The sequence below is a fragment of the Odontesthes bonariensis genome, chromosome 15 (genome assembly GCF_027942865.1).
Source record: "Odontesthes bonariensis isolate fOdoBon6 chromosome 15, fOdoBon6.hap1, whole genome shotgun sequence".
Lineage (NCBI taxonomy): Eukaryota > Metazoa > Chordata > Actinopteri > Atheriniformes > Atherinopsidae > Odontesthes > Odontesthes bonariensis.
The window spans coordinates 22,075,980-22,218,392 of record NC_134520.1 but is presented as its reverse complement, the minus strand read 5'-3'; the positions used below and the strand labels follow the sequence as shown (position 1 = coordinate 22,218,392).

The 142,413-nt window shown below is 40.3% G+C and overlaps 10 protein-coding genes and 1 pseudogene across 13 annotated transcripts; 8 read left to right on the top strand and 3 right to left on the bottom strand.

The window, feature by feature from the left end:
* The first annotated feature begins 4,136 nt into the window (after positions 1-4,136).
* On the top strand, positions 4,137-17,949 carry nmur1a (neuromedin U receptor 1a). The gene is made up of 3 exons (XM_075485535.1): positions 4,137-4,287; positions 12,942-13,886; positions 16,668-17,949. The coding sequence occupies exons 2-3, from the start codon at positions 12,968-12,970 to the stop codon at positions 17,051-17,053; spliced, it is 1,305 nt and encodes a 434-aa protein (XP_075341650.1). The 5' UTR covers positions 4,137-4,287; positions 12,942-12,967; the 3' UTR covers positions 17,054-17,949.
* An 18,080-nt stretch (positions 17,950-36,029) lies between these two features.
* dynlt2b (dynein light chain Tctex-type 2B) lies at positions 36,030-41,210 on the bottom strand. The gene is made up of 5 exons (XM_075485548.1): positions 40,644-41,210; positions 39,666-39,799; positions 39,134-39,203; positions 37,884-37,947; positions 36,030-37,799 (listed from the first exon to the last, which is right to left on the bottom strand). Exons 1-5 carry the CDS (start codon positions 40,706-40,708, stop codon positions 37,752-37,754), a joined length of 381 nt encoding a protein of 126 aa, XP_075341663.1. The 5' UTR covers positions 40,709-41,210; the 3' UTR covers positions 36,030-37,751.
* Positions 41,211-41,478: 268 nt separating this feature from the next.
* Positions 41,479-43,162, top strand: LOC142400558 (receptor-transporting protein 3-like). The gene is made up of 2 exons (XM_075485545.1): positions 41,479-41,864; positions 42,435-43,162. The coding sequence occupies exons 1-2, from the start codon at positions 41,716-41,718 to the stop codon at positions 42,763-42,765; spliced, it is 480 nt and encodes a 159-aa protein (XP_075341660.1). The 5' UTR covers positions 41,479-41,715; the 3' UTR covers positions 42,766-43,162.
* Positions 43,163-44,408: 1,246 nt separating this feature from the next.
* LOC142400559 (receptor-transporting protein 3-like) lies at positions 44,409-45,701 on the top strand. The gene is made up of 2 exons (XM_075485546.1): positions 44,409-44,734; positions 45,153-45,701. Exons 1-2 carry the CDS (start codon positions 44,586-44,588, stop codon positions 45,481-45,483), a joined length of 480 nt encoding a protein of 159 aa, XP_075341661.1. The 5' UTR covers positions 44,409-44,585; the 3' UTR covers positions 45,484-45,701.
* Positions 45,702-47,653: 1,952 nt separating this feature from the next.
* On the top strand, positions 47,654-49,501 carry LOC142400562 (receptor-transporting protein 3-like). The gene is made up of 2 exons (XM_075485549.1): positions 47,654-47,968; positions 48,909-49,501. Exons 1-2 carry the CDS (start codon positions 47,820-47,822, stop codon positions 49,234-49,236), a joined length of 477 nt encoding a protein of 158 aa, XP_075341664.1. The 5' UTR covers positions 47,654-47,819; the 3' UTR covers positions 49,237-49,501.
* A 638-nt stretch (positions 49,502-50,139) lies between these two features.
* On the top strand, positions 50,140-54,449 carry LOC142400904 (5-hydroxytryptamine receptor 3A-like). The gene is made up of 10 exons (XM_075486158.1): positions 50,140-50,166; positions 50,282-50,336; positions 50,663-50,826; positions 51,140-51,184; positions 51,306-51,412; positions 52,131-52,300; positions 52,586-52,749; positions 52,928-53,138; positions 53,645-53,830; positions 54,172-54,449. The coding sequence occupies exons 1-10, from the start codon at positions 50,140-50,142 to the stop codon at positions 54,447-54,449; spliced, it is 1,407 nt and encodes a 468-aa protein (XP_075342273.1).
* A 1,955-nt stretch (positions 54,450-56,404) lies between these two features.
* Positions 56,405-60,457, top strand: LOC142400903 (5-hydroxytryptamine receptor 3A-like). Its single transcript, XM_075486157.1, has 9 exons — positions 56,405-56,450; positions 56,568-56,731; positions 56,978-57,022; positions 57,201-57,307; positions 57,982-58,151; positions 58,279-58,442; positions 58,940-59,150; positions 59,856-60,065; positions 60,174-60,457. Exons 1-9 carry the CDS (start codon positions 56,405-56,407, stop codon positions 60,455-60,457), a joined length of 1,401 nt encoding a protein of 466 aa, XP_075342272.1.
* A 4,526-nt stretch (positions 60,458-64,983) lies between these two features.
* LOC142400901 (5-hydroxytryptamine receptor 3A-like) lies at positions 64,984-69,200 on the top strand (annotated as a pseudogene).
* A 1,928-nt stretch (positions 69,201-71,128) lies between these two features.
* Positions 71,129-77,836, top strand: LOC142400549 (5-hydroxytryptamine receptor 3A-like). The gene is made up of 9 exons (XM_075485533.1): positions 71,129-71,288; positions 71,824-71,984; positions 72,215-72,259; positions 72,610-72,716; positions 72,994-73,163; positions 73,298-73,458; positions 74,001-74,211; positions 75,263-75,472; positions 76,078-77,836. The coding sequence occupies exons 1-9, from the start codon at positions 71,153-71,155 to the stop codon at positions 76,398-76,400; spliced, it is 1,524 nt and encodes a 507-aa protein (XP_075341648.1). The 5' UTR covers positions 71,129-71,152; the 3' UTR covers positions 76,401-77,836.
* A 982-nt stretch (positions 77,837-78,818) lies between these two features.
* On the bottom strand, positions 78,819-98,589 carry rubcn (rubicon autophagy regulator). 3 transcript variants are annotated; one of them, XM_075485524.1, is made up of 22 exons: positions 98,226-98,589; positions 96,366-96,519; positions 95,732-95,815; positions 95,082-95,241; positions 94,856-94,962; positions 94,522-94,729; positions 93,137-93,562; positions 92,704-92,751; positions 91,961-92,056; positions 90,987-91,102; positions 90,698-90,896; positions 90,412-90,519; positions 89,506-89,580; positions 87,438-87,498; positions 87,037-87,169; positions 86,753-86,898; positions 85,956-86,020; positions 85,413-85,651; positions 84,384-84,445; positions 84,112-84,265; positions 83,893-83,986; positions 78,819-81,189 (listed from the first exon to the last, which is right to left on the bottom strand). In XM_075485524.1, exons 1-22 carry the CDS (start codon positions 98,261-98,263, stop codon positions 81,053-81,055), a joined length of 2,910 nt encoding a protein of 969 aa, XP_075341639.1. In that variant the 5' UTR covers positions 98,264-98,589; the 3' UTR covers positions 78,819-81,052. The 3 variants fall into 3 exon arrangements, with proteins under 3 accessions (XP_075341639.1, XP_075341641.1, XP_075341640.1); XM_075485526.1 differs by lacking the exon at positions 89,506-89,580; XM_075485525.1 differs by lacking the exon at positions 92,704-92,751 and having other exon boundaries at positions 98,226-98,587.
* Positions 98,590-104,560: 5,971 nt separating this feature from the next.
* Positions 104,561-140,029, bottom strand: tsc22d2 (TSC22 domain family 2). 2 transcript variants are annotated; one of them, XM_075485530.1, is made up of 4 exons: positions 137,768-140,029; positions 119,228-119,299; positions 107,460-107,511; positions 104,561-107,014 (listed from the first exon to the last, which is right to left on the bottom strand). In XM_075485530.1, the coding sequence occupies exons 1-4, from the start codon at positions 139,354-139,356 to the stop codon at positions 106,724-106,726; spliced, it is 2,004 nt and encodes a 667-aa protein (XP_075341645.1). In that variant the 5' UTR covers positions 139,357-140,029; the 3' UTR covers positions 104,561-106,723. The 2 variants fall into 2 exon arrangements, with proteins under 2 accessions (XP_075341645.1, XP_075341646.1); XM_075485531.1 differs by lacking the exon at positions 119,228-119,299.
* Between the last annotated feature and the right edge of the window lie 2,384 nt (positions 140,030-142,413).

Genomic DNA, 142,413 nt, shown 5'->3' with positions numbered 1-142,413 from the left:
TTGCTTTCGTTAACTCTTAACTGCAGGAAACAAACAGTTTGTAGAACAATGCTCACACACACAGGCAGTTTTGCTAAGCGCGGCTACTTCACAAATAGCCTCGGACGGACGGCACCAAAATATATGTAGCGTTGACACGTTATTAATTAATATTTACCTCGAAAATAGTAGGGCACCACCTCTTTTATTTTAATTTGTTACGTTACAGTCCAAAGAGGAAGACTGTTTAAAATCTTGCAATCCTAGTATGTTATTTTAAGAATCAGTCTCATTCTGAGTCGTGCGTCCTATTTGGATTGGTAACCGGCTTTAGTAACTGTCTGTGACACTCTTAAGTGGCTTAACATAAACATTTATTCAACATTGCACAGGTATATAGGGGTATAAACAATTGATAAAGAGACAGAAATTAGAATTATTGGGGAAACCAAAAAAAGGGTAATAGGGAAGAAAGGAGCAGGCCATTAACAGGGTTACCTATCAAAAATGTGACTAAATCTGGTTCATAACACGGATATTGTGCCAACAGTCTTCTGCCCGCGTAGGTCTGTTCATTCGTCGCTTCCAGAGAAAGTTTTCACTTTATCCACGGTTTCAAAAGATCTCAAACCAGCACCTTACTTTGTCGTAGAGTATCGTGGTTATTTACAAGGTGAGCGTCAGTCCTTGGAGACCACGTTTCCTTGGTTACCAGCGGCTGGGCGTCGTTGTTGGAGACCACGTTTCCTTGGTTACCAGCGGCTGGGCGTCGTTGTTGGAGACCACGTTTCCTTGGTGACCGGCTGGGTGACGTTTAGTCGGCTGTTCTTCTTGGGCCGGGCGGTGTGATTTAGCAAACACTCGCGTGTATCGGACCAGACTTTATAAAAAAAAGGAAGTCTAAAAAAAATGGGAATTAATAGTTACGGAGTAAAATAGAGAGAGGACAGAAGACTTGAGCTAAGAGCAAGCGATAAGACAAGAGAGAGGTCAAAAATTGTAAGCATAAGCTTAGGGGACAAAGGGAGTGGTCAAGGCTTGGAGGACCACAGGGAGGTCCCAGAGTTGCGGATTTTGAGAGTAAGCAGTAAGAGCGAGCTAAGAGGGGGAAGATGGTAGATATGAGAGAGAGAATCTCTGGTGCGCTCGGGTTTTAAACTCGAGGTCACATGTCAGCTTTCGTCCAATCAGAGTTCAGCTGGCTTTTGACCCAAGGGAAAAAAGGGGGGTTGACCATGCTGAATTCATGAGACAAAAAGGGGGGATTCTGCTCCTTTCTTATACCGTATTTAACCCATATGACAGTGATTTTAGACAATATAATGTTCTTAACAGACAATAATGTCACATAAAAGCAGGCATAAACACAAATATGAGCATGAAACACTTATTAGCATACAATACTTCATATTATCATGACAAAAATGGTAATGACAACTTTGCTTGCTGTTAATTTAGAATGATCTGCAGCTGTTTGAGTAATACCTGTGGAATTAAACCCTATTAGGTTATGCATTGCACATAATGAGAACATTAACATCCGTAGTTGAAATTGTCCATGGTTGTTTAGGCTGACATATTGAAAAGTGTCCGTTATCCATGTCCTTTGGGGGGCACTGTGGCTCCACGAGAGGGATCCCTTTTAAATCCAATTTTCATAATTTGCTAATTGAAGAAGGTACAAGAATGGCGAATGTTTCAAAATGATCTGTAGGTTTGTCCAGTAATGATTTTCACACTTTCAGTCTACGGAAAGCGAGGTTTAAAGTGGAATTTTCACTCTCTGAAAATAGGGAAGTGTGGCATTCCTTCAGGTTGGACCAGCAGGACATTTGAGGCTACATCTGCTCCCTTATCAGGAGGTGTCCTACATAATTTATTATTCGTAGCTGGTCTGGGGGAGAGAAGACTCGGAAACAAAGAACCCCATTTAGTTGGTCTCACATCTGGCTCCGTTATCTCCTTTGAGCTGATCCGTTGAGAGGGTCGTAAAGAGGGTACGTTTCTTGATGTCAAGAAAGGTTGGATCTTTATGTAAACATCTCTGTGCTCTGTCTTTCCTGAGAGCACGCTACAACATGATACTTCAAGTTGAAATCAGTTGACTCAAGTTTAAATCAGTTGACTCAAGTTTAAATCAGTTGACTCAAGTTGAAATCAGTTGACTCATGGGAGAGACTCTGTTAAAATAGTTTTAGATACAAAATCTACTAGGAATTGTCTTAATGTGCCAAACTTATTTCAAGTTTACTGTGATGTGTGGATGCTAGAAGGATTTATGTGTTTCTAGGTCATAAATTAACAATTGAAAAATACAGAGTAAAAAAAAAAAATCACCAGGGACAATTTCACTCAGAAATAGGACCTTTTTTGTGCATTTTCTGGCCTTGAGGATGCAATCAGTTTTTATGATTACAGGTGAAAAACGCTTCAGACTCAATAAAAGAGAGACAAACAGAGATGGGCAGTAATTACCAACAGCTGTTGCGTTTCTCTGAAGAAAAATACTGTAAATGCAGCTGGGTGGTCAATGTGCCCATAGACCACTGAGGAAAACAATCACAGTTAAACAAATTAACGGGTTCTTAAAATCCTTTAGGCTTTTCTGAGTCTACTTACTCAAATCTTAATCTCCACTTGTTCTGGTCATTTAGTTTATTGATCATCGTTGTTAAATATAGGCCTCAGGGAAACCCCGGTCAACTATTTAATCCCAAGGATGAGTACAGAGACTGACTCATAACGTGCCCATGTAACATTTGTTCAAGCTGGCAGATGTGGCCAATCATAACATTCAAAGAAAAGGCGACCTCTAGTGGTCGTGACACCACCTGCATGAGAAGGTGACCATAATTGGTTTTTTTTAACCATAACAAAGCATTGTCTGAATCCAACCAGGATGTGACAAAAGTATCTCACGCCACACAAAGCCCCCCCTCCTCTTTTACAGTTTGAGCATACTTTCCTGTTACCAGGTTCAACAGCGTGTGGCCCAAATCTTCTGATCAGTCTACAAAGATACGGTGATCCCCTCAAAGCTTTATAAACAAAGGTGTTGCGCTGCTTGACATCTCTCTCTCTCCACCATGTTGTGTCTGTCTGTGTGTGGAATGGAATATTGGTGTTAGTTTGGCACGTTTCATGAGTATGAACTGAAAATTCATATAGCTGTGGATTTAGGACATGGTGATATTCTCATTAGCTTTACAAGATTTTGCCCACTATCAAGATTTACAAGTCACTTTTATATATTTCCACTAAAACAGATAGATAATGGTTGACCTTTGGGACACAACACCTGCTGACAATCAGCCCAAAACTATTGAAGTGGGATTTGCTTTGCTCTTACTTATATGCTTGCTGTATGCATATTTAATCTGTCAGGTCGCTGTGGGTTCATGGAAGAAGGTGCAGAAAGCTGGCGCAGTAAAACAACAATTATATTCCAGAACACAGAAGACACAGAAGGCTGCAGCCTTGTAAACAAGCATTCATTTCAACACATTTGGTCACGGGGGTCTTTTTGCAGATACACTGGATGACAGCATGAAAAGTGGAAAAATAGAAAAAGTTCCATGCAGGCACTTTCAAATGGAAAACAAAAAGAAATGAAAACATCGATATTGATATTGATTGGCAGGTGAACCCACTAAGGGATCTGTTGCCTTGCGGTCATGTGTGTTTGCTAAAACACAGCATCCCTCCAGGTAGGACAGTCAGTTTGACTGTCTATATGGGGAGATAAACAGACTGTGATAATCAACAGTCACATCTTACGGACTGTTGTACAACGGAAGTCTCTACTGCTTCCTCCCCCTGATGGAAAATCAAAACCACGCCCAAATCTCACATCAAGGTGTAAAGAAAACTCTCCTACCTCCACCTCCATAGTGCAAGAAAATATCATGAAAAAACAACACAGACAGTAGAAATCATACTGTATTAAGACTGGGAAAGAGTTATTTTTTCTTGTTGTCATTTAGGGTTTCTCAGTGTGACTTACCCCTGACAACTCATATTACCTATGACTACATTAATCACCACTGATTAAAGTGGAAGTGTTGCCACCGGACAGAATTACACATGCAAGTTTAAATTCACACATTTATGTGTGGGAGGATGGTGGTGAGGGAGGCTGACAGAAAGAGGGAGCGTGTGTGTGCTGTATGTACGCACATGATTCTGAGTGAGGCTTGAGGAGAGAGCGGCAGACCAGGAGGAGAGTGGACTCACAGTACAGCACATTGCTCACACTCGAGACACTAATCTCCGCACGCCAAGGAATCTAAACAGGGGAACTCATTAGAGGTAAGATTTATGCTTTATGTAAAGCTAGACATTCTGAGTCAAGGGCTGAATCCCTGTAATGTTCATCCAGCGTCTACTAAAGAAATCACTTCATCATTTATTACTTCTAGAATGTAGAGAACCTTAACAGGTATCGTAACGTAATCAACCAGTTGATATAGCTGCTGGCTTTTTTTGTTTTACTTTTCTTTAAAATTAACAACCCTTTGACCTTTAATTCAGTGCCACATATTAAAACCACAGATATCACACTTTTTATCCTGATTGTTTTCTAAAATGATAATGCACAAATGGCAACATCTGAATATTTCAACCATGTCTCTCTGTTATACTTCAACTATCCAACAGTTAGTCAAATGATTCTATTCTTTCCTATTCATTTCTTTTTTTCTTGTTTGTTTTTAGATGATTTTTCTATCTATTTAGTTATCTTTGTTCAATCATTTATATGGGAAAATATCACTTCTCTTTGATGGAAGGGATTAAAAGCACTTCAGTTCTAAAGTTAACTTTAAGGACTGATAATGAAGCACTAAGCTCAAATACTAAATGAATTAATATCTATATATATATTATATGTTAGCAACACTGCAGAAAGAGCTCTGTGATTGTGATATTTAAATATTCATAACATATGAAAAAGGCTGTAACCCTTATAATTTAATTTGTGTCCAATCTTTTATATTCACAAGTCTCAGTGGTGTCTTTCTGCTTGGGTCAGCTGCACATTAGTCAAAGCTGGATAATTGAAAAGGAAAGTAATGGAATTAAAAAAATTTTAAATCTACAAAATCTACATAGAAATGATAAACAAGTATTACTATCACAAATAAAAGAAAACATGGCTGTATCGGTAAAGTCGCCTCACATCGTGAGGGTTCCTGGTTCGAATCCCAGCTGGGGCCTTTCTGTGTGGCGTTTGCATGTTCTCCCTGTGTGTGCGTGGGCTCTCTCCAGGTACTACGGATTCCTCCCAATGCCCAAAAAACATGCGAAACATTGTTGAAGTGAGTGTAAGAGTGGATGGTTGTTTGTCCCTGTCTGACCCTGTGATGGACTAGTGACTCTTTCAGGATGTACCCTGCCTCATGCTCAATGGCTGATAGGCTCCAGCCCCAACTCGACCCCAAGTTGGAAGCTGGTATAGAAAATGGATGGATGGATGGGTTTGATGATCTTAACAACTTTTGTATCCTGATGACTCTCATTGTGTATGATTAAGTTCAAACGCAGTTAGGTTCGTTGTTGACTGTTATCTTCTTGTTATCCCGCCAAAAAAAACTGTAAATATATCAGTAAATTTAAAAAAGCCAGAGAGTAAGCAGCAAACCGTGTTAATTCTGTGTGATACGCAGAACATCAAAAAGGTGAGAAAGGAAATATCTAATGAAGTCGTGAAAAGGTGCAGTATTTCCATACAGTTTAGAGTGATAGACGAGTTCTGCAGTCTCAGTGCACTGAGTGGGTCAAAATTTGAGTCTGCTGTTATTCAAGTCATATCTTAAAATGACTCATGGGCACAGAGGAGTTCAAGAAATTCCCTGTTAAGGTTTTTCACAGTTCTTGAGTAACCTGTGCTATTCATGTACCCAAATTCAATTTATCCCAAGGAGAAATGACATTTTTGACTTTCATAGAAAGCAGTGTCATGTCGACTTTGTCTGAACAGGATGTTATTTTAGTCGGTTGACTTCTCCCAGGGCGGTCGTGCATAATTCAAACTGGTGATTTTGATTATTCATGACATCATACGAGAGAAAAGACAAAAGATGTCTGTGTTCTGTGGACAATAACTGTGACAATTGTTTCAAACTGGCAGGGGTTTCAGGCTAAGATGATAGGTGTTTTGGTTTCTGATGTATGAAGTATTAACAGCTGCGAGATGGATCACATTTTTTGTACTTAAATAAAAGACTGCTTTCTTTTATGACTGATGGCTTTTTTCACTGGTTTTGAATAATTACATCCCACAACAGAGCAGATAATTAATGATATATTATTTACTAATTTTCCATGGAAATTTCCATGAGTTGTCTACATGTGGGTGTCAATTTTTTATTCTTCACTTTACCTTTGGCTCCCCATTTCAAATGTCTCATCGTCAGTTGGGACAGGGGGGGAATCGAGACAGATTGCAACACCTAGCCTTTTAATAAGGGTTAGGCTTAATTTTGTTCTTTTATGTGACAGTTTAAGTTATAATGCCACCTTCCTGCCTTTTCATGGGTATTTAATATGACATTTGTGACTGGTCCATGTAAAGCAAACTGCAGGCATGTTACAACTCAAAGAGAAAAAGGAAGCCATTTAACATTTTGGAGCCTTGAAATTGTAGTAATTTACATTTTGTGTAGTACAGTATATGTGACAGTTTGGAAAAATGAAATACAAGCATGTTGCAATATGAAAACTCTTAGGTGTAAACTTAGGTGTGACGATTTATGAGACCAGAAAGTATGGAAACTTTACAATTTATGAGCATTTATTCTGAAACTGCAACATTTAGCATGGTGGGAAAAATTAGCTATTTAACATTTTCAAACTTCCGGGTACTGATGGTCATCCCAGCACCTCCAAATCTGAGATCATGGTCTTCGGTCGGAAAAGGGTGGAATGCTCTCTCCGGGTCGGGAATGAGATCCTTCCCCAAGTGGAGGAGTTCAAGTATCTCGGGGTCTTGTTCACGAGTGAGGGACGAATGGAACAGGAGATTGACAGGCAGATCGGTGCGGCGTCTGCAGTGATGCGGGCTCTGCACCGGCCCGTCGTGGTGAAGAAGGAGCTGAGCCAGAAGGCGAAGCTCTCGATTTACCGGTCAATCTATGTTCCTACCCTCACCTATGGTCACGAGCTGTGGGTAGTGACCGAAAGAACGAGATCGCGAATACAAGCGGCCGAAATGAGTTTCCTCCGCAGGGTGTCTGGGCTCTCCCTTAGAGATAGGGTGAGAAGCTCGGTCATCCGGGAGGGGCTCAGAGTAGAACCGCTGCTCCTCCGCATCGAGAGGAGTCAGATGAGGTGGCTCGGGCATCTGGTGAGAATGCCTCCTGGACGCCTCCCCGGTGAGGTGTTCCGGGCCCGTCCCACTGGGAGGAGGCCCCGGGGAAGACCCAGGACACGTTGGAGAGACTATGTCTCTCGGCTGGCCTGGGAACGCCTCGGGGTCCCCCCAGAAGAGCTGGAGGAAGTGGCCGGGGACAGGGACGTCTGGGTCTCTTTGCTCAAGCTGCTGCCCCCGCGACCCGACCCCCGGACAAGCGGAAGATAATGGATGGATGGATGGAAACTTCCGGGTACTCCGGCTTTAAAACCAGCAATAACATTTTAGGTTGAGTACACACAAAAACATTTGTGAAGATAAACCAAGGCAATAGTGGTACACAATCTGACATTGAAAGCCAAAAAGCCCAGTTTTAGAGATAAGATCAAGGTACTGTAGAAGATAAATTATATGAAGCCAAAGGCAAAGGAAAACTAATAGTGTCATCTACAATGTCTGATCATGATAAAAAGATTATTTCAGTCTTGGTTTAATTAAGATTAAGTAAGTTTTGATGCATTGGCTTCGCTTCAGCAAAGATTGCAACAAATCTTCATGAACGTGCATTTTATTTGCAAATAGAATTGAATATCAACTGTAAAAGCAATGGAAGGGAATATCATATCTTTTAAAAAAGTATCCCAAAGGTAACATTTACATAGAGAATAGCATAGGGCCAAGAACGGAGCCTCAAGGAACTCCACATGTAAGCAGGGCTCATTTATTAACTTTCCACATCCGCTTATCCTATTCATGGTCGCAGGGGGACTGGAGCATATCCCAGTTGCCACTGGGAACAGGGCAGGGTACTATAACAGCCATGCATGCACACACTGATTCCCACAGCCAATTACATAGCATGTAATTAACCAAACATGCCTTTCTTAGACTTTGGAAGGGGGCCAGAGTACCCAAAGAGAACCAACGCATGAACAAGAAAGCCATGCAAACTCCACTCAAAAAGGTCTCAACCAAGATAAACTTTGCTCTGAGGCAACCATTCCAACCACATTCATCCTGCCCATCAGATGTGGCTTAAAAACATGGAAAATAGTACCCGAAATGTCTACGTTCAAGCTTGATAAGACCACGTGGTACCCATTTTCAAAGCCAGCAGTTGGGTTTAGAAGCGCCAGAGTTCCCTAAATCAACAGTTAAAAGGTTGTTAGAAGCTGTAAAGCTCTTCTTACAAAACATGTATGTTTTTGTGTGTATGTTCAGTGTGTTTAAAAAAGTTTATTGAATGTAGGTACATCTGCTAAAACAAGCTGAGTAAGCCTTTTCCACTTGCCAATCATAGCGTGTTTACCCTCAGTGTGCTTGGAGCCACAATAAACTCAGAACTGGAATCCCCCTCAACAGCTTCCTCAATCAAAATCAGGGCACTCATCCTGGTGTTGTCTTTTCCTCTATGCCATAACGAGCTTAAGTTGATACAAACCTAAGACCACTGCAGTCATTTGATGCAGGACTGCATGACAGTTAAACACTTTTGCATTGCACTCGAAAGCCAACTGTTAGCAGGTATTAACAGGCTTTATTTGACCAGTCCAGAAAGGTATTTAAAGAACTGTTTCAGTACTATGGTTTTGTTAAAACCAGACTTTTCATAGATGCCATTTCTATTGAGAAAAATTTGCAGCTGACTTAGAACAATTTTCTCCAGAAATATAAATAAAAGGTAACTTAGTGTAGAAAGTGGTCTGAAGTTCAAGAGGAAGGAAGGGTGTAAATGTTTCTTTTGACAAGAGACTGCAGCAAAGCATGTTTAAATGCAGCTGGAACACAGTCTGATTCAAGAGATGTATTCATTCAACCATCCTTACATTTTCTACACCCCGCTTTCTTCAATTCAGACGAGCTCCGGGGGGGAGTGAAGCCAATCAAAGCTGCCATCAGACGAGACGTGAGGTACATAGGTCTGAGAAATGTAAGGAAAACATATACGGTAACCCAACAGTAGTGACAACTACTTTGGATTGACCAAAAGAGACACTGTTTAAAGAACAATTTGTCAGCCACAGATGGATTCAGTTTTTAAAATCAAAATGTGTTCCAAAAGTTCCTACTTGTCTGGCTTTAAGCATCTACTTTTAAAAATACATAGCTGGAATTTATAGGTTAGTATCAATTGATACTGTACATTTATGTCTAAAATATAAAATGCTTATAAAATAATATAATTTTTTCGTGCTTATCATGGAAAACATGTTCAAATGTATCAGCTTGATGGACATCAAGGACTTTAGAATGAACATACTCCTCACACAAATGTAATTAATGGCACGATGGGGACTTCACTCTATCAGAGGGGACGGTGGGCAGTTCATTGTGATATAGTGGGTGTGTATTCGGTACACTGACATGCCGTACTGCTGATTGTGTCTTAAGTGTTTTTTCTGTCTAGATTGAAGGCTTGACTGAACGGAAAAAGAATCCTGATAAAATGCATTATTAGGTGAAACCACTTGAGAGTAAAAAAAACAAACTGCTAACCAGCACAGAAATCTACGTAAAAATTTCTTGTTGTACTCTCCTGCCTTGTGTCAAAAAGCATTCATTTGCAAAAAGCAGCAAAGCAATTCATGTTAACCTTCATTTTTAACTAAATAGTACATTTTACCTCCCACTCATAAAATCGACTTTGGCCGTTGGCTACTTTCTTATACCAATACAGCAACTCAAGCATTAACAAGAAAAGAAAAAAATACTTTTTTTTTTTTTTAATGAAAACCAAATTTCCTTGCAAAGGATAATCAAATCCCTTCTGTCATGAAACTGATCACAAATATCAAAAATCCTTTACAGACAGACATTTTATTTTAAAATGCAGGTATCGAAACCGCAGATGATTTTTAAACTTTCATCTTGTCCAGGTTCCTGTAAAGTCCTTCACCCACAGCATATATTTATTCGCAAATTACTTTTCTTTGACTAGATCTTCAAACGCCTCCAAAGGTTTCATATATATAATGAGTTTGCCTTCTGATGTGTGCTACTTTGAACAGTGGGTGCAGTAATTCTCAAGGAGACATAGCTGGCAGTGACAATCTTGACGATTGGATTCTGTACTTGTAATTCCCAAGCAGAGGTCTGAAGGTTAGGAAAAGGCCACCAGACTGATCACCAAATGGCAAGAGTAATCTGGTCCGGGTCATGAAAATGCAGTGCAAGCAGTCTATCATTAAAACTGTTCAGACTTCTTAAGAGGAACAGAGAAGGCGTTTTGGGTAATATGTTTATTTGCATGCAGTGAGATAGAAGTAGGAACCATCCATGTAAATCTGCTTATTATCTATGTGATACATGATCCAGTTTCAGCAACAAAACTGAATTTGTTAATGAGTAGGTTTTTATAAATGCTAGTAGATATGATTTGTTTTTCTTTATCTTTGGACAGAGTAGTTTCAAATCTTTATGCTAAACTAGTCTAAAAGGCTGACATATCTTAATGGCAGCAGCTTAAACCTCCTCCCTTATTTGTGTTTGTGCAAACTGTGACTGTGTTGGGTAACTCACAGGTGTTAATGTATGGCACTCTGTGGCTTACATGTATACCTAATGAACATAGAAATAAGACTTTAAATTGATTATGACTCAAGGTAGATCATGCTTTCACACCAACTGTCCTGGTTCATCACAGACCCGCTTTCTCTATCTTCCGAATTTTCTTTGTCATAAAGCATTGTCACATGGGAACACTGGAGATTTCCAGGAAAAAGTATGAATAATTTGGTCTGTTAGGTCTGTTTTTTTTCAGCAGTTGCTGTTTACATAAGTACACAGCAGAAGGCTTTCTGCTTTCTACTGGAAGTATGAAGGTGGGGGTGTGGGGGGGAACGGCTATCTAAAGCAAGAGGCATGTGATGCAGAAATTACTCTGTGGAAATTGCTGGAAATTGTATTTGGCAACAGTAATGGTAAGCAATTGGAAAGCGGCATAGAGGTCAGAAGTATGAATAAACTCTCACTAGCACACACATCATTTCTTGCACAGCTGCAGAAAATACTCTGGAATATTTACTGACACGTGCATACATCTTCTAACCCACTTATACTTATATTCTAGCGGTTTTACAAGGCTGCTGGGTGGGAAATCTCTGCAAGAAGTCTGGCGTACCCCAACAACACCTCCAGTGTATGTGTGAAAACTGACAAATACAACAATCAGAAATACAATGAGTGATAGTATTTACGTAATTTAAGTATTCAAAACAAGCTTTGGAAAATGGAGAAAATAAAATATTTGCCAGTTGACAAAGTGCATGAAGTTCAAGTTCACAATTGACTGAACCTCTTGTTCTGTCCCCTCAAATGGGCTTATCAATCATTCCCAGACGAGTCAATCAAGCTGTACATGTTCCCATTCCTACCTCTATTTTGAGGAAGTATATCTTGTATATGATGGAATTATTTTCAAGTGGCCACCATCACAGTTTTCAGGATTGAAAGTAACTAGGTATGATATCTAAGTAACAAATGGGAAAAACTTAATAATTCATGGTTGATGCAAATATTTTGAAATCAAATTAAACAAGAACAATAAAGCTCTGGGCTACAAAAACAAAGAATTCAATGAGAGAAAATTACTTTGACTCAAATCCACAGCTTTTTAATTTATTCCAAATAAGAAAAATATACATTACACTTCACATACACACATAGAAATTCAATAACACCAGTTCCAGTTCTCCTGTGTAGCTCCCCTTAAAACAGATTACAGTGTGATGTATTTTAAGGCACGTTGGCTGGTATCAACAAAACAAGTTGAGCAAATTAGTTTACATAAAATTCTGCATATCTTAGTTCAATGAAGCAAGGAACAAATAGTTTTGGAAACAGCGGGAAAAAGATGATCATTCAAGCTTAGCCAGTCGCTCAGTCACAGCAGCAAACTCAAAACCTATATGCAGAAATGGCAGCAACAGGTAATCTTATGCAGAGTCTGGGGTATTTGTGGGGAAACGGGATGAAAGTCAAGATTACGCCTTCCTTTACTGTTGACACACATACATTTGCATATATCATGAAAACCTCCATCTGTGTGAAATTAGTCTTACAAATAGATAGTCACTTCCAGCCACTTTATTGTTATCTGAGTGTGTTCAAAATGACCAAGATGATTAGTCGTGCAATCGGTTTTAATTAGTTCATTATTAATTTCCCTCTAGGTGCGTTATCAAGTGATAAATCATACCGAGCAGTTACTAAATAGTACCTCATTACATCATCATAATGAAAAGCTGCTGAGCTTCCTTAATTGGAGAAATTGCTTCCTGGTTTTCTTTCTAACGATGAATCTGATGGAGATTTAACTTTCCTGTTTTGCTTAGTTCTATCTTCACACACAAACATTGTCCATTTCGCCCAGAGGCTTAGTAATCAGAGGACAACTAAAGTATTCTCAGGATGTCTCTAGGGTATGATAAAAAAAATCATCATCTGCTATATCCTACCATCCTTGGTTTGTAGTTTGCCGAGAACATTTCATTAATGATTAATTCATTATTAGACTGTCCCTGACTCACTCCTTGCAGGGTAACGCATTGTTTGTACTGCAAAGTGTTGCCACTGGCATCCAATGCTCATAACCCTTTCCTTGATTTCTTTCCAGATTGTGAGCCAGGCCATTTAGGCAGGATGTCAGCTAACAACTGCTCTTTTGATCTAATGGCTGAAAAAGAGGAATGGCTTTGTCCACCAGGACAGAAGTGTGTCAATGTGACCTCTGGGATGAACAGCAGTCACATTGATCTGGACGATGCATGTCTGACAGAGGAAGGGTATCTGGAAAAATATCTGGGTCCTCGTCGATCGTCTGTGTTCCTGCCCGTCTGCTTCACCTATTTGGTTATCTTCTTGGTTGGTGTCATGGGGAATGTGCTGACGTGCACTGTCATTGCACGCAACAAGGTCATGTGGACGCCAACAAACTACTACTTGTTCAGCTTGGCGGTATCTGACCTTCTGGTGCTACTTCTTGGCATGCCATTAGAGTTGTATGAGCTGTGGCAAAACTACCCCTTTCTCCTGGGAAAGGGGGGCTGCTACTTTAAAACCTTCTTATTTGAGACGGTGTGCTTGGCGTCCATCCTCAACGTGACTGCACTGAGCATTGAACGATACATCGCTGTGGTGCACCCACTGCGAGCAAAGTATGTTGTGACGCGCACCCATGCCAAGCGGGTCATCCTCACGGTGTGGGGTGTGTCGGTGTTGTGCGCTGTGCCTAACACAAGTCTGCATGGGATCATCATCCTTCACATTCGCGCCACTGGCCCCGCTGGGAGCGTAAATGTGGAGATTCCTGACTCAGCCATCTGTACACTGGTGAAACCACGATGGATGTACAACCTGACCATCCAGCTGACCACCTTCCTATTTTTTATCCTGCCCATGCTCACGATCAGCATTCTCTACATGCTCATCGGGCTGCAGCTGAAGCGAGAGAAGATGCGACAGGCAATGGAGGCCAAGTCTAGTTTCGGACAGGAGAGCTTCTGTAACATCCGCACACAGCAGCAGAAGGCACGACGCCGGCAGGTCACAAAAATGTTGTGTGAGTATGATGATCTGTTAAAATGAATAGATAGATAGATAGATAGATAGATAGATAGATAGATAGATAGATAGATAGATAGATAGATAGATAGATAGATAGATAGATAGATAGATGAACATCTTTAATTTTGTATAAGCCTAAACTCAGGCACTATTCTTTAACACATCTTTACATAAGTGGAATGAAATGAAATTACTGCAGAATTGAGTTACAGTATAATTAGACTCCCTCCTGAACGGCTTTCTTTTTCAACAAATACATAACCTTCGCAGTCTTCTTTCACCCAGATGCTACTTTATGTACCTTATATAAATAGTTTAAGTATAGTGCTATACATACAGTTGTTACCGAACTGCCTCAGTCAGGTGTGACGACCTTCTGTTTATGTTTTTGTCATATTCCAAGCTTTCTTTTTTCAGTCTTACTATACGGTCGTTTAAGAATTGATAATATGAAACAGGAAAAAGCAACAAATCCTTAAATTGAAGAAGCACTCGTCAGAATCTTGCACATTGCTAGATAAATGGACTTATTGAAAGATCAAAATCAGCATAATCTTCAGGGAACTATTTATTTTTGGGGGGGCAGATCTGGACAGCACAAGATTTAGACACAGGTTTTCTGCCATTTAAAAGATCAGCATATTCCTGGAGGATTTTCATCAATATGGCTTAAAGGCTGGAGGCCTGAAGGTCAGAAAAACACAGAGAAAGGATAGTAATGTCTCATCAGTCAGGAAAACTCACTGACTACTGTTGATCATAGCACCAGAATCAAAATTTTGCTTCAGCTGTTAATGCAATAAGAAAAGCTTTACAGACACACACATACACACACACTGCATGATGCAGTAGATCAATGTTCTTCTTTTATTATTTTTCATTTTATTTCAATCTTATTTCATTTCACGTTTAATAAGTTTTCCAGTGTTCTGGACCAAGTAAGATAATGTTTGCTGTGAAGTAACGACTCATAAATATATTGTAATCATCATTATACACTGTAATAGCACATATAATGAATCATAATATTACATGTTACATATTCCTGTATTATCTAGGTGATATGTCACAGCAATCTATTTAGTTGCATTTGTTTTTATTAGTTGCATGAAGGATTCATAATTATTGAACGTTTCTCCAGAGGTGATATTTACAAACACTGTACAATATGCTGTGAGTCATACATTGCATCACATATCATTTAGAAAACCTTCCACAGAATCGTGGTGTGAAAGTGTGGACACAGCAGCAATCAAAAGTTCAAAGTTTATGCTGAAATATGTCAGTTTCAGTGGTCACAATGAGAGGGTTTGTTTGAAAAGCTGAAATTAACTCCTCGACATATGATATGAGCCCCTCCCCCCTTTGAAATTCAACACGAGTTTGTGCTGTTGTCCAATGGCAAGCTCTTTTGACACTGCTGACCTTTGAAGAGACAGTTAAAAACAGTGTGCATTTTGTAGAACCAATCAAAACTACTTCATATCCTCAGTCATTTTCCAGAAAGGAGCAATGTTTTATAAACAGAACGGGGGCAGATAATAGAGATGTATCATTTTTATCAATCAAAGTTGATGTACACTGATAAATAAATGCTCAACTTTGATAGCTGAGAAGTTAAGAATTTCCTTTTATGACAGAAAAGGTATAATACAATTTAGTTTGCAAAATAAATCAATAAAGAGGTTGATTATGGAATTGCTTTGCTCCGTGTGTTAGCAAACTGTAAATGGAAAATATGGGCTTTGGGAAATGAATAGGGATGTTAACACAATTGAAAACACGTGGGAATGAAAACAGAAATAGCAATGTCTTTTCCCATTCTGTACATTAATTATGACACCTTACTATTGATTTTTTTTTATTGAGTAACTTTTATATTTTGGTATTCATTTCAGCTCATGGCAGTTTCAGTCCAACATCGCCTCATATGCATAAATTCTATTTAGGTAAATAAAGAATATATGCATAGGGCTGATATGTTAATCCTAAATGGTTCATTTTCAACTAATCTACAGTTGAAGAATTTTACAGAATTTAAAAACAGTGATTTTTGCTTATTTTATCATTCAAAAATAATTGCCACTACTATTTTACAAAGCAAAATTACCATTTAAACTGATCGTCCTAACTACAGGCCCAAACTAGGTTTATTTGTCCTCTCCCAGATTGGTATATTTGGCCTAGTACGGTTCTTTCATTTAATCTTAAACGGTTATCCTTTTTTATCTTTTCTCCCTTTCTTTTTCGTCAAAGCAGCAAGCTCAAATGGCTAGTGTTGGAGCTGTCAGTTCCTCTGTCATTTTATGGACATTCTTGAGTTTTCCTTTAATTATTTTCATGTATTTGTGGATTCTCTGTTTGCACACAGCAAAACGGTGCAACTATTGTGCAGAAAAGTTATGTCGCTTTTCAATTGGGATGTTTTCACGTCATGATGGTGGTTTAATCCTTCTGTCGAGCTTGTTTATAAGAGCCTGTCTGATGTCAGGGGACTGTTGAGGAGGAGCACTGGGACCTACACAGCTGGTATTAAGTATAAATTTAAAAGGCGTACTTCCCAGTTACAAATGTCTTTTTCCCTGATGCGTAGGATTAAATCAAAGGCTGAGTGTTGAGGATAAACAATGACATACTGCCTGAATGACACATCCCCTCCAAAGAGACAATTTAATTGAGAGCAGACAGAGCTTGCTGGCAACGTTAATCGCTGTGTTGCTATTGAGGTCCTCAGCACAGCATCACAGGTGTCTTTGTCTTTTGCTTTTTTTTTCAGTTGCTTTGGTGGTGGTGTTTGGGATCTGCTGGGCCCCGTTTCACACTGACCGCCTCATGTGGAGTTTCATCAGTGACTGGACTGACAGCCACCGGGAAATCTTTGAGTACGTGCACATCATCTCCGGAGTATTTTTCTACCTCAGCTCAGCAGTCAACCCGATCCTTTACAACCTCATGTCCACGCGCTTCAGGGAAATGTTCAAGGAGGTCATGTGCCATCGGCAGCATCACATCACTCCGAGAAAACACTCGCTCAGTGTCACCCGAGTGACACTTCGCAGCACACTGAGCGACGCACCCGTCAGCAATGGAGCCGCTATCGTTGAAGCTGATGCGGAGGATGGAGAAATGAAAATGAAGGATGAGACCACTTTTTCACGTTGAAAAAAAAAAAGGTTTTGTGAGTGAGACATATTGTTGGCAGAAAGACATTCTGTTTTAAAAGACTGGCTGGTTCTAGGCCACTGCACCCATCACCTGTCATCAGCCGTCAGTTTTTAACATGTATTTGAGCAAAATGTTGTTTAAGTGGAAAAACTGTCAAGAAAAAAACAGCTAAAGCTGTTGGACCGCATGTGTAATCATTCCACATCTGAAAACTTAAACTTAACTGTTAACTCAGCAGACACATTTTATATGAACTCTACAGTTTTATAAACACACATGTGAAGGCGCACGGTTAAACACACAAAAGTTTAAGATGTGAACCTTGAATGTTCTCCAGAATGTCTGCAAAAAGAGAATATGTCTTACATAATGACATAATGACAGTTTAATGCATAAAATAACACAGCCTCGCCTTCCCACCTGAAAAAATAATAATTTTATGTTGTATTTTTAGTCTTTTTTGGTAAAAACGATATTTACGGATGTCACTGAGAATAATTGTTGATGTAAAAACCAAATGTTTCATTTCAACAATCGTACATTTCAAAGGCAAACTGCACTGTCTGAGCAAATATTTAACTGTGTCAAATTAGTGGTTCATTATGTAATAAGATAGTGCTGTTTGTGTGTTTGTGCACTGCTAATGATATGCTGTTTTTTGTCTATTTCTGCTGTAGTTTAATGTTTGCTTTAGTTTAACGGTTTAGATGTGTTCTATATTTGGTGATGTTAGTCAAAACTATGAAAACGTGATGATTTTAACGAGAACAATTATTGTGTGGATCTGTTTGGTCGAGCTGTTGAACTGTTGAACTACAAGTCTTATATGATGTTGTATTTCTGACAACTGTTTATAAAGTTGCCTGAAGAAAAATTAAAAAACATTGTTTGAATCCTGTTTTATATGGCAAAGCGTGACTCATAAGTACCGAGGCTAATACAAACAAAAACTATTATTTAGAAAAACTGTACACCACTGTCTATTTACTTTTTAGTTTGGATCAAACTGGTCCTCAGGCGGCATATAATGGCTTTATATATCTTCTCTTTTGGAGTGCATTTTGACCAATACCATCATGAGTGGGTGATGTTGGTCACAAGGCACTCTGGTACAAGTGCAATTTTTCAAAAGCCTCTTTGATGTGATTAAAAAAGCATTGAGGTTCTATCCCTTTGTCCATGAAAATCAAATTTGAGAGGGGTTCCTGGCTGTTGAGGTTTGGCTGAAAATATAAAGCTGTGGCCAAGGTCACCTTATGAGATAAAGCTTGCATGACAATACGAGTGCTCGTGTGATTTTCAAACTAAACAGGTGCTTAATTCTATACAAATGGCCTCCTCAGAGTGGACCAGGAAATGCTTTAAACTTTCATTTGTGAGTGTAGCAGTTGTCACAAACATCCTTTTTTCATCAGTTAAGCCGGTAAAAAGTCCCACAATATCTATTCGAAGAAGTGCAAGTGAAAAAAGGACAAAAAAGGACAACACATTCATCAAAAAGACAGCAGTAACATTTGGGGCGATAAGATCAACTGTCGGGTACAGTTGCAGAAAAAAGAACTCACTGGAAGCTCAGCAACATAAAAAGCCTGGATGTTATGGAAAAGAACAGTGGTAGAGAACTGCAGGAAAACTCCTTCACAACATCTAGCCAAGTGAAGGGTTCTCTCAAGGAAATAGGCATGTTATTTTCCAAGTCAACCATAAAGAAAAGAGCCCATGAGATCAATTACAGTGAATCTACCACAAGTTGTTCTCAAGGAAAGAATGGATAGATTATGTCTCCTGCTTCAAACTGTGAAATCATTTTTCAATTGATTTACAATATGACATGTATAACGTAATGATATAGATGCAATAGTGCAGAGGGGACAACCTTCAATGAAGAACTTAGTATTTTTACAGGGCGGTTTTAGTAGTTTTGCTTCAGTAAATTCTCGGAATACTTCTTCCACGACTGAGAAATTTAGACCGAAAATAATAAGACTGATCTGACTATCAAACTCACAGTCTGCTGACCCTATCTCAGAGTTACTTTAGAACAAGAAGACAACACCTAAATACACAAAAAATGTAGTAGCTATTGGTATTTTGAATAATGCAACTATACTATAAATCAGAATATGTGAGACGTAGCAAATTATATACTTATGATAGAAGTATATATAAGCAAATATGATATACTTGTTCCTGTGAAAAGTTTCTCATCAAAATCTCTCATCAAAATGTCACAAGCTTCACCTTCTGTTCAGCTCGAATATGATCTACCGAAGTTGGTTTTGTTGAAGACATTAACAGTACAAATAGATTTTGTACTGTTTAAAAAAAAGAGCCATATGGACAACCTAGATTAAAATGTTGGAAATGGCTGTCTAATGAGGCTAAACCTTATTTTTGTGGACAACTGTTTGCCAAAGCAATGATGGAGAAAATCAGAGCAAAGAGGTTGAGAGGCTGATGATAGGTTTCTCTGCTGAAGCACACATTCCAAGTTCTTCTGTCACTTGGGTGCAAAGCAAGGGGATGCACGCTGAACTCGAAAATCAAGACCTGCAGCACTGTCCGAGGTTCTTTTGTTGTCATGGTCACAGCTTCATCCAAGGCACTTCCCCGCCCTGTCCATTAAGTTTGATTGCAGAAGCAGTTCCTGATCAGTGCTTGTCTGCCATCAGCTGAGGCTCACCATCCACGTCCATAAATACCTTGCAGCACACCTCCCCGTGCCTTCTGCTACAGACGGCTCCTTCGGTCATGATCAGGCCTGCACCTCGCTTACATACATTCATGTTTATTAACCCTGCTGTCCTCACTGCTACAGATTCACAAATACCATGCAGTGCAACCAGTTGCTTTTTATTTCAGGACTTACAGTGCATGATCCTCTGCTTTTCTTTGCCAATCAGTCCACTTTGACTCTGAGTCTGCTTTAGGGTTTTGGACCACCAACTGTGAAATTTGTGACTGTGACATCGGAAATGCAGACCTCTAATATTCAGAATTTGGACTTCATGAGCCTGCATAACTGAATTTGTTCACTAAGGAGGGAACACCTGCAAAAATCTCATGTATATACCATGTGGCTACAATGGTTTAGTGCAACCATATTTGGTTGTCTGGTTTAGTAGCTGCTGTTTCAGGCTGCTACTATGGTTGTGGGAGTAAAGTGTCATTGTTCATAGCTGAACTACATTTAATCACAGCCCAGACATTACCCAAAATTAGAGTAATGGGAATATTAATTAATCCTATAAAGAAGGCTTACTGAGGTGAATCAGAATATTGGCTTCTCAAAATTAAAATCATTCAAACAGAACTAAACACTTACTGAATTTAAATGTGCAGATTGAGTTCTTGCTGGCCATGATAAAATGCACAATGACATTTTTGAAGTGTTTAGTCTAAATACATCAGCCCAAGGCTGTGCCGGATGGTGATTGAGATCATTACTTTGTAATTCAATACACTGAGTTACCAACAATAAAATGTAAAACATCTTGTCCAAGCTTAGTGGAACATATCCCTTTTATGCCAAAATTTAGTATCAAGGACACATAATAAAAAAGGTGTGGATGAGTCTATACAAAGCCAATGACTCACCTTAATAAATGGAGAGATTAGAGCAAAAGAGGGTTTCAGGGAAGAAACTAAACTGAAGTTTTTCCTCTCAAAAGCTGCATATGAACATATTTGAAGACCTTGACAAATCTACTAAAGTGAGTGGCAGATTCAACTCTTATCAGGAGGCAGGTTCGAATACAGAACACACATGTGAAATGATGAGCTGTGAGCACATCTTGACAGCCTTGGCACAATTTGGCCTGAAACCATTCTGATTAAGCCAAACTAGATCATAGTTTCAGCTTTGGCCTCAGGCTGGGTCGGCACAGGCACACTGCAGTCAGGTTGCTGTATTTGTTGCTGTATTCCTTGGTTCTTTAAGGGAAAAACGGACTGCAAAACCACTAATATCCACAACTGTGGATACACATCTGCTGACAAAATCTGGGGCTCTGAGCAACAAAATCCATTGATCCTTAGCAACAGCATCGGTGATTCCCATTCCTTCCTTAGAGATGTACGGTGAAGTCGACAGAGATTTTCTCATTTTAGGCTGAAGTTGCAGATATTGGGTCAGGAGGAGAGAGACTAGTCTGATTCTTCATATTGATTTCATTACCAATTATCACATTTCTGTAAGGCATAGTTTCCAGATTTCATGCGAGCATTTTATCCTGTTCATGTGTGCCTTGATTTCTGAGATACGCCATGACTAGTTGACTGTCTGCCCTGGTGCCACCAGTTATATCGATGTGTTGCATGCTGGGGTTGGAGCGCCATCTTGTAAGGAGCATTCTCCCTTTACCTCCGCCTGCTATCAGTGTTGCTAGGTTACTGCTTATCTGCCTAAAACGTAGATCAGAATCTGATAGAGAAGGGAAGAAAGTAGAGAAATGTACCACACCATAAGAAATTGAAAAGCTCCTCCAAGGAGCAAGAGAAACAACATAGATCCATTCACTTGGCTGCATTCCTGACCTTGACATACAGCTTCTGCTCAGATTTTTGCACACTGGGATTAATAGTGGTGGGATTTTATTTAACAAGACTAATACTCCATTAAATTACTTTTACCATCCCTGTAAACAGTAATTACACTTAAACGTAATTAATGTGCAAAGCCAATTAATGATTATAAACGAGTAAAGCTCATTTTTAATTATTTTACTCTGTGCACTAGAGATTTGCTCACCTTCAAGCTCCTGTGAGAATGCCCCTCTTAAACAGCACTAGTACTCAACATTTATTGGTGAAAACATGTCTTCTACTCATAAATGTAACTTAGGATAAAACAGCACCTGCCTGCCCTCTGACAGAAATGGTGGAACAAACAAGACATTTTCATGACAGACGTATCGATCTTGAAAGCTCAGTGTCTAATTTCTTGTCTGCACTTGATAAAATAATGAAGGCACTTCAACAAAGGCTGCAATTTTGTGCGACGGCCTAAAAAGCTGGTTAAGACCTGAAATGACACCTTTTAAATGTGTGAGACTTCACCTTGCTGTCAGTCAAAATGTTTGTCCCTAAATATGAAAGTTGGCATGAGGTTGACATGAATAAGCTTCACCTTGCTGTCAGTCAAAATGTTTGTCCCTAAATATGAAAGTTGGCATGAGGTTGACATGAATAAGCCACTCACACAATGCATCTTGAAGATCAAAGGAATCACTCCAGTAGTCTTTTTAACCTTTCACGGTCCACTTGATGTGAATATTGTCTGCCTTGGTGCTCTGCACCACTTTTTCTTGCTTTAGTGCTCCCAGAGAATGAGGCAACTTCTTGCTGTAGAGTAGCCTAAAGAAGAAATTGTTTGTGAGTTAATCGTGTGTTTGAAAATTCCATTCCATACTTCCATGGTTGCATAATTCCATGATGCCATAGATTTTCTTTAAAGACTGACTGCTGTTTTTGTTGTTGTTTGTTTGTTCAGCCACTCAACATTGACCAATAAGTCATTCAAGTATAAAAAATGCATCAGACTGATGAGGCAATGTCATGTCGTGGCTTGATAAATCACTTCAACTATGTGTCGTTTTGCAGGGAATACATAAAGAAAAGAGGGGTGGTTCAAGACTTTCGCAAAGTATTGATTATCACATCCCAACATCAATATAACTGTTGGTACCAGGCCAGACAGTCAACTAGTCATTTTTACCATAGATAACAAGATGTTCAACATTTAAAAAACACAAGGTGTTATATGACATCTGTGACATATTCTTTTGTTTCTGGATAAAAACATAAGACCAAACTGGACAAGGTGTGTTAAATTGTTTAGAGCAGCAAAAGGTGAGAGGCCTGGTTATTAAATACATCAGAAATCATTTTTTTGCTAAATGAATGAGACTTATACTGTTGGACAGACAGTAGAGTCCCATTCTGAAACACTCCTATGGTGACATTAAATATAGCATGCTTGCCTGTCTGTTCCACCAAAACAAGCTCCTACTCAACAACATGTTCCATGGGCATCCTCTCTGAATCTCTGACTTATGCAGGATAGGCATTCATGTGTTTCAGGCTTCAGCTCTCATGCTTTTCATTCTCTTTCAATGGAGCTGATGTCTTGCAATGCACAAACGATTTTGGAGTGGGCTGCGTCTCATTGTCAGCACAGCTTGCAGCACAAAGTTGACAGTAGTTTGTCTGATCTCGTCAGTGATTGTTGCTATAATTACAGACGCCAAACCTACTGACCATCGAGAATTCGGGCATTACATTGGTGTGAATCCCGCTTTAGCTCTGTCCATGTTTAAGGATAAATATTTTGAAGGGTGAAGAGTAGAGCACAAAGGATAATGAATGCACAACTTTGAATCCATCAGTGAACTATTAATGCAGCCTCACACCCTTCACGTAAACATGTCTGAAGGGGTGTAGCTAATGTGCTCTGGTTTCCAACCCAAAGGCATATGTGTCAAAAGTCATGCATTCTAGCTCAATTAGTGATTCCAATTACATTTTGATGTGAGTGAAATTGGATAGTTGTCTATCTCCCAGTACAGGCGACCTGTTCCGTGCAAACTACCGCCTTTGTGCAGGACCCAGAACAGCATACTCAGAAAAGGATGAAACAGGTACGGGTGGATAAATTAATTAATTCAATAAGCTTACCCTAACATATTTTTTATCAAGGGCACAAGTCCTCAGCACAGTCAGCTCAGTTATTCTCGTCTGTGTAAATGCCACTTCAAAGCTTGAACCTCCCCTGAAATCAGTCTCAAACTATCTGTTGAACAAGCCAACAGCTAAAATATTGGGAATCATAATCACATCTTTGTCAGCCTGATCTCAGAGAATAGAATTTATTTGATTTGTCTGGGGCCAGCTGCTGATGTTGCATATTATTATTTCACAGATCCCTTAAAGTTTGGCACTATTTTTTGTGAGATCAAGCTGTCCTGAGAAGGCACTTTTGGCATAGTGACTACAACTAAAAGTAACAAAGGCCTAAAAAAGCATCATGAGGTGTCAATCATGCTATCAAATCCCTCTGTCTTTGTTGAAGCACTTACAATTTTCACCACTATGCCCTGTGGACTCCGTTTGTGGACATTGGTTCGTCTTTATACTAATCTACACTCGATTTGTGTCCACCGAAACAGAACTACTGATTGCTTTTTCATCTCCCTTCCGTGTTGCTACTGTGTGCCACACTATCTTTTTTCACCTGGGTGTATTTCATGTCATCTCCAATATGTTTTTTTGTTGTTGTTTTTTTTTACTATGTTAAAGCAAGAACAAAAGAACAACCAGGAACCAGTGATGAGCTTTCTCACCATGCAAATAAACAGCTTATTTCACACACCATCAACTGTGGCAGGCAATAATCAGGGCATCACCAGTGAGTCTGCAAAATTACATTAACATCTAAACTTTGTCACCTAAACAACATTAAGCATGCAGACAGGGCCACATTTTGGACTGGTCTGAGACAAATTAATAATTGTGTATTGTCAATTCAGGCGGAAGAACGGCCCAGCAAGCACTAGCTTTGAATTCAATGTTGCATGTAGTTATAACCCTCAATTAGCAATAAATATGTTCAGCCAAACTGAGGCCACCTTTTGGCAAAGAAGTTTAGTCCGTATTACTGGATTTATTTGTCACATAAACAGCAGTCAATATGCAAGATGCACTGCTGGAATCTGTCAATCATGCTAAAACCTCAAAGAAAAACAATATTTTAGTGATGATTTTTGGTTGAAAATTGCTTAATTAGTGGTCTGAATTTATTTTCAGTCACAAAAAATGCAGTTATAACATCAGCGGGGCAAAAACACACTAACACCTTGTTCAGTTATGAGCTGACAGGGACCATAATGGCAAATATGAAGACATTTTTTCTGAATCATATTTTTCAGGTGAATGATAAGTGATGGACACGTGACGTAATTCCAAAGCATTTTATGACGTGGATCATATTCATGTGTTTGAGGTTTTTCAAAATAAGTTTTGAAAGTCACACATAATTGTATATCTGGTAAATACAATAGTAGATACAACTGCTGCAGTGCAAGTTGGCAAAAGCAAAACAAAGTCTAACTCAGTCTCAAAGCAAACTGCTTTATCAGATGTTTAAAAACCAGACGTGCAGCAGTTTAAAACGACCCAGGAGGACTTGAGGTAATGAAACATTACCATTACAGTGGCTGTACAATGTGAGGACTGCCATGCCGGGAATTTGCTCAGTTTTTGGTTTGTGTGTCAAGTGCAGATTGTCAATTGTGAAAACAATGATATTTGAGGAGCAATTTTTAGTGTAAAGCCTCTAAGTAATGGAAACTCATACACTTGAGATAAGAAAGATTGCACCTAATTTTGCAGTCAGCAGCAACACAAGCCTTTCCATCATAGGTCTGCATCACATCATGAATAAAGGGAACCAACACTGTAATTCTGTTGTACCCACGAATGATGTGGCCTGACAGTGTGTGATAATGGGATGTGTGACCATGTTTAACTGATGCTAATAATGGGTGAAATGTGACAGTGAATTATAAATGTATCCTTTCCCACAGGCTCCTATGAGTTGAGCCTTATGCTGAAATGCATTTATCTACTCTCAGCAATCAGTGTGTCATGATATGCAAATATGTTTGAATTTAAAGAAATCATTAGGCTTAAATATACCATTTTATTGTTGAAAAGGAAAGGTTAACTAGAAGAACAACTGGAGAACAAACAGAGAACAAACTAACTGTAACCGATTATGTCTATAATTACACTAACAACTTTGAGCCTGGAAATTATGCTACTGCTCATCTGACTGCAAATCATACAGTCCAGTAATTAGAGCGAGTTTAATTTTCATGGCAGAAGAAAGAAAATGAGCCATCCATGTGGACATTGTGAACCGTTTTAAATGCTGCATTCTGGTGTGCATAAAAATAAGTGTCAAGTCTCAGTTGCTCCGATTGATATTTTAAGTTTCCTCCGTGTGTGGATCCACACGTCTGTCTTTTCAATATCCCGTTTTATTTGTTGACTAAAATCTTGGTGTGCAATAAAACAAATAAAATGAGACAAGCTCTTAGCTGAGTTGATAAAAATATTATGAGCTATTTTAAGTTTAGACGCAATAAAAGTCATTTCCACCTGCTGCATTTTAGAAAATCACAATGCCTTAGAAAATCATTACTATGGAGAGCATACAAGCTTATTCGATCATAATGTGCAAATTGCATGATGAGAGGAATTTCAATGAGAGGAGGGAACAACATTCCTATTGTTGTTACCTTTTCTCTATCATTCTTGCCTCAGATGAAATCTGGCCACTTTCCTGCATCTGTGAGGGCTCCTCACCCCCCATACGTATATGGGGGGGTTTATGTATACAAACGGATTTAAGGGAAAAAGAAGCCTCATCTATTTTGTGGGTTTTATAAAAAAATTAAATGAAAAGCATCTGAAAGGAACTGATGCAGGGCTGGAATTATGTTTGTTGTGTGCTACATTAGCACAAGGGTTTAGATGAGACAAAGACATTCATTTTTTAAAACTATTTTGTAATTGAACTGAAATAAAAAAAAAATTAAAAAATACATATAACCATACATCAACAAATTTGTTTGCAGCCAAAGCAGCTCTGGGTTATGTTCTTACGGGCAGGTATTCAGGTACATCTGTTGGCTTTACAGCAGAAAAGCAGCAGGTGTCGGGAGATGGTTTCCTCTGAAAAATCAACAGACCGGCTTAATCTCTGCACATGCTTCTGGGAATAGACAAAGCACATTTTTGGATCTTAAGTGGACGTTTTAAATATCACATGATGACATCAACAGAGAGGAAAGCCGAGGTGTCAGCGTAATTTTTAAACAGTAGTAAACAACTAACAAACAAACTTGGTTTAAAACGTTAATGATGTTTTATATTTAATTAGAGTAAATACATGTCAGATGTGGCAGCATTTTCCACCAGTAGGGTAACATTTTCATTATAGTACAAAGTCCATTCATCCATCCATTTCCTATACCGCTGAATCCGTCGATCGGGTCGCGGGGGGGCTGGAGCCTATCCCAGCAGTCACAGTACAAAATATTGTACATATTTTTAACCTAAGTTTATTCAGTATTTGAATATCTGGCTTGATGAGAGACCCACTAAAGAAGGTCTGAAATAAGTTTCCTCTGCTTTTTATTTGCATGTTTTGATGCCCTCTAATTTGTGGTTGACAATAATACATAAAGCAGGGAATAATATGGAATATTTCCCGTTCTAAAAGGATCAGGCTGCCAAAAAAGTTCTCTCCAACCTCCAACTTCCTCTTCTGTCCCTCCAAGTCCTCACGTTTGTTCACTGCCACTGAAGACTTAAATTTTTAACAACTGTTCAAAGGTAAGGATTCATTAAAAAAAAAAAAAATAAATAATTTGGTAAAACAGTGTGGCTCTGGTGTTTTTGAAAAATAAATTCATGCAGGAATGAATAAAGTATTTGTTAGGGACTATCAGCTGTGGATTTGGTGCGCTCCTATAGCATGTACATGGGACTGAATTTAAATATTAGATGGCAGTGCCCCTGTTCCTTAGAATAAGAAAATACATCAGTGCTTTCACAAAGAAATGACCTCTATCAGATTCTAGCTTAGTGTAAGTTGGTTTTGGTATTACCGCTGAGAAAATTAGATTGAAATGCACACCTCACACATAGGCAGGTAAGTCCATGGGGATTTTCTGACAAGAAGAAAAATATAGAAAATCAGCAGCCTCGTCTTTTATATAGATTTTTTGTCAACAGCTCTGGATTCTCTTATTTAAATTAGGAAAATGTGCTGAAAGGAAAGTCTCTTGTTTGATTACAACAATTTGTATTTAGAGAAATTCCACAACTCATTTGAGATTGTCAGTGATAACCCAGGTGTTGGTCTTAACCTTGTGAAAAGGAGTGTTTTTGTAAAAAGCAATAACTGTAAATTTAGCTAATATAATAAAAAAAATCCACATTGAGTGAAGCGATGTATGGATTTAGTTTTCTCTTCTGCAAATCAAATCAGTCACAGTATCCTCCAGGTGCATCTCTTGTCTCACACACATAATATTACTTCTAAAGCAGCAGAGATGAGGAAGACGAGACCAAGATATAATAGATGGTATGCAGGCAGTGCTGTGATTGCCGTGAATGCCCCTGAGTGTCAAACACCCAGCTGTCAGCATCTGTAATCGTGCATTCACAAGGAAAAACAGCACTGAAACTTCTACTTAAATTATAAATACTGCACAAACAGTTTTGAAAGAATATAGGCACTAAAAATATATTCAACAGAAACAATGTAAGGCAATGTGTTTTATGAGGTTTCCTGACAGTTACAAAGCTTGCTGTTTTATATCTTTGTATTCTAATGACTAACGTTTTTGTCTTCTGGCTCACAGACATCAAGAAGTCTTTCTGAATTTCTCCAGGTTCTGCATAAAACATATCTTGATCACTGTGAAAAGAGAGAAATCAACCCGGCGCTCAGGTGTATCACGAACAGTCCAAAGTGGTGCTCTTGGGGTAGGGAAATCCACGATATGAAAAGAAATAAGTCCCAGGCACTCAAAAGTAGAAAAGGAAGAAGGTATAAATAAAAAGCCTTTAATGACTTTGGCTAATCATAATAAAATACCAACATGTTTCAACCACCACCGTGGTCTTCATCAGGGCAAAGCAGAAGTCACAGACTGAACAACGGTAAAGACAATTAAACCCCACACCTGGATCAGGTGTATAATTAGTGTGCCACCAATAACAATTGGAAGAGTAAGGCGCACCTGTCATAGAGGAGGGAGGGAGGGAGGGGGAGGGGGAGGGGGGGGGGGGGGGGCATAGATCACAATACAATAATTGTTGTATAAGTACCAGCATGACAAAAACAATAAACTCTTTAGATATACAAAATAGCAAATGGGCAGATAACATCAGAAAAACCTACAGACAAAATATCATAAAAAACATTTAAACTCGATATCTTCATTAAGGCCTGGATACCTAAGCGCATCTAACTGGTGGATCCAAAACGTCTCACGTTGGTTGAGCCTGCGGATCCGGTCGCCGCCTCTATCTAAGGGCCTGATGTGCTCCAAAGCCTCAATTATTAGCAAGGAGTCGTTCTTATTGTGCGCTTGTAGGAAATGTTGGGCCATCTGGTAGTCAGCATTAACAGTGCGTATCGCATATTTATGCTCAGCAAGTCGATCACGTAGGCGTCTTTTGGTGCGTCCTACATAGAACACACCTGGGCACGGACAGGACAGACGATAAATAACAAACGTGGTGTTACAATTTATAAAATCTTTTATTCTATATTCCTTATTGGTTTTAAAATCAGTAAATGCTTTTGAAGGAATAAGATGAGCACAATGAGGGCAATTATAACAACGGTAGACTCCCAACGGTCTCTTGAGCCAACTCTCCTTTTTAACAGGAGGAAGATGGGTGTGTACGAGTCTGTCGCGCAGTGTCGGAGCTCTTTTGTAAGAGACTAACGGGGGTTCAGGAAAGATCTGTTGCAGATCAGGGTCCGAGTTAATAATGGCCCAATTATTCCTGATGATCCGTGTAACCTGTTTGGCCTCTGAGCTGTATTGTGTAACAAAAAAGGGTCGAGATAGTTTATTTCTATTAAGGCTCTTTTTAATCAGAGTGTCTGAGCGCTTCAGAGCCTGCGCTCTTAACCGGGCTTGCGCCACCGTATCAGGCTTGTAGGCTCTCTTCCTAAAGCGGTCAGTCATGTCATTGGCCTGTCTTTCAAACTCCGCCTCATCATTGCAGATGCGGCGTAAACGCTGGAACTGACCAAAAGGGATGTTATCAATAAGGTGCTGTGGGTGAAAGGAATCGGCTCTAAGAATGGTGTTGCGAGATGTCTTTTTCCTAAAGATGGTGGTGTGCAGATTACCTTCTTGGTCAATAGAAATAGTGAGGTCTAAAAAATCAATTTTGTTTTGCGAGTACTCAAGGGACAGTTTAATATTAGGATTAATAGAATTAAGATATTGGTGAAATCCCTTAACTTGAGTCTCGGTGCCATTAAACACAAATAAAAGGTCATCAATAAAGCGACCATACCATGTTAAGCAATGATAGAAAGGATTGGTAGAGTTAAAGACATGAAGTTTTTCCCACAGTCCCAAATATAAACACGCATAGTTGGGTGAAAAGCAACAACCCATGGGAACACCTATTTTTTGTTTGTATAGCTCATCAGTAAACACAAAAACATTATTGTAAATAATAAACTCAGTAAGGTCCACAATAAAGTCTGAAGGTGGTCTAATGTCCTTTCTTTCAGCCAAAAAATGTTTTAATGCATGTAAACCCTCTTCATGGTCGATATTAGTATAAAGGGACTCAACATCCATAGTGATGAGATATTGAGACCTCACATTCCCAAGCCTAGATAGGATGTTCAACACATCCACAGTGTCCTCAATAAATGACGGTAAAGTCCTAACAAAAGGTTTAATCATAAAGTCAACAAACTTAGATGCCAGTTCAGTAAGGGTACCATTGCCCGAAATAATCAAATCAGTCACAGTATCCTCCAGGTGCATCTCTTGTCTCACACACATAATATTACTTCTAAAGCAGCAGAGATGAGGAAGACGAGACCAAGATATAATAGATGGTATGCAGGCAGTGCTGTGATTGCCGTGAATGCCCCTGAGTGTCAAACACCCAGCTGTCAGCATCTGTAATCGTGCATTCACAAGGAAAAACAGCACTGAAACTTCTACTTAAATTATAAATACTGCACAAACAGTTTTGAAAGAATATAGGCACTAAAAATATATTCAACAGAAACAATGTAAGGCAATGTGTTTTATGAGGTTTCCTGACAGTTACAAAGCTTGCTGTTTTATATCTTTGTATTCTAATGACTAACGTTTTTGTCTTCTGGCTCACAGACATCAAGAAGTCTTTCTGAATTTCTCCAGGTTCTGCATAAAACATATCTTGATCACTGTATGCTGTTCCTGGTAAAGAGGATGCCTGGTCGCCAAAGATTACAGAGATCCTGAAAACTGTCATATAAAGTGAAGGAAAAAGAATGGTATCATGGAGAATCTAATCATTAATTATCAATGGTATGAGCAGTAAATACTGACCTCACATTGGGATCCTGAAGGGCAGCATAATGGTTAAATGGTTAGCGCAGTCAGTTACAGCAAAAAAAGCCCAAACCTGGCTGCTTGCATGGGTTTTTATCCATATGCCCTGGTTTCCAGCCTCTCTGTTAGCCCTGTGAAGAATCGGACATAACTAAGAGGGCACAGACCTGTCAAGATGAGGCTCACTGTGAATTATGTGTCAGAGTGAAACAGGAGAAATATCTAGGAGCATTTCTGCAGCACCGAAAGCAAAAAGCAAAAACACAGTAGTCTCAATCATGCTAAAACGAAGGAAGTTTAAAGCAGTGAGTCAGTAAGAGAGGAAACCAAAACAGTAGTGTTCATCAAGAATAAGAACCAGGGTTTTCTGTTGTGGATGGGAGAAATGTATAGAAGAAAACCATTGGAGCTCCAGCAATGCGGGCCTGTATGGTGAAGTGACCAGACAGAAGACCACAGGCTGATAAGAATTTCCTAAAAGGCGTCTGAACAACTCTCAGACTACGAGAAGCAAAAACCCGCAATTTTGTGAAAGACTGATTTAACTTTTTGGCTACAGTTTGCATTGACTTGTCTGGAGAAACCAGGCACTAAGTATCATCACCTCAGTTATACCATCCGTACATGGTGATGGAAGAATCATTCCGAGGGGATGTTTTGTTTTTTTTGCGCCAGCGGATCAGATGTCGATCAGTAAAATAAATCAAATACCGAGCTATCCTGGGAGAAAATGGACAAAAGCATACATGTTTACATGACAACGAAATAAAGCTTACAGCCAGGAAAAGACAGGAGTGTCTTCAGAAAAAAATGAGAATAAAATGCCTTTAAACTTGGACCTTCCTTGTATTCGCCCCAAAGTAACACGGAATTCAATGTACTTCGAAAGTGCGAAGTTGGAACTTGTGAAAAATCAAGTCAAGGAAAGTGTAGCACATGATATTTACAATTCAAAGTGTTTACGAAGAGTAGCATAAAAACATGAAAAAAAAGACCTGCAGAATGAAATCTCTCATTCAGCATTGCCAGTAAATGCAGCATTATGGTGGAAATGTTAATGCAGATGTGAGGCAGAGATCAAGATCTCGAGGAGATAAAACATGATCTACAATTGTCTGAATACAGTTACATTGTGAAATATGTGGGAACACATCCACGCGTCAGGTTTCCAGAACGTTGTGGGAAACTTTGCCAATGTGTTTCATTGCCAGATTTTATGTGCAAGTCAGCTTTTTGACAATAGAGCGTGTGTGTGTGTTTGAACTGACTGCTGTCCTCACATCTTCTCGCTCTCATTGGCCAGTGCCTCACCCTCTGCCCAGAGGATGCAGCCCAGAAACATCAAGAAGAAAAATAATAAGAAAGAAGGGAACCAACAGAGGCTGTGTAGGGAAAAAGACTTACACTTACATCTACGGGGTTTAAAATATGTTGGAGAGAGATATGCTGTTTTTGTATGAAGATTCCGCACATTATGCCTTTACAATTTTTACACTATAAGTTGAAACATCACAAAAGCATTTGGCAATGTTGTGCTCTTTGGCTCTCCCTACAGTTGGGGGATATAATGCCACTGTTGTCAAACACAATCTGAGCCCTGCACCTGCACATGTACAGCTTTACATGTTCTGACAGGAAAAGTTCCAAAAAATGTCAAGAGACAAGGCAGGCTTATGTTACAAGACCTATCAAGAATAAGTCTGCACTTTGGTATATACTATGACATATGCAATGAATAAACATGCTCACAAAAATACAAGACAAAAAAAAAAATGTTCAAATTTTGTCTGTAATAGTTTTTTATTTCTAAGTTTTTTTCTAAGGAGTAGAACTCATACAACCTATTTTTGCTTTACTACTCATTTTCATCATTTGATATTTTCTATGTTCAACTGTGAGCAGAATGTTGGTTTATTATCTCTTTTTCCTCTTTTTTTAACATTTCAAACAACATCTTGACTTTTTTGGATATGTGTATTTATTTGGAAGCATCAGCACATCAAGAAAATGAATTATTTCTCAAAAATTACTGAAAAGATACAGACATATGGGCAGATTGATATGGGCAATTCAGATTTGTTTTTTGCAACCGAATAATATCATCATTACCATAAATTGCTGTAACGTATCTGAGAGAGATCTGCCATGGTTGTATGATAGTTTAGATACATTTGAGCTTCTCATCCACATCTCAGTTGTGCTTTGGATCCAGAAATAGAGCTGCAAAGCCGACTGCAGCGGGTATGTATATGCAATCAACACGAGTCATTTGACTAATTGATTCAGCTAATTTTATCGCTTACCTTGCTCACTTCTGTCTGATCAAACATTTGCCTCAAAGGCATCTAGATTTCCACCAAGTTGGTAGTTTCCTGAAATCAATGAAAATGATCTCCTGTTACTACTGAGCAGACGTCTCAATTTAATGAAAAAGTTTGGGAGGCAGAGTCAGGAAACCCTCCACATTGCATACCCTAACTTTGCAGATAACTGGCAACAGCTGCAAATGCTGTAGTTTAATGGAAATCGCTGTGTGAACATGATGTTAAAGATAACATCTGTCTGGAGGAGCGAAAGAAGAAGATATTTAGCATAAAAGGCTTTTAAATATGCCACGAGGCCACTGACACTATTCTCCAGCATCTAACTATGTTGATAAACTGTCAAGTCTAACTGAGTATCAAAAAACAAAGAAGGCAGTCTCCTTTTTATTCATTAACTGCAGCGAATATTAACGATTAATTAACATTTACAGCACAATTGTGGTTAAACTCTAAATGTACAACACACTCATTTAGGATGACACATGGATATCAAGGTTTCATTTTAAGAAATGGTAACAGCTTGATGTGGGAGCAAAAAATAAGTTTAAGTACATTTACGAGGTAGTCTGTCTACTCAAACAGTCCAGTGTAATGCACCAGGTGTCTCCAGTTGAAATGCTTGTTTAGATCTTTTGAAGCATGTGGTATCACATCCGACATAAGCATGTGACGATGCAACCGTGACTCCGACGCCAACACCTCCTACCGATGCTGTCACTAAGTATTCAGTTTGGGCGAAATCCAGAAAATGAGTCAAAATGATTGTTTTTCCTCACAAGAAGAAAAAGAAAAGAAAAAAAATTATTTACTGTTATGGAAACAGAGAAAATTATAGAAAATTCTATGCCTTTTTTTACTTCTGTGTAATTGCTTATGTTGCAACTGTTGAAGGGAATGTCCCGCAGCCTCGGCACTATCGGCACCTTTGTCTGCTCCCAGAAGGGCAGAAGGGAATGTCTCATGACTCATAGAAGCAAAAATGCAAGCCTCCGTCTTTCTACCCTATAAAAGCTTCCTGAGCCCTATGCTTTTGAATTTCAGACAGTATTCCCGAGTATTCTTGTTAATTTTCCTAACACAACCGGTCCAGGGTGTACCCTGCCTCTCGCCCAAATACAGCTGGGATAGGCTCCAGCCCCTCCCGCGACCCTAAATTGGATTAAGCGGATAGAAAATGGATTGATGGATGGATAGAAACAGATCAAATCATGACACATGATGTTTGAGCTCCACGGGGTTTACACTCCACTAAAGAGCCAAAAGAGAAAAGAAAAAAATCACCTCAAATGAAAGATTTCAGCACATCGTGTGCGCAGTAAGGAGCCTGTTACAGTCCTCAAATTGATAACTGACAGATCTCTATCATTTCCATATTTTCCAACATTGCTGATAACATAAACTCACCCAAGCTTCTTCTTGGCATCAGTAGAGGAGAGTATTTGCTGAATCCAAACGTGCCCATCTTTCACACAGCAGCGTTTGATGGATCATTGATTGGAGCTTTGTTAGTTTAAAATAACTTGTATATTGTCTTTTCATCATTTATGCTGGGACACTACTGACCATTTAAATCAAATAGTCCTGCTTACCCAAACATCACCTGGACTAAGTGAGCTGTTACTGACAGACTTGATTGTGGTCCAGATTGTTTCTCTAGTCCTTAGAGAAAATTGTGCTATCGCTTGCAGAAGTTGTGCTGACATCAGCTAATTAGCTATCGGTAACACAGATTCCAGATCAATTTCTGGATGGAACCCTTGAGATAACAGACTGCGCACAGACAAAGATGCTGATTGTAGAAAAGCCCATTGAAGGGAACCAACTGAGTACTGACAGACAACGGGATAAAAGGAAGCCTTTGAGACAGACTTTTTTAAACTTTTGGGAGAAGACTGCTTCCTCCTTCATGATCAACTAGCTAATGGTAGCATCACAGCAATTTTCTCAAAGCCACAATAAAGCTGACTCTTTAGTCAGCCTTCACCAAGATGACAACAAGATGAGAGCTTATTACTAACAAGTATTGTCTGCATCTGTAGTCTATGCATCTACACTATCATCTTATAAAACGTTTTTGGCATGTTAGAGTATTTTCCAGCAGACCCAGAGCTATTATAACATCCCGGATAAAAGACTCTGGGCCAGTCTCGATGTATTCCAGATTATTCATAAAGTATTTCAACTCTTGCCATCAGAAATGCCCAGTGAATAATTCTATTAGATTAGATTTTTTGGCTGAAGACCTGTGATCACTGTCAGCCTGTTGAGCCGTGTCCTCCACACTATAAGTAAACCCAGGGCAGCGGTTGCAGTGGTGGACTTATTAGGGTGTAAAGCAAACGCCTCGAGTGTCATCAGTTACCATGTAATGAATTCTCCTCCTTTGATGATCTTCTTTTAAAACCATGTTGTCCTCACCTGATTTTATTCATCTATATTCATCTCATCTCCAAAGAGTTTTCATGTGCACTTGTTTTAATCTATTTAACTCATCCCTTTTAGGGATGAGTTAAATATCTGCATTGATGACTCCTTGAATACTTTGAACAGCAACTTAAACTCATTAGTGCGGTCCTTGTTTTTAACGGAGGTGGTGGGAGTTTGTAGAGTGGTAAAAATTAACGAGTGACTCTGATCATAAGTTTTTACGTGTGAATTAGATAGTGATACAATCATTTGGTAAAGAAGACAAGAGCACATTATTCTCAAAATCTTTTTATCAGAATGACCCCAGATTGTCTTTCAAAGCTGTCGACCAGCTGATGAACACAGTCCCTCCCAGTGTCCCAGCGAACTGGGTTTTTTTTTTTTGTTCCGTTTCAAAGATACGGAAGAGTCGATCAGCGCTTACACCCCCAGTAAATAATCTTGTCTATTACGCATCCTGGAATATCCTAAATCACGGTTTAACACCAGAGGGGACGGAGCCTTTGCAGTCACAGCTGTGAAGCACTGCTGTCTGAGGAGATCAGGCCAGTGGAGTCAGAGTCTTAAAGTCTTATGACAGAGCCTTTCCTGATTTAATTGAAATTTCAGGGTTTTTTTCAATTACCGTAATAGAAATTCTGTCCTAAAATGTCATTATAATTTATATTGCATTGTTTTCGTTACTTGATTATATAATTTTTTTTTTTTTGTACAACCTAAGGCCTAATCGGAATTAGAAAAAATATTAAGCAATTTCATTGTTAATTGATTTTATTATATGCTACAATACTACAAAGTGTATTTAAGAACGATTTGTTATGATAACAGCGTTCAACAAAAACCTGGTAAGTACAAACTTTTCTTTCTAACACATCAGGTTTTACAGATGTGGTGAATGTCTGTGTGCTGCTGACGATGCCGACAACAAGAGACAACCCTGCCATCACATCAGGGTCAAACTCATACAAATGGCTCGTTATAAAAGACACCGTTCATGGTCAAATAGAGAGTAAGTAGAGTGTAAGTGACAGCTGAGACCATCCTGTTTATTTTATGTATAAATAAAATAAACACAAATATTTCCAGTAATAATGGTGACAGATCATAGGTGAGAGTCTGAGGCTTGCCTGGTCTATGTGGGCCTTGTGGTGCACCAGCTATCTGTGTGTGGTGGGCCCTTCCTCTGGCCCCAGGACAGCTGAGATGGGCTCTACCACGAATAGAAGAAAATGAATGAAGCTGTCGACAATCAGAGATAAATACTGACCTCTACTGTAGCACCAGTGCTAAGTCAAGCACAGGGGGTGCAAATCTATCTGGTGAGACTTTACATTTCATTGCTTTCAATTGTTTTGCTTTCAGTTGTTTTGATTTGCTGCTACAGATTCCAGGGCATCCAAATATTACTGCAGCAGGTCTACTTGATAACAAATTTGTCTCAAAATGCTGGTGGAGACACTTTTCAATCTGCTCACCCTTCAAAGTAGTTTATCTTGTAAAATCAAAGAGAAAACATGGGAAAGATGAAATTTTCACTGCTGAGTGTTGGCTGGCTTATTCAGTAAACACATTTTATGAACAGACTTTTCAACATCTTCGGGTGTTCATTAATAACCATCATGTCATCTCGTGAAGTCCCAACATCAGCTCAGTTGCCTTTCAGAGCAGAAGTGACGATTATCTCTGAAAGACGCACTTCAGAACCTGAAATACTGACATTGAGCTGCTTCACAATTCTTCACCTCACACGGCTTCATATGAAAGACGTCTCTTTCATCCACGCTCCAGTCCTCAGTAGTAATAGCTTCCAAAAACTGCCACCACACAGAACAAGCTGTCCTATGGAGTAAAGACGTTGTTACTTGAAAAGTGGTTTTACAGAGAAGCGTCCCCCATCCCAAATACACCTCACTGAGCACTTACGTTCATGAAGACGTCTTCTGCATAGTTATCTGTGTCAGCGTCCCACAAACACCTGGAGGACATGCTGGAAACACAAAGAAAAAGAGAGCTGCGAGACTGGCAAAGGTCTAATATTCGAAGGTCTTTCACAAAAATAAAGAAACAAATTGTATGATTTATTGCCATCAAATCAGAGATCTTCGAGAAACACTGTTTCTTCTGATTTCCCTTAAATTTTGCGTCACTTCAAAATCTTAATTTAACGGGATACTTACGCATACTGATCTAGTAGATCAGGTCATTTAAGGAGATATCAGGAAATATACTAATCAATGCCCTTGTCTCAGTGTCAGTCAATATCAAATGTCCTTACATTTGTAGATTTTTCATACAAAAGTGTGTCAAACTATTAAAAAACTCTAAAAATAACATCCAAATCTTTGACTTTGAAACAAATTGGGTAATTGTTGTCAGAGAATGTGTCAGATAATGTGTTGATACTAATCTTTTGCGAGTTCTTGTTGCAAACATTGCATATTTTGTTAAAGACAAAAACCCAGTTTTTCAGTTTCTGGTTGCCTCTCACTCTTTGTTGCAGAAATGTTGCACCGTGTTTCCCCAATTCCCTCAAAAATAGAGCAAAGTTCAACAAACAATGGAAGAAATTCATAAATCTAAATACTCATCATGCTAATTCGATGAATCAAAAGTTATTAAATACTGTGACATCGGTTTTCCTAACTGAAGTTCTACTAACTTTGTTACCCAGTCTCTCACATCAAAGTGTTAATTTAACTTGATATTTACCATATTTACGAGCAGAGCTGAGTACATTTGAATGCTAAATAATATGAAGCAAAAAAAAAAAGCAAAACTGTGAGTTGCTGTATGAAATTTCCCTGGATGTTTTTGAATATCTCTACATTGTGTTCATGAGGTTGTTGTTTAAAAAAATGGAAATTTGCAGTTTAAAGTTTCAAACCTTTGGAGGAACTTACATTAAATCTGTCAGAAAACGTGCTGTTAGTGGTCTTTTGCCTTCTATTGCTCCTGCAGATTACTTGACATGCACTATACAAATATTTATCCTGTTTTTTCCTTCGCTGTTGCACTTTTTTGCCAATATTACCACTTTCCGATGTTTGGTAGCTTTATTCAATGTAGTGCATTGCAGGACATTTTGCATTTATTCCCTTTAAAAATGAAAGAAATTAAGCTTAAAAAAAACATAACAGCTGTTTTGTGCTTAGTGGAACAAAACAGTAACTTACTGGACTCCTTGTCCGCGTTGTTCTCCGATGACCACCTGCACGACAAGCTTGTATCTGTCAAATCCTGCAGCTGTACACGAGGAAATGCGAGGTGCATTTATGCAAATCAGTAAAAAGCAGACAACACAAAGCTACATTTACTATGTAATGTTCATATACTGTAACACTCTGATTGTGTAGAATCAATCTAATCTCATGGGATATCTCGCGGAGTGGACTTGCACTTCCAGCCGTATCAATCAATCAAAAGCGCAAGCAGCTAAATATCTTTAGTTTACATTTAAATCTGTACATGGTGCATATTTGATTATCTAACTGACATCATATTGAGTCTGTAGTTCTGTAGCTGTTTGACTGGTGGGCTGGAGATGAAATGATACTGCGACGAATGAAAACTGAAACTTAGTGAACTTTCCTGCTGCTCAAATTGAGATGAACAACTTGTGTTGAAGAAATCCTTTTGAAATGGACATAAAAGGATTCTTTGGTGGGCTCGGAATGAAGGACATATGAGGAAGGATGTATCACTTACTCTTCACTTTGTCCTTAATGCAGTCAGCCAGTGAACGGGTCAGCTCTGGCACCTTTTCTGGGACGTACTGCTCTCCAGACAGCTTCTCCCTCACGACTTCATGGACACATTCCTTTACAATGGCCGGCTTAAACCTGGAAGATTCAACAGGGAGCAGCAAGAGTGGAAAACGAACTTCACTCACAGCAAGGCCCACAAATCACCAGCCTCCCTCAGGATTTTCTACAGTCTATGACAAATATATTCTACATAGAGTAGCCTATAACCCATACGTATAATATTACACAGTAATACGTATACGGAGCACCAACGCTGATTAATACAAGAATACATTGAAACAATCTCATTTATAACTATAAATCTGGAGATAAAACAGCGACACAATGGTTGTTATTTCCGCCACTTCCAAAGTGAACTCAGGTCACAGGTAAACCCTAAATATGGGCCTGAGGTGCAGACTATCCACTTTAATGTGCAGGTATTCAAGACTAAAGTGAGCTAGAAACTATAGCTCTTTCATATTTAGAACCAGCTTCTCAGAGTCCAACATGTGATTGAACAATAGGCTCATAAGGTGTTCCTTTGTTACTTTCAACATAAAAGAGGAAACTAAAAGGTCCGTAGTTGACTCCCAGTGTAATATTTCCCCAGCTGCTGCTGTCATGGTCTGATACTGCAGCTCTCATGTTGTAAATGTTCAAATATTCCCTGACATATTCCTGTAGATGGTAATAAACCGCTTTACCACAGTGCACGGCTGAGGAGATGTTCTTTAGGAAACTACAGCGACATACTATTGTTAAAAAGTGTAACTTCGGTTACAAAAACAGACGCCCGGCACGTTACAGACCTTAAAAGGGTGTTTTTAATTCATATTTCGTTTACCACACTTAGCAACAAACTTACTAGCTAAAAGCTAAGCTAAGCTCATTTAAGCTTTGCCTAAATAAATCTTTTAAACCAACGTGGCCAACTCACTTATGCTGATAATTAGGTCGTATGAGGTATGTATCTGACCCCTCCATGGAGTCTGAACGCTTCATATATCTACAGAAAGTAATTATTGTTAACAAGCTGGGCTTGTAGCTGGAGACGGGATTGTGTCCATTACCATAGCAACGTTTTTTTTTTTCTCGTTTCCTGTTTCAAAATAAGAGAACGCCCAGGAAGTTACTGACGAAGAGACATTTAATGTAATTTGACGTCAAATAACGTCTGAATTCGTCTCCTCGTACGCATTTCTGTTAAATTAAATGAAATAGAAATAGACACCGTGTTCCTCTTAGACTGCTGGCTTTTGCAATTGGTTTATTACAATCAGTCACGTTTTGTCCTAATGATTGTTCCCTCTTAAACGTCTTCTTGGTTTAGCCTATTCTTGGCCTTTTTCTTGCAGTCACTGTTCATTCAAAAATATTCTGGATGCACACATTAGTGTTGGTTTAACACATTAAAATAGTTAGTGTTGCACATCAAACCCGACACTGGGTTTCAATATGAAGCGATCCATGCCGGTCTCATGTCAAAGTGGTGCTTGACACTTATGTCTGGTTACCTGGAAAATAGAGCTTCCTGGCATGTTGTTGCAAAATGGTGCAACTTGTTGTAAATCGTGTTTTCCACACACTAACAGTAGTCTTGCAGGTGCCTATACTTCACGTCATCAAAAAGAGAGAGAAAACAAAACTGATAAACAAAAATTGATATAAATAGATGAAACTAAGAAATCTGATATACAGGATTTAGGAGCAGCATGCCCTGTGATGCACTGGTGACCTGCCTCTCGCCCAATGACAGGGATAGATGGAGCTGCGTACCACCTGCGTATCACAACATTTGACCATCATTTCCTCCTAAGTCTTCAGTTTAATAAAACTAGACCGAAACCTACGGAAAACACTTTTAAGTTTCGTTTTCTTCCAATTCTGACTCAATCAAACTCGCTCATCCGGTCGATGCTCAGCCATTCCCTCAGCTGTTTGTCAGCTGTACTGATCAGCTGTTACTGTTGTGTTTCTCCTTCAGCCAACAGACAGCAGTCACCGAGACGATGGAAAACGCACAGTGGACTCGTATCTTTGAAGACAAAGCTAAGAAGATGGGAAGACAGGACTCTTGGCAATTGGTGTTTGATGAAGATATTTTGCCTAATCGTCCAAACTTCGGCTGGAAGCAGTGCGTCAAAAACACATGCGCAAGGTGAATTCATTTTTACAACCACTGCAGCTGGTTTTTACATTATAGTACTATAGCCTCATGTATATTGTCTATTAGTGTGTATATGTGTGAATTTTACTCTGTTCAAATTATGTGCAAAAAGCAGCTAACAAAGTTTACTAAATGTTAAAATAAAGACCTACGTCTTTCGTTAAGATTAGAGTAAAACTAGTGTTTGGTGAATAAATAATGTCCTGTATGACAAAAAATGTTATCTTCAAGTGTCAGTCTTATTTGGGGGCGAAAAAAGTCTCACCAAAGAACCATGAATTATTGTCTGAATTCTGAATTCTGGTTTAATTGTGTAAGCAGGAAGGAGGATACTTCAAATAGCACCTGTTCCTTACTTTTTCCTGACATCACTCTTTCAGTATCACACCATCATTCAGCCTGACAGCTGATAATGTGGGTGGGACACTTTGAGGCTGTTTTTTTTAATGAATAAAATTTTTTTGAGCACATATTTTTTAATCGAAACACTCTCTGTAGTTATCCTAACACACAATGTTTTCAGATTATCAACAGAACTCCATACTTTCTGTCATTTTCAAGGTTCAAATGCACCAGCTGTGGGAGGGGCTGGAGTTCCAACCGAGTGATGGTGCTCTTTCACATGCAGCTGAGAAACGGGAAGGGCACCATCAAAATTAGGCCCCTCTATCAGAAGTGCAAGAACTGCAGTGAGGGTCCTATGGAGAAGCCCAGCATTGAAAATGGCAGCATCTACGTCCTCATGGAGAATCTGGTGGAGAAAATAAGAGAGAAATGCTACCATGAAAACACTGGTCGAAAGCACAGGCATTTCAAAAGCTATGATGGCAACAATCCCCATGAGCCTGCGCACTGTCAGGGCTGTAAGCTAGGACTCTGTAAGAAGAGCTGAGTCTGCTTTTTATTAACAACTGTATAATGAATGATCTTTAATGTGAAAAATCTGCATTGTAAAGCAGGCTTTCCCTCCTGTCTACAATATTTCCTCCTCTATATTATTTTTGACTCTTTTCATTGACATTTCTTAAACATTTGCTGTAATTGTGCTGCGAGAGTGATTTTATAGATGTTACAAACCTTTTTGTTAGATTTAAGGCTTTGTCTTTTGAAGTTTGTGTATCTTTGAGAGAAAGTGCTATATAGATAAAGCTGAACTGAGTTTTTATTTCGTCTTGCTGGCTACACGCATAGCTACATAAACCTTGCACAAGAAATTAAGCAAATCTATTTGTGTTTTGAATTTTTTGTATGTACTGTCTACAAATAAATCAAGTAAAAAAGTGTTTTGGCATCTTTCATACAAAACTACAATGATTGTAGCTCCAGCTCCAACGCTGACAGTAGTACTTGTAACATCCTGGAAACTTTACGCTTTAAGCTTGGTAACTTGAACAAATAATTGTACAATAAATATATTTTTCCAAATTACACTGTTACACTGTTTGATGAAAAAATCTTCATCAAATCAAGTATTATAAATGACATAAATGCCAGCCTGAACTATTTGAAAGTCAGTGTTAGCTAAAGGCAGCATGTAACTATGTGGGCTACATCAGTCAAAATAAACACAGATCTAATGATGCAGTTTAAAGTGAGTAGTTAGTTCCTCACCTAGAATTCCAGATTGATTGGACTAGTGTCATCAACCCAGAGGGGTAAACATTGTGTGGACATCTTAATCGGTCATCATTTAGAAATTTACGAGCCCACAGGGGAGGAAGAAAGGGCATTTGCATGTCTGCTTTTATGGAGGCTAATGTTTGCACATGATATGATCATTACATTCAGTGTTGGTTATCCTTATCTTCAGGGCACTGATTGGGTACAAATTACAATTTGCAGTGACTGAATAATTATATGATGTTGAAGCTGCAAACGAGCTTAAAGTGCACGACAGAATAAACTGACCTATCAACAGTAATAATGAAAACAATGGTTTTTGATTCCAAGTGTAGAAAATAAAATGATGACGAATAACCCAAATTTTACAGTGCAACTGTATCATTACTACATAAACGTGTCTACAGATACAATTACGTATCAGTGCTTTTCAATTTTGTCTCCGGTATTTGGCCAAAAGTTCTCATAATTCATATTGCATCCATTTTTCTGCTTCCCTATGACCGGGAATAAACTGGGAATAATCTTTTTAAAAATAGGTGGCCAGTGCTGTATGGGCCAAATAAGAGATACATATAATTGAAAAACTTTTTAGAGATGGGTTTATTAAGAATGGATCATTTTACAAGCCATGTGACTGCTGTATTTGAATAAACTTATTAAAAACCATGTGCGTTTTTGCCCTACTCTTGTTTTAGCCTTCTACAGTATACAGTAAATTGATGTTAAAGTAGGGCAATTATTCAAATAAAATTTTTGTCTGTCAAAATTATATCCACATGATATCACAATGTACACAAAGGGCAGATACCTACTGTATGCTGTCTGAGGAGCCGCATGTGATCAGCAGGTGTCAGTGTTGAGTTCAATACTACTAGACTAAGTTTCAGTTTCATTTCTTCCTCAGTCCTCCCATTCTGAGGACTTGAAACTTAAGGCAGCTCGGTTGTTAAGTTTTGTTTTTCTCAGTGCTGCAGTCAAAGTTTTCATCCTGAAGAGGAGTCATTGTCACAAGTTGTCTGCACACTGTACAGATCAGCTGTTGAAGTTGTTATTGTTCCTCCAACCAAGAGCTCTACTAAAACTGAAAGGATGGATAAAGAAGAATGGAAAAGCAGCTTTAACAAAAAAACAAGGATACTTAATCAAGCACACACTTGGCGTTTGAAATTTGATAACAATATCTTGCCTAACAACATAAACACAGGCTGGAGTCAGTACATGAGGACCACAAGAGCAAGGTCAGTGTTCTGGACATCTGTTACTGTACTTATAGCAATTAGTTATTATGAAATCTACATCATTTTAAGATCAATTACAGTTGTATTATGTCAATTAAAAGTCCTATATTTGAAGAAAACAAACACAGCAACAAACCATGACTTTATCTGTAGTATATTTATGGCACAAAAACAATTCCATAACATCACTCAGCTGATATTTTAGCCAATCAATCGTAATTTGAAACTATGTTTGTAGTTTTTTGGGTTATAGATCCTTCTTTGCAAAAGTAACTGATTTGATCAAGGTTATCGAAAAACAAATCTTGGTAAAAAGCAAATGACCTCAGTTTAGAAACTTAATATATACTATGACACTCTTAGTCTCGCTTAATTTGTTGCTTCAATAAAGAAATGCCTACTTAATCTCATTATCTAGGTTCAAATGCACTAAATGTGGGAGAGGCTGGCCCTCCAACCGTGTGATGGTGATCTTCCACATGCGTCTGATGAATGGGGAGGGAACTGTCAAAGTGAGGCCGTGCTATCAGAGATGCAAGAGGTGCACCAGTGCTCCTATGGAAAAACCCAGCGTTGGCAGCCACAACTTGGACGTCCTCATGGAGAAGCTGGTGGAGAAAATAAGAATAAAGTGCTACCATGAAAACCTTAGTTCAGGCAACAAGCAGTTCATAAGCCATGAAGTCAAGAGTCCCCATGAGCCCACTCACTGTGAGGGCTGTATGTTAGGAATCTGTACAACGGAATGAGTTCATTTTGTAATACATAATTACAATAGTCTATTTATGATTGAGAAAAACTCACTATAACGCACACTACAAAGTGTGCTTAAACTATTGCATAAAGCTTTGCTGGCTAAAAAAGTAATATATTTGTAATTTATGAAGTGGATATTTACTGTTTACATATATATATACTGTATATGTATTAGATTTGAACTGTCATTGTGGAAAGATGAATTTTAGACATGTAAAATAAACAATTTTGGAAATGAGAATGCTGACAACAGCTTTTTTCTTTAGTATCCAATGTTTAGAGTCTAAGCTTTGTTTTTCTCAGAGGAAAACAAAAGTATGCACAGTTATCAGGTGTTTTTAATGTGAAAGAATTTTTGGTTTTTATTTTAATCTTTAGAGTAGCTGTGACATACTCCTGTTACATTCTGTTGCAGCATTCTCACTTTGAAATGAAGGAAAAACAAAGAAATACCTGGATAAAAAGGAGCATTACCTTCGTCAGACAGAACAATATTATCAGTAATCTTAATCAGTCTCACAGGGCTGCTCAATAGTTCTCGCTTGGATTGGCCATGGTTTTACAAAAGGAAACATCTGACAACCATGCATTAGAATCAGGGCCGCTGACAGGTTTGGCTGGGCCCGGGACAAAATTCTCTGAATGCACATTTCATCAACCATTTTTCACTTGACCAAGGGAATCATGTTAAGGGTACTTTTATTTATCACCAGACCTGCGTGTATGTCCGCTGAACTTTCTGAGAATGTTTGGGGAACAAGGCGGAGCCCATTCATCTGGCGAGTGTCAAGTTAAATCAGTCTAAACGAAAGTTACAGGCTACCCCAAAACGTCATGTTTATAACCCATTCGTTACATTCAACTCTATCTAAATGGCAATTTCAATACTGGCTTATTTGAAACAAAATAAGGTTAAACCAGAGCCGCGTTACACTGGCTGTCATTCAGCTGACCGGGGATGATTCTCAAATCAATTCAGCCTGATTGGCGTGCGTGCCTGAAACATTTGGACATATTTGCGGACTAATGCGCATATTCCTATTTTTTTTTTTTTTTTTTTTTGCCCCCCCCCCCCCCCCCCCCCCCATTCCTGGGCCCGGGACAAAATACCCGTTTGTCCCCCCCTATCGGCGGCCCTGCCAGCAGGAGAACCCTCCCTGAGGTTGTCAGAGCCCGAGTTGGTTCATTTGGCTCTAACATGTCAGAGATGTACTTTGGCGCTTGACCATCAAGAGAGTTGTACACAAGCAGAGCTGTTTTAAAGTCTATTCTCTGAGTGACAGGAAGCCAGTGCAGAGACCTGAGCACTGGACTAATATGATCGTATTTCGCCTTTCGTAGTACACCTTTTTTGTTTTTTCATTCCATGTTCCCATAGTATTTTGGGCTGTTTTTCTGACTCCAACAAACACTTTAAATGAACTCTATTTTTGCTACCAGTATTGCTTTAATGATGCATTTTTTTATTAACATTTGTGTAGCAGTCCATTGTTACAACTGGCCCTGATCTGGATATTTTTTGCACAACAGTCCTAAATAAGGATCATAGTCTGATTGAATGCTACAGACTTCTTCCTGCACCGGTTCTTTGAGACATTACATTCTAGGAATTTGATCTGTCATCAACCTGATGAACAATACATTTTGATTGGTAGAAAATATAAGCCCACTTTAGGACAATCACAAAATGTTTTGGGTACCTACATTCTTTCCTAAGCTGGCACAAGTATCTCATCAAAATAGGTGATCATGGCTGTGTGTCCCAAATAAGAGATAATTATATTTTGCACAACTTTTTAGAGATGGATTTATTAAGAATGGACCATTTTACAGCCGTGTAACTGTTATATTGTTCACAAACTTATTTATTTTGCCCTTCTCTTCCCATTTATACAAGCCATTGTTTCAGCCTTCTACAGTATACATTATGTTTTTGTTAAAGTTTAGTAATTATTAAAGTTGAATGTATCAGTACATGTAAAATCTGTACATGTGCTCTCACCCTAGTAACTTTGTAAATTGTTCTTTTTTTTCTGTCAAAATTATATTGACATGATATCAGAGTAGCAGCATATGATCAGCAGGTGTCAGTGTTGAGTTCAATACTACCACAATAAGTTGCACTTTAATTTCTACCTCAGTCCTCCCATTCTTGGTGCTTGAAACTTAAAGAAACTTGATTGTTAAGTTTTGTTTTTCTCAGTGCTGCAGTCAAAGTTTTCATCCTGAAGAGGAGGAGTCATTCCCACAAGTTGTCTGCACACTGTACAGATCAGCTGTTGAAGTTGTTATTGTTCCTCCAACCAAGAGCTCTACTAAAACTGAAAAGATGGATCCACAAGAATGGATATGTATCTTTGACGAAAAAACAAGGATACTTAATCAAGAGCACACTTGGCATTTGGAGTTTGATGACACTATCATGCCTGACCAGCAAAACCGAGGCTGGAGTCAGTACATCAGGCGCACAAGTGCAAGGTCAGTGTTCTGGACTTCTGTTACTGTACTTATAGCTTATAGCATACTTATTATGAAATCTATATCATATCAAGATCAATTATAACTGCATAATGTTAATTTATTTGTATGTTTCATGAACTTTTACTGCTTAAGGCCAAAAATCCTTAGGAAAAAAAATTTGATGGGGTGGTGTTTATGTAATGAATGCTGAATATTAGCTATATCCTTGCCCTGTATAAGAAAAACAAAAAGAGTCCTATATTTGAAGTAAACAAACTCAGCAACAAACCATGACTTTGTCTGTCGTACTTGTATGGCGTAAACAATTCCATAACATGACATAGTTGATATTTTTAGCCAATGGGTATTTGAACCTATTGTAGTTTTTTTGGGTTATAGATCCTTCTTTGAAAAAGTAACACTGATTTGATTAAGCTTACACAAAGATAAATCTTGGTGATAAGCAAAAGAGCTCAGTTATTGTGGTGATTATTCACTCAAACACTGGACGATGATTGTTTTGCTACTAGAAATAGAGAAGGGCTGGCAGAAGAAAAGAATAACAATGAAAAATTAGAAAATCACTCAAGCTCATTGAAATGTGTTTAACTCTGGTAATTAGGCAGCACATCCTCCTGGCTTATTATAGCACTAGACTAGACAGACTACATTTTTATGCCATCGATGACACAGCTGAAAGGTATTAAGCCCACACCTTTGCTTCTCTATCAGCGTAAATAGGTTTGATTTCACTATCATAAGGAAGGTGGTTGTGAGCACAACACATCAAATACCCTTCATCTACAGATATATCTTAAGTTTACAGTCTAACTTTATCATCAAGTTGCAGACCTTTTTCAAAATAACTTTAAATGCACATTTAAGTTTTACTATTAACACTCTTACTCTCACTTAATTTGCTGCATTAAAGAAATGCCTACTTAATGTCATTATCAAGGTTCAGATGCACTAAATGTGGGAGAGGCTGGCCTTCCAACCGTGTGATGGTGATCTTCCACATGCGTCTGATGAATTGGGAGGGAACTGTCAAAGTGAGGCCATGCTATCAGAGATGCAGGCGGTGCATCATTACTATGGAGAAACCCAGGGTTGGCCGCCACAACATGGACGTCCTCATGGAGAAGCTGGTGGAGAAAATAAGAATAAAGTGCTACCATGAAGACCTTGATTCAGGCAGAAAGCAGTTCATAAGCCATGAAGTCCAGAGTCCCCATGTGCAAGCTCACTGTGAGGGCTGTAAGTTAGGAATCTGTAGTAATGAATGAGTTCATCGTGTAATAAATAATTACAATTACCTATTTATCATTGAGAAAAACTTGTGCTTAAACTATTGCATAAAGCTTTGCTGGCTATCACATTAATATATTTGAAATGTATTAAGTGGGTATTTACTCTTTACATATATATACTGTATGTGTATTAGATTTGAAATGTAGTGTGTCTTCTTTCATGTGTAAGTCCGAAGCTAAACCTCTGCAACTGTCATTGTGGAAAGCTGAATTTTAGACGTGTAAAATAAACAATTTTGGAAATGAGAATGCTGACAAAAAACTTTTTTTCTTTTGTATCCAAAGTTTAGAGTCTAAGTTTTGTTTTTCTCAGAGGAAAACTGCAACACACTGACAACCTCCTGAAGAACATGAACAATGATGTATTATACAGGAAAAACATGCCATTTTGATGCATTGCGACAAACTTGTTACGTAAAATGCAAACATGTTTGCTGGCAGGAGGGTTGGGCAGAAACCAGAGGACACCTGTGTCTCACAAGGCGTCCACCATTTATTTGCTTGTGACCATCAGGTACGATTCTGACGCTGCTGTGGTCAGTCATCGCCAATTGTAAGTCACACACTGAGGTGCATAACATTAACTGTGGTTTGAGTTTGCTTTGTATGAAAATATCAACAAGGAAAGCAGCTGCTCTGCCTTGAATTTCATTTCTCCCACATCATTTGGCAGGGGTTTGTCCACATCACGCTCTGGTTGAACTGTATGTATATCTGGGACACGAAGGCAGTCTCACAAGAGCTGGTGTGCCAGGTAAGCGGCAGATATGCTTTCATTCCATGTTTTGAGTTAATATTTCAAATGAATATATAATATAATATGATATTACTCTGTGGTCCTCAGCTAGGTTCATCTGACAACTGCAGAAAGACAACAAAATGGCAGTCAAGGATACAACTTTGAAGGTAAAGTATCTCCTCCTGCTACATCATCTGTGTGTCATGAAGTCATTTCTGAGGCTGGATAGAGCATGAAAATCTTAAATAATTCATCCATCAACTTTACTTTTCTTGATTCCAGTGGATCTTTCCATCAGTCATGCCCACCCTGGTTGTGTTCGTTATTTTCATGCCAGGTGAGTTTTATGCCATGCACAACTTGAGTATTTGAGTTTCTTTTAACCAGCAGGGTAACATCAGTGACAAACAGACAAAGTTTAAACAAACATATTGTATGTGCAGTAATGTCATATTTATCAACTGTCCATAAAACTGGACTAAAGAGCATTAAAATACAATTTTACTCCTGTTAACAAAAGCAGAGATAATCCTCAGAAAGCATTTTTTAAATATTTTGTTGTATTTTTTTGATGAAACGTACACATGAGCCGACGCATTTTAATATATCAGTCAACTTCTCGCATTCTTATCAACCAAATAAGTCTTCGAATCCTCTCATCAGCTCTGTGCTGCTCCATTGAGGTGAATTGCTCTAGGCCAGACCAAACCAGCCTGCTGGAGGCTCTGACTCCTGTCTTTAACCTGAATGCCATAAGGCCTGTCCTGAACCCAAAGACCTACACCAACATCAGCATGCACTTCACTTTGTATGGAATACTTGGAGTGGTATGTATGTTCAGCAATGTATTGATAATGATGATAAAGATACTATAGGGTGTGCTGGCTGTGTGAAGAAAGAGTGAGATTCGTTACTTTTGCTTCACATATATTTGGGAAAACGTCAAGCTTTAGGGAAATGTAAGTTTCTCACTCATCATTTTTACATCAGGAAGAACTTTATAATAATTTACTACTGTTTAGTTCTGACAAATAAATCAGCAACTTTATGTTGTCGGACTAATATCCATAATTTTACACAGAAAAAGAAGAGATACTGTCATTGTTTTTATGTCTTAAGGTCACTCTTCTTCTCTTCCAGGATGAAAAGGCTCAGCTCCTGGTCACCTACATTTGGCTACATTATGTAAATAGTGCAATCCACCCTTGTTTCTTTCTAGAAATAGCTGTGGAGCTTTATTTAGCAGTTGCTATTACTGCAGGTGGCATACGCACTGTGAACATTGACATCAGTTTTGTTATTGTAGTGGTGGATAAACGAGTTTATCAGTTGGGACGAAATCCAGTGTGGTACCAAGAGGATATCCCTTCCCAAAAACCAGTTTTGGCTTCCAGATATTGTGATCAACGAGTTGTGAGTTCCACATTCACAAGCCATTGATACATCCTCACAGTAAAATAAAAGATTCCCTGTACAAAAAGTTCAGCAATAGAGTCATCTGGAAACAAGCATCTTTAATAAGAAGCCTACAATTTTAATCTGTTCGTTCAACCCAAGAACATCAGTTCTTATTGAACCTTTAAAATTCTGTCATTTTATTTGGTTGATATTTTTTTGAATATTTAGGTATGAAGACGTCTGTATCTGCTGTATGTGGTGTACTCATTAGGAGCCTTTCAAATATGGGCTCCAATGAGTGCAGCTCATTTACATCTATTGGGCTTTTGTCTCAACTTGCAAATCTTGTTAGTAAATTCAATCCTTTAATTTTCTGCTCTTCTTTTCAACAATATTAGAAGTCAGAATTCTGCCAGCTTTGCGCTTTGATTTCATCACTGTGGTTTTGTTGCACAAGATTACTGTTAATATTTCATAATGTGGAGTTTTCCATTTAAAATCCAGAAAGACGGGTATGTGAAGTAAATTAGGTAATCAGATGGAAAAGTACCTTTTTCCCGATATTATGTGGTGAGTCATTTTGTAAATTAAACTAATCTTCAGCAGCTTTGTACAAATCAAAACTGACATACAAATAGGATTTCCTGCAGACAGAGACGGGTACACTTCAGCATTACTGCTTTTGTTAAAGGTATCGTGCTCTCATTTAACATCGCTCACTCTGATCTTGCAGTATGGAGGAAAACAAAGCACCAATTGTCCCATATGTGCAGCTGCATAACGACGGCAAGGTGCATCATTCTCTGCCTGTCAGAATTGTGAGCTCCTGTAACCTCGACATCTACACCTTCCCCTTCGACATGCAAAACTGCACACTGACTTTCAACTCCTACATCTACTATGGTGAGTCCTAACTCAAAAATTTAAATTTCTGTTGTCACAGAGCTCATAGGATGCAGTTTCCCATGTTATTGGAGATGCACTATGAAAACAACTTGCTGTATCAATAATGTTATAATGCAATTTCATTGTGTTTTTCCTCACCTCTTTCCTTATTGTCTTGTCGTGACTCCATTGAACAATAATGTCTGCTCAGAAGACAAACTGTGGAAAAAGCCACAACAACTATGATTAAATCACATTAAGATGGATGACTGATCTCAGCTTTGTTGACCCTTCTCTCTGCAGCGATGGATATAAAGATTTTCCTCGGGCGATCTGCAGAAAAAATCACACAGATCTCAAAGGAAATCATGACCACCATGGGTGAATGGGAGTTGCTAGATATCACCGCCAAGAAACTAGTGAACGATGATGAAACAGGTCTTTTCACGGACAAACTTGCATTTAATGTAGGTTAATACCAATGCGTACGCATTGTAGTAAAAATAATGCAAAATTATATTTATCATTTGGAAAATCTTTTGCCTCTGCAAGTTCTAGAAATACGTTTAGATTGCTTTGAATTCTGGTTAAGCAGCTGGCGTAAAGAAATATATGGCTGATTTATGGCAAAAATCCTTTCCTCAGATCAGAGTGCGGCGTCGGGCCACCATGTATGTGGTGAACCTCCTCATCCCCAGCTGCTTTCTCATCACGGTGGACCTCTTCAGCTTCCTGCTGCCTCCACAGAGTGTGGACCGATCCTCATTCAAGATGACGCTCATCCTCGGTTACACTGTCTTTCTGCTCATCATGAACGACCTGCTGCCTATAACCGGAAACACCATCCCTCTCATAAGTATGAGCCTCGTGGGAAACAGCCTGAAGTGGTTCATAGATGACTGTGGTTGATTTGGATATTGAGCTGCTGTTTGCAATAAGTAGAGCAGCAGCTGCATTACAAAGTTACAAACTTCAAGGTTTTGAGTGTGACAGGCTATGTTGGCACAATCCCATTGTGAACAAATCAGTTACTTAGAAAACTAATAAGTTGATAGCAAAGAGCAGTTTCATGGAGAGCTGCTGTTGCATTCAATTCAAGTTAAAGCTGTTGTTCCTCATTCATATCACTTGTTCAGGTCATTCTAGTCTGCATGACATATTTATGCACTTAACCACAGCTATATTTTGTGCTTTAGATATGAAAAGTGTATGTTAGTGGGATTTTAGTTTTCATTGGAAGGATAAATACAAGTTCATGTTAAATTTGCATTTCCAGAGCCTGTTAGAATGTTGACCTGTGAAGATGCAGATATCCAAATTCTGACTATGTTTGTCATTTGTGGGTCTGTCTCTTTCTGCCAGATGTGTTCTTCTCTCTCTGTCTGGCTCTGATGGTTGCCAGCCTACTGGAAACAATCCTCATCACCAACCTGCTGTGCTGTTCAGCTAATTTCTCTCCCGTCCCACAATGGATTCAAGTTCTTGTTCTGAAATATTTGGGCTTTCTTGTTTGTATGCCACGAAAAACTAAGAAACCAAGAGAGTCAGGTATGTAACATGAGGATTTATATCATGTCATTAGCAGCAAATCCTGTCCTGTCTGCTGTGTTCCTACCTACAGACCTTAGGTGGCTGTTGTGGTGGTGGTGTGGGAACTGCAGGTGGCAACAGAAGTCCACTGGTTCACATGCTGTTGTGCCAAGTGCACAATGTCTGTTGAACACAATCTCATCTAGGAACACCACAACAGTTTCCCATCTAGTTGGCAGGAAAAACTAAGATTGAAACTTTGAAATATAATACTTTAGCGAGATGTTGCACCTTTTTTCTGTTGGATTTTTTCTTGCAATTGTTTGATTAAAATTCATCCATTTGTCTCATAAAAATAGGGTCAAAGATCGGCGCTGTGGTGGCAAAGAACAAATCTGATGAAGGGCCTTCAGAGAACGGGGAAGACAGAGCCCTGCGGGAGCTGAGGAGCCTGAGTAATGTCCTCCACACCATCCGCTTTGAGGTGGAGGAGCAGCAGAAAGGGAGCCAGAGCTCGGATGAGTGGATCCAGGTGGGTTTCATCATAGACCGCCTGCTGTTTGGCATCTACATCCTCTTCATATCAGTCAGCTTCATTACCATCATCATTATTTGGGTGAACGCCTACGACCAGTAGGTTTCTGTTGTATGTTTGAAAAGGTTCCATTTAGGAAGCTAGCAATTCAAAGGTTTGTTGAAAGTAGATCAATATGCTGTATTTGCTTTAGAGGATTTCAAACACTGCTTTATTGGAGCCAACGTATTTATGCAACCCACATATATAATATACATATAGTACTGTTTAAAATGATTAATGTTCATACAATTGTTTTGGAATTGAACCAATTCACAAATTCATTAGTAGTATTTTTGAGTCTTTTGTGTTATGCTGTGCAATTTTTAATTGCGGGAAAGCATTGTAAACTAACTAACTAAATAAAATTACTTGGAAAGTTTAATTCAGCTTTTGGTTGACATTTGTTTTTACTTATTTTTTTTCATTTGAGCATCAGCTTGCAATTGTGATGTTACAGAAAATTAAAATCTACAGGAAATGCTAGCATATGCTGATTGGAGCTGAGTGAACATGTTCTAAAACTGTTATCATCTATCAACAGTTTCTCGAATCAAAATATGACACTGAATACCACCTACAATTATAATTCATACCAAAAAAGCCTCAACAACTTTATCATAAATAAGCCGATTTATAACAAAGTAGTAGCTCGAATCGAGTTTGTTTACTTGCGTGAATTCAACTTTTAATCTTAAGGATGCAGTTATTATTAGTTCCATTCCAGTTCAGTGCTAAAACTGTTTCTTTTTGGGGTCCTGATGAAGACCAAATATCAGGTCTATTTATACACTGCATGGTCAAAAGTATGTGAGCATCTAATCCGATGGGCATCAGTCCTTCACCTCACCCAATGAGACACAAGAGTAGGACAGATGTCGGGCACTGGTGTTGGGAGATGAGATGTAAGCTTTGGAGCTCATCAGAGCTCCACCGGTTTAAAATATCATCACACGTTGTACCGTTAAGATGTTCCTGAATTGGAACCGGGAGGCACCATCTATCATACATAAGCTTGTTTTAATCGTTTTTTGTCTGAAGCCTATATGAGCATCTTGCAAAGGCAACCTTTTTTTTTTTTCTCGAATCTTGAATCTTAAGTTAGCTGAGGTTGTTAGTGTGAATTTGCTTTTCTGTTTCAGAGTAGTCATTTCTTCTTTTAATGGATCATACCCAGGGGTATTAACAAAAGGGGCACAGATGGCACTTTCTTCTGCAGTACAGAGAACAAGCCTTTCTTTTAATCTTTAAAGCCTTAAAACTCTCATTTCTGCCATATGAGCCTTGGATAATAAAACAGCTCTCACATATCTCCAAGTCATGAAATGGTTTCCTGTTGTTTTGAAGTTGCGGTATTCAGGAAAAGGATACTTTCTTTTTTTTTGTAATATATTGTTAGAAAAAAAAAAAAGTTTGTTAAATTGACCTTTTTCAAGAAGGGCCTCAAGTCTGTCCAAACAGATTTAAAGGACAGCCCTCACCAGTTGCACACCACTCAAACTAACAACCACTGTTGACCTAATGTTGATGTTTTTAGTGCTGCCCGCTGAAAGACAAGCCTTCTAAGCTTCTATTCATCCTCATCGCTCTGCTCATGCATGGTAAGTACCGCTTCTGTAAGATATCAGTACAGTATTTACATTAATACTGTGTTTGTTTTCGATTTTCATGATTTTATCTTCTCGCACTTACGTTTGTAAAACTTGAAACCATTCACCTCAGTGAGGTATAGGGATAGTTTTAGGCTAAGTGAGACTTCTGCATGTGCAAAAAATCAGAGAATGAGCTCTCAACTGAGCTTTTCTACTTACTGTAGATCTAAAGGTGTGTTTCTCCAATTTGAACAAAACCTTTTAGTCGACAATTCGAACCTTCGGGTCAACAAATTGAAGCTTCAAACACATTAAAGTGGCTGCACCCATTAAAAGTGTAAAAGTAGAAGTATTTGAGGGCAGAATCAGTGACTGTTTGGGTCCTTTACAATCAGAAGTTTAGCTGTTGAATATTGACTTGCCATAATGACTCATTTTCTCACTGTGATGCTGATTCAGATGCAGGCTTTCTGTAGGGTACTCCTGTTACAGAAAAGATTCGGACAATTAAAGTACTGTTGGGGAAACAGCTTTCGATACAAGTTCACTTTTGAAAATTAAGACGTTTCATCTCTTCTTTCTTCTGTAGCCCCGTGCAACTCTGCCATTCTGAACTGCTCTCAACCTGATGCACCTTCACACTTGAGAGCACTTCAGTCAGTCTTCAACTTGAGCTCCATTCGACCCGTCAGGAATATGTCGACCCCGACTACCGTCAGCATTCACTTCACCCTGTTTGGTATTTTGGGAGTGGTAAGAGACATAACGTAAATGTAAAATATAATTAGTGTAAGGCCATATCAATATCAATGCTAATTGTTTAATTTGTTTTTGTTTTTTTCTTTTCAATACAACTCTCTTCATATAGCTGTGCTGGATAAAGAAAAAAATTATCTTTTTTTCTCAAATAATCATCCTTTTTGACTTCATACAGTCAAAACATCATTCCATAAAAGGAAATGTGGGATTCATGTTGATTCATGTTGATTCTTTTTTCAGGATGAGAAGGCCCAGGTCCTGACAACATTCATCTGGGAAAATCTAGTATGTACTTTCTTTACAATCAACATCACTGCTTGTTTGTCTTTGTCAAGGCTTGAAAGTCAGGCAAATAGATAGTCAGTTTATCACAGTGTAAAATCAAACTACATGATACAAAAACCGCAGATAGTTTGTGGTGATGGTTCTGTTCAAGTGGAAACATGTTCTATGTTGTGGACAGGAATGGAGAAATGAATTTTCCGTGTGGGACCCAGACAAGTGCGGTTCTGAGTGGATTGCGGTTCCACGAGAACTGCTCTGGGTACCAGATATAGTCATCAATGAATTGTAAGTCCCATCTCTGCAGAACAGCCCAAATTTCACTGTAGGCTGAGTAATTTCAGGCGACAAACAGTACATTGCTGTGTCATATTTGAGTTAGCAGCAGAGCTATCATTAAGCCTACTAATGTTGCTCATGTTGAGTTCACATTTGCTTCCTTAACTTCAGCCTTCTCCACCTAGTTTGAGCAAACTTCTCATTTTATCAGCAACTCCAACATTCCTTGCACAGCCACACCCAGCAAGCTGCTGGGTGTGGCTGTGCTGCTGAATTGGTTCTATGCAGAGCAAACAGGCTGTCCAGTATCGCCGTTCTTAGACTATAGGTAGTGTTCCACAGATTCAAATCAGAAATGCTAAGCTTTAGCACTGATTGGTGACTTTGATGTGTCTTGTGGGGGGACAGGTGGAAATAAGCAGTACACACTAACACAATAATACAACTGATTTGGTCATAACTCTGTCCGGAGTCTATGGCCCACAAACATGTGCAGATAACCCTGTGTTATCCTTCCTGCAAATCTGCTAGGTTTCAGTCACTTGGAGTCCTTTCTGAAGCCATTGTTTGTTAGCAGCCCTGTGGGAGTGTCTTAATACTAAGAAATTACATGTATTTTGCAAAAGAAATTAACTTTAAGGGCCGTTACATTAATCAGATTCTGCGTCTCTTGTATCCTACAGTATGGAGAAAAACACGGCTCCATTTGTCCCGTACACCTACCTCCATTTTAAAGGATGGGTTTTTGATGAAAAGCCTGTCAGAGTCGTCAGCTCCTGCAGTCTGGACATCTACTTGTTTCCATTTGATACTCAGAACTGTACTTTCACCTTCAACTCCTACATACACTATGGTAAGTAAAAACTTTTTCCATGAGAATCTTTCATTCATTAGTGGAGCTGTTTTTTCCTGCGATAGTTCATTCATATTAAACTAAGAGGAGCAGCTTCATCTGACCCATCACATTGTTTCCCTTCTAGAGAAAGACATTCAGCTCGAACTCATTGGTTCTTCAGATGAAATTCTTCAAAGGTCTAAAGAAGTGATGTCAACAATGGGTGAATGGTCATTAGTAGGAATCACAGCAAAGAAATATTCTCTCCCAGCTTCATTTGGAGAATATTATCAGGAGCTTCGTTTCTTTGTAAGGCACTGGAGTAATTGCTGTTCATTATTCAAAAGACAACAAAGATGATGATCAAGGTGTACAGGATGTTGTGTTTTTCAGGACATAATCTAAAATCGAGAGGTTAGAGTACACTTTCCATTATTTTTCTGCATCGTTTGCTTCTGGCAAGAAGGTAGGAGGGGTGAGGAAGGTGATCACACACAGCGAGAAGTCTGCAACAACAAGAAACACACATTTCACTTTACATTTTGCTTTGAGACCACTGTGAGAAAAATGTTCCCCATTCTGCAGACAAACAAAACAAATAAATATAACAAAACACCTGAGAGCAGCACTATAATTGTGTTTAGCAAAATTGAAACAAAACGGGGATGAAAAGCAAACATTTCACCACTATGTTGTTTACATTATAAATCAGATTTGTATACAGAAAAGTGCAAACTAGCTGTGGAGCTGTACGCACTTTCTGTACATCTATCTGTGAGATCCACTATGTGCTCCCTCTGCTGCAGATCTCTGTTCGGCGCCATTCCACCATGTATGTGATGAACCTCCTCGTCCCCAGCTGTTTCCTCATCACAGTGGACCTCTTCAGCTTTATCTTGCCTCCACAAAATATCGACCGCTCCATATTCAAGATGACCCTTGTCCTGGGCTACACTGTCTTCCTTCTCAGCACAAATGATCTGCTGCCCATTACTGGAAACACCATACCTCTCATAAGTCAGTCAACAGTAAATCTATGGATATCTTTTGGTCTTTGGTTTTGGTTTCCACTGCATAGAATGTTACAAATATTGCAAAAGGTTTGGATTAGGAGCAGTTAGAAATAGGTAGCTAGGGTGAGAAAAGTACATGTTTTACCATTTCAGGGTTCACTTAGTGTAATACTGATGCTGCTCTACACAAAACGACTGGTTAGAAATATGTTTTAATCACACAGTTTCTTATCATGAATTGTAAATTTACTTCGCTTTGGGCATGTTGAGAAACGTACCCATTACACAGTCTCTGGTGAGACATTTTGCATTTCATTGCAAAAAAAAAGCTTACATTTTTTTGGAAAACTCGTTACAGGTTTTTTACCCAAAATTCAACTAATTTTATGCCACAACATTCACAAAAAAATGTCTGCAAATCCCTGGAGGGACTGATAGTGCAGTAACTGATAATCGGTGGAGTGATAGAGTAAGAGGGGACATTCTTCTGAAGTCAGCTGGTCTTTTGAAGTTGCATATTGTTACTGTAAAGCGGACTGATGCCATGTCTCATGGTTGCCGTTTCCAGCAGCTGTCTGCCGGCCAACTTGACAATATGTATATGTACAGTCCAATTTTTACGTTTTTTTTCTGCCTTTAAATAGTTATTTTTTTCTGTCAAGCAACTCTGTAACAAGGTTTTTTTTGTTCCGGAACATTATTGTTCCAGATGTTTTCCTGTCTCTCTGCCTGGCTTTGATGGTTGCCAGTCTTCTGGAGACCATCTTTGTTACCAACCTAATGACAGGCTCCACCCACTATGATCCAGCTCCTCGATGGATCAGAGATTTTTTTCTACATGTCTTGGGTCCACTAGTACGACTTCCTCCAAAGCCCAAACAACAAGAGGACATCGTGATCCAAAACCATGATGCACAAGGCAGGATACAGAATAAAGATGTGATTTTAGTCCAGTTAGCTGTGTTCATTTGTTTTCTTCATGTGATGTAAACCGTTATCACCTCAACCTTTGTTTCCTCTGCTATAGAAATGAAGGAGTCTTCTCCAAAAGCCAAAGGCACTGAGATTTCAGAGCAGAAGAAGCCACTGAATGAGGAAAAGACTCTGCAGGTGTTGAAGAACCTGAACATGGATCTCCAAGCCATCCACCTTCATGTGGTGCAGCAGCTGAAAGGAAGCTCCAGCTCAGCAGAGTGGGTCCAAATCGGTGCCATCACTGACCGCCTGCTGTTCATCCTTTACATCCTCTTTATATCAGTGAGCTTCATCACCTTGATGATTATCTGGGCAAGCTTGTACAGCAAGTCTTGATTTTATTTTGGTTATGACAAAAAATGTTTTCAGGCATTCAGATTTGTTTGAAATCAGTACATTACGTCACAACTCGACACGAAAATGTCATATTTTGGTGATTAATTTCAGTCATTTGAAATGACATTGTTTATATTGTATTTATGGCACTGATACCAATGTGTCTTAGATCCTAGAAACACTCACCAATACTATGCAATATGAGTGAATATGTTTAAATTTATAAACTGAAAAATAAAATCACAAAAAAAAGTTGCTTTGCACAACCCATTTGTTAGTTTCCGCCTTAATTTCTCCTTCCTGTCTAAAATATGGTTGTTTTGTTTTTGTTTGTTTAATTACTATCAAATTTCCTGCTATGACATTCTTTCTAGTTATTTTTGGTACTGATGCTTGCTCACTGAATGCTAAACTAGATAATTACTTCAACATTTAACTAATCAACATAAGATTTAACCTTCTGTGTAGAAATCTGTTGTGAGTTTGCTCATATATAAATAATCACATTTGTCTAAATTGATTAATAAAAGTGTAGCTCAAAGACTGTTGAATAGACGACAAGATAAACTATTATAGATACACTTCAGAGAGAATGTGATGGATCACCACCATGTTTTATTTATCACACAATGAAGTTTTTCAGCACCGTTTCTGTGTTGTGGTTTTTTTTCTTTTGCCCTTACATACCTAATGGCACGTTCAGCTCATTTGCTCATTGGGATGCGAGTCTTCATTATTTGATCATCACACACAATCGGATGTATAGATTTTAAGTTTAGTTTGAGGTCAACTTTCCAAGTTTAATGTATATTAGTAGTTGAGACTGAATTTAGCCAATCCCAAAGAAGATACACAATTATTTCAGCGAAAACCATTAACCCTGTAAGACCCACTGTTGCAGAATTACAACAATTTTTGCATCCCCCCAAAAAACTTTTTTTTTGGGGTTTTTTTTTGGTTCAACCACATTAACATACTCATTTGGTCCTATTGTTCAGTCTCAGAAAGCTATTGGGTCACACATTTGTATATAAGGCCTGCCCTCAGGTCGAGAAGTCACACAACCTCCAGATTTTTGAGAGAGCATCAACCCCTTCATTTACTGGACTGGATTTATCTGATTGAAGTAAGTAAAATGCTTTAAATATTTTTTTTTGTGTTTATTACAGTGTCTAGAACGTGTCCATATGTATTCATTGTGGAAAATGTGCATTACATTTTATTTAGAGCTTGTTTTGTAAGCGTTGCAATATTACAACGTTGGGTGAATGTGGTAGTCAAAATATCCCTGTTTTGAGAGGAACCTCTTCAGAGGACCTTCCATTTACATTTTTTCTATATAACTTTAAACTACACATGATTTATACATTCTAGCCTTATATTAGATTACATATTATTGTATTAGAAACTAGTGTGCAAAGGTATATATTGCCATATATAATCATTTTCATTTACTTATAATGAATTCTAACCACCTGCAACATTCAGTATTTTCCCCTTATCACAGAAAGCAGGACTTTCTAACAAAGAAATTCTTTTTGTGCATGTCTGCTCTTTGTCTTGGCTATTGATAAGGAAATGTTCCTATATCAATTCATAGACATAGCAGTTGTGGGGGATGATGGGGGAGGGCTTTTCCATTGTTCTGGAGCAGGTGTTGATGCTCAGGAATGTAAGGTGTTGTTGTAAATTGGCGTGGATTTGTTGGACTCGTTCACAGCGAAATACAAGTTCACCCTGAAATCCCGGCGTTGGTACATGTACATCTTCTGGCACACCATCACCCTTGCTGTGGTCAACGCCTGGCTCCTCTACAAGCGGCACTGCCAAGCTCTCAAGATGCCAAAGAAGGAGATAATGAACATGAGAAAGTTCCAGGCACAAGTAGCATCCTCTCTCATTCTGGTAAGAATCTATTTCTGCTATTTGCCATGTTTGTGACTTGTATCTCTGACTTGTATCATCATACATTTTTAGCATATACATGCATTGATTATTAATAGTAATATTGATGCTTCTCTTTCCAGGTGAACACAACACCGAAAACTCCGAAGAGAGGACGACCATCTTCAAACCCAGATGCGGCAGGGAGTCCTTTGAATGCTGGGAAGAGACCATCCCCAGGTGATGGGAGTCCAAACTGTCCCTCTTCCAAGAAAGCATGTACACACCCCCCGCAGGATGTGTGCAAGGACCAAACTGGACATTTCCCAATGAAGGTGAAGAGAGGACGCTGCAGACACTGCAGTAAAGGGTATACTAATACCCAATGCAGCAAGTGTGATGTTCGCCTCTGTTTTTCAGAAGACAAGAACTGTTTCTGGGACTATCACTGTACATAAATGTTCTATTGACTACACACTGATGCCAGAGCTGTCCCAGACCGGGAAGCCTCTTGGCATGTGTGTGTGTGTGTGTGTGTGTGTTTCTTTGTTTGTTTTATTGTCCAATCGCTGCACTATGGAACTATTGATTACACTATGGAAATACTGACTTGAAATATGTCTCATTTCTTTTACTTCTATATCTCTATATTATATCATAAATGTATCTGTCAACACTCTTTCCTGGTCATGTTAATCTTGTCTGCCTCAACTGACCTAGTATGTTTTTTTTGCACATTTTTTTGCAACTCATAGAATGTTCTTTGCACAATTATCTTTATTACTCTACTCTACTCTACTAAGTTCTTGTTGTTGCAATAAATGACTGTTCAGAACAACATGACTGAGGTTATTTTTCATGTTATACTGTTCTGGGACAAAAGCAAAACCCTGCAAAAGAATCCTTGTGCAAATGAGTGCAAATGCAGGAGATTCTGCTCCCCATTGAGCCCAACGTTGCAATATTACAACGTTTCCGTAAAAACTTAACAAAACATATATTTTTTAAAAACACATCATTTTCAGCATCAAAGGCCTCCTACAACAACATCTTAATGGTTGAAAAAAAATTTTTTGGTGTTTTTTTATATCTGGGTCTTACAGGGTTAAGTACAACATTGTCATGGTATCTATAGGAAATCTTATCAAACTAGTGCTCCTTTCTTTTTTCATTTTTTTCGTAAATGGTACAAGAACCCCACACTGCAGTTAATCATGTTTTTATTTGTTCTGCTCAAATCAAATCCCAGTATTACCGTGTGTTTATTATAAGCCTAAAGTTGATATTTCATTGTTTTCATATAGCAGTCATGATCCACTCAAGTATATTGCAACACCGCCACTGTGGACATTTTGCTGTGTAACGAATGGGACATGTCCTAGACTCATCTTCAGCACTAAAGAAGAGTCAGTGCCACTAAACAAGCGGGCCAAAAGCAGTACAAAGTAATAAATGAATAAATAAGACATCATTTTATGCTACGATGATGGATTTTCTTTTGTATTCATTCAAAATTTTCACGTTTTTTCCGTTCTAAGGTAGATTAATGAATTGTCTGAAATGTTATGAGCTTGTGCTTTCAGTGAAAAACCAGTTCAAAAGAATCTCAGTCCTTTAGATATCATTACATGTCATAATGCTGAAATGCTTGCAATGACAGTGACGGCGAATCATTCAACAATGCCCTAATAGTGGAGACAATGCAGTTACAAAATACTTGCTGCAGAGGCCAGTACGTGCTCTCTCTAATGAGGAGAGATACATCACTCAGAGATCCCTATCAGACGTCTGCACCACCTCAACGGGCTTTATTGAACACCACGCCACTCCAATCTCCTTCTGAGGTCAAAGTGTTAGATATTTACATTTAGGGTATTTTTCAGGCCCCATGCGTGTCATACTTGGTCACACCTGTCTGGAACAGTGAGTCACAGGTTTGTGTGACAGCATAAAACCAATAATAAGAACACGGTTCAAAAGCACTGCACGCAGAACAAGAGAAGGAAACAGACGGTAAAATCCCACTGGTGGAGGTGTTGAAAAATAAAACGGGTGAATGATCACTGGAGGTGTCAAACAACAAGCTCTATTTCTGTTTCCGTTTCCCTGTGCATGTTTTCCATTTCATTTGTTTTTGGTTGTTGTTCACTTGTTTCATCTGTTAATAAGGAGTAAATGCACTCAAAGTAAAAATCATTCAGCTTGTATCAGTTTGCAACATAAATGTTGGGAAAAATGAGGAGAAAATAACAAGTTTAATGTTAATTAGGAATCGGAGATGCACATTTATCTTGGTATAAATTGTGAAGATTGCATATGATACGTGACATATCACAGGACAAAACTTGACCTTGCCCTCTAAAATCAAATATTGTTAGAAAACAAACAAATTTCAGGGATTTACTTTGGTTTTCAGCTTAATTAAGGTTAAGGTTTTGTTTAGGCTTATGTTACGCGCTACGACTGGGTATGTAGTAAAGGTGGGGGTGAGCCCCAGTGGAATTATGGTCCATGATTATGTCCCTTAAAGTAACAAAACCAGTATGCATATGTGTGTGCATGCACTGTCAGGAGGAGCTTTTCATTGGACATCTTTAAACTTGTGGTTGTGGAGAAAATTTTGTCTGTCAGAATCTTCCAGCATGAATCTGTCTCAGCAGAGTTTCTGCTTTGTCTCATGGCTAATCTTCCTGTCAGGTAATTGCAACCTGTTTTATTCTCTACTTTACTGTTTGTCCGTCATTTTTCCAACAACAGAGTAGTTTTTTTTCAGTGATGAGCGGTACTGTTATTGTTTTTAGCTGGTCATGATTGAAATCATTTTTGGTCAAAGAAGTTGATTCAGTCTTTTCCGTTTTGTCAGCTCACAGTCTTGTTGAATCTGTTTTGGGAAGTTTTCAACTAATTCAAGAAGCAAGTCACATGTGAAGAATATGCTCAAGTCTCAGTGAACTGTCTATAAACTGACAGGATTTCTAAATATCAGCATTTACATGACTCCCTTTAACTGTTCAAGTAATTATTCCAGACTTTTTTTTGTGATATCTAAATTTGGGTTAATATTCTAGAAAGTAACTTTGGCTGATAGTTAACACCTTAGCTTTTGACTTCTCTATTTTGATCACAAGAAAACTTAACTTGCTTCCGAAGTCAAATTTCATGTTAAAGAAAGTGTTAACCAACTTTCTCCCCCAGTGCCCATATGTCATAGTGAACTGACTTGTAAAGAAGGCCACAGTGGTCCAACCCATGAGTCCATGCAGGCGGTGTTTGACCTTAAATCCTTCAGGCCAGTTGTTAACCTCAGCAACCCAACCATTGCCAACATCTCTTTCACCCTATATGCAGTCCTCGGGGTGGTGAGTTTCTTTATTTATTAAATATATTTATTCATATATAAATATATCCGCTGAACGCATAACCGTGCTTTGTTGCATGCTGACTTAACTCTAAACCAGTTTGAGAAGCAGCGTTCATCAGCTGAGGTCTGCCTGCTGTTTATTTTATTTCAGAATGAAAAAACCCAGATACTCACTACATTCTTGTGGCTGAGACTAGTGAGTAATATGGACACACACAATAAACTGTCAATAAATGTAATCTGACCTGAGTAGAGACATTTTGAATGGGCAGACATACAGCTATGGGAAATGTTGTGTTGGAAGTTTGACAGTGTGTCGTTTCTCATTAAATTGCTGCAGTATTGGCACCACGAGTTCTTGGTTTGGGACCCCGATGAGTGTGATGGAGTCACCAGGATTTCTCTCCCTGTAAAGGAGCTGTGGACTCCAGACATCATTGTTTATGAGTTGTAAGTTCTAAACTTTAAAAGGTTTTTTTATGGGGGGTGATCTTATGCAAAGAACGTACACGTAAAAGTAGTACGTAGAGTCCAGGATACGCTCACTGTGAGAAAGGGTGCACAGCGTGTTCCTTGTTCATGTTTAACACCACTTGGTGGGTGATCTCAGTAGTGGGTAGTGTTGTAGATGGATTTAAAGGTCATGCAGATACAGATTTGGAAGAACAGAGATAATACCTCCTGCTTGAGTCCAAGCTACTAACAGGTCTGAGACCTTTAAATCCATTCATATTTACCCATAAGGAGTAGAGCTGAATAGGGCAAAGAAGTCCAGGATCAACCGTACAGAACCAGGATACACATACAAGTAGACATACAGGGAGAATATGATTAGTTTAGGTTCCTGCTCAGATAGATTTTTCTTATATTTCTGATTTCTGTTTTCAACGTTGTATGTTTTGTTTTGTCTCTTTTTGCTGCTTTTGTTTAAAAAATTTAAAAGATGATTTTATTGTTTTCGTTGTGTCTCTCTTTACTCTTTTACAACCCAATTCCTCCACCTCCAACCCTCCCAGTGTGGATGATGATGTTTCGCAGGCGTGTCCGTACGTCTATCTCAACCACACAGGTCATATTCGCTGGGACAGGATGCTGCGACTCGTCTCAGCCTGCAATCTGGAGATCTTCAGTTTTCCTTTTGATGTGCAGAACTGCACATTTACATTTGGCTCTTACATGCACACCAGTGAGAAAAAAACTTTTGCATAATCACACAAACATAAAGCTGTCGACTGGCTGATAAATAGAACCCAAAATAGGACTGAACAGTGATTAAGAACAAGGAAAGGTATGCAGAAATACAAAAGAAGAAACAAGTACAAAAATGTTTCTATTAAATCAGACTGACTCAGCGTTGAGCTAACCTATTAAGTAAGAACTGCCTGGCGAGCTTTCCCTTTTACTGTTTTTCTTATTCACAGTACTTGATGTGAGGTTAAGTCCTGCTCTGACCTTTAAAGAGATGTGTGCAAACTCAAAGCGTTACCTGGAAGCGAGTGGAGAGTGGGAGCTGGTGGACTTAATGGGAGAGAGCTCAATTCTGCAGTTTGGGATTGACGAGTGGGACATCATAACATTCCGGGTCAGAAAAACTCACTTCAACTAAGTTTACTACTTTTACATATGTAAATAGATCAAACATGTACTTACAATGATCTATGAGGTGTACAGTGGGTTTGTTTTGGACTTTTCTGCTGCTGCTGCTGCTCACCACTCATGCCTGGGAGGAAATTTGCAGCTTGCACCATAGTCATAGCTCAGCATGAAGACTTGAGATAAGGGCATTTAGTAAATCAAGGCAAGGTATAGGTCTTTGCTCTCCAAAAAAGCAGAAAAGGATAGCATCCTTAAGGCTCATTTATTACTTTAAAGTGCCAGTGATTTATATTTTTACAATAGCGACGTTTTAAATTAAAGTGAGCTTACAAACAACTCAAAGTAAAGTTGATCATGCAGTTGTGAAATCAGGACACAAACACAAAGGTGGTAGTGTTTAGTCCAGAACATAACAGCTACCCAGAGTCAGGTAATTATCTCAGGAGCAGGTAGAAACCAAAACAAGAGCTGACAGAAGAAGAAGAAATGCACCCACAGAGACACTCTGTTTCTGAAGCTATATGGATTTCTCTTGTTCACTAGGTGGTCATCAAGCGCCGCCCAGTGCTCTACGTGGTCAACCTGCTGATCCCGAGCTCCTTCCTCATGCTCATTGACATCCTGTCCTTCTACCTGCCTCCCCATAGCGTTGACCGCGCCTCCTTCAAAATGACTCTCATCCTGGGCTACACTGTCTTTCTGCTCATCATGAACGACCTGCTGCCCAGCACAGCAAACGGCACTCCCATCATAGGTCAGAAGAAGTGATGTAATGTGTTTACCATATATAAACTTAGGTATGAGTTTCTAGAATACCATTTTTATAGAACAGATTGGTTTTTGGAAGGGTTTAGCCAGTAAACATATATATCTACACAATAAAGCTACAAACATTTCAGTACAGCCTAGAAAACTCACTGAAAATACTGTACGTCACGTTGTCAACTGGCCAACAGCTCTGTTAGTCTGTTTCAAGCTTTACTATTTACCACATGACTGGGCGTGGTTCAAGCTTTCAATCTGTTTCTAGGTATATATTTCTCAGTTTGTCTGGCCCTGATGGTCATCAGTCTACTAGAGACAGTCATCATTACCAACGTCCTCCATCACAGCTCCATGAAGTATCAGGAGGTGCCAAAGTGGGTAAGAGTGGTTATCCTCAAATACATAGCAAACCTGATCTGCTACCGCTGGCCCGAAGACGTCCGACCACCTTCTAAAGCGCCGGAGGATAAACCTGAGAGCTCAAGTAGCAGCTCAGGCCCATGGATCATCCAACCAGTCGACCAAGCACCTGACAGGCAACCAACCGGCACCGGAGGTAATCAGTCGAGGCATCAAAATATCAGTGAGTTTTTACCTTTACCAACTACAGCTCTTAATCTGATCTTTAAAATACTACCTATTCATAGTAACTATTTTCTTCAAGTTTAACAAATATAGCTTTGTCTCCATAATATCCATAGCTATCTATAGCAAAGGTTGAGTAGCACTTTATTTTAAATATTTGAACTCGTCCACTTAATCAAGCGTTTCTTCTCATTTTCTCTCTTCCTTTCTTTGTTGAATGATATACTTCCAAACGATCAAATTTTACCGACAGCATTCAGTTATAAGGCAAACAAAAATGTATGGCGCAACCTATTCTATTGAAGTTGAGTGTAAATCTCCACTCTTCTGCCTGGCACAGCTTCTGTGCCTGAGTTACAGCAGATCTGTCAGTACCTGGGAGACCTTCGTGCTCACCTTACCTCTCTGCAAAAGGAGAATGAGCTGCGGGACCAGTGGTGTCATGTGGGATACGTCCTTGACTACCTGCTATTCCGCATCTACCTGCTGCTTATCACCTGCTACGCCATGGTCATCATCACCATGTGGTGCATCTGGATCAGCCAGTCCTAACTGGAAATGGGTTGAATATGAATGAGCATTGTCACCATTTCACATAGCGTTAAACTAAACGATTATCTAGAGGGGGGGGGGGTTCTGTAAAGATTGTTTTTTTGGTTCTGTTTTGCAATTAAATGTACCCAACACATGGAGCACTGGTTGCTAAAAAGTCTTGGAGGATGGACCAAAAGTTAAATGGAGTGCAATGGTTTTAGGGAAAGGATGCTATAAGCACTTATTTATTTATCAGACGATATTTACAATTAATATGTGGTTACGAACTTTTAGAATGTCTTTCAACCTACCTGATTTTTGGCTGTCATGCTTCATATATATATATATATGTATATATATATATATATATATATATATATATATATATATATATATATATATATATATATATATATGTATATATAAAGCATATACATAGTATTTAACTACTAAATCAATGTCAATACCATCCATAGATTTCTGAGATTAAGCTTGACTTTATGGGTTTCATAATAGATAAATGACACGATAATAAATTTGGTTTCTGTCGTTGTTTGCTGCTTTTATTTAATTTTCAAGAGAAGATGGATGGATGGATGCCATGTCAAAAGTAAATTAGTTAAGTTGCCTTTCATTATTTGTTTGAGAGAGCATCAGTTGTGTTGGGAGTGTTGGTATAAAAAAGCGCTATTCACAGCTATTTCGGGAGGGCAAGTGACCAAGAAGTGCTCAATGTGTCTGGGAACGCCTTCAAGGATGTTGGAAAACATTCCATGGGATTCCAGGCTTTATTTAGCTGGTTGAAAGACTGCTGAGTTTGAAAAGCTGAATGAATATTGTGTTTTATTGTTTTGTTTTGCTTTGTTTAGTTTTTTCAATAAACACATTTGTTTTTATTACATGATATGCTTGTGAGTAGAATGGGAGGCAGAGCCTTCAGTTGTCAGCATTCTTGAGGTCATTAACTTGCATTTCCCTGTGCCAACAGGTATCCTTTGATTGGTGTTTGTTGTCCCCTCTTTTCTGTCCTCTCAAACCCCAGCTGGTCGGCCACCAACCCCAGCTGAGTCTGGTTCTGCCAGAGGTTTCTTCCTGTTAAAAGGGAGTCGTTCCTCTCCACAGTCGCCTCAGGCACACATTAAGGATGGGAGATTTGACTGAAGAGAAGTTTCAGAGCAATCTGTTGGTTTCCTTTGCTCGGAAATTGTTTTTGAATTGGCTCTGTATGAATGAACTGGATTATTTTTAAATTAATTAATTGGATTTGATTGGATTATGATTATAATTAAATTGAACACCAATTGGCTCGAATTGAACTATATTATTTAAGTGCCTTGAGATGACATTCGTTGTAATTTGGCGCTATATAAATAAAACTGAATTGAAACTGAATTGTGCATCATTTCATAGTATGGAGTACTGTCCATATGCCTGATCTATGTCAGGTTCCTTTTAGCTTGATCTTAGTTTCGTTTCACAAAGCCTCGAGTAGGACTGCAGGATCCTGTTTTACTTACTGTGCGCTTGGCATGCTTCCCCCAGTTTTTTCTCTGGTCCAAAAGGATTGTGTGTTTGATTTTAAGTAAGGCGTGTGACGGGCCTTACTTAAATAAGAAGTAAGCCCCATCACACATTATAGATGTGCTCTCCTGTCAGTGCCACAAAACAAAATCGAAGAGGTTTGTTACGCCTTTAGTAGCTAAAAGAAGAAACAGCGGAACAGTTTGATTTCTACTGAATCCTACTGTACAAATCCACTTGAAGGTGACAGAGAAAAAAACAGTTTTGAATCCAAACACTCATTATGTGAAAACAGTAACGAGATGCATGGATCTGTGCACACAGCGGCAGATACACTGAAAGGCTGAAGTCATGTCATGATGTTTCATATTACAAAGTCAATATTAGCCCTGGAAGAAGGTGACACTTTCAGATAAAATCATGAGACAACAGCAGAACTTCTCCTTCTGATGGGACAGACGTTTCATCATAATTCTTCGTTGTCCGAGGAACTTGTTACAAAAGTAATGAATGTTTTACTCAGACTGAAAATGACAGAGGTAAAACCTGTTGGGCTCATCCTCACCTGCTTCATGCTTCTTTGCGGTAAGGCAAGAAAATATTTGGACATGTCATTTCTTTGTATACGTCTTCTGAAAGTTTGTTTGGAAGTGTAGATGAGGTGTTAATACATTAAATATGCGCTTGTTTCAATATGTGTTGGACAGAAAAAAAAGGCAGTAAACACTTAGATTTGCGTTTAGTCAATCATCATTCTCTCATCTGAAAGAAGTAGGGAAACCTGTGCTTTCTGAGCAAAAGTAAATCTTTTAGGTACAACCTATAAACCTCTTCGTCTAAGATTTGCTGATGCTGTTTTGTTCAGCTGAGAGGTACTTCAGATCTTTAATGTTCTCCTCAACCGTTTGCCTGAGCGCTTCAATTGACATCTAAAGCCAAGGTTCCCGTTGGCTCAGTTAAATGAAAAACTGCAAGGATGCAATTTTCCACAACTTTCATCTCAGTGCAGAGTGCAGACACTAAAGAGTCGAATCTGATTTAAATGTTTCCAACCATCTTTTGGCCGTGAGCTTTGGTCATTATTTTCTGTTGCTCTTATTTTTGAATTTTCTGTTTGAAGGATGTGGAGCAGCTTTGAACTGCACCAGCCCGACTCCTCACTCCCTGTTTGAGGAACTTGAAAAGAATCTATTCCGTAAAAAACTTGTTCGTCCTGTGGCAAGCTTTTCAGAGCCAATTAACATCACCATCTCTTTCACTGTGGTGGGAATTTTAGGAGTGGTGAGTATACAGTCTACATATCTATATTAGAAGTGTATATACAGTAGATATCAAGATATCACCTTTTGGTTTAGGAGCTGACATGTTTTACCCTTGAGTTTTGGCATTTGGATGTTGCCAGTGTGGCATATTTGGAAGGACCACCAGCACATTGAGCAACTCACTTAGTATTTAATTAGAGAAGTGAGCATATGAATCCCCTGTACATTCCATGTGTGTCTCTTCTACAGGATGAAAAAGCCCAAACCCTGTCTACAGTCTTATGGCAAGTCCTGGTATGTTTTTGTTTGTTTGTTTTTGCGGCCACTGTTTCACTTTGTTAATCTTTTCCTTTTTTTTTTTGCAATATAAGACATTCCAGAGTATGTTTATGGGTTTATGTTTATAATGCATGATTACACACAGTTTTATTTCTTACCTACTTATTTTGTGGCAAAATGTCTTTAGTGCATAATGCTAAAGTCTTTTTAATGTCTATCATTTTCTTGTTGTTTCTTGTTTCCCATGTTCTCCCATTTTCCCAGTAGGAAATTAGTTAAAATGGAATCTAAGTTTGCTGTTGATCACAGTGTTTACCTAGTTGTTTACTTATTCATTTATTTATCTGTTTATTGGTGTAATGTAGGAGTGGGATATAACAGGACTGAGCTGGGACGAGAAGGAATGCGGAGCCTCGAGAGTTTCCGTCCCTCGGGAAAAGCTTTGGGTTCCTGACATTCTTATCGGAGAGTTGTGCGTTTGTTTTTTGTTTTTTTTAAATGTTGAAGTTTTTGTCAAAGTTACTGTTCAAAATCAAAGAAGCAATCTTGGAACCACTTATGGATGTTTTTTACCCTGGAATTTTCAGAAATGTTCCCGTTTTGCTGCTAAAAAAAAAAAAAGTTGGATATTTGAAACTAAATTTAGAAATTTAGAGACTTGAAACTATATTTAGAACCCAAATTTTAAAAAGCACATTCAGTGACATCAAAAATCTTTTGTTATGTTATGTTATTCTTTTTCATCACAGCATGGACGAGGACAAGTCCCCAAAAACTCCTTTTGTCTACTTGGATAATTCAGGGCATGTATTTGATGATAAGCCAATCAAAGTGGTCAGCTCCTGCAGGTTAGAAATCTATACTTTCCCCTTTGATGTCCAAACCTGCTCACTGACCTTTGGTTCATATCTACACTTCGGTAAGCCAAAAACGTTACACATTTCTCAAAAAGTCTAATTTTCTCACTACATTTCCCTGTTGTGTTCAAAACATATGACAAATTCAACACTTTTTACTAACTAATGACTAAACTGCAAAAAACTGTTACTCAAGTTACAGACATAAGGATGATTCAAGGCAACACAGGGCAAGAAATCCTGGATGAATCCAAAGAGGTGCTGCAGACCAACGGGGAGTGGGAGCTCACAAATATCACCGTGGATCTTTCCACACTGTCATTAGATGATGGATCGTACTCTGAGATCAAATACTATGTAAGTTTGATCACTTACTCTATTTTTAAGTTTAGAAATGAGTGACTGCATAGAATGTGTGTTTTTTCCACTCCACCTGATAGCTGAGTGAAATTGACACTATTCATTTGAAACCACAGTGTGGAAGGTTTCATTGCTTTGAGCATGTATATTCCAAAGCTTTTGTCAAATTTGTATGTAATGGAGAGGATCCAAATGCATTTTCACGTGGAGGAGGAGGAATAATTAATAAACTTTCATTACCTACATCAAAACCAAACCCACCAGTGGCAGGGAGAGGGAAAAATCAAATCACTGAGACCAGAAATTGACAAACTAAAGACCCAGTGTAAAACAAGAGCAGGAGTTGAAGGCTCAAAAAGAAACGCGATTCACACCTTCATTAACAACAGACTTAAAAACAAATGCTAAAACACCAAATAGACATAACTTCTGGTTTAGTTTTTGGTGTCAACTCATACAGCTGAGGGCTAAAAGAGAGAGAGAGAAAGTTCAAAGTCTGGAGAAAATCTGAAGCCTTCGTTCCTTTCTATTTTCTTCAGATAATTCTGCGACGCAGACCAATGCTGTATGTGGTGAACCTCCTGATCCCCAGCTGCTTCCTCATCACTGTGGACCTCTTCAGCTTCCTGCTGCCTCCATCTGCCGTGGACAGATCATCCTTTAAGATGACCCTCATCCTGGGTTACACTGTCTTCCTGCTCATCATGAATGACCTGCTGCCTGTTACAGGAGAGACAACACCTCTGATCAGTGAGTGATACCGGGATTTCATCGAAAGAAGGTCGATTGTACTCGTGAAGAGATTATTAAGCAGGCTCATTGGACGCAGGCTTCGGGGCCCAAACTGTCAGAGATGCATCATTTAGAGTCTGAAGTGATGGTGAACATCATCTGTGAGCAAACACACTCAAACAAGCGCATGAAGACTGAAAACAAAAGAATTGTCTCATAGCATCTGCTATGATGTGAAAGATGGCAACAGAGAGAGGTAAAGGACCACTTAGACACGCAAACCAGTGAAAACAAGATGCAAAATGAGTTCAAAGACAAAGGAACAAAGAGATGCAGGTGAAGCCCACAGGGACAGAATTAGTAGCAAAATTATCTAAAATCAACAAGTAAATACAAACTAAGGGTAAACACACAATACACAAACAAAACTATGAACGTATAACATGTAACTCAATAGAGGTCAATAAAAAGAGGAAACACAAATAACCCGAATGAAAACAAAGAAAATGATTAAAAGAGTTAAAAAAAAAGACCACAAACGTACAAAAAACTACAACAGAAACGATGAAAGATAAAGAATCAAAAGAAACAATAACTGCATTCTCACAAAATTTCCTTGTCTCCACTAGAGGACTCGGCAGTAGTCCACCTGCTGAGGACACCTCATACCTACAATACAATTAAAACAATATCATTTGAATTCTATTAGCCTCCTTCATATTATGGATTATAGACTTTTTTCCACTGAAGGTGTCAAGATGACAGTAACGTGAGAATGTGATCTGCAGCATGTGACTGTACACTGTACGGGTTCTCACTGTTAATGCCAAGCGAGCATGTTCTTCTGCGCTCTGCTGTAAGAACCAAAGACACACGATCAAAACCTGCCAACTGTCACAGTCCTGAACTCAAGGAGAAGAGCCACTGGTTTCTCCAGCAGTGATTTAAACACTATTTCCTGATGAGGACCATAACTGTGGACGTGCGTACGTAGCATTCAAAAGTACGAGCTGAAGATGACTTCAAGAGGACTGCAATAAATCCTCCATTTTGTTGTTGTTTCCTGCAGACGTGTTTTTCTCCATTAGCCTGGCTCTGATGGTGGCCAGCCTGCTGGAGACAGTCTTCATCACTAGCATCCAGTTCAGCTCCAGCCAGTACAGTGCAGTGCCAACATGGCTCAGCATCCTTGTGTTGCACTATCTAGCTGTCGTCGTGTGTCTCCCTCCGATGAAGAAGAGCAACCGAGTCACAGTCACCCTCAACCCAAATTCTAAAGGTACGCTGTTATTTCTATTTTAACACTCGGACAACACACAATGGACAACTTATTCATGGGCGCGATTCAGCCTGCTGGTTTGCTCCAATACAATCCTTAGTTCCAACTGCAGCATTATAATTTTATGACCTCAGCATCCTCGTATGTGGTGTGATGTCAGCTGTGTTTGCATTTGGGGCTTGTGTGGCAACATTTTGACATTTTTCCAACTGTACTCCAGTTTGTACATGACGAGTCACACCCTGAATGCAAATGCAGCCATCTATCTCTCCGCACGCAAAAATAAAGAGACGGCCAATCTGAGCTGGTGACACTTCCTCGTGTTTCTATCACAGAATGGGGCACAGCTGAGAACGATGGTCTGGTCTTTTCACAGCATTTATGCTCCAAATAAATAAATGACACACAAAAAAAAAAAACACCTTAACCTTGAGTGTGTATAACATGGATGAATTTTGAGTCCTGGTCTTATTCAAGCTCAGGGTGGCAAACACTGACAAGGTGGAGTGGCACACTTCGGCAGACTTTATTTGAAAAATATACCTTGAACTTTAGACCTCAGATTTATATGTAGTAGAAATATCTTGTTTATTTTTTTTCCCCAGAGCCAGCAAGTGAAACCAGCTCCATACACATCTCTGGAAGTCATTGTCAGAGTATCTCGCATGACACACCTCCAGTAAAGGCCCCCCCTCCCCCAGAGCCCCCTCTGGAGCCAGCCTTGGTCGAGCTGAGGAAGCTGAGCAGAGATCTCGCAGCCGTTCGTCTTCAGGTGGAAAAATACTTCCAGGAGTCCAAAACCTCGCAGGAATGGCAAATGATTGGGATAGTGATCGACCGTGTGCTGTTTGGCTTGTACATTCTCTTCATCGTTGCGAGCTTCATCACCATCATTAGCATCTGGATCTGGAATAACAGAAATAGTTAGAGGGTTAAAGAACATGTCCGGAGCCACATTCTCTCATTTTTCATATAATTTGCTTATCAACCCATTGCAGCAGCTGGCATACTGTGCCGATTAACATTATGATGAATACAATGAGACTATTCGCTTTCTGGAAATGTGTGCGTGTAAAAATCTGTGTGTAATTCATGCCGAGCTCATGTGAGACCGTGAAGTTCGGAACAGAAATTCTCCAGTCCTGCTTGTGCCCTCACCTACATTTCATTTCATAGACACCCTTAATCTTCCACTACACTTTCGGAACCTCGTGCAGATTTGAGCCCTGAAATGTATCAACATGAACGTCACACTCCAGTGCAAAGCAGCAGTCAAAGCTAAACGTGTCCCACAACCTACCATGACAGCCTATGTGTCGATAGTAATGCACCTAGAAGCTGAAACGGACATGGATTCAGCATCGATATCATTGTTTACGTCCAGACTCTCTGTCGATTCCTAAAATTAACATCGGTGTGAGTGATGAGAATACTCTCCAAGCTAAAAAGGAAGTGAACTTGTGGGCCTAGTGTGTATATTTGTTCTTCGGAGGGTAAATAAAACCAGTTCGATCAGTTTGTTCTTGTCCACATGACGTCCAGAGGAGCACGCATGTTAGTGTGCTAATATTTAGTAATGAACTTGAGATCCAACAGATAGCTGGGCCTGTGTTTTTAAAGAGGCCATATAATGCTTATTTAGGGCTTTGTGGTTTCTGTAAGAACAGATTCCCGTGCTTTAATCCTCTGAAAGCACATTATTTTCTCAGAGGGTGCATTTCTGGGGCACATTTTGTTACATTGTTTGCACCCATCTCGTTCTTGTCCCCCCTCTGAAATGTTGGAAATAATTTCTAAAGGAATCAAACGTTAGGAAAGGCATGATGAGAGACTGTTGAGCTGTGTGGGAGACAATGCTGTACCACCTGCTAGGATGAATAAACACTTTCAAATTGCACATTATTGTAAGGATAATTATTATTGTGTGCTTATAAAACAAGCATAACTACTCTGTTTATTTGCTGACTCTGCTCAAACTAGTTGAGCAGGAAATCAAGCATATTTACTGTGTGTGAATTTCTTCGTTGGTTTCTGCTTTGCCTATTTACAATGTGCATTATTCCTTGTCTTAAATCAATGACTAACAATATGATGGCAGGGCTGTTTTCGAACTAAACAACATTTTATAGACAGACATGTAGTGTGTGAACTTTGCTTAGTGTGATACAAAGTAATTCAAGGAAACTGGGAAACAGGGTGCTCTGGTCTTCCCATGCCCAGTGAAACATTTTGTAGCATCTTGTCGCATAACCGCTGAATAACTATGCAATAAAGAAGGCTAGAGCGGGGAGGGAAGGCAGAGAGAGTCCGTGAGTGGAGCTGACAACAGGGCACACTCTGTGCTTTCTCCCTTTTGCAAAAGCACATTAATACCAACTTCTGGTTTCTGTCTGTTTATTCTGGTGTTTTGCTATTATAGCTGTTGTGTGAATCTAACAATTATGTACAATGAATATCTAATATTATGTAATCTGTTTCATTCATGCGAGGCTAATTTTGATCAAGAGAAGGTAACTCACCGAAGACTGACAAAGTATGCTCTGAGAAAACACAAACTCAGTGTGAATTACTGCCAAGAGGAAATGACATCAGCGAGCAGCACAGCATCACTCTTCTGGAAATTTGACTATCAAATCTGCACACTGCTCAGACTGGTTCAGACTTTGGTTTGGCTGTTAAATAGGTTCAGCAGTCAGATTTAACCATAGACCTTTGAAAAAGGGCGAGAGCCGTGCAGCTGTACATTATATGGTCCAAGCAACTTGAAATTTAAGCTACTTGGATCCTGCTGCGAGGAAAACTTGGAACATTTAAACATTGGTATTTAGAAGATGTGAGGCTCTGAAAATAATCTTTTTTCATCATGGCCACTAGATGGTACAAAAGTTTACATAATGTGCTACCCACGACATTCTCATCGCACACTGTAAATGTCGAAGTTACATTTTGGACTTTTTTTTTGCAATTTCCTCTTAAAAGTCTTGTAAAAGTTGAAGCACACATGCTCAGTTTAATCCATACGGTGGGTTGAAACCATCTTTCCTGGTCTACCTCTTTTTCTCACTAGTTAAAATCCAGAATTTTCCACCACACGTCAGCGAACGAAGGCTGAAAAACTGTTGTTTCAGCTGACTTTCACTAGTTTGTTAGCTGATCATCACTGGCTTTAGCCTCCAACGCTCAACAGTCTGGGATCTGAAATGAGAACATCTGTTGCATTAACTGAACTAAACTGGATTGTTTTACACTGATTTTTCAGACACAAAATGGTTTAATCATAGATCAATTCTGAAAATAAAAAGCACATTAACTGACAGTTCAAATGAATGGTAGGCACAGTCGACAATGTATTAACAGTCTCGCCAGTCATTTATTATCAACATAATTACAGATTCAAAGCAAATTAAGACATAATAAGAATAATTAACATTTTTAATAACGTACATTTAAATCTGTAGTGCACTTTAAACCTCATGACTCCACCAGCTGAGCCGAAGAGGTGTTTAAAGGAGTTGGGCGGTCGGTTTCTACAGGAGCCTTAAGCTGCAGAGTCCAAACTTTCTTTTAAAAAAAAAAAAAAAAAAAAAACAAGGGCAGGTCTTGTGAAGACTCAAGTATGCAACTGTTTCATGAGTCCATCTTGTATGGGTTTGTCCACATACAGCAGTAAGTATATCAGATTTTGCATGAAGACACAATGCAAAGTTTATGCCTGGGACTAAAATCGAGGACAAGCTTTACCTGCGTGTCCTGTCACAGCTCATTTCGCCTTGAATCCCAATACAACAGAGCCATCGATTAGAAACCTGACTTGAAGCCCGAAAATCTGCCAAAAGAAAAATGGAAAGTTCTGCAGTAGTAGACGAGCGGTTCCCACGCGATTAATCTGAGCAATCTATAGATGACTGCAAAAAGCAGGGAAAATTCCATATTGCAAAACACATATTGAGGCACTTAAACTGGACACGTCTTTGTGACACATATGGGGGTTAAACTATAACTACAATTAAGAATAATGATTGAATCTGTCAGCGGAGGGATAAAATAAGTGTTTTTTTGTTGTTGTTCATAACTGTGTTAAATTCAATTGTTATACTGGACTGAAACCCCTCGAACATGTGCAACCAAGATGACAGGAACTTCATAACAGAAACGGTGACATTACAAGGTGACGGTTCATGTTCTTATAACGAACATCTGAAAACTTCCCAAAGAGTGACATCCGAACTCCACCCCCCTCCGAAAAAAAAAACGACACGGGATCAGTGCATTCAGCAGAGATAATCCAAAACCTATGTTAAAAAACAGCTTAGTGCTGACCAGGTTAGTGCAAACAATTTGAGCATGGCTGCAAGCACAGCAGGTAGACGTGTACACACACACACACACACACACAGCAGCACAAAAACAGAGCATTTGTAGTTTCATTCAAAACATTTGCAACACCGATTCCGACACCTTTGCCTGAAATCCAGTCCTGCAAATTCAGCTGTCCCGCGAAACTCTCCTTTCTCTGCCAGTCTAACTTTGTTGGTCCCAGAGGCTCAAAAACGTGGTTAAAACGGGAACATGAGGACTAAGGAAAAGCATAAGCATAAATTAAATATCTTCAGAGTATTTATATTAAAACAAAAACAAGACAACTGGCAGGGTTATTCAAATACAGTGTCACTCAAATCATAAAAAGGCTTACATTTCTAATTTCATTTTGTTAAAGGAGAAAAGAAAAAAAAAGATTCATTTTTTAGGTAACAAAAAATTTCAACCAGGCCAGTAGAATCAAGAGTCCGAAGCATTCGCCGGCAGTAGTAAGAGGCGTCAGACCTGAGTACAACAGTCTGAGCAAATACTTTCCTACAAATACCACAATACACAAGCGCTAACAAGTTCTCGACAAGACAGTCTTTGGCTCTTTCTGAACGCGAGATTGCAAAATGGGTGGCATCGAATAACTGTGCGAGGCAGCAGGTCTCTTCATTCACACGCGCTCATACAGAAGGGCTCCGTCTAAAGAGGAATGATTCAGCTCTGTTTAACCAAGGCGGGCAAAAACAAGGAGAGCGCTTCATAGTTTTAGAGGAATTACCACTGCTTTTTGTGGTGACAAAGAGGAAATATGGGAGGGAATATTGATTTCTCCAGTAGAAGAGAAATGAGATCAGATTATTGGGGGGGGAGAGGAATACGTTGAGCCTATATTAGATATATTTTCTCTTTCTTTTCTCTCTTTATTTTTTTAAACATAAAAAACATTTGAAAATTTCCACATTTTCCAAAAAAAAACAAACACAATCTTATTTCAATGCAATCGGAATATTTTTCAAGCGGCACACGTTCACAAATTAAAGTGCATGTCTGAAGGTTTTTTTTTAAAGAAAATCATCTCAGAAAAAAAAAGAAGAAAAATCAACAGTAGCCACGTTCCTCCTGACAGATGAAGCAGTGAAACCTTATCCGGAAACCTGGTGGGAAGCTACTCTTATCAGGCGGTACCATCAGCAAGGTCTGAAGGGACTGGATGAGAAAATGAGACATTGAGTGCAGTCATGGTCGCATTGTGCTCTTCCGCTGTCACCGGCCCTAAGTCCCACCTCCCTCATCCTCTTGTTCCTCCATGTTTTTGCGTGCCATCCTCTCTCTGCGCTCTGCCAGCCGATGACATCGAGGACAGTCGTTGCCTGTCTGGAAGCAGCTCCGATGGTAACAAGCGTGACACTCTGAGGAGGGGGAAACGTATCACAAACAAAAGAGAAGTCAGTTTGGTTCAACATCTTCACAGCCCACCGTAACAGAGGAGATAAGCGGGGTTCGCAGCGAGCCGCGGCTCCAGTTTTATACAGCTGTCAACCAGTTTAACCAGTCTGGAGACAATAAGACGTGATCTGCACGCAGGGACAGCCAATCACAAGGTGTCCCGAAGGAGGGTGGGTGAAGCGCAGGAGCATATAAAAAGGCACAGAGGTGAAAAGCAGCAAGGCAGACAGGAGGGAGGAGGTCTGAAGCAGCTCGTGTTCTGGGAGGCACAAAGCACAACCTAAACGTGTGGAGACCCGTCGTGTTCTACCCTAACAGACCAGCAGAGTTTCACAACTCTGCAGTATCTTTACTGAGATCTGCTACTTTCTGTGTTTTAAAAAAAAAAGAAAAAGATCAAATCTGAATGGAATGATGAAATGACAGGCAAAGCAAATTCAAGAACACTGTTTATTTCTTGTTGACATGAAGATGGAATTTAAATAGTAAAAAGGCAAAAGCAACTAAAAAGACATAAATTACAGATTAAAAAAAACCTTGGCACAATCTCATTCGTCCTACAACAACAATAAATAATATATACCGTATATCTAACAGCATAGAGAGATGAGGCGGCAGAATTAGTGCAAGGCTTCTCCTAAGCTGGAGGAAGAGTACGATTACACAACTCCACTCGTGTTACGAAGCAGACAATCAGAGAAAGCTGAAGTAATGAGTGATCAAACTATCAAAGCTCCACTTGCCTCAGGCATACCAAAAGTTGCAGCTTCAACAAACTGAAATCTCTGACCAAAGTAAACTCAAACCTAACGTTAAGGGGTGACGTACCACTTCAGGGACGTACATTAGCAGCATTCTCTCTTGGGTGGCAGACGGCTGCCAAGACAGTAACAGCACAGAGCCGGAAAAAAAAAAAAAGGAGGAAAACTAAGACATCCACCACCAAATGGCTGCCATAACATCTACCCTCCACCAGCTGTGCGTCCGTTAAACTAACACCACAGTAGTGCCAGGAATTCAGATGGAAATGAGCGAAGGAAAGATGGTTGGAAGAGTGAGGCTGACAAACTGAAGGAAAATGAAAGCGTAACCACTTGAGTTCTTTGTGCGGATTTGAAAAATAACACATAAGATGTGAAATGAGAAGTTTTGAAAAGTTGCGAGCCAAGAAAAGCCCATTTCCGCTTGTCGGTAGGTTCCGTGCTCAGCTACCATACACAGGCTGTGGACTTGCATTCAACCGGCAAATATTTGCAGACAACAAGTACAGCTTTACAATATAAAAATAAAGTCAGGCAGTCAGCTCTGGTAAAAACATTTAAAACAGGTTCAAATAAAACAATTGCAAAACATAAATAACTTGGCAACTTTAAGTACGGATAAGCAGTTCTGAAGCCCCCAGATAACTAATTATTATTCACCAAATACCAAAGATTCACATTCTACAAGCTGTACTTAAATGGCTCATAACAACCTTAGACCTGATGAGCGAGTTTTCTAATCTAATCTCTGACGCCTGGAAACAAGCTTCCTTACCCTGAACCTTCAAAATTATTCTTTAACTTTACTTTGCTGTTACTTTTGTCCTCCACCTCCCTCAGTACAATCATCTCTGTCCTCCTTCTCGGCATTCTCCCCTGCGGTCTCTCCATCTTGCCCACCCCTGTCCTTCATCTCCTTGCCTTTGGTTATTCTCATCGCTTTGCGGATTTTGCGAGCTCTCCATTTAGTTTGTGCCGTATCTTTACGGCCTTCCTCCCCCTCCTCCTCACTGTTCAACCCTTTTTTCCCGTCACTTTCACGACTGCTTATATCCTCCTCTCCCTTGGTTCTCCCAGACATCAGCTTACGGGGTTTTAGTAATTTTGGGACTATAAATTTCTCCATTTCTGTCGTTTCATCTGCACCCTCTGCCCGATCTTTCCCGTCCTCCTCTGCTCCCTCCAAAGCCATCTTTACACACTCTTCACTTCCGAGATCCTCCTTCACTTCTGTTTCCCTTTCATCCTCATTCCCTTTTTTTGACAACTTCTTGACTCGACTTGCGAACCCCGAGACCATCCAGCGGCCTTTCCTCGCTCGTCCTGCTTCATCTAAACTTTCCACACTGCTGCATGTGTCGTTGTCACTCCCTCTTCTGTCTCGCTTTGAGATGATTTTTTTAAATTTGTCCATCTGTAGAACTTTCAGGAAGTTCCCTTTTCCCCTCCGAGCATGTTCATCTCCACTTTCCTCACTCTTATCCCCCTCTTTACCGCACACATCCACATGTCGACCCTCTCCTCCCTCCCCCGCTTTGCTCGACTCCATCTCTTCCACCCCCTCCACCTCTCCGACGCTCCCTGCCAACTCTTGGTCCTCGTCATTACTCTTCCTCCTGGAAAAAGCCTTAACCAGTTTTCCAGAAGTCAAAGCCTGAAATATTCCCCCTCTATTATGCCTCACTTCAGCTGTGTGCCTCAACTCTGCTCCCTTCTCATCCGTCTTCTTTTGCTCTCCACTCATCACCTGATCTGCTCCTAGCTGTAAATCCTCCTCCCCTCCCTCCCCCTCCCTCCTGTCTCTGGACAGCACCCTCGCCAATCTACGAGGACTGGGGATCTTCCAGTCTTTCCAGGAAAGTGGAAAAGAAATGCGGGAGGAGGGGGCTCTTGGAGGGGGCTCACCTTCGCAGCGCTGGCACTTGCTCAGCTGGAAGGGGAAGATGATGTCTTTGTCGTTGCCGCAGAACTCGCACACAAAGCCCTTCGCCTGACACAGCTGGGGTAAAGAGAGAAGGAGAACCGTTAGGAGAGCTCCAGAAATCTGGGGATTTTGTGGACATTAAAACAGCTCAATAGCTTCTTGATATCGTATGGAGACAGAAATGATGGGGCTCATCTTACCACACAGCCAGCTACATGCATGGTACCAAGCTTAAGCAGCTCCTTCATTCGGGGAGCCAGTTCTCCGTTGCGCACAGCGGCGAGGTCATTGAGAGAGAAAAGGTGAAGATCCTCGGTCAGGTGACCTGGCAGCTTGTCGAACTGGTCCAGCACCCTGAGGGGTACAGACGCGAACATGTGACACTCTTCTCTGCGAGGCCCATCGTTTTGCCAACAGAGATTAAAAACGGTTCAACTAAAAAGGGAGACAAAGCTGCACAGCTATGACTTACTCTTTAGCAAAGCGACAGGTCTTGAAGAGATTTTTCATGTGGAACAGCTGCACCCTCAGAACCTAATCAGAGAAATTGGAAAACACCGTTTACGTCAGCGTAAAATGAGAACAAAAGAACATTCAAAACGTTAAACGTGACACCTTATAGCACAAAGCTGCAACACACTCAACACCCCACCTTACTTATCTTCAAACTACAGTGCCTGGGAACACACAATCCCGCTTGGCTACTAAAGTGAAAACACGTATTTAACAAGGCATCAGGGCAAAGAAGGCAACTCGCCATGACTTTATCTCTTTAACACACTCAATTTTTATCCAAATGATCTCACGATGCAGCAGGACTCAAACCACAATTCTGAATATCATATTGCATTTCTACAAATAGTCTGCCCTTTGTGTTGAGGACTGGTGTACACATTCTCACACAGCCAGCTCTCAGTGGGTTCCTTTTAGCTGCTCCTCATCAGCAGGACTTATAATCCTTTATAATCGTACACATAAGGCTCCAAAGCCTTTTCCTGCCCAGTATTATCATTTAATTACACTTTTAAATGAGGAATGCTAAGAGATGATCTGAATTAAAAATTAAATCGAATTAAAAGAGATTTAAAAAAAAAAAAACTGTTATATAATGGAGTACCTGATAATGCGGTTGCAAATGTGCTTGTATAATCTATTATAGGTCTTCTTTTATCTTCTTTATATAACGGTTTTGCTAAATCTTGGACAAACGTGTCAGTGAACAGCAGCACTGAAGAGTTTTTTTAGCTTCATCCAAATGTTATCTGTTAAACACATGAATGTCCCTATTCATTCCGGCTTCCCAGCCAAATAGCATCGGGTCACAAGTTTGCCATTTCACAGTTTAGGGTACTTAATGTTCAGAACACCACAGTAGGGTTGTTGTGCATTGCAGGCGTTTCTCTTTTAATTCGATGTTATCAGCCAATCCGTGTAATCAGCAACCTCTGACACTGGTAATTGCAATATCTGCTTATAAAAAGACACGCTGCCTCAAACTCACCCTAACAGATTCCAGGGCTTTGATCTTCTTGTAAAGGCCGCTGTTGATGTCACTGGGGTTGAACAGCGGATCGCCAGCGATCTTGCTCAGCAAATCTCGAGCGAAGTTGCTGACATAGTACTTGCTGAAATCCCACTTCCTCAGCACACGGCCGGGAACAACGGCCTGAGCATTCTCGTGGCAGCACTGGCAGAAGTAACGGCCGAGGTATTCACAGTAACGCAGTCGCTTGATATAATCTGACACAGATAAGAAAGGGAACAAAACTATTTCAAAGAAAGAAAAAAAGGCTAATTGTGTCTCTGCTCGGCATTTTGAGACATGAGAGGAAGTACCCAAAAAAAAAAAAAAAAAAAAAGCGACTAAAGGTTGAATGAGGATGTTCTTCAGCTCAAGTGTTAAAGTTAGTTCTAGTTGACTGAGTAATTTTTAAAAGTGCACCAAGGCTAAAAAGGTCAATAGAAAAATAAAAGCTTAAAAAAGAAAGAAAAAAACAAAACACTTCCAGTCATGCTGAAGTGTTTCTGTGGTTGCTCTTCTTACCTGGGTCAATGCGGGTGCCGCAGCCAGCGCAGCGATAATTCTGCTTAGCCACAATGATCTTTCTCCTGAAAGCGAAACCAACACAGAAGTTACAGACAAAGAAGAAAAACTGTGTTTTAACTTTTTGCTTGTTACACGCGACCTTACATGACCTGGTCAACAGCATACAAGGTCAATCTCCTGAATGTCTACAAACTAAAAAGCCTTTTTCCTAAACCTTTAAACGACACAAGGACAGTTGAGCACCTTGCTTGGAAAAAACAGCTTATTGAAAGAGGACCTGATGATCTTCAACCTGCGTGTTGTTGACCCGAGACCAGTTCAGCTGTGCCTAAATAAAATCTGTGGGTGGTGTTTATGCAGAATAGCAACATACACGCTGCAGTCCAATGTATGAACACACGATGTGATGCAAATCGTGTGTGCCAACATTCACATCTGCGCACAAACTTCAGGAGTGTTGGAAACGGAGACGGTTCAGACGCGTTTTGTTGTAAATCATCTTTGAAAGCTGTATGATGATAAGACAGGATGAAAAAAGGAATAAATTACAAGCTAAAGATTCAAAGATGATGATGACTGATGGTTCATTTTGACTCTGGCTCTGCTCACTCCTCCAATTCTGCTGTAATTTGTGGCTTCTTAGCAAATGCTTTGATTACATACGCACTGATCCATTTGTGTGTGCGGTGACAAAGGTTATGCAACAACAGGGGTCAGATTAAAACAGAAATAAACGGACAACAAAGTAAAGTGAGAAAGACGGGGAGGGCAGGTAGAGCCAGCCGTTCACTCACTTGGGGGCAGGATGAATGTTGAAAATGATCTGAGGTCGAGGCGGTGCCCATTCTAGGTTGCCTCGAACCCGGATTCTCAACTTGTAGATGTCTGCGTGTTCACCGTCATCAGGAGAGATCGGGAGAGAGTCGGGAATGGGCAGCAACTGCAAGACAGCGAGATCAAAGTTAAGAACTGGTCTTTTTCTCTCTGCGAAGTACAGCGATTACTTTTTTATTTTCTGGAAATTAGTGGGTGTGAAGGGCCATATGTGGAGGGATGCAACTCTGCTCAGACGACGCACCTTCTGTGGAGCGTCGTGCTCTGGGACCAGCCAGTCGAGCTCCGAGGCCGCAGGAAGCTGCATGCCCTCAAACTGCCTGAGTAAACCCATGGCTACCGACTCCGCCGAGTTAGAGTGGAGGTAGGAGGGAGAGCTGAAAAACACAAGACAGAGAAAAGAAATGTTCAAAAAGCACGTGGACTGGTTTTCCGCTAAAGTCTTTCTGTTGGCTGCGAATCCATCTCGTTCATCTTACTCCCAGAAATCCCCAAAATAAGAGCCCGATGTAGTCCTTGAGTTTTGTTTTTTAGGGCCTGGGTCACCAAAAACACCCGTTTTAACATTAACATTCAGTTGTCATGACGAAAAAGAAAAATTGTATGCATGAAGCAGCGTGAAGGTGAAAAGAAAATGTTACTCACATGGACTCTGAGCTGAGAAAAGACCTGCCGCTGGAGCTCACACTGCGCTTTATGTCTGCATCTAGAGGACAAAGCGAGAGCAAAATGAGAGAGATCTGACTACCCAGGAGGAGAGGCTGATATGGGGTGCAGAAACCTTCTTCATCCCCGAGCCAAAAAGAAAACAAAAGTTGTGATTCTTTAGTAATGGAAGAAACTAAAATAATGCAAGAAAAGGGGAAAAACAGGGCAGTGGATGGAGTTTCTTTGGTTTCAGATGACGGCATCTTCTACGGCAAAGCAGCATTTAATGTTGCGAGGGAAAGTTTTAGAAAAGAAGCTCTTGGAAAATATGTAATTCTGTGGGAAGAGTTAAAAGTCTACTAGCCGATTCACAGCAAACTATGCAAGCAGATTATACATGGCACTCAGCGGGGGGGGGGGGCATGCAGTGAAAGCAGAACATATTCGACAGCATCTCTACAACATTTTTTAATCTTTTTTTCCTCCAAAACTGAAGAATCAACATGTAAGCAAGAACACAAGCAGCCCGGGTTTGGCAGAACAGGAGATCGCCTGCGGGGATCCTTTCTATCACGAGATCAACATTCTCGTTTGTTCTCGAAGCGCGGCTTAGATTCAGAGCCGTTCGGGGTTACAGTGAATAAACGTTTTCGCAGAGTAGCGGGAGTGGAGAGCCTTTTGATCACCTGCATTAGCAAAGAAAAGATTCTAGTGGAATCATTCTGCAAAACAAAAATGATAGATTTAGCTACAGACACACAAACAATATGATTTGGCTCAATGGTGTCTGAGAATAGCTCCGCTTGTACCGATAGTTCGGGCAGATTGTTGACTGGAATGTGATGCCCGTCGTGTTTTTAATGATTGGCACCCAGAAAAAAGGGAAGTGTGAGCAGAGGCCGAGGCAGATGATTCTCAGTGATTTTGTGTCCAGCAGAGCGAGGTGCAATCATAGCACAGTTAGAGAGTTAATGGGCTTTGGATGAATAGTTCATTCCCATTAAAGCAAAAAAAATTTAATAAAATAACATATTACATGTAAATAAAAGCCACTTAAAGAGAAAAATGCACCGTGGTCCTTCATTACCGGCGCTGCCCCTGCTGCTGCAATATTTTTGACAAAAATAATTGTTTATTAAAGCAAAGCCAGTCAGAAACTGTATGCATTTCCATTTAAAAAAAATAAAAAACAAAGGGAACAAAAAGACGGAGGGATGTGTATGTGACAGCAATCACACCTCATCATCACTGAACATGATAAATAATGACGAGGATGGATGGTGATAACTGCTCGTTACAGATGAAACAGAATGCCACCCGTTGACTCGCTCGTCTCCTCCCACGTGCCTCATTAAACTAACAGCTACAGGCACATCTGTCCTCCTGCGCCACCAAAACCCGAAGCACTGAGCAACAACACAAACAGTCAAGCACAGTTCAACGAAGGTGAAGAGGCAGCTGGCTCATCCCCAAACTGAAAAGTTACGGCGTTTTCCGAAATAATCTCAGATACACGGACGTACAACATCCCCAAACCGAGAAATGTGTTGTTAAATCAACAGCTACTTGGAGTTAACGGTTAAGTAGCTGCCCTCGGATTGATGTTTGCATTCGTTTAGGGACTGGACACCGCTATCTTTCACTTGGAAAAGGTAGTGACATGATACCCACTGTTGCATATTTGCCTCCCAAAATTCCAAGCCTGTAACCTAATGTTCTAATTTTGTTTTCGCCCCAACACTGATCGTTTTGTCTTCCACGTAGAGTTTTTGGGCCAATAAATATTCAAACTAAATATGTTCACGAAACCCAAAATAAGCCAACAGTATTGACTGGCTGGTATCAAACAAGTATGAACAAAAGTGTAACGCTGGCGTGGCAGATATCTGCAAAAACCCGATAGCAGATTTGGAAATATAGCAATTTCATGATTAAAAAGGCAAAGCTAGGTAACTTGAAGAGATTAAGGGGTCGCAGTTTTCAGTTTGGGGCAAAGCCACCAGCTTCCTCTCGTGGGAGCACGGCCACAGTAAACCGTCTGTAAACTACACCGTCCTGCAGATACCTGAGAAGAGGGAGGCGAGTGACAGGGAGAGTCCATTCTGAGACACCGCCAGCAGGGACTGGCCCTCACAGCCATCTGAGAGACAGAAACTAACACTCAGAACAACCCGCACCACACACACACAAAAACACACACATATTTCAACACTGGAAAGAGCTGTGTGTCGGCACATCCCAGCGGACTGCTGCACATGAGAAAGTTGTGTTGTTGGTGAGGCTGGAGATAACTAGTTCCATTTCACGGCAGTACAAAAAAAAAAAAAAAAAAAAAAAAAAAAAAAAAAAGAAATCACAGTAAATAGAATTTACACACAAACCTTTTAAAGGTTTAAACAGACGAGCAGAGTAGAACCCACACACAAGACAACTGCAACCCATGTATCAAAATAATACACGTTCAAATGAAAAGTGTCTTTTATATTATCTGCTGTATGACACTCGCCTTGTTAGACCAACCACACCTTTTGAAATAGGTACGACCATATAAATCCTAAATCTCACTCCCACGCTCTGCGCGTAACCATGCTGTGACCTGTAGACTCAGACTTTTATGTTTATGGTTCGTCATAAAACTTAGTGAGCAGCCATTGTGGTTATGAGTGGGTGTGAGTTATGACTGAAATAACGACTCATTCACACAGACACGTGATGAAATTTTCCAATGAACTCTGAATAATAAAAAAATAGATAGATAGATGGCAATACTTTGGTCAAAGTAACAAGTTTACAGCTCTGGATGGGAAGACCGTTTCCTGCATTGTGTCGTTTTGCAGACGGAGCTGCATCAGATAAAAATAAGTTAACATTAGTATTCCTGCACTGATCGGTCCCAATGAACAGCTTGTTTTTAATGGTGATGGGGAAAAAAGAAGAAACAAATGTGTTTTCACTTAAATTCCCCCCGTACCTTGTAGTTCACATTCCTCCACCTCCTCAGCTGAGCCGGAGTTGGAGAGGCCCTGGTAGGAATCCTGAGAGCTCCTCCTGGAGCCTCCACTGTCGGTGGAATGGAAATCTGCACAGAAGGAAAGACTCAAGGAGACTACGCATCATATGCATCCAGGAAATTTTGATCATGGGTTACATAAACAAAACCCCTTCTTAGACAACAGGACTGGTCGTCTCAATGATAAAGGAAATGTGGTGCATCTGCATCAACCAGTAAATATCAACCAACTAGAAATTCAGCGTACTGTGTTGGGAGGGTGTGCAGGGCGGCAGGCGGCTGCGCCGGATCTGTTGCCTCCGCAGCCGGATCTTTTGCTTTAGCTGCTGAATCTCAGAGTCACTGTCTCCCTCCTCTTCGCCCTCTTCCTCCTGACGCCGCATGTTGTACTTCATCAGCTCGATGGCTGCTATAAGGGACTCCGAGATGCTGAAATGAGCGTTCTCCTGCGGGATGAAGAGGTTATCGGATATCAATCAGCAGAGTAAACCACTTTTCTTTATAAAACTGACATTTGAAATAGATCAAGTTGTGACCTTTTCAAGGTCAGCACAGCTGCCAAAGTCCTGCTCTGACAGGTAGCTGATGAGGCTCTGACCCTTTGAAGGCTTCCTGAACATCCCGTCAGGAACGCTGCTGTACTGGGTCCCATCTGAAGAAACCGAAACACACACACACACACACACACACACACACACAACTTTACACTAATCGATAAAAAGAGCCAAATAAATAACGGGTTTTTGAATACAGGTTGTATGTTGTTGGATATTCCCCATCACCTGTTTAAACGTACAAAGCAAAGGTTTGGCTTTTACATGTCTGCCGCAGCTAATCGAGAAGGGGGAAGTTTGAACTATTCATTTATGTAAACCTACATGCATAAGGAAACTACAGCTTTACAAAACAATGCAGTGGAATAAAACATGCACTATTTGTCTTTTGTTGGGGATAAATTTAAAGTTGGCTAAATTTTTCAATAACTAAGTGAACTAAAGCTAAATTCATGTTTAAATTTAAGGGTGTACGGTTTGTGGTCATTAAAATGGTTTATACCATCAAAAACACACTTTGTAACCCTTCCGTGACCTTCCTGCTGATAATCCAGACTGTCGTGTTTATAGGACACTTGAGTCACATCGGCATTCAGTAAGTGAAGACTCGGTTTGCATGAAAAAACTATTGTCTATGTCAACTTCCTCATCCACTTGACACCCATATATAAATGTGCTGTTAACAGCCTCTGGATCACATTTTGTGTCAAACAACCACAGGATCTGCACGTGGCTCTGCAAGTACAACAGAGCTTGACATTTTCTCTATTGTACTTGTAACACGTTTGTTATCCCCAACTTTAAACATAAAAAAAAAGAACATCTGCAAAATTGAAAAATTTGAATGTGAAATGGAAGATTTTCCTCCGCTAAGGGCAACAGTAGCAAAACTGTGCTATACTGGAACTATCAAAGCACATTATTAAGTACTGCAACCCGAAAATCTGAGAACTCACGAGACTCCATGTAAAGTGAACTGGGGGTGCTGCAATCACTGCGCTGAGGTGAGAAAGGACTGTAATCCTTCATACAGCAGTCTTCGACAGCCGATTCTGAGAGAGAGAAAAAACACTGCGTGTCAACAGCTTTTTAAAAATCACAAAGTCCCATAACTTTGTGCCAAATATTAACATCTATGGATATGTATGCTGGAGATGTTTTACTGTATGCAACAACTACAAAAAAAAAAAAAAAAAAAAAGGAGACAAAAATATTTGTCTGCTGAGTTTTAACCATGATCATAGCATAATGCCGGCAAGACAGTAAAATTAAAAATCAGAAAAATCAGGGATTCGATGAGGTTTCATTGATTGATGCGGAACTGAAACACAAAACAGAGACCAAATTGTTTTCCCTTTACTTCTAAACTTGTACTGCATCCTATAAATGCAAATAAAAAAAAAACAAAAAAAACCTTGAATGAATACTTGAATTTTTTTCATTAAACACACACTTGCATGCAATGAAAACTGAAATGAAAGTGATCATTCCTGGCTTTGCCACATTGAACTGATCCAAGTAAAATATGTGATCATATCAAAAAACAAAGGGCTCTTGCGGACCACAAGCACAAATGATGAGCTGAAGGTAAGACTGGAAATGAGAGGGATAAAGTTCATCAACATGCATAAAACAAAATGGATAAATACGAGGGTGGGGGGGGTCAAGTGATGGAGTACAGTGAAACTGCACTGCCAACCTGCCACAGGATCCTCTATTATTATGGTGATTTTTCGGTGGCCCCCTCCTTTGTGCAAACAGTAAAAGAGAGAGAATAGAGAGGTAGAGCAGAATGAGAGAAGTTGCTCTAAAGCCAAAAAGAGGACGTTCTTTTGGCTTTAAACTCAGACAGGAAGTGTGCATCTTCTAAGAAAGACCAGAGCCGAGTACAAGGGACGCCTCCAAATAATACTGACCATGTTACAATTAATGACAATGCAGATCAATGCTACCATCAACTTAATACTTAAAGCTTCATGTGACTGGTCTGCGCATACGATTCCATTCATTGAATACTAACAACGGTAGGGTTTTAGCTGTAATGGACACAATTCATTTGAGGCGTTTTAAGATATTTAAATGTTTTCAAATCTAGCTTTCCACAAACTCCACCATCATACTAGCTGACTCACCATTCCTGAGTTTTTGATTGACACCTGTGTCTGAAAATGAGCGGGCGTGTCCTCTGGACCCCCTGCCCGGCCCCCTCTGACCCTCTGAAAAAGATGAACGCCTCGGTGGGGTCGGGGCAAGGGAACTCCGCTGTAGGTACTGTTCCTTGGTCTCGCCTGGGTCGCTGCTGTGAGTGGAGCTGCGGGAGTCACGGCGACTCCGCTGGCCCAGGTTACCAATAGCCAGATACTCTGGACCATCATCAGAGTCCCCATCGCAAGAGTCCCCAGGTTCAGCCTGAAGGGAGGCCGACGAGGGGGATTCCGTTAGTGAGATGCAAGGAACCGCCGCCGGCACGGGAGGAGGAGTCACGCCTTGCTCGATCTCCCCAGGCCTGGACACACACACCCAGGGAGCTCCCGGGCTGCTGGCTGGAGAGGTAGAGTCTGCAACACAACACACAAAACATGAATCTTCCATGAAAACAGTTTTCAAAACGGTAAAACATGACTGTTGTTTTTCCGTCACGCTTGAGGTAGCGTGGTTTAACCATCTCTCCAGACAACTGAAACTTTCTGTCCACAAATGCTCACAAGCGGTACCGCATATCCACTTTTCCTTTCTCTGAACCCAGGCCTGCGGGTAGAGGCGGTCAGACCGTTAATTATGAGACTAATTTTGACATGCGCCAAAGTGACTCGGCCTCAAGGCTGTCTTTGCAATAAAAGTAACATTCATTTTTTTAGAGAACTAGTCCAAATCGTTTATTCAGCCGATTTGAGTCCTCTCAGTTCAGGAGGTTGAGTTTTGCAGGCTACATCAACACATTCCTCAAAAGCTGATTTTTTTTCCACAAACAATCAGTCCTCTGTATGATTAAGTCAGTCCATTCACGTACCAACTGTAGTGTATTCACAGCCCAACAACCCAAATCCTCCACATGTATTCCCATATAGAACAGAAATAGTGACCTTCCCCCGAAAACAGAGACAGACAATTTTGTCTGGTCTGAATAAAACCTGTTTAGTTCACCTAAAATCATTTCAAGGAATGATCCATCCGACTCCGAAACTCAACCATCAAATCAGAACAATTGTTATCAGAACTTATTATTACCAGGAAAAGATCTCCCAGTTCATAAAACATCAATGTAAGTATTACTGTTTCCAAAGACATTTGGTTGTGATTAATAGTCCAAAACAAAAAAAAACAAAAAAAAAACAACATGATAGTCACCGTACTATACCATAAAGAAGCAGAAATAAACGTAAAGAACAAAGTTGTCGTTACATTAATTAATATCTTGAAAGAGCTGAATGAGAACAAACTACAAATCAACAACAGCACCAACAAATCCAAGCGCACATTTAAAATGTACACTTTGTACACCGGCTATTTTCCTCACTTGTGTCGCTGTTATGGGATGTAGCTCCTATAATGCTGGCAGATTTCTGCTCTCTCAAAGAGCAGTTTGAGGTGGCAAGTCTGCGGTTTAGAGATTCTCTGCTGGGAGCCGTGTCAGCGTTCCTCCAGGTCCCACCGGCCCCTGGCAGCACACACAAGCTCTGGCTCTTCAAAAGCCCCAGATATGGTGAGCCTTTCAGAGGGGACAACTGGAGGGTGAAAAGAGACATTGTAAAAAAAAAAACTTCCTGTTACACACCTCGCACATTCCCATTTCCTTTGTTTCGTCTATGCACAGGAGCTGTGACATATATAGAGACGTGTAAGAAACCCACCCCAACTGTGTCTACTTGGGCCAGCAGTTTGGGGTTATTCTGCTCCACAGCTTCCAGACACTGAAACATGGCGGTCACGTGAGGCTCACTCAGTAGGAATGCATCATCTGAAAGACAGAGACATAAGGAAGAGACAAAGAAAGTGAAAGTCAACCGACACAACGTCTCACGTGGACAGGAAAACACAGAAATATATAGAGGTTTCAATTGCTATGGCAACACTCACCATTGTAATATTTCCGAGTATGTCCCAGATGCCCGAGCAGAGGTCTGAGCTGAGCTGAGAGCATGTGAACCTGCAAGCTGTGAAGCAGCCAGCGCTCAGCCTTGTAGCTTTCACCAGCACTCTGCATCCCACTGCTCAGTACCGGTTCCAGGTGACTGAACTGAGGATGGACAGAGAGACGAGCAGAACCGATTGGGATGACACAGTCGGGGGCATTGGCAGCAGATTAAAACACTTATCAAGAGTATAACAAAATAACACTATTTAACGGTGCTTTTACTGGCAAAGCTAAAGGACAGGAGGCAGTGCTGCAACAGGCCGTCACATGATTATTACATCATAGCTGGGTCAGCAACTGCAGGCAGAGAACTGAACTGAAAACCCTTAACTATCATCATCACAACAGTTAGGCTATACTCTGAAATACCCCCTAAAGGTATTTTGTTGCTGATATAACAATCAATATGATGACGGACAAATGGTAAATGAGTAGAATAGTTGTAAAGTAAAAAAAGAAATGGGTTACTTTTGTTGCTTTTCAGTACAGCCTATACAACTAAAAGAGGCCATTCGCAAAATGTCAACAGTTTTAGGCTTTAGAACAAACCAACCAACAAGACCAAGAGAGAAGGCGCCAGAAATCAGCACACCTGTTCGACGTGTGAGGTAAGATGGGGACTGATGTAGCGAACGCACCAAACGAATGGCCAGTAGTCTCTGTGCTTGTAGTACACCTGCAACAGAAAGGCAGCTGCTATAATAAACACAACAGGCCATCACAGAGAGGGAGTGCCTCTCACTTTTTTCATTAAATTTGATCATTCTGACTGATAATGACTAATCTAAAATTTGTCAGAGATAAAAAAATAAGACAACGTCTTCACACATTAAACGCAGATCAGGTGTTTGAGAAGCTTGCTTGTAATCGGATTGGAAAAGGTTTCTTTAAAAAAAAAAAAAAACACGACTCCATCCTACACATAGGCTACTGAGATACAACTTTCAATCAGTCCCATGTGTTGAAACATCATGTTCATCAAGACGGATGCAATCGTTTCAACTGGCCAGCCGTGGAAATAGCAGGTCAAAGTTTAACAACGCCAACTTTGACCAGCAGAATTTGCTCAAGCAGGCAGCAGCTTGTGGAGAAACTGATCAGCTAAAGTCTTCAATCAATAACAGATTTGATTTGAAAAAAAATAAATAAATAATCAATAAAATAAATAATCAATAAATAAAAAAAATAATTTAAAAATCAAACTCAAAAGGGCGACATTTCCTGACCTGCTCATTCTTTAGTCTGTGGCTGAGGATGTTGTTCATGTCCTTGTGCAACCGCTGCAAGCCGCCGTACCGTGACCACACATTAGGGTTGTTGGTGGACACGAGGCCTTCCACTGTGGTCTTTAAGCTGGACAGGAGCTTCCACTGCTCCCTCCTGGAGGCAAACAGGAGGCAGGAAGGAAAGACAGGATGGGGGGGTGGGGTACAATGAGTAATGAATTAAAGAAGTGCTGGTGACAACTGTGTGGCTTGCTTGAATCATTGCTGATGTCAAACAAAACACAATTCCCTGCACTAAGAAACTGTCCTCCTCAGCAATTTAGTCACTCCCCAGCTGTGCTGACCACAATCTTTCTGTGAATAAAATAGCAACTGGCATCAGATTATATAATCAGAAAGCTCATATTTTGCACAAATTCTTCAAACAGGTCAGCCCTTAACAAGCCTTTAAAGGAACATCTTAAACTGGGTACAGAACAAGGGAGGCATCACTTATCTTTAGGATACAGCGATGGATAGTTACTGTTAAAAGTTTCAGATAAATAATAAATAAATAAAAAGCTACATTATACCAGGTCAAACTACCTCAGAGCCAGAAAGTTCTGGCTTATATCCAGTCCCTCAGATCAGTAGTCAAGCTGAACAAAACCAGTTACACAACTTTTGTTTTTCCCTAGTTTTCTCTTCTGTCAGCACCTTAAATGTTTATAGGGCACCTTCCCCAGCCATCTCCTTTTGAACCCCTTTACCACATAAAGTAATCGCAAAAAAAGCAAACAACATCTTTGTAGTTCTCCATGTTGTGCACAGGAGCACATTTATGAGGATAAAAACTCATTTGTATGAAGCAGCTGTGGCACTGAGCAGCATCAGGTGGTGGGCCACTAATCAAATAACATCACATAATTGGCTTAAAGTTAGAGAACATTCTTTACATACTCCAGAGCATGATGAATTTAAGCAATAATAGAGAGAGGCTACCATCATGGAGTAAAATTCCTCAAATCCCCCAAAAAAGTTTGTTGTGGTTCAAGATTCATGTCAGCACGGTTCCCTCCGAGTTTGCGCATGGCAGTGTGCATGTAGGAGTTTTTCTGTACACCTCGGGACAACTGTGTTTACAGTGTACACTTAGTATTGTGTTTTTAATTGTTCAGTTCAAACTGTACTACTGTGCAGAGTACTCTGCCAGTTTAAACAGCGCAAGCAGCCACTCGCAACTTTCTTAAAATTGAATACAAGTACACTTATTAATTCCCTCAAAGGCGCTACCAGAATCGTGTTTTGAATACATTCAATTTGTTTAAAGGCAACCTGGGCAGAACATGAAGCACACTGGTCTGTCAAACTTCCATGTTTGATATAGATTTTTAATCAAGAATGTGACCTTACTGCACAACGCAACCAGCGACAGCTAGAAAACAGATTTGACAGCTAGCTTTGGCTGCTAGCATAGCCTAACCATTGGATTGCTATTAATTAGCACCAACAGAGTATACGGCTAAATGTCCTTGTTGCGGCTTCCAATGTCTAGAGTGTTTCAATGCTACGGAGCTTACAGTAACCATCAATACAATTATGTATCATTTTAACCTTGCAGTTAATGCCGGTTATCTGACTGTCATGATATGTTAACCTAGCCTAGCTTCAAAGTTAGCACTCTTGGCTAGTTAGCAACCTAGTGTTTTTACACTGCTTCAACTTACGTGAGTTTCAGCTCCGAAAGCATTAATGGTTGTCTCCATCTAATCAGCGACTGGGTTTTCAATGATATCACTTTCTACTTATGTTGTTTATCTATGGACGGCCCTTTCTCACTCTGCTAGCCGGGTAATCAGCCCTGCCCAAGCTGTCACATACCTACGCTCCTCTGCCTCTTCCTCCGCCATAACCTCCATGTTCTCCGGAGAGAGTCGAGTACCGCACACAGTTGCCAGCTTCCCCGGTGACTCCGGTCTTATTATGTTGGAGTTTAAACTGTATGGCAGGGTAGCTTGGATAAGTCACCCAGACTTCCACTCTTCTGCCATGTTTGCCCTTCCTGCCCGAGTCGTGAATCAAAACAGTGGAGGCCGCATGACCGGCTGTCCTCACAAGTGGGCGGTGGTGATGCGCACCGCTCTGCCCACTTTTTAAGCAGAATAGTGCCGCTTGTTTGATTAAATGATGCTGCGATTAATCTTCTTTGTGCAATCTGACTTAATATAAGGGATCCAAGTGGTTTTTGCGGATTTACAACATACAATACTTGGAGTAAAGTATCTGACCCGGCTGGTGAGAATAGAGTCATCTCGATTGCTTATAACTGAACTTTGTCAAATGCTGCCACCTGCTGTCCAAAATTAATACTGCAGTACTGTTATCAATGTATTCACTGTCAATATTATTATCGTCATTATTATTTTAATCATTTCGGGTAATAGAACTCATTAATACTTTATTAATGCCCAAAAAGAAATTATATTACTGTAGTATAAAGAGAAAATAACAAGAAATAGATAACAAAATAGATTAAAACCAGTTAACAAAATTTTGGGAAGTTGAAGTGAAACAGAAGAAGAGGTCTGATTTAGATCTTCAGAATTATCACGAATGAATGTGTTGGGTTTTTTTGTAGTTTAGCAACAACTTACAAGCTTATGATGTTACACACAGTGTCGACAGATGATACGGGTCTTAAAAATCACAGGTGTCGATATTTTACCTTACCAAAGAACCTCAAAGATTAAAGTAATTCATACCCTTTACTTTGATATGATTAATATATTCTACATCTTGAGTACTGTTATGAAAATTGATGCCTCTTTAAGAATTACGATTTATTATTTATCCAACTTTTCTATTATCTTCAGCTGAGATCATTTCTGAGAGCAAATTTACACTCTGAAATGAACTTTCCTGTATCCACTGAAGTGGAAGGTTTACTTTTTGAAGGGAATGCATGTGAACTTATTTCTAAAATACACCCTTTGTTGTCAAATGTGAGCCCTAATCTAGATTTGACTATAACTGGAGGGATATTTCCGGAACAGGTCTGATCGGTTTTATGTAAAAACTGTCTATCTCCAACTATCTGCCTACACCATTATAATTTCTTCCATCAACTATGTCTCACTCCACAAACATGAATGAAAACCTGCTCTGTCAGAAAAGTGTTTTAGATGTCCTATTTAGGTGGTTTCTTTCTCACAGTGTAATTGGATTTGGTATATGATCATTGTATTTATCTATCTTAGACTTTTAGCTGTTCATTTTCAATGCCCTTCTGGAAATTTGGCGGCCTTTTCTTGACTATTTAAATGATTCATTTGTTTAACCATAGAGTTGAAGAGGCCAGGAAAGCCCCTAAGTAGAGATATGCTGTAGTATCACATGGATGTGACTTATCTTAGTATTTTTAGCTCAAACTTCTTGTGTGTGTGTGTGTGTGTGTGTGTGTGTGTGTGTGTGTGTGTGTGTGTGTGTGTGTGTTTTTCACCCTGAAAAGTATTTGTTCTAAGTTTTTCATTAAATCAACTCTAAAAATCTAAAATGCATGCAGAAATGACAAACCCCTGGTTCTTGAATCCAGATAATCATCCGGTCTTCCTCCACTCTTTGGTTGACTTCTGTCCCCAAAACAGCCATCTGAGGAAATTACAACTTCAATTAGTTTAAGCCAAAATTATTGTGAAGTAAAGTTACACCTCATGTTGAGACTGTTTTAATGTTGTGTTTATTTTAATATATATATTTCACATATACAGTATAGTCAATACTTTAACAACAATACACATAGAGTGTAATTATGTCAACTGCACTGCAGAAGATACTCTCACGTTATGTCCACATGATGGCACCCTTCTCCTGATTTCTGTTTTTGTTACATGTACACAAGGAATCTGTTGCATCACATCCACCACAGAAATCCACTGCACCACTTCAGCTTTGGACACTGACTGGAATCTTTGATTCACTCACAGGGACAGCTGTTAGTTTTGCATTATATGTGTGTACGTGAGTCAAAGAAGGTGCTGAATGCTGAATTAATTTCCCTTTGGGATCCATAAAGTATCACTCTAATTATCTATCACTTGATGGCAGTGGTGAGTAAAGACACAGCAGAGTTTAACTTTTTGTAACAGTCCATAATTGTTGGGTGTGGTTGCAGATGACTGAGTGGTGAGTAATTGTCCTTGCATAAAACACACATGTGCACACGTACACTCTGACATACGTGCAATGTCAGGCCTCCCGGGATTGAATCAGACTTCCTTCCTTTACGCTGCATTAAACAACACTCACTTTCTTTGGTGTGTCACAATCATCACCATCGTGAAATATGTTAAATGCTCGTAATGTTGCAAGTACCCGTTCTGAGCCGAAAATCAGTGTTCAGCAAAAATGAAAGTTTGTCATACTGAATGATATTTTTTTGCACGAGTGTAGGTATAATATGTACAGACAGTACAAGTCAAAAGCTTGGACATACCTGTTCATTAACTTTGAATCATGTACATATACTCAATACTGATGCCGTATTATGATATCATGACACATAGCATAGAAATCCATGTACATTACAGATGTATTAGCTGCTTTTCATTATCATATAGTGGGCCGGACATAGCCTGCTTAGCGTGTTTAACACGTCGTGACTTCTGACACACATAAAAAGTGTGTCAGAAGTCAAACATGTCAGGACAAGTTGATGATAAAGTTAGGGGCGGGGAAGAAGTTGATTTTTCACCCTTCATTCATACGTTTCAATTTTCTGAACTACGTTGCTCACAGTGACGTCAAACATGCCTTCCCTTCTTATGTTTCAACTCTCATTGCTCTTTCTTTCTTCTTTTCCCCTCACTCCAGTTGGTCCACGCAGATGGCTGCCCTCCCTCTGGTTGTTTCTGTCAGATGTTTCATCCTGTAAAAAGGACAGTTTAACTGACCTTAAGTGCCTGCTGAAAGGAAATTGTTAAGTCTTGCTCCGGTGTTGTGAGATGACAATTGTGATTTAGTTCCATGTCCTTTAAAGTGAATGGAATTTCATTTAATTGAATTTTGCCTAAGAGTGAATTCAGATCATACAACTTCTAGAAACTGCTGTCCCAGAAGTCTCTTCTGTTCATGTTATACAACAAAAAGTGTAATCAGTTTCAGGGACTGAACTTCCTGGAAAGATTTCCAGATGGACATTTGACTCCTAATAAAACAAAACAACAACGGCAAAAGAAAAAAAAAGCCACTAATAAAAAAATCAAAAGCCATCCAAAAGTCAGCCTGGATACTGGAGTAAAAGCTGTCCACATTTCTTTGGACTTAAATTGTAGCTGATCAGATTACATGTAACTCTGTAAAACTCCGAAAGGGGAACTGGACTCACATGATGGCACCTGTAAACATAGAAGCCAGCATTCCAAACAAAGCTGGTGTTTTTCTACAGCCAAGTGCAAACAAGTTCAGCACCCTGCTGACCAAACTCTTAACGTCTGACACGTCTCTCTCCCTGGTCCCATTTCGTGTTTTATAGCAAATTTTACTCCCACATTTTGTAATAGAAAAGCTCAAAGCATTCAGTAACAGTTTGTACAATGCAGGGGGAAAGGGAGGGTTAAATTGAAACGTCATTTAAAGCCCAGTAAGTCGAACTTTGGTTAAAGCAAGGACATAGTTAAAAAACTAACTTTTAGGCCTTTGTGATGTGACAAATTTCGCCCCTCCCTTAAACAAGTGACTGTACATAGAAGCTGGGAATGAATAAGGTCATCTTTAATGTTGCATTTAGTTGTCTTTATCAGCACATAAAAATTCTGATCATTATTGGTCTGCAGAATGACCTGAATGCAAGCACCGACACCCTTTCATCTCCGAGTCACTATGGGTGACATATCTAGCACTGATTAGAAAGTATGTCATTTATAGTTTGACTGGAAGCGTGGCACACATGAAAGTCTTTTCAAAACACTAAACACGTACACATGGAAGCTTTTGAGAAAGTTGAGAAATTTGCACATATTGTCAGATGCTGGAATGCATCCAGTCAGTGCCGCTTTGAAAAAAGCTACCTTTCTGAACGGGAGTGAAGCGAATTTATGGTTGAGCTGACAGGTAGATGACAGATGACTGACGATGCAGCCGCTAGGATTTCCCACGTACCTCACGGTGCTCGAGTGTCATCTTACCTTCTCCCCTTAGGGGAAAAAGAAATTCCTGTGACTCATTTCAAACAGAGGCAAACAAAGAAATACTTCTTTATTGAGGGGGTGGAACAAAATTTCGGATTCTACAGAACATTATCAGATGCGATTTCTGGGGATTCTGGGGAAGATGACTCAATTTCAGAAGCATTAACGATAAGCTGTTAGGTTCCAAGCTGGAGGCCTAACTGAATTATTGAATTAGATTTAATTGCATGTCCGTGGCAATAAATCAAAATATAGATATTTCAGGAAAGTCTGCAAAAAGAGAAACCCAACAATTCCATCTGAGGAAGGACTTGGCAACAGTGAGAGACAACATTAACAGGATGAAACCTGCAGCAGAACCCGGCTCAGTAAGACAACTCTCTGCCTCAACTGCTTGGTGGGATGGGACTGGAGGAGAGAAAAAAGGGACACAAGGGATACAATGCTGGCGGCATTAGATAATGGCATGGGCGTCGCACCCGTGGGGGATGGTGGTGTTTCGACACCCCCACTTTTACAGCAAGATGATTTCACCTTTTTGAATTTTCAATGACCAAATAAAGTTTTAACAAATCATAAAATGTGTTTGAAAGACTCTGTACCCTCTTTAGAATAATTCTATCCAGATTTGAGCAGTGTAACTATTGCAGTTTCCATACAGGACCTAGTTTAGGGTGATCAAAATGCAAAAAATGCAGTGAAATGGCCCTTTATGCCCATACGTTTAATTCGCGAATCGGATGCCAACTTCAACGTCGTGTCTATGGGCTTGATGTGGCGCTCATGTGCCACCCCTGTAACACCCCCACATTTAAAATCATTGCTCCACCCCTGGATAAATTGGTTTATAAAATTTGAAAGAGGTGCAACATGGGAAAAAAAACCCGCAGCCTGGGCCTGTGGCAGAACAACTCAGGAGTCGCTCACACAGAGCAGGAGCCTGATAATTGAAGGCTCTGCCTCTCATTCTACTTTTAAACTCTAGGAACCACAAGTAAGCCAGCAGTCTCAGAGCTAAGTAATATGTTTGGATATGTCACCATGATATCTCCAAGAGACAATGGAACTTGTCATTAAGATATTTATATGTGAGGAGAGGGATTTTCACATCTATTCTGAATTTAACAAGGAGCAAACGTAAGAGAAGCTAAAATCAGGACGAAAAATGGATTCCCACCCCAGTATTTCTTAATCGCATTGTAGGCTACGAGGCGGGCACTGCAATCCGGTGCGGTTACATGGTTGGACAGTGTGTTTCTGCTGTGTTTTCTGTGCCAAAAAGTATTATTAGTATTTTTTCTGAATTCAGAGGGCAAAAGCTAATTCATTCAGGTCTTGCAAACATTCACTGGCGAGTTGTCTGCCTATCAGGAGGAAATTTAAGGTTTTCTATCAAAAGCTGTGATAGTATAGTTGGAATGTTATGATTTGAAGAAGGTATCATTTCAGTGATTAAAAAAAGAAACAAAAAATAATTATTTTCTAAGAGACCGTCGTCCTTCACATTTGATCTTATTGCCAAAACTTTTCCATCTTAAATGTTTTTGTGTGCTGATCTCAGTAAAAACGGGAGGTTTCCCACCACCGTCTGTCTGTCAGGGGCTGATGCCTTTAATGATAGGACAGTTGGAGAGAGACAGGAAGCAGGGGGCAGAGAGAGGGGGAAGACATGCAGCAAAGGGCCGTCTGGTGCGGGACTGTAGCCTCTGTACATGGGGCGGCTGCTCAACCCACTACGTCACCGACCGCCCCATGGGGCTGATGACTTTTAACTTCACCTGCAGGGCTCGACCTTGCGGTCATGTTTGTTCGAACCTACAGCAGGTTACACGCTCTTCTGTTTACTTAGAAAAAAAAAACAATGCCACCAGTGACAGAAGAGAAAACTCCAGCATTTGACAAACTGAAAATATTCCCAGCTTTGTGTTTATAGTTTCCAAAACAAACAAACAAAAAAAAACTTTGAGTGATTTCCCATTTATTACAATTAAAGGATGAGAGGGAGGGCGGGAATAAAGACACGTGACAACGTTCTCATAATAAAACAGTTATTTATTTCTGACTGAAAACTAAAATCGTTTGAACAGCACATTACAAGGGCATTTGTTAAGATATTTTCTCCAAGGCTCAGTGATCACTTTCATACAGTACATTTGGCATGTACGGGGCATCTCCTTCAAATGAAAGAAAAACGACAAGAAACAAACAAAAACTAAAATAAAATAAAAAAATAAAGAAGCCCATTCGCAAAAAGAAAAGTCTAAAATCAAGTCTGATTGTACAATTACCAAGCAGTTTGGTTTGGTTCTAAGCCACAGAGAAAGAAAGCGAGTAACCTGACGACCGCAGGCGTCGGGCACAGGAGGCACAAAGACGTGACACGGACTGGACATCCCATAATACACTCATACACGACTGAATGGGGCCGCAGCTTTAAAGGATGAAATGTTGTACAGTTTCCATGTTTTGTTTTACTGCAGATATTGCTGTTTTCTTTTTTTCCCTCCTCCTTTCCAAGCAAAGTGTTGTACGTCAGTTAACAAAAAAAAAACTAAATGCTGCATGAGCAGCCCCCCTTTTCTCTGCGTACGACACCTAACAGCATCTACTTGAGAACAAAAACGGCTCTTTTTCTTATCAATGTCCCCTCCTCTCCTCTGAGAAAACACATTTCCATTTTTTTATTTAGTTTTCCTTCTGGCCACCACCACTTTCTCGCTCATAAACGCCCCCCCCCCCCCGGCAAACGTTCACAGACCGACGACGTGGCAGACAAAAAAATAATAATAAGAGTGCTGGATGGGAAAAAAAAAAAAAAAAAAAAAAAAAAACACGAGGTAAGAAAGTGGTCTGATTATAAGCTCATGCAGAACATGCAAAAACAGCAACAAAAACCAAAGGGAAGGAGATGGTAGAAAACAAAATGTGTGAATTTAAAACTGGACCAAAACAAAACAAAAAAAAAAAAAACACAGCTCTGAGTCTTTGGTTATAAAGTAGGTCGAAATTTCACAGCTTTTCATCCCTCCTCCCAAAACCGAACCCCGAAATCCAATTCTATCTCTCATCTCGACAAAGAAAGTGTAGAAAAAGCACATCGACAGTTTTCTTTATTGAAACATCCCGTCACATACGTCACACCTAACAGGCGTTCTCCTATACAAACCCTCCACGCTCTTAATACTTTACAAAATATACATTCAACCTGGATTTCACCTAATGACAGCTCAGCTTTAGTGTTAGCACTAGTTCATGAGAAGAATTTCTGTTATGGAACTTATTGCCTACTTTCTGAGATCTACTCGTTGCAAGAAAAAAATACCAATTTGTATACTAGACAGATTTTAAAATACCAAAAGACCAAAGAGAACTTTTTTTTTTTCATTGTTGTTGTTTTTAATAAGTATCTCTGTGACATTGTTCATTTACATTATGAAAATAGCAGCCCTGAAATAAATAAATGCAAATACTAAAACTGAACTAATGAGAATTATGATTCATGTCAAAGTACGGTGGCTCCGAGAAAAACAACGCAAGCTTTCGATGCAGCATATGACAAGTCGAGGCTCTCGACTCGCTCCACCCGAGCGGAGGCGCCCACTGGCGTCCTCGTTTCCTCAATCCCATCCCTGCCCTCGGCACTCTGGCCTCCTCCGGCCCTGGAGTGATGTGGGCATACAGACATCGGGAGGATGGTCCCCGTCGATGTTGTTACAGGACCCTCGTCACCGCCGTGGTCCATCACGGGGTTTCGACACCGTCTTCCACCACTTTTTGTCCCAACTAATCGAGCCCTTTGTGCTCGTGAACCCCGCCTCCTGCACAAGAACAACATTCAGTTTTCGGGTGTGCACTGGCTCCCCTGCTCCTCCTTTTCTTTCTCTTCTTCTTTTTTTCTTACTTCACTTGCAGCCCATCACTGGGCCAGAGTAAGACTTTTAAAAGGCTGGTAAATGTCTTAATAGCATGAAGGCCCGGTGACGGCAGTGTGCACACACAACACAATGAAGGCAAACAAAGGCGTTGTTGTTGTTGTTGTCGACTTGTATTCAGATGGAGCGTACTGAGCAGAGCCAAGCCTTTCGCTTTATGGGGTTAAGGGGACGGTAGTAGGAGTTGTTTTCACTAACAGGATCTTCCCGCTCCTGTCCATGGGAGATGTGTGTTTGGATGTGTGTGTAAAGGGATGGGGTTTCACGCTGAGGTGATGTTTGGGTGATGGGGGATGCTCGGACCGCCCTCGTGGTGAACCAGAGAAGGGGTGCTGTTTGTGATGAGCGGGTGTTGCTGCTGCTGCTGCAGGGACGGCGATGTGCTGATGAGCTGATTGGACAGCTGGCCGAGCTGATCCGTGTTGGCCAGCGACTTCAGCACTGCGTTCTCGCGCTCCAACACCGAGTTCCTCTCGTACAGCTCCTTGATATGCTCCTTCAGCACCTCCACCTCCTCACGAACAGCGTACATCAGGTGACTCTTCACCAAATCCTGCGGCGAAAGAAAGAGGAAAAACAAGGAAAAAAAGCTCAAATTAGCTCGTTCTTTTGCTAAGACGTCATGAAGAAAACAGATTACAGGTTCCTCAAAGAAAAGAAGACGTAATCTCAGAGCTTTAAATAGTGACGTTTGATCTTTTTTTTGGCAGCAAGAAGAGCAGCAACTGCTTTCATCAAAAGATCAGTTGTCAATCCAACGGCTGGAATAACACTATGGAAGCATTGTGCTTTGTTTTATTTACGTAGGCCAGTAGAGAAAAGGTTCAAGTGCCTCCGTGAACTGTATAAACATGAAATAATACAATTCAATCATTCTTAGAGTCAGTTTGATGTTAATCTTTTTAGTTGTGTCAGCAGTGGAAAACTGGGTATGAAACAAATCATTGCTGAGGCCCTCAGATGACTTGTTATGGCTTTTCCGTGTGTGGAAAACTCACCATAGCCTGCTCAATCTTGTTATCGATGGCAACAACGCTGGCACCGGATGCACTGTGGGGAGACAAAGTGCGAGAGATAAGATACCCATCTCACATACGGTAAATGCTTTAGATCGTTATCAGCTTTTTCACATTGGCACACTTGTAAATGTCGACTGTTACATGAGAGATTTCCCAACGACTTCTGAGGTAACACAGAAATACCCCCGCCCTTGAGGCATTTTCTGCTGCACAGATAAGCGGGAAAAAATCTGTCAACAGAGAATTAGATGAGCAGACTTTTACACTAGAACACTTTTCAGCCCAGCAGAGGGTTGCTGCTTCAAGGCCGGTTTTCAAGCCCTTTTTATATTTTTGTTTATTTTATGTTTATGCATTTGGCAGACGCTTTTATCCAAAGCGACTTACAGGTAGGGCAACAGGGTCTTGCCTAAGGACCCCTACTGGAGGTAGTACCTTTCATGCAGGGGATTTGAACCATGGTCACCCACATGAAAGGTGGCAATCTTACCAGTACACTATCCAATCCCACCCAGCCCTTCACAGAATGCCAACAACCAGACCAGAGAATTCAGAAGTTAAAGATTCAGAATGAGGTGAGGGGGGGGTCACCTTCTAACACAACAGGCACCACTGTGGGATCAGTCAGCAGTTCAAAAGCCCAGGTTGACTGTCCAGACATTCCAGCTTTAAGGCACGGTATCTTCTAAAAAGGTGGTGCTTCTTTAGCCTTCATATCCAACTGAGACTCTCTCAGTTATTTAAATGGATCTTTTTTTTTAGATTTGTGGGGGACTTAAGGGCATGATCTGATATCAAATGTAACTTTACATGCAAAAGCTTTGCATTAGGGGTTATGTCAGAAAAAAAAAAAGATGAAATAGTTGGGTGAAAAGAAAAAGAGGCAACACAGCAGTATCTATTAGTAAACACAGGGATATTATTATGTAGACACCACAGCTGACCTTATTATTATTCTACCCATTATTGTCTTTTCCTTGTAAACCCACGTTCCACACATTGTGGCAGAACGTAAAGCATCCATCTCTCTTCTATGAGCGCAGGCTTCCTTAACAAAAATGAGAAAAAACATCTTCAGGTCACTTTAGTGCAGCAGGTTTTTTTCCCGCCCCCCACCCCTGTAATAACAAGGAAAAGCATTTCTCCACCTCAAACATGAGATGATCATCTACTTGGCAGCGCCGCAAATCCCCCAGAAAACAAAACGACACAAAGATTTGCAGATTTTCCCCACGGCACAAAAAACACAAAGGAGCTTTTTATTGGTTGCAGAAATTGTCCATCCAAATGCTTTTCTTTTGCTTAAATCACCGCCCAGCTCCAATGTGCATGCGAAAAAAAAAAAAGAGAGAGAAAAGTGACCAAACCGCTAGAAGGTGCTCCGATGTGAAGCCGATAAACCAGAGGGAACACAATGTGCACGGAGAGATTTCATTTAGCGTTTAAAGTCTGTAAATCTACGGAAAAGATGTGTGACACCTGTTAAAGGCTGAGAAGGGCGATCTCTGAAGGAAGAACAAAGTGGAGTGAACTTAAAGGAATGGCACAATTAAGAGTAAACACCAATGCACGTATCTCTTTCTTCATATGAAATGTATCCATACAGTTAAGTTTTAGTCATCTGAAACAGCAAACGTGATGGAGCCTGAACTTACTTTTAGATTATAGCCAAACACTAAGAAATAGCCAAAAAAAAAAAATATATATATATATATATATATATAGCACATGGCGCTCTATAGTGCGTCTTATCATTTACATCTCGCGTGCTGGGGCGCACGTACGGCTCAGTGGGAGTCTGAGATGGGGATATGTGTGTGTTTGAGAGAGGGAGGGGGTCGCATACTATAAACACACACCAAACAGATTCCACATTTGAGGCGAAACGATTTCATGTCCATCACGAGCAAAAAGAAGAGCGCAGCCTGCTTTTTACTCCCAGCTGCTGGCTAAATGCTGGACGCCGTGCGGAGGTCAGACTCTTCAGCAAATGGCCGATGAGGTTTTCAACCGTGAACGAGAAGCTTCAAATGCGCGAAACGGGAACAAGTGAACATTTTCACACGTGTTTGATAAAAATCAAATGTATAAAAAAAAACAAAAAGAGGGTTGTAAACTCTGAGCTGATACATACAAAACCCATGCGGATGACACATCTGGAAGAGTAACAGCTTATTTACCTGACGCATCTCGATTTGTAAGATATCAACCGTCCTGAACGCGGAGGTAAAGTTCCCGGCGAGCAGGGCAGGCTGTAGTTCATCTTGCTGCGCATGTTACTGGTTTTCTGACAGATTCTAATCCACTCAGGATAAAAACACGGACGTCTCTCCTTTCAAAACCAGCCGAATGTTTCTTAAAACCCCGCTTGATCACATGGCGAGAGTGCAGGGGGGCGGAGTTCAGCCTCTCCCTCCTCCTCTCAATTTACTCCCGGGAAGCCTCTTGCACAAGTAACATATTCACTGCCACCGTGTGCCAAAAAATGTGCCGTGTGCCGACTTATTCAGGGGCTCGACGTTAATTAAAAAGACGCTTTGCCTGTCCAAATCGGTTTTGTTGGGCTTTTTCTCGAAGCACTGGCACCGTGTTTAAAAAGTAATTTATTCATCTGGGCGCCTCAGACTTATGGAAGACGGAGAAGTAACAGAGCTGCTTTCTTTATCAACTCAGCATTACTGAAAGGCAAATGAGGATACTGTTTTTCTTGTTCATGCTGACATCCCTGCTGTGATGTAGCTATATGTCATGAAACCAATAAAGCGCATTAAGCAGAAAAAGTCAAACCCATTCCACTGGAAAAATGAATGTGCTTTACTTGTCATCAAATTTGAAACACAGCACCCGTGATGCAAAGACAAAAACAAGCTCAACTTTAGAAATTCCAGCTAACTTTCCTGCAATCTTGTTTCCTGGTTGAATTATCCAGCAGCTAAAAAAAAAAAAAGAAAAAGAAAAAGACGGTTCAACAGCAGTTGGAACATGATTTACTGCATGGCAGATCTACACTGATGCAGTGAAAGTGGGGCAACATTCTACAGCCAGTGTCTTCATCAGATGTGTGAAATTAAAACTGATTAAAAACAACGGCAGCAAACAACATATCTCCCTTAGAACTGAGCATTGACACATCTGGGATGGCGAAAGAGGAGAACGTCGACAAGCATTGGCCGGAATGTGTTTTTAACCAATAACAAAGAACAAGTGACACGCAAGTTAAATTAGATTAGCCGGTAGATTCACTAAATCCATCTTGGCGGCGATGCATAAAATGTTAGAAACATTAAAAAGGAAAAAAAAGGGTTTTGCCATTTGGTGTCCAAGGAAAACACAGCAAGCTGTACATTTTATTCAAGGAGGAAGACATGTGGTGGTTTATATAAGACTGCTTGCTGTGTTAACCTCCACATGGACCTTCCCCGCAGACTGCAGCAGCGCACACATGCTCTCATCCACCCCCAACAAGGGACTACAAGGCAGCACATTCCAGCTCAGGACACCTCTGGCCCCGAGTCCAGCGCCTGCAAACCCAGACGTCTGTGACACAGCCACTATCACGCTGGGACAACACACAGCTCCTCACTGCTAACTGACTATGAAGTCCGATTACCACAAGGTATTTGGTTTGGTAGCAATCATTTCACCCATTCCTGTCCACACAGTCCCAAGCTACTCCTCACCCTTGCTTTTCTGTGCGATTACTTCACATGAGACACGTGCAGGAGCTAAGCATGGTCTCCTCCACCTCTCTGAATATATCTCTCGATGGTTTATATTGTCAGAGCTTCAATGTGTTCTCCATTAGAGGCACAGATGCATCGGCACACGTCCCCGTCCACTAAAGCATACAAACAGTCACCGTGGGGGGAGGCAGCTGAATAAATGAGACCTCAGGATTACAGTCATAAACCCACCCCTCTTCCTCCCAGAGACGGCATTTCAAAACAATAGCTGGAGGGACGGGCTGCAACAACAGACGAGAGTGCTCGCTGACAACTCACTGTAGTTAGATAAAAACACAGGCCTCAGCCTGGCTTGTGAAGCTCGGGGTTGAGAGGTGTAGTTCAGGCGCTGCGCCAGATGGGGTCACTAGAGAATCCAATCAGCTTTGGCAAAAAGTGAAAAGCGGCTTCAAACAGGAGTTTTGTCATGATTCTCCTCAATGAGTTCATTGTTGGGCCAGAAATCAACTGAAAGTTCTCATTTGATGAAGACAGTCTCCAAGCTGTACTTTCAAATACATCAACTCTCATCTCAAGAACTGTACACGTTTGCTTATTGTTTAATAACCAATCAAGCGTGTGGAGAAAATAGATATTTATAATAGTCAGTGTTTCCCATACATTGAGGAAACTATGGCGGCCCGCCATATATTTCCTTTTGGCCGCCATAGTTTCCGAATCCCAGTCGTTTGAAACACAGCGATTTTTTTTATTTATTTAATTATTTTTTTAGATTTTTTTTTTTTTAATTTTTTTTTTGGAAACACAGCGATTTCCTCGAAAACCAACCAATATGACTCTACAACAGGTGAATTAGTAATTAAACATGTCCTAAAGTGTGCAATGTCAGAGTTTTGAAGTTTAGTGACAAAAAAAAGGTTTATGTGTTATTAGTCGCTGTCGGGGCGATTGACACACGTTATAGATCAGTGGGTGCGCGTGCATAAAGGTCAGCTGTAATCATCGGGATTTCGTTGACAAACATATTTTTTTACCTATTTATATTATGAGAAATAATGTGAAATTTGAGCAATGACGAGTACACTAGTATGTTGTCCGGTATGTTTCTTAAAAAAAATAGCAAGCTCAATAGTTTCTGTTTAAAATAAGGTGGTTCATCTGTCCCGCATGTGTGTTTCAACCGTCCCGACTAGGCGGAGCGGGGTGAAGTTGGTTTTATATTCGACATTCGCCTATTTTCCGGCTTTGTAATTGTAATAGCGTCATAAAAACCGCACCAATTAGCCTAAGGATGGTATTAATATTTACAGAAAACTAAGACTAACATACCACAGGCTTTATCAACTCACCAAAGTAAGCAAGTCTGGCGAAAGATCAGAGTAACCGCGCCGAGTATACTTCTAAGTGAACTACGGCAGCCGGAGCGCTTAGGGACCGTTGCAAAAGTGCAACGCCTTTTTTTGTTCTCACTGGATATTCAACCAATGAACACCAAACCACTTCTGATGGGTTTGTGAACTCACTATAAAGCTTTCACAGCCTTTTAGTTTCCAGAAAAATCATTTTAGGTAGAACATTTACTCAGTGTGCATAGTTAATTCCATTTTAGACTTTTATTTTGTAATAGCTCTCTTGTTTTTAAAGATATCAACACCAAACCACTTCTGATGTGTTCCTGAACTCATTGTGTACTTCCTACACCCTTTATTATTAAGGACAACCTTTTCAAGTTTCTCAAAAAGGCATAAGTACTCACTGTATATGATCCATTCATATTTTTCATGAAGTTTAGTTTTAACCTGTAAATATTTTCTATTACAATTGTTATCATTGGGTTTTAATGACAAGATGAGGTTTCCTTATCAACCCACAAGGGTTTCTGACATCTCCAGCACACATTCCTTTTTTTTAAATTTGTTGTGTTTTATTGTGTATTTTTTATATATTTGAATGAATGTGTGCAAATCAATCAAATAAAATCAAATCTGCAGTCGCACAAACTTACGCCGCGTGAATTTACCCCCCCATAGTTTCCAAAAATTCTGTGGGAAACACTGAATAGTATTGTGTCAGGAAAAAACAACTATATATACACAATTATTCTCAATACTAATCAATCATTTGACTGATTAACGGTTTAGTCAGTAAAGTGAGGGAAAAAAAGCCATTCAGTTTTAGTCCAACTGTCCTAAACCTAAACACATTCAATTACTGTGACAAAAATCATTAAAAGAAAATAAGTAAATTCATTGAAATGAATCAATTAAATCAAAAAGAAACAACATTCCTTATTTGTGAGGCTGGAACAGAACATTCGGCCATTTTGTCCGGAAAAAATAAAGCGGTGGATTGATTTTCTGCCGACGACGTTGACCGATGGTGGCGGCTTTGATGCAGAGGTCCAGATGTTGGATTCTAGATTCAGCTTTCGGAAAAGGATCAACGACAGTGTGACCCCGCGCCAAAAGGTGCCTGCCCCTCAACCCTCTAAAAATAAAGAAAACTATATTTAAAACTTTTGATGAAAAAACGGCCAGATTTCGCTAAACAGCACCCCAGAAACGCACAACATTGTGGAGCTGAAGCAAGAAGACGTTTGGGTTTTTACCCAAAGAACAACAATAGTTACAGATACGTTCATGTCAATTAACCAGCCGATGAAAACATTTCTCAAGGTGAAGACTAGTGAATATATGAACATTTAAGCAAACACACAGAAGCCTTTACAGTGAGCAAAAAATGAGTAACTGCCTTTGCACACTGAACTAAAAAGAAAAGAAAAATAATCTTCTACTAATTGCATTGTAAAGCTTCAAGCCAGTGTGACAATTGCAGGATGCTGGAAGCACATTAATTTCCATCTCTGAACGTGGATGTTTTAGCTGTGTCTCATCTACATAAAGAGTGGCAAACACTGACACAATGGAGGCTAAACAAAATAAGGCAAACATCAAGGAAGTTGTGTTTTTCTAGCCCCAAATCAAAGTCATGAGTAGGTGTGTCTGTTGCCACCAAGTTTCCTCGTAAACAGGCCGAAGGATACACCCTCGCCTGTTGCGTAATCACTAGACTGGTGTACAAGCAACTCCTTATCCAGCATGTGTCCCTCTATGACATACTGGAAATTGACCAGCCGGTCCTCCCCTAAAGCCTGATTCTTACTCGGCGCAACCTCGCTTTGACCCATTCTTACTAGCTGGTCGCAAATGGCGCAAACGGTCACGTGACCCAAAATTCCGCCACGCCCCCCGTCGCAAGCTAAAAAATCCTCGCGCGTCGCAAGGTGGTGCACACCACTTTTTTTCTGACTTCGCGCGAGCTCAACCGGAAACAGCTGACTAGAAAGGAAACATGAACACTGCAGAGACCGCGGTGACCGAGAGGGTGCGCCTCTACAAACATCTGTACGACACGTCTATGAAGTTACACTGGGACAACGTTTGACAACGTTTGACAAAGTTCGTCTTGTTGCAAAGGACGAACATTCCACCTTCTCTTCTGTTTTTGCCGCAGCCGCTTAGCTCTGAGATACATATACAGTTCTACACCCAAAGTAAATTCATTCCGCATCCGCATCAGATGTGCCAGCCTCTGCTGACGTGACACCACAGGTGGCATTGTGTATGCTTTCTTCGTATGCTTTTCTTCGTCCGGTTCTTCAGCTTGTTTCCTCAACAGTGACGCCCGCTGGTCTGGAGAGAACTGCAAATGTGACGCATACTTGGCGCAAACTGCGCTTATGAGCTGAAGGAACTGTGAAGGGGCTGGCGCTTTCGATGACGTCATTAATGGTTCTCGAGCCAGAACAGTTGCGCGGTTGCGCCGAGTAAGAATCAGGCTTAAGACATGAGCAGCCCCAGTAAAAAGCCTTGGTGGAAGAGCCGGATGACAGGGAGCATGAGAAGCAGTGGGGTCTCCTCTGGGGTTTCATACCAGCAAGGACAAAGATCTGAACCCGAGACAGTGGATGAACTCTATCCATTGCTGTTCATTTAAGCCGTTTTCAGAAGACCTTGTTATTTTAGCCCGATTAGGGGCTAAAATAACTGCCGGCAGGGATGTTTGTTAATGGCTGCTGAACCACCTCTGTGGCTCATGGGAAAGAAAAAAAAAAGAGCCAGTGTGTAACATAACCATCAACCTCCATATGCAAACACAGTGGGGGATCCGAGGCAGGGGTTCTCAAGCTTTGAATAATCACTGTCAAGATGGCTACAACTAAAACCAGATTTTGGGTGCACAACATGTGCTTCAATATCAAATTTCACCACTCTTCTCTCTCTCTCTCTCTTTCGCCTGAGTGACTTGGGCCTACGCCACTTGTTTTGCTCAATCTGGATTAAGACCCCACTGGAATGTGTTAACAATAATGGAGTTACTACTGAGACTTTAATGGGAAAATCCTGGCACCACACCGTTAACGCGCCTCAGTATTCAGCAGAGCATTTATCACAGGATCAAGGATTTATGTCTCTGAAGAACAGGGTTTGGGTCACACTAATGTCATTAAGCACTATGCTGTCAAAACAGGGAGCCCCATTTGCATGTCTCAGCCACCGTTTATCACAGGAGGTTGGATCTGACTTTTCAAAGAAGCATGAACTTTGGTCCCAAAGTGTCATAACTGAGTTTAAAGCTGCAGCAACTGGTCAACTGATCAAGCAGCTGATCAACATAAATTGAACTTATGGAGATTTTTTATCATTTTAAAGCTAAATGCCCCAAAATGAACTGGTTCCAGCCCCTAAAACATCAAACACAACAGGGCAATTTCAGTATTTTGAACCAGAACTCCTTTAACCTTTAATCAACTGATAATATTTATTTGCAGCTACAACTGAGATAAAGGCTGAACACTTAATTTGCTACCCTTCACCTGCTACTGTTGGGTTGACCACGTATGGAGTCTGACCCTCTGCTCGTCCACTGGGTTTATTGTCGAAAAAGGTTCTACTTTTAATGGAGTAATGAAGGTGAAATGCCGGCTCAGTTTCCAAAGACGAAGCTGAAAGAGCGAAAACACAGCCACCAAACGGTGCTGTCATGGAGATATCTTAAGCAAGATATCCTATCCGTCAATTCCTCCCTGCATCTACAAAAGCTCATTATGTCTAAAATCAGAGCTCTGCTCCATGTCAAGTTGGGTCATATCGATCACAGCTCTGCAGTTTCAGCGCAGGGGGTCCAGAACTGAACTCTTACTGAACAGAAAGTCGTTGCAAGTGAAATGTACAAAGTTCTCCGAGGATACGTCCCAAAGCCTGTTAGCAATTACAATGTGTTCTTGAGAGTGGCTATGCTTTTGCAAGAAGGGGAGGCGACTCGAACCGACTCTGCCAAGGAGAGGGAGGAAACAAAACAAGGTTTTTAACAAATGTAAAATAAACTGGTAACTGTTCCTGAAAGATGCACAAAAGGGAAGATGTTTGAAAATGCTTCTAAGCTGAGTAAGAAGCAGTGCGGTCGTCTCCAGTTAGTACGGCGAAAGTGAAAACTTCAGCTTTCCCACACTTAACTTTGCTCCTCGCCATAATGATTTTTTTTTGTTTGTTTTTGTGCCATTAACAATGACCACATACAAGCTCTGGATCAAATAAGGCTTCAGGGATCCGACGGTGGCGACTGACAACGTGTGCTCCGACCAACTTTGTCTTTTATTGTCTGCAATCATGAAGCTGACCATTGTGGAAAAAGGCTGCTGCTGCGATACAGTAGTACAATCGCTTGTACAATAGAGTACAATGCAGAGTTGAACTCGTTAGATCACATAACTTTCTCGTTGCAGCTGAAAGATGAATTGTCACTGTGAGGAGATTTAAGCAGAATGGTGTTGGGGATAAATAAATGTCATAAAAGTCTGAAGTTGAGAAATTAAGAAATAGCTGCATGTACTCGGCCTTTTCTATACGTATAAATTGCTCACAAGGACAAATAGATCAATGATGGGGCCGAATGCTTTTGGGAACGGCTAATCAAAAAACGCTGTGTTGAAGCTGTGATTCACTTAACATAAATGCAAATTCAAGTCACGTTTTTACAGCCAAAAATTATTTGCCACTCAATCTAATCCGTTTTCATTTGAATATACCTCGAAGATATCTCGAACACAGATTTCAGTTATGTTTCTCTTAAAAGATGGGTTGATGCCTGCAATGTAGCAGAACCTTGCGCCTCATGCCATGAGGATGAGGAGGCCCGCTGCCAAACTGGGGTTCAACATTTTTCACAAATCAATCATTTCAGCGGGAATGCTCCATTATGCCCCGAAACCGTTTGTGAGCAATTCCCCCATTCACTTCCAACAAGTCCAACCTTGCAGGAGAGCCGGATCGGGACAAAGGGAGCCGAACTGAGACAGCTCCCTCAGGTTTACCTGCGGTTAGCTGAAAAGGTTTGAATAAAGCTGCACTGTTACTGAGCCTAAAGGCAAACAAGGGCTGGATAAGGAACAAACAGAGCCGCTGAGTCTTTTGCCAGCAGAGAGAACACACTTGCTCAACTGCTTCTGTTTTCCTCACTAAACATTGACATCTTGTCTGGAAGCCACAACATCGTCATCATCATGCAGAAATCTGTTTTAATTAAGTCGTACAGAGCTTTATTCTTCATCACAAAATTCTATAACAATTGAAAACAAAAAGCCACCTCAACATAAACTAGAGCAGCGCGGGAACAACTTAAACACAACTGCACATTTTCCTTTGAACAGCTTGACTTACAAAAAATTGGTTTGAAGATTAACTGAGATCAAAAGAACACTTCTGTCACAGGTACACAACCATCTGAACTATGGTGCTGCGGTCTAAATTAAAGTCAGGCTCATTAACTTGCCGGTGCTTTAATGCTGCGCCAAAACACAAATTGCCACATCGGAGCAATTCTTCTTTGCTCCAATATTGTCATGTGAATTTCACAGCATAACAAGTCGAGTGTTTAACATAAAGAATAAAAAAATGGACCAACTCCCAAGTTGGTTTGCCAGAATGTGTCTGCAGCCCCCCCGAGAGCGCATATGGAAACAAAAACGGTTAGTGACTCATGAAAACCAAAGTCAAATTAATATTTTAACTGCCATGCATTTCCCTATACTGCTGAAGTTACTTAACAGGTACCAACATGCTTTGAAATTGAAGAATTCATAAAGAACGCCTGAAACTTGTGAGATCAATTAATACCATTAACACCGAGCTGATTGAATGAACATTAGGTTTTTTTGTGTGTTAAAAGAAAGACCAGTAATTGACAACCAGATGCTAAAGCATCCACTTCTTTAACTTTAAGAATACTTCGAAGCTGAGAATGAATTTTACCAACAAACTTCGATGAATCTTTAAACGAGTTTTTAAATCTTCAGCCTCATATCCGAACATACGACAGACTGGCTTCAAAGAAAAAGACGGCGTAAAACGCAGCTTCTATCATCATAACTCGGCGTGACCTGCTTTTTGCCGTGATAAAACCCTGTTGAACTTCTCCGCACAGACACTGCAGGGGCAAGAGAAACCCGAGCAGGGGATCCTCGTGACTGGCAAAGTGTAAATACTAAAAGTGTCAAAGAGTCGTGACACGCTGCCAGATCCTGAGGGTCCCAAAGCGCAGTCCGACACCTCCTCCAGTGTCATGCTTTTTGCACGCTTTACACCTACTGAAATGTCCAGCCTGACGACATATTCAATCAGTTAACAGTCACAAAAAAGCATTTTGCCAATTCCACGAACTAGACATGCTGTCATTGAATTTTTTTTAAAATTAAACCTAAGTTGCTGATTAAATTCTTTGCTGGATGTTTTCTTTTCAGTTAATTCAGTTCTTTCTCCTGGTGTTGATGATGACGCTTGTTTCGATTCTAATTTAAAGTTTGTGGACCTTCCTTTAGAAGAGTGGTTCAAATCTTAAATGAATCAACTAAAATAAGGAGGAAATTAAAGAAAAAACGATTAGAGCACCAAAATGACTACTTGAGATGGACATTTTCTTGCTGGATGCGCAGGGATGAAGCGGTGAGGATTCTGGTTTAGCCAGCCAGTCCAGGCCACACACATGTAAACACACCCAAGCTCATACCTATCGTTGATGGGCTTTGACCCTCGTAATCTGCTAGGCCGGAAAGCCTGGTAGAAAGCAGTGGACGGGTTCCTGCATTAATATGGGAGAGGAAACGAGAGACAGGAGAAACATGAGCGAAGGAAGAGAAGCACATACTCGGTCGGGGAGGGAGGGACAAATGTGAACGTGAGTAGAGGAAGATCCTGAACCGCAATGACGGGTCAGAGGAAATGGTGACACAATCCATATTACCGAGCTCTATTCAGACATGACAGGAAGCAGCAATACCAAGTGGATGCAGAAACCTGTTCACACTCAAGCTTAGATCACAGATGTTATCAAATCTATAAAGAATCACTCCAAACCAGACCCAGTTGACATGGTTTAGTACAATAGTTTTAAACGGAGGAGCAAAATTCTGAATATTATTTGATCAGTAGCTCTATGTCACTATCTATTTTGATGCAATTCTAAACTACTGAAATAAGTAGATACCAAGTCTTTTGCAGTCGAGATCGGCTTCCTCTCCTGTAAAGCCACAAAATGGACCCTTAACATACAACACAACAAACTACTTTAACTATTTAAAAAAAAAAAAAAAAGTTGCAAAAACACGAACAGGCCTACTTTTCTGGAAAAACTGATCTGGAAAACTAAGCGAAGTTAAAGCTGTGCAGATTTTACTGAGCCACCAAGAGACGGTATATATAATTACAAGCTACGTCACATGGCGTTAATAACAGTCCATAATACAGGTGAAAATATAAGTAAAGTTATTCAAATGTAAATAAAGCACCACTGGTGGACAATGGCTGGAGAGAGATGAGCTGCATCATCATCATCATCATAATTCCCATTTGTGTTGCCTCTGTGGTTCTTACTCTGGACTGCTTGGTTGGCCTTTCCCAATATGAAATGACAATCGGTCTCATTTCCATTCTCTGGTGCCTAGGGCTGTCGCGATAACCGCAAAATGCAATCACCGCGGTGCTGAGAGGACCTCCGCGGTGCGTGTCCAGGCCACCGCCACCACCGCCCACCGCACGCCCCCTTGCACGCGCAGAACAACTCGAGAAACTAAAAGAGTTTTTAAGACTGCACAGTAATAATTATACATTGTATATTCCCCGCAAGGCAGGAGAAACACATTAACACAGCTAGGTGCCGCGTTTCTGTCGTCATCTTTGCATATAGGCACCGCACACGCACACACGTCTGCATGCCACTCGTTGTGGTCTCATTCTCCCCCAGCAGCTGATATTACAAGAATATGCCTACTCAGTGTCGTAGCAATAGAAGTTAAAATAAAATGCAGTGGCCTACCTTTATCTCGGCTTTACTCCTCTGCCTAGTCCGGACACTTTATGGCTTTGAATCTTCCCTTATTATCCATGTTTAACGTTGTAAATGCGACCGTCTAATATGAACAAAAAACTAGCTTCCACAGAACCACAGCTTGATGTGCACATTTGCTGTTGGGAAATACCTGATCATTTCAACAAAACTGTGTAGGTGAAACGTACTCTCAGAGTAGTTTGTGAATTGTCTGTTCGCGGAAACAGTTAAAGTTCAGCTTGGGTTGGTTGGACGGCGGGCAGTCTGTTTAAAACAAAAACTGTATCCCGGACACGTGAGCTCAACTGCTGCACTGATCTGCTTCGTTTTTCTCCGTCATTACTAAACGAAACGTGCGCAGGTCTGCAACAATGTTGATATTTGCCATGTGGCACTGGCAACAATGCAGAACTGGGGTATGCGCTGCTTGATCTCCGCTATGTTGGTCTGTGAGCGAGTAAATGACAGGCAAAGCAAAGTGAAATGTCAGAATCGCTGGGAAAAAAAAGACGGATTATGCGCTCGATTTTCATCTAACATTGCGTGTCGTGGAAAGTAGCCTAATGAACAAAAATGCGATATCACCGCATACCGCGCTGTTGAGCGGCTATGAGTCACCGCGGTGGGAATTCCCTCACCGCGACAGCCCTCCTGGTGCCCTTTCTTAGCTTACAGTATGACGCCGGAGAACGACGCACAAGGTAACAGACATTGTTCCCCTTTGACTGCATGACATGTTTCTAGTGTAACAGGTATGTTGTGCTACTACATTTAGTTTGACTCTTGTTCAAGACTTGCACTGCACGTTCTTCAGCATCAAAGCCAAACATCGCTGCTCTAAGATAACTATCCTTAGTGTTATTTCACTGTCTTTAGTAGCTGCAGCAGCTCACTTGTTGTTGCACTAAATAGGTGTCTCCAAGGAAACGGTGACGGCTACATTTACAGTCATAGATACACAGAATTGGTTTGACAAAAAAAAAAAAAAAATGTTAAGTATCATCTTTTAAAAGCCAATTTACCTAATTCAATTGGATTTTACTAAATGCAAACAGTTTTAAGATAACGGTATAACTCGGGCACTCAGTAATAAACTAAGTATTCGCTGTATTACTGTGAGAACTTTATGCTTTAACCGCTCCACTATAGTTTCACGAGCAACAAATAAACATCATTCGATGAGGTTTACGAGTCCTACAGCTTATGTTGATGTTCGTGTCTGCCGTTCTGCTGTCCTCAGATGTGTGAGGGAGGGCGGGGGGGGACAAAGATCAAACCGGACAGTTGCTGCATATACACACACACGAGACCTTGGAGGACCAAAACACAGGCAGGGAAAAGAAATGTTTAAAACCACCAAAGCAGGGCTAACCATGCCCTACTGTAATGGTGACCGTCGAGCCAGATTCCTGGCCAAGTTTCTATATGCGAGCCTTTGACAGATTTATCTCTGCCACACCTCACACACAGCAGCTCAAGACCTTTGAGTTTCCTGAAGCACTGGTGAGGTATTTGGACAATGTGGGTTTAAAGATCTCACAAACAACATTCTGTGAAGCAGCTGTGACCTCAGCTCTGCGAGTGAGCCAAAATACCTGGTTTACTGGGGACGGGACATGTGCGAGCAAAGTGCACAAGGAGAGAAAACAAAATGGGATATCTCAGCTGAGGTAGAGCTAAAAGAAAATCAAGGAAGTAGAGACAGAGACAAATCAGGGAAAAGTAGGAATGTTGATGAGTCACCTGTCCTAACACCCCCCCCCCCCCCCCCCCCCCCCTCAACAGCCGCACACAATGAAGCAAGCAGTAAAGTCTGTTTACACCGCTCTATATGGTGCAAAGTAGTGTGCAATACACAGACCTGTAAAGTTCACTTTTCAGTCCCGACACATGGATTGTTTGACCTTTCACTATAACCTGTAGCCTACAGCCTAGTACGGGATAAAAACACAACAGTAAAATGCTTGAGACCAGGTTTTAATAACATGAAGAGGGCAATTAAAAAAGGGACACAAGAAAAAAAAAAAAACATGATCGTTTGTTTCATTGAATTATTCTTAATTACAGTGATTTACTTAATGTGTTTTGAAGGTAAATGAGGTTTACCTGAAGTCTATAAGTATGGACTGATAACTGGTACAGGTTGTACCCCGTCTCTTGTCCAATGGCAGCTGTGATAGGTTCCAGCCCACCCCCCCTCACCCCATCTTGGATAAAAAACAGGTATGGAAAAGGGACTAATTAACGGGTAACGTCTATAGACGCTTCTCAAAGTCAAAGAAGAAGCCTTAACGGGTCCCGTTTCCAGAATGCCACGCCATCAATTTTAGTCGAAGGACTGTTTCAATGCCAAGGCTCCTTAATAGGACTTAGTCCTTCATTCCATGAGATTTCATTGATGCTTTTGTGTATTCCTGGCATTCTTAAAACAACAACAATCCTTTGTGCAGGATGCAACAGACAGAAGATTTAACGATGCGGTCGTTTCCACGATGCTTACACACTTGTTAGAAAAGTTTACTTATGTGATTTTCAAATAAAAGAAAAGGCTCTCTCCAAGCCTAAAGTGGATTGGTTACTAAAAGTAACACTTGTGTGTAAAGCATAGTAAGAAAATTCATAGATTGGGAGTGGTGGCAAAGCAAATTCAAACACATCTTAGAGAAATACAGGGACCATTATCTATCGGCAGAGGAAGCTCCAGCGAAGGGGAAAAAGTACCAGTACGCTACAGATGAAATCACAACATTATGTATGTGTAATTCTCTCCATCACCTTTTTACATCTCAATGTCTGTTCATCCAGAACTGAAACTGGGGCTGCATCTTTTCTAGAAGGCCCATTTAAGGGGTGCTAAGACACAAGGCTAGTAAACATACTAACTAGTATACAGGTTAGTGTATGGGGAATAGGTTTAATCACAGATAATAAAAGTATATGAATTCACACAACCGTGTATCTAAAAGAAGAAGAACATTCAAAGTGTTTGGATGGTTGCTGGAAGGCACATTCCACGAAACCTGATGCAATGATGTGTGATAAACAATAGATTTATCAGTCAAGTTATCATAACACCACAGCCCTTTATCACATGTAAAATGGCCTTTCAACTGGAATAGCAGAGCCATCCGCAGCAGTAACAAAGATTTAGGACATACTGTGATTACTCATGAATATGTTTCTGGAACAAAGACAAAGATTGGCAACTGAACTATCATGTACCAGTATTCTGCTGCAGTTGCAATGACGACATCGTCATGACATTTTGATAAGATTCAAACTCTTCTTTGCCATTCTGAGACTGACAGCTATTACACACACACATTTATATATATATATATATATATATATATATATATATATATATATAAAAAAAACAAGTATGCAATTAGCTTTTTCTTTCCTTTTGGAATAACTTGGAAACCAAATAATTTGGAGTCAAACAGAGTCTTACGTACACGCAGCATGGCACAAAAGACCAAACCCAAAGCAAACACTGAGTTTTGAAACGTCAGCCTCTCTTCTGGATTTGTTTAACCTGCAACCTTCTTTGATGTCGATCCCCAAACATGTGACGACGCATCGTTATCTGCATGTCATGCAGACAAAACTCTCTCCCCGCTTACATCACCAAAGATAAATTTGCTGAGTTTTTTGGCGGAGACGTGATGCAGATCAGGGTCCCGACTAAAATAGATGCTTGGATCAGTGTTTGTTCTCATAGAGCAGTGATTAGGAGAGGTTGTGGGAGAGAGAAAAGGGTTCACTGGCAAACAGGAACTTGGACACTCTGCATGGGGCAAAAGCCTGCAGCCCTAACAAGTAAGAGGACTCCACTTATCAAACTTTAGCAAATAGGATCACAACTCAGACTTCAGCTATGTAAAAGGCAGACTGCAACACATTCATTGTCATTGAAGGATATGTCGCACTGATATGAGCATTCTCGGAAGCAGAGGGCGTTCATTTCTGTTTGAGTTGCACATAATTGTTACCATGAGTCAGTATAATCACAATCAGGGGTGGCTCACTCGGTCGTGTGGCAAGCATCAGTATGAGCCCTGACCTAGAAAAAAACAACCTCTCTGCTCAGTTTCAATTCGCAGGGCAAAGCTTCATCTACTTCACGGGTTAAATAAAGTGTAGAATTGGTTCATGAAGCGTAACGCTGGTCCAATGAACTATGTCATACGGGCCTGCAGGTCTGTTTGTGTCGCAGCTTGTCAGCTGCTCTCTAACAACACTGGCTTGTCACATGCCGAATCCTTAGGACTTTGCCTGAGGATTCGGCAGTCCAGGTGGCTAAGAAGCACATACAGAATCTGTCAAGAACATATGGGAGGATAGTGGCCTCTACAACACATTTCGTACTGGCACATTTTGCCTGTTGAATGTAGTAACTATAGGAGCCTTTGCCCAAACAGCCTGATTAACTCCTATGTGTATTTGTGTGAAGTGACTATATGAATGAGCTGTTATTTTCTGAAGGTTTTAGTAGGAAAATGAAAGAAAACTTTCTAAAAATCAGTCAGGTTGTAAATATTTGGTGTATATTAGCTCCCAAATATAGACTTCTATAAATGATGTTACTGGTCTCTACAACAACTTCACAGACCACTTGATCAAAGGCCTTTGAGCTGTGGTCTTGGCAGCTGTTGTTTGGCTGGGAAGCCTGTGCATATCATATCTAAGGGACTCCTGAGACAAATCACAGTCGACTTCTTTTACATACCAAACGCTTTTGGAGCCCACTGGGTGTTTCCTGGAGCCATTACATTTGCTGCACTACGGTAAACTTTTCTTGATTGAACTCTTCATCTGCCACAGGAAGTCAAAGCAAAGGTTCCAGTTATAGGCCTTCATATGGAGAAGACAACAACAACCACAACAACAACAATGCTGAGAGAATTAAGCCAATAGCAGCAACTTATTAATTCAATTGCATCTGAAAAAACAAAAATACCTATTTTACATTGCATTAAAGGATACCACCAGGGGTATTGTAGAGGAAAACATCTATTAAACATCTCATGCTGCCCTACAACTGTCCTGAAGATGGCCTTTCATATCAGTGAAATAAAGTGGTGGTTCAGTGATATAAAGCCAATAAACTGTCCTTCCTGATCTCCGCCGCTGTCTGCTTTGTGGGGGTACATTCATTGACAGTACAGGAAGTGGCAGCCAAATACTTTCCACAGTTTGGCATGGAGTTTTTTTTTGGCTGGCCTCATTTTAGGCCAGAGCTGTAGGGTGGCAAAGGGATGGTGAAAGAGCACAGAGGCAGAAGAAGAAGGAAAAAAAAAAAACAACAACAACAATCAGGCTTACCAAAAATAACAAGAAAGAGATCTCGATTACCCAAGCACTTTTGATGATAAAACATAACTAAAAATAATAAAGATAAATAAAAGGGAGTGTGGTGATCAAGTCTGCTTGGATCTTTCAGCTGAGTTTGTGTTTCACAGTTCTACAGCAGATAGGAATGTGGGTGAAATATTTCAACATGTCAAACATAGGGGCTGACTCAGGCGAAAAGTACAGGCATGACAGTGTGAAAGATCAGCAAGGACCAGTCATCCCATCTCACCAAAGTGTTGACCAGGAGGTCAACTTCTCTTATGCTGGTTGAATGCTTCTTTAGTGCTGCAAGACTACAGAAGCCGAACAGCGTTAAAGCTACAAATTAAAGGGTGAAAGGCTTGTGATTATCACAATAACAGCTTGAGCTTTTATAGAGGGCAGTGTTTTTCCTGAAGGAGTCCAGAGAACTGCTGAAGTCAACAGACTCACAACGGCACGATGCAAAAGGTTTTACAAAGAGTTAGTAAATGACCATTTGATAAAGTTAGTCAGACATTTAAACACAATCTCATGTGAGGTTCTTGTTGGAAGAAAACATGAATAACATCTGGATGGTCTCACTGAGAGAAGCTAATGAGTGTAAGGCACTGATGACAGATCTAAGCTAGTGAAAAGCCAAAGTGCCATCTGTTCCGACACCAGTTGGAGCCTGATGAATAAACTGCCATCAGTCTACGTAGCCACGATGACTCATGTCCATTTCCTTGCAAAAGCCTGCTCACTGTAAGACATCGGAGGATGTGCAGGAACAGACCGTGGTTCAATGCTGACGAGAGGAGAGACTCTGAGACAAGCTTTCACTTGAGCAACAGAGTGAGAGGAAGACAACGGTGGAAGCGCTTGACAGAATACGAAAGCGGACATCAAAGCTAAGAGGGAAACTGAGGTTCTTACGAAACCTGCACATTTCTCGACTGACGACAGGAAAAGAAAAAGAAAAAAGAACCGACTTCGCCTTCATGGATGTTGAGACTCATCTGGCTGAACAAACATGACCCTAATTGGCCTCCCTTGCAGGTTATCATCATCATAATCATCTTCATTTTAATGGTTAAAATGTGTGAATAAATGGTGAAGACTGAATATATACTGTGACTAAAACTTGGCTTTTATTTCAAATATTTGTATCTTAAAATAAATAAATAAATAAATGAAGATACTGAACAGCAACGTTTATTTTTTAAAGTACGACCCAGGCCATATATTTTTTTTCCCGCCATCAGAGTTATGTGAAACTTTCAAAATGTCTCATTCTGGCTTTAAGATCACCAGAAACAAGCCTTTGTTGTTCAGTCAAGAGAGATTTCAAATCATAAAACTGAAGCACCTACAGGTTCACATACTTCTCACAGTTTCGTGTACTCTAATTCCTACAGACAGGACGACTAACGGACTGACGGAATTGATTCCTGAAAACGACAATGGGATTAAAAAAATAAATCTCTAATTCGCTTCGTCTCATCTTTCACTCCTCAACCAGTCTAACGCCCTCGTACGACAGCACACACAGAGGCCCCGGAGAACAGATGCAAAGACACAGGCAACAGCGAGCTAGATTAGTCGGCGAGACCCACTGAAAGCAGGCGGGAGCACAGAGAGAGAAGATGGATGACTCAAATGCAGCTGCCTGCCATGCTTTCCACACATCCTCATTACTCACACAGCAGACATCTTGAGCTCCAGGAGGTCCTGGACTCTGAAACTTTGTTGTTCAAACCTCATTTCTCACTGTGGGAGACCAACTCAACATATAGTGGTTTTGTTTCTTTTTTTAATTTAAACAGCATGTGGCTAGCTTAAGATCTAAAAGACATTTACACCTCACAGACTTCGACTCTCCTCCATTTCTAAAGACAAAGCTCTAGCCTAATCTTTTGTCTACAAAATAGTTAATGCAGTGCTGACATATCTTAGAACCACATTAATGTACAATGCTGTAAATTTTCTCTCTTCGTCTTTTTCACCCACAGCCAGGATGTAAAGCTACTTATTATAATTATGAGACATGGGGTGAACAAACACTGAAGATAAACTCTTGATATGCGACTGTTTCTGTACAGGAAGCAACAGTCAATTAATAGTTTGAAGAACTTTCCCCCTTTTCAGTTCCTTAATTAAGGGTTAAAATATCTAATTTTACTGTAAGCCCACAGAGTCAAGAAAGAAAAGAAAAAAAAGGTCGGAAACATGCTCGAAGATTTTGAGGAAGTGGACGTTGAAGGACCCGGTTTTCTAAAAGGGTTCCATTTAAAACGCAGACGTCTGTCTTAATGCCACTAAGATCAATGTGATCAGTGTAACCGCAGAGTGGAAGTTTTTAAATCACCCGTCATCCAAATTCACTTCCCAAAGTTCAGAGATGGGGCAAAATAATTAAACTACATTACCATCTTTCAGAAATAATATCTTTTCCAATAAATCAGTCAGGTGGGTTGATTTTTGGTAAAGATTAAAAAAAAATTGGGGTCTTTTAATAGATTCAATTTGGTAAAGATAATTAAATCAACATTTTATAGCGGTTAGATTTAACAAAGAAAATGCTAATATGGTCTCAGAATGCTGCACACTGGCTGAATTTTAATATTAGCTGACCGATTACTGTTGATTTACACCACAGACTGAAAATACTAAATTTGTTCGACAAATCAATTAAAACAGAAGCTTTTAGTTTGGTTTCACTGTCAGGAATTAATGAAGTTTTTGTTTCAATTTTTCTGGCTAATGACACAGCTGTGCTTTGAAGGCATTTATTGACAAGAAATTGGCTGCATTTCACTGATCCGAGATCAAAATAAGGACACAACCTGCCTGTCAGTTGTTCGTGCTGCGTGAAAACATTGTGTGAGTCCATATTCCAAACGATCAGATAGCTTAAAAGACTTTTTAATTGGTCAAGTTCTACCAAATGATTAACAAATTACTGATAATTTTCATTCCAAGCCAAAGTTGCATAACATCTACTGGAAATCTACCCGTCACCGCCCTTCTCCACACGGCAAACACAGACCGTTTACAAGGACCTGTCACCAGATCATCCCTTTATTCTGAGGGCATCCTTGGTGCATCCTTCACGTACTGTAAGAACTCGAAAGGGAGGTCTAACTTGTTCTGTTCAGAGACCATTTTGGAAAGAGAACAAACGCCAACAACTTTGCACACATTGTTCTTATTCCTGGAACAGCTCGCAACGTAATCTGCCACTGATTCAATTGTCTTAATTCCAGCACAAAATAAGTTAGCTCTGGTGGACCTCCAGGAGCGCAGCTGTTTACTCGCTTTAGCAGAGTCGCTCTAATTGGAAGCGATCCACTCACTCCATCTTGCTGAGATAACAGGGTGGAACCTGTTACATTAACTTATTCAACCACTTACGAAGCAGCTCTGGCCACAGCAGATACTCTGCTTCTGATTGGTTCTAAAAACGTCAACAACGGCACGAAGGAATACGATCTCTGAAGAATGGCAAAATGCAGTCCGAGGTAAGGACATGTCTATAGTTTACGATTAAGTTCATTTCAACAATATTTTAACAGTTGTAACTATTACTGATTATATACATTATGGTTTACAGGATGAAGTACGAACTGACATCGGTCAGTGTGAGGGGGTTGGCGTTTTTTGAACCAATCAGAAGCAGAGTAGCTGCTGTGGCCAGAGCTGCTTCGTACGCTTGCTTAGCTGTCCGTCAAACTCAAATAAGCCAATAGGAATGCCCCCGTCGAAAGCCCACCCACCAGGCACGTTTGTGTCAAAACCGCAAACAAAAAGTCAGGGAGCGCAAACGAAAAAGCTGGAGACGTAATCAAAGAAAACGACAACAACCAAAACTGAGAAGGAGGATTTCAGTTTTTTTTAATTGCAATCGTGTATTTTTTGTTTGAATTTGTTTTTTTTGTTTGACTTTTTTAAATTTAGTTTTTGAATTGATATATTTTGCTTGCTCTTATAAAAATCTTCTTTAAACTTATTGACACAAAATAAACTCCATAAAACTGAGGCTACTATTCAAAGAACAGCTCCCTTTTAAATCGCTTAAACGAGAGAAGACAATGATGTGAAAGGAAAACAAAATACTTCTCCAGCAGTTTAGAAGCTGAGGGGAGGAGTGTGTTAACAGCTCAGTTACGAGAGCCGGAGAAAAAGAGCAGACGCGTTAGAGGGAGGCACACGGGAGGGCAGGGCCTGTGGTCCGGCCAAATAAACAGCATGGCTACAGACCCATCTGTTCAGACAGTCGAGATTTGCTCGACCTGGGCAGTCACACAGTCACAAGCCCTCAGCGCTCCTGTATAATGTCTCCTGAAAGTTCAGACAGGTAAGCTGTCTGTGGAAAATATCACCTACCTCGTCTCAGTACCACGGCAGCCAAACTACAACCATTCAGCCAACACAGACACACATGAGCACCTTCGCAGTCGCGAGTCTTCACCCCACCTTTGCCACAGTAAGGAAATAAGTGAGGGAATAATCTGTGTCTTCACCAAGTTTTCATTGTTTTCAAAACCACGTGCACAAAAAGAAGAAGCAACCGCACAACACAAAGCCAATTATCATACCGCATTGCAGGTAAGGTGCTCCAGTGCAAATATCAAAATGAATAATTTGTGAATAAATCAACAATACATTAAGCTGACTTTGCAGTGACCTTATAATTCTGCTGACAAACTCCAATGCTGTGGTCTTGGTCTGCAGCTGCAGTCCGAAATGAACTGTCTGAGTTCCCTATCAATAGTGGTTCAACCGAGAAATCGATCAACCAAAAATATTTTTAACAACCAAAAAAAAGAAAAAAGTACCATGCATCGACTAAAAAGCCCCTCACTTATCGGTCTCATCTATTACATCACTTTAAAGAAACAGCAATCACCCGGCAAAAATAGATCTGCAAATGTCAAACAGAGAAATAGATTCAACTTGTTCTGAGTTGAACTGATTTACTGTCATCACAGGAGGTACGGTGGACAGTAAGGGTCGCACTAATCTCACAGAGTCCAAAAAACAAAGAAAGAAAAAGGAGGGGCTATAATATCAAGTTATTTACCAGCTAAACTCTAAATCTGTCCTCAACTGGCTGTTAGTGGGTGTTCATTTTGGATATGTGACAGAGCATTGTGGAGGTTATGTAACCAGTTCTTTTAAGCCCTGGTGAGTTTGGCATTTGACCGCATAAAAAAAGATAGACGTTACCACATGGCCTCACCCCTCTGGTTCACGAAATACAATTTGTCAGCTTCAAGTGTATGAAAACTCGATAGGCCGGGGCTAAGCTAGTCGGGGGTGACTAGTGTGAGCCATTAGAAATATTTGAGGGCTTTAATTACTCTCCAAATTCAAACGTGGCATGGAAACATAGTGTTTTCCCTTGTGAAAAAGAAAGAACATATAAGAACTATTTCAAAATGGCATACATAAGTAATTGGCAACCGCTTGAACGCTTCATGAGATCTACAAAGTTAGCTAATGTCTGATGCAATCAGCCCAGAGAAAGACGACATCAAGAATAATAGTTCAATATAACTTATCCTTACCAATTCAATCAAAGCTTTGAATCAGCACGTGCCCCACGCCGAGCACAAAAGAATAACTAAATAAAAAGTGTCAGGGGTTCAGAGTTAAGTCAGCGCATCCTTCAGCACACTTCTCAGTATGTTGAAAGGTGGATCCCTCAGGGCAACATCTACAGAAATAGTCTTCTGTAGAAGTTTGAGCAGTTCACAACTGCTTGATCGACAGGTTTACATCATTCTTAAATCATATCAGTGAAACACATCTTAGTCAGCCATTCAAGACAGAAAGGCCTCCCTGGTTCAACTGATCCTCGTCAATCTACTGTTCGCTACATTTTGCTGGCAGCTGATTAAAAAACCGCGGACAGTATTAAAGAATGGCCCTTTTTCCACATCATCAGCAGCTGTATTACTCTTCACCAACAAATATTGTCATTTTCCAACTGCTACAGAGGTGCTTGGACTAAAAGAAAAAGAAAAAAAAAAATTATATTATAACACAATTATAACAGTTTTACTCAGATAGCAAGTTTGTGTGACAGTTAAAGTGTGCAACAAGAATTTAGCTTCCACAATCCAACAGCGACGTCATATGCAGGCTATCTGACCGTCTGAGGGAGGTCCGCATATTTGTCGGCTGGTTTCATTCCTTTTGTTGACTCATGTTCATCGACTTTTTTGCCGATAAGAGCAGCAGTCTTTTCATTAGCCGGAAACAACCTCACAGGCTTCTGACAACATGGTGGTTGAATTAAACCCCCTTGAAACACTGAGACAATGACCATTACTCAGTTTCCTGTATTTCCTACCCCCTCAGACACAGCATTCTGTGTTGCTCTGAAGTATGAATGAGCCAAATCTGCCAGATTATTTCCTTAAGCCAGGAAACAAAAAACGTATCCAGATACTAAGTAGGCAGTTCATTAGTGCAGATTATATGAAACAATATTTTGATAAACTCTGGACAATAATTAGCCGCCACAAAGAGGACAGCCTTGTGTATCACCTTTGCTCTCTTACAAAGCAAAACCCATGCAGAATAGCAACAGATCGTTATGAGCTTCCAAATACTATACAAGCATCACAAGAACCTCAGGGTTCTAAAGTGACGTGTTCCGTTGTGCCTCTCCCTTATACAAATTACACAATGTTGATTCGGCTTTCACTACCTCTGCTGCCAAGCTTAGGAGCATATCAATGGTCCTGACTTCAGCAGGCAGTACGAAAAGGGCTATAGAGTTCAGCACAATTCCCCCAATGGAAACAACCAAATAGGCAGCTTGTCCAAATGCGGAAATATGAACAACAAGAATCATATTTAACAAATACCACAAAGCCCATCACCACTGAAGAAACTTGAGTTTAAATGGACCTCTCAATTGAAATTCACTGTAAATTTATGTTTGGGCACTAACACTTCTTGGCTAGATATAAGAGTCTATCACTGCTTGGGTTAGGGTTAGGAGATGAAAACGACTCGTACTGTCATTTTTTTTAGTGATGCTCCGATCAGCATTTTTTGGACCGATCACCGATCACCAAAATCATGATCTGCCCGATTGCCGATCACGGAAGGAATCGGACATTTCCATGCCTTTCATCTAGCAAAGAGTGCACCATTTATAGAAATTAAACCGCCAGAGGTAGCTGGGGACATGTAGAACAAGAATCTGGTGGAGTTTGCAGAAAACATTTGTTTTTTTATTTTCTATTAATATTTTAGTCTGCCCATATACATCATCCACTGGGTATGATTTCAGCATCAGATTTTTAAACAATGATGCAGTGAAATGACTTGAAAATCACCACAGAGGTAGCTGGGGACATGTAGAACAAGAATCTGTTGGAGTCGGCAGAGAACATTTGGATTTGGTTCTAAATGAAGTTTTCAAATCTGACTATGCAGAAATGAGTTTGATTCTGAATATGCTTCAATAATTTTGTTTTAATCATTAAAAAGAATGTAGTAAAAAAAACAACCAAGTAATGACAGGTGTATGTATTCCAACAAATGAAAAATCAACTTTGATATAGATTTCTGAGTTTACGGGGTGCACTTGAATGCACCATAAATCCGCTCACACGCTTTACCGTACAACGCGATGTAAACGGGCACTAGATTTTCAAGTGTAGCTAGCGCGACCGTGCCTCTCCGAAGCGTGACCGCAGTAAGTTTCACATCTTTCTGACACACGTTGAAGAAATTCCAGACAGGAGAGGTCATGTTGTCGAGATGCACTGTAGAGGTTTTGCCTGTTCGGTTCTGTACACACGTCACGTACCACATTAGAAAGTGGTCGCTAGTAATTTACGTCACGTGATCGGTTTTTTGATCGGCATATTTTTCCGATCGCCAATCAGGCTATTTTTGGGCATTATCGGCCGATCGATCGGAGCATCACTAATTTTTTTGTAGGGCGGACTCTACATAGTTAAATCTTCAATTAAGTCCAGAAATATCAGTTCTCATTTGTTATTCTTTATCAACGGATACATTTATTTATTTTTTTTTTTAAAGGGTTAGGGTTACCAGTGACACAATGTTGGCACATCAAATTATGCATGCAATTTACTCAAGAAGCACCCAAGCAGGATATCCACGTGCCACGACACCACAGATTGTACTGAACTCACAGACACTGTAATTAGTGTCTCATCAGTGTCATTGGGGAGGATGTGTGTTTTAGTCAAAGAAAAAAAGGTCACAGGAAAGAAATAGGTCGATGAAAGTGCCTCGGGAAAAACAGCAACCTACAGCATCAGGCTGTTTCGCAAAGGAAGGGACGTGAGAAACGAGCAGAGACAAGACAAATGAGAACTGGACGGTGAGGTAAAAAGCGGAGGGCAAGCAGCAACGACATAAAGAGACAACTAAGCCTGGGAAAGGCAAGGGATTCTGGGCTGTGCTGGTACCAAAAGATCAGTTAGATTCAACGTTTGCACAAGGAAAAAAATAAATAAAAATGACCAATCCATCCTATGTCATTACTATATTACTATATCTTTTCAGCAAAACTCATGTACTCATTCGCATTAATGCACTAATCTGCATGATCTGTAAGGCTCCCCTGTAAAATGAAATAATAAATACGTCAACAGCGTTAGCATTAAATTACATTGTATGCAATTGTATAACTAGGCCATCACTGTTCTACTGCCTGAGAAAATGTAATCAATTATGGATTAATAAAGCAGGGGGGGGGGTCTCCTCAGGGGAAAATTAATTGAGCTGAAGGCCAAGTACTCCCATTGAGGGAAACCAATTTGTTCTAGGGGCAGCTTTATCACTTTACTTGGCAAAGATGCAGTGTGCTGAGCAGAGACAAACCATTCCAAGCTGCGGGGAAATTATTGTTATCTTACTACTCCACCACCACGAAGAACTGTTCCACTTTTGTGATTGACTGTAATTCAAAACAGAACAATGAAACTTGGAACAGATTCCTCAGCGAGACTGAGCTCATACACAGAAAAACGCACCTCTACCAAAAGGAGAAAGTCAGAAAATCTCTGTCCCATCATGTTGGGGTGTGTTCTTTGAGATTTGTTTGTCCTCGTCACACACATTTACAAGGACGTTACGAGTTAAAAAGGCATTTTAATTATAGCCGACGATAGCTCAGATCACGCCCAGGACTGCAAGCTTGCCTTTGGATCACAAAAACTCATTCAAAGTTTTGAGTTTGACTTTATAAATTCTAATTAACCGCCTCACAAAGAAATGCATACAGTAGCTATCAGCAACTTAAGGAATTAAAGACAAGATTCACTCTGGATGTATACAGGTGAATAAATGAATGTTTTAAAAGTTTAAGTGATCATCAAAACTGAGCATCTCCTGTCATTCACAGAAATTGCAAATATACCAATCATTTGTTCAACAATGTAAGCACACCACTAAGTAGTAAAACTACTAGATACCGAACGCTCAGAAAAACATTTGAGATTTGTCAAAATTTACTCTTTGGCTTTAAAGTCAGACCAAGGTGGAGATGCTTAAAGGCTCAGTTTGCAGTGTTGTCGTGCTGATGGGTTATCCAGGGTTTTAGCTTGCAACATCAGATCCTGTGCCGCTATCTCCTTGGTTTGATGTCACAATATGAGCTAATGTCCCATTTATTGACATGGCAACAGGAGATGCCGGTAAGTCAGTTACCGGCTAACTTTGTCAACAGGACTCGGTATACGCTCGCATATAAATGCAGTTTCTCCCCGACAATACAAAGGCAGTGTGACATGGAGGATTGCTGCTGTGTAATCCAACACAAAACCAGCTGCCGACATCACTGGATTTAGATTAGACCCGGTCCGACCTCTAGGTGGTGAGACAACTTTCAGAATTACGACAGAATTTTCTCTGTTGTCATCGAATGATCTGCTTGTCCTGCACACAGAGGGGGAGAGACACCATAACGAGATCCTCTGTCAGTGTGGTCAGAAAAGCGGGTGAAGAGAACAAACGCCTTTGGACTGTCGAGATGAGGTTTTGGAAGATAATAAAGCAAGTATGTGCCACTTGTACCCCATATATAAAATCCAATAGTTTGCTGTCAATGTGAAACTTTTGCTCTTCTTTTTGTCTGTATTCATATATACAAAAATATATAATATTTTTTTTTTGTTTGTTTTTTATAAGTGTGCAAGACAGAGAAAAACTCCATTTGTCGATGTATGTTCATATCTGTAGGCAGTGACTGTTCCAAAGGAACAGTTTTAAGTCAAGCTTGTTTGCAATCTTAGAAGGAAAAAAAAACCAAAGGCGTTTAACAAGGAACAAGGAGAGTAAACCCCTCACAGGTGGGCAGCAAGTCAAATCTGAGTTAAGCTTATGTTTCAACATGGACAGCCCTAACAAGGCCTTGAGTCTGAAAGCTGGAGCAGAAGGCAGCCAGCGTCCTGCTGATTCAGTCTGGCCATGCCACTGCTGCCATGAGCAGAGCGGCTTACGTGCCTGCTATTGTTGAACAGGTGTATGTGCTCTGTCTGTCTGTCCTCTCCATCTCCCCGCCACATCCTGTCCTGTTAACAGATTCTTCATAGTTCTCACAATCAGCCACTGATGTCCGTCTCCTACATACACGCACACAAACACACACAAATCTTCACAAGAGAAATGACTAGGAAATGAGTACTGACTGTTCCCGTCTCAAAATTGAGGTCATTACACAGCATTTCTGCCCTCGGCTCATTATCGGCCCATACTGATGCTGCTGGGATAAAGCAATGTTGGTAAACAACTATAAGATTCAAAAGAATCCGGTCTGAAAACCATAAAAAAAAAATTGAAAAAAAAAATTGAAAAAAAAATCACGATCCAACCTCCTAACTGGCTGTAACATTCATAACAAGCACAGAGCAGAGCACACTGATAAACACTGAGGCCTGTATAAATACAGAACAGACCCTGCACGTGTGTGGACACCAGCTCTCATCTAGGTTATTCTTGGCTCAAACATCACCTCTCCAGCAGCACCACTCACTGCTAAGAGTGTGGCAACATTTCAGCTCCAGCTCTGTGATGAACCTTCAACAGACTCTAAAACAGTGTGTCCACATTAGAAGAGTACTATAGGCGAGTCTGTATTTACAAGGTTTAAAGTTAGGAGGCTGGGAAACCAGCCCAGTGCAAGTATGTGAACAGTCTCTCCTAAATGGAGCAGAGAATAAAACCAGCCTCTTACATTTGGGGAGTTATTCCCTTCTCAGCAACAAAACACAGCTACTGCGCGTCTCGTAACCGATCCAAGGGCTTGTTAACTCCCTCAAACCCAAACACGCTCTATGGCTGATAAGATGTTTGAGGCAGAACTGCGGGTGTCTAAAGAGACGAGTTACTATCCAGTATTCTGTGGGTTTCTGATTAATGATGAAAAAAAACCAAAAGAAACAATAACAGTAGGCCTACATTTGTCCTGTCTGTGAGTTTTTTATGCTCTTTACCCCTCTAACTCCACCCTCCTGATCAACAAACATTTTATACTTACAAGGTCAAAGAAAAAAAAAGGTTTTGTATTAAAGTAATTTTAGTACAATCGAATAGTTTTAGTTATAACATGCACTATGTGGGAACTGCCAAAGGGAGAGACCTTCTCCACAGTGCTAGGTATGACCACACCACTGTAGAATGAAACAGGTATGTTTAGTGAGAGGGCGGGCTTTAAGATTAATTCTTGCCGACTCCATCTGTCTGTCACAACTGCACATTACCTTTTTTCTCCCCTCATAAATACAGGAAAAGACAGAACCATACTGTTGTACTATATTAATGATTGCCCATGACTGGGAAAAATTAGGAAACCGAGTAGTGACTACAATATCAATGTTCAACAGTAAATTTTGCATTACAACTTCTTACCTGTCCTCATCCATGTCCATGGTAATGTGGATGCCAAACAGGCTGTTGACAGCAGGAGTGGGCAATTTGATGTCCTCGCTGAAAGGAGGCCTTACACCATCTTTGCCTGGAACCACACTGGCACTATGCAGAGGTAGACCATCAATTTTCTGCCTACCATCTTCTGCCTGGTTAATGAAGCCAGACAGATGGCCTTTAGTGGCTCCTCCATGAGCTCCCTGGAGCTGGACAAGTCCTCCTATGCCGGACGCCTGACTTGACACACCCGGAAGGATGTTGAGTGTACTGGGCACTGTGGCAGGCACAATCTGGCCCCCGCTGTGGGAGGTGGTGGTGACGACGGAGGGTGCAGAGGCAATGCCTGATCCTCCTGAAGGCTGAGTTTGGCTGACAGGCTGCTGTTGTGTACTTCCTGGATGGATGGGGGCCACGACTGGTGCATTTCCCACTTGGAGCACAAGGCCCTGGGCTGAGCCTGCTTCTCCACTCAGACCTTGTGTTCCTGAATCAGCGGCGGTGATTTGAGGTGAGGATACCTGGCTGGCAGAAGGCCCCACTGAGGAGGATGCTATAGGAAAGTTCTGAGTGCTAGAGCCAAAATGTTGCTGATGATAGTCTGGGTGACCTGAGGAGAGGCCGGTGGGATGAGTAGAATAGGCAAACTGCTGGGCCTGCGTGGCAGGAGTTATAATAGAGGACTTCTGCTGAATGGCACCTTGGTAGGCACCATTGAGACTGTTGGAGAGAAACGTTTGGGGAGAAACGGGCTGCATATTGATCTGAGCCTGTTTTGTTGGCTGTGATGCTGTAATTGTACACCCCGTGGGCTGGAAGGCACTTGCCCCACTCCCTATCTGAGAAGACACGCTGTAGCCTTTCTGCAGAGACTCTGATGGGTGGGAGTGGGCTGGGTGCCCAACAGAGACAGAGTAGCCACTATCTGTGGTGTTCTCTACAGCCTGTGCAGAAAAAGCACTGCTTGTGACAATAGAATTACAAGTGGCCCCTAACCCACTGTCTCTGTCTATGCTGTGATCGTGGGTAACAGTTGGCTTTATGCTGTCCACAGTCCGATTAATGTTAGTATCTGAATCTCTCTCATAGAACTCAGTACATGTCCATCTGCCCCGTTTGAAGGGCTCTCCAGTACCATGGTCAAGTTTAATGACCCTGAAACGGGAACTACAGCTAGTGCTGGGGGCTGTGTGAGCGCCACTGGCAGAGACAGTGGCGCTCGGCACAAAGGGCTGAGCCGTAGCTGGCACATTTCCCCCAGCATTATGTGAGGTGACACGACCAGTGGATGTACTTTTAACGGAGAGCCCCCCGTTGACAGGACCTGCGTTAGGCAGCTGCCCCTCCTGAGAATCTCCTACGTTGTTTAAGGTTTCCTCTGATGAGCTCCTGTCACTCACCCCCGGGTCGACCCGAGAAACGTCAAAAATCCCAGGTGACACGTCCTCTGTCCGTGACTCGTCTGGATCATCCAGGCTCTCGGTGTCGTCGGGGATGCTGCTTGCAGCCACCTCAGCCTGCGTCACACTCGTGATCTCGAAACAACTTTTCTTCTTTCCTGGCATTTTCGACATGATCACTATGCGGGTGAAGTCTGTCAGCCCCCAGATGAAACGAAGTGCTGCACTAATGTCCTACGAAGCAATTCACAGTTGTGGGAAAAAATAAAGACACGTACCGTCACAGTACATTTCCATGCCGTTCCGCTTTCACTCTCCTGTCCAAGAAAAGCGTAACAACCGAGGCCAGAGCACGAAAAACTCCCAAAACGTCCAGTGTCCGGTCAAGACACACCGGCTATAGCTGGCCACTCTTAACACCCAGTCGGCCTTCCTTATGTCCCGGCAGCGGAGTATTAAACAGGCCCTTGTCAAAGTTCTTGTTCAGCAGCTTCCACCGGTACTTTAGTCTGAGGCGGGCCCAGTCCTTCAGCCCACTCTTCTCTCTCTGCGATATATATACTTCTTACCAACTAGCCAAGTTAGCTGGTGTTGGCTAGTTTTCCCTGCCTCTGTAGAAGCATGTGCGACACCATGATGTAAACAAATTCAGCGGCTTTATAAAAATAATATATAATCCAGCAGCACACACAGTAAATGTATCAAAGTTGGCGAAGTTTGCCTCTCGTCGTGTGGACAGCTCACTTTTGGCAGCTGCTGCTAGCAGCTAGCTGACAGAAAACCACTTAACCACAGCGGCAGTGAGCTAACGGGCAGCTAACTCCTGCCTGCCGCTCAACCGCTCGACAAGATGGCAAGAGTGAAATGCATCATGGGATTGGTGTTCAAACTAATTTTCTATTACCTCAGAAAATACTTTTTTTACAAGTAAATGTCAGCAAATACGTATGTTTTATGTTCCATCTATAAAAATGAGGCTGGGACCATATTTTAAAATTCCGAAATTCATTTTACATGACTTAAAATTGTAATGTAAATTACGTCATATCCGGTTAATGTCACACCCCATGGAGGTACGAAAGTGTCGCTGTCTTCGAACGAGGAGTTTCATCAGTGTATTTATCAAATATGCATATTTTTGCAATTTTATATGGACTACAGTATTTTCTAGTCTCAAGAAAAATCGCTCATTCGTCTAAAAGGTGCTAGAAAGAACCATTTAAACCGACTTGTGTTTTAAGATGCAGTTTGTATCCGGGATTTAAGAATGAGACATTCATCATGTAGTGACTCATTGCCACAAGTTGTGATTAATCAGTTGTTTTCTGATTAATCATCTTATTCTGAGAAATCGTTACAGTCCATAAAATACAACAACTATGTGTGCGTAAGGATAGATAGATAGATAGATAGATAGATAGATAGATAGATAGATAGATAGATAGATAGATAGATAGATAGATAGATAATTTTATTTGTAGAGCACAATTCGTACACAAGGCAATTCAAAGTGCTAAGGGATAGATGCTTATTTATCACGACCACACTCGGTATAAACCACAGATATTGCAATATAACATCCATGTAGACAACTGTTTATGTCTGGGACAATGGAAATGCTTCACAGCTCATGGCTGTGGTGAAAGCCCATTGATATGATAAACTTGTGTCAATGGCAATATTGTTATTTACATTATTTCACAATTTTTACAGTGTCATTCTGGCAAGTGATTAAGATACGTGCAGGTAAAAGTACACCACATGTACATGGGCAACACAATGCGCTTTCTGTCTTTGGAAATACAAATGTCATTGATAACCAGCTGTAAGCTCCTGTTTCAGACTATGTTCGTCTGCATACATCCTATTTCATTTGCTCTGAAGACTGAATCTATCTAATTTTTGTCACTTTTTTTGACCAAGTTGGTTTCTGCTTTGAAAGGATAAAATATTATAAGAATAAGGATGATAAAAAAAAAATGTGATTCTAGTTTAGTTTTTTGTCAGATTCCAAAATAGTGAGGGTTTTCTTAATAAGAGAAAGGACCTCTAGCAGCAGCACATACACATGTTTTTTCATGTGATCTGAGAGTTCAAGAGAACACTCCTGTGGGTGCAGAAGCTAAAGATGTTTTAAAAGAAATGAAAGAGGAGGGGTGTGACACATCTCATATGTGATTCTTATATTTTCCTCTCTACTTATGTGTTGTTGAGATTACTTCACAGTTTAAACTTCAATTCACATAACCGCAATGACTCAACTCTCATGTGACTGTGAGGTCAGAATAACACAAAGGTTTGAATATATGACTCCCCGCTATCAATACATCTAAAGAAACCTTTTGGTTAAAGCTGTAATTAATCCTGTGAATGACTTAACTGATTTTTATCCACGTTCTATTATTAAATGTCTTTATACCTTGACAGTAACTCATTTGCAATCATCTGATGACCAGAGGTTAATGCATCAGCAAACACAGTCAAAGGCTTTCTGGGCAGTTTGTCACAAACTCAACACATGATGCAAAGAAGAAAAAAACTTGTGATCGTGGAAAAGAAGTAGTCCCTCAGCCGAACAAGTTTTATTTTCTGACTTGCTCTTGAAAGTGAGTGAAAGGTTTTGAAATTAGCTCACGAGTTACACCACAAGTCAATGTCCTTCCACTGTTACTGTTAAATCTCTGTGGCTGCGCACATTCCTGTAAATCCACAACCAGACCACTTGCTCGGTCTCTTTTTGGGTACGTCAGTCATACGTCTGTGGTAGAACATTCCATAATATAATTTTTTTCTATTTATGCTGGTACCTTAAAAAGAACATAATATATATAATATGATATGCACCCTACCTGGTGTGAATGTTCTCATGAAAAGAGTTTGTAATTGGTGATGATTTGCATATATTCTCATGGATAAATTCACATTTTGAGGAAGCCACGCAGTTTGGACATGTTGTTGATTTAGTGTTGTGTAACGTGTTGCATAACTGACTTATTCGTAAGATCAAAAAAAGATTAGAGATATTGTATTGTATTAAAAGATGTGGGAATTTCAGATGAATGACCTGTTGAATGCGATCATGGACACACCTGAAACGCAGACAATCGTGTGATTAAGGGTTGTATCATGGACTGTTTTTAAGCAACATGTCACTTTATGACTGATAATCTCTTGAGAAGTTTGAGTCTTTAGATAATTCAATGCAGAGGACTTGACTTTTCTTTGCTTTAA

What these genes read in the sequence shown, in the direction of transcription:
- LOC142400562 (XM_075485549.1), top strand. Translation starts at nt 47,820, where the DNA reads ATGGATCCACAAGAATGGATATGTATCTTTGACGAAAAAACAAGGATA. An exon ending in ATCAGGCGCACAAGTGCAAG is followed by an intron (nt 47,969 to 48,908) that starts GTCAGTGTTCTG and finishes GTCATTATCAAG; the next exon opens with GTTCAGATGCACTAAATGTG.
- LOC142400904 (XM_075486158.1), top strand. Translation starts at nt 50,140, where the DNA reads ATGGCAGTCAAGGATACAACTTTGAAG. An exon ending in CAACTCCTACATCTACTATG is followed by an intron (nt 52,301 to 52,585) that starts GTGAGTCCTAAC and finishes TTCTCTCTGCAG; the next exon opens with CGATGGATATAAAGATTTTC. An exon ending in AAACACCATCCCTCTCATAA is followed by an intron (nt 53,139 to 53,644) that starts GTATGAGCCTCG and finishes TCTTTCTGCCAG; the next exon opens with ATGTGTTCTTCTCTCTCTGT.
- LOC142400559 (XM_075485546.1), top strand. Translation starts at nt 44,586, where the DNA reads ATGGATAAAGAAGAATGGAAAAGCAGCTTTAACAAAAAAACAAGGATA. An exon ending in ATGAGGACCACAAGAGCAAG is followed by an intron (nt 44,735 to 45,152) that starts GTCAGTGTTCTG and finishes CTCATTATCTAG; the next exon opens with GTTCAAATGCACTAAATGTG.
- LOC142400558 (XM_075485545.1), top strand. Translation starts at nt 41,716, where the DNA reads ATGGAAAACGCACAGTGGACTCGTATCTTTGAAGACAAAGCTAAGAAG. An exon ending in GTCAAAAACACATGCGCAAG is followed by an intron (nt 41,865 to 42,434) that starts GTGAATTCATTT and finishes GTCATTTTCAAG; the next exon opens with GTTCAAATGCACCAGCTGTG.
- LOC142400549 (XM_075485533.1), top strand. Translation starts at nt 71,153, where the DNA reads ATGGGACAGACGTTTCATCATAATTCTTCGTTGTCCGAGGAACTTGTT. An exon ending in TGGTTCATATCTACACTTCG is followed by an intron (nt 73,164 to 73,297) that starts GTAAGCCAAAAA and finishes CTGTTACTCAAG; the next exon opens with TTACAGACATAAGGATGATT. An exon ending in ACTCTGAGATCAAATACTAT is followed by an intron (nt 73,459 to 74,000) that starts GTAAGTTTGATC and finishes TATTTTCTTCAG; the next exon opens with ATAATTCTGCGACGCAGACC.
- nmur1a (XM_075485535.1), top strand. Translation starts at nt 12,968, where the DNA reads ATGTCAGCTAACAACTGCTCTTTTGATCTAATGGCTGAAAAAGAGGAA. An exon ending in GCAGGTCACAAAAATGTTGT is followed by an intron (nt 13,887 to 16,667) that starts GTGAGTATGATG and finishes TTTTTTTTTCAG; the next exon opens with TTGCTTTGGTGGTGGTGTTT.
- tsc22d2 (XM_075485530.1), bottom strand. Translation starts at nt 139,356, where the DNA reads ATGTCGAAAATGCCAGGAAAGAAGAAAAGTTGTTTCGAGATCACGAGT. An exon ending in ATGGACATGGATGAGGACAG is followed by an intron (nt 119,300 to 137,767) that starts GTAAGAAGTTGT and finishes ATATTAATGCAG; the next exon opens with GAACCCGTCCACTGCTTTCT. An exon ending in TCAAAGCCCATCAACGATAG is followed by an intron (nt 107,512 to 119,227) that starts GTATGAGCTTGG and finishes GTCTCCCCACAG; the next exon opens with TGCATCCGGTGCCAGCGTTG.
- LOC142400903 (XM_075486157.1), top strand. Translation starts at nt 56,405, where the DNA reads ATGACTCATTTTCTCACTGTGATGCTGATTCAGATGCAGGCTTTCT. An exon ending in CATTCATCTGGGAAAATCTA is followed by an intron (nt 57,023 to 57,200) that starts GTATGTACTTTC and finishes TGTTGTGGACAG; the next exon opens with GAATGGAGAAATGAATTTTC. An exon ending in GATATAGTCATCAATGAATT is followed by an intron (nt 57,308 to 57,981) that starts GTAAGTCCCATC and finishes TGTATCCTACAG; the next exon opens with TATGGAGAAAAACACGGCTC.
- rubcn (XM_075485524.1), bottom strand. Translation starts at nt 98,263, where the DNA reads ATGGAGGTTATGGCGGAGGAAGAGGCAGAGGAGCGTAG. An exon ending in TTACCTCACACGTCGAACAG is followed by an intron (nt 95,242 to 95,731) that starts GTGTGCTGATTT and finishes GTCCATCCTCAG; the next exon opens with TTCAGTCACCTGGAACCGGT. An exon ending in TTCACTTTACATGGAGTCTC is followed by an intron (nt 91,103 to 91,960) that starts GTGAGTTCTCAG and finishes CGGTTTCTTCAG; the next exon opens with ATGGGACCCAGTACAGCAGC.
- dynlt2b (XM_075485548.1), bottom strand. Translation starts at nt 40,708, where the DNA reads ATGAAGCGTTCAGACTCCATGGAGGGGTCAGATACATACCTCATACGA. An exon ending in CGACCTAATTATCAGCATAA is followed by an intron (nt 39,800 to 40,643) that starts GTGAGTTGGCCA and finishes TGAATCTTCCAG; the next exon opens with GTTTAAGCCGGCCATTGTAA. An exon ending in CATTAAGGACAAAGTGAAGA is followed by an intron (nt 39,204 to 39,665) that starts GTAAGTGATACA and finishes CCTCGTGTACAG; the next exon opens with CTGCAGGATTTGACAGATAC.